This window comes from Hydra vulgaris, chromosome 14, assembly GCF_038396675.1.
Source record: "Hydra vulgaris chromosome 14, alternate assembly HydraT2T_AEP".
Classification (NCBI taxonomy): domain Eukaryota; kingdom Metazoa; phylum Cnidaria; class Hydrozoa; order Anthoathecata; family Hydridae; genus Hydra; species Hydra vulgaris.
Window position 1 is genome coordinate 11,119,243 of NC_088933.1, and position 144,179 is coordinate 11,263,421.

The window sequence follows — 144,179 nt, forward strand, 5'->3', positions numbered from 1 at the left end:
TTTACACATTCTGCGTGGAGCCGTGTTCTCCGCATCCTTGTTTGATTTAGTAACATCTTTGTCAGCCTTCGAATCATTATTGCCTGCTTGAAAAAAACACAGTAAACAGTTTGGCAACAAACTATGGTAGATTGAACCATCTCAGATGGTGCATTGTTGCCAATAACGAATTGTCAGATAGCAAGATGGTGCCTAATTTCTCACACGAGATCAACATTGGGCAGTGCACTATCTACAGTTGGTGCATTTCTGTCCTCAAGTATATAACTGAACTGAGTGTTTTATGCTCTAACATGGAAATTGACAAAAAACCTAGATGGTGCGTTCTTACTTTGAGGAACGATACTTGTTCTTGGTGGAAACAGAAAAGCGTAGAAAATTTGTAGAAATTATTTTTGTTTTAATTAGTTCCTTTTATTTTTTTTTTCGAAAATTTATCGAACTTCTTTTGACTGGTTACTTCGTTTTAATTGATTATTTTTGTTTTATTTTATTAAATCTATTTATTCGTTCTACTTTTTTATTCATTTCCTTGTTTTATTTTTTCTTTAAGGTGGTAGTACAGTAACTAAAATCGAATAATTCATTTTTTCAAAAATTTAATTTTTGGCTAGCATAATTATTCTAAATTCCATTTTTTTCTTGGTTAACAAAAAAAACACCATGATATCCACTTCTAGTATTTGTTTTAAATTATTCGATATCAACTTTTATCCATAGCAACACATTGTTTATTCCGTTACTACGTGTTTTTACAATAAAAGTTATTCCACAAAATGCAATAAACCCATCTCACTATCAACTGCACAAAAGGAATATTGTTATTCAGTTATTGCTTCTTGTTTATTGACTCGATTTATGCGCTTACATTGCGCGTAAATTAGTTTTAATACCATTTTGCTATTGACAAACTTGCTTTTTTCTATATACTGCAGTCAATTTTTGTAATATCTTATTCAAATAAAGGTGCAATGGGTGGATCGAAAAGAAAAGAAGCGTCAAAATGACTATATTAAAATAAAAAATCAAAGTTTCATGGAAACAGATATAAAAAAAACTGCAATTTTAATGAAACTACTGCTATACTTTCAGTTGATCAACTTCAGTTGTCAATTGACAACATTCAATGTTCATCATCCTTTAAGAAGTTGTTTAACAAAAAGATTATACAGGATCCTCAAAATATAAGTGAAGACTTTAACTTTACTATGAATTTTATTTTCCTGAAAAATGCAATAATGCTTCTCAAATGTCCAGAATGCGAAGAGTTATTTAACTTGCAGTTTGGTTCTTCAAAAAAATATGGCTTAAGTATTAGACTAAAAATTTGTTGCAATGATTGTGAATGGGAAACTGCTTTTTTTTCGTCTACTACTATTGAAAAAAAGGACTGTAATGCAAAACAAAATTATCTAGTTAAAAATAAATGTGTTAGGCGTAAACCGTTTGACATAAACACTTGTGTAATAGTTGCATTTCATGAAATGGGTAAAAGACTGTCAGCTATAGAAAACTTTTGTGGAATTATGAATATGCAACCGTCAATGAGTAAAAGCAGTTATAATAATACATTGCATATACTGTTGGATGTGTATCAAAGTTTAGTTGATAAAAGCATGAAAAATGCAGCCGATGAATTACGACCTACCAGTGAAACATCTAAAAATATTACATGTGAGTTTGATGGATAATGGCAGAAACGTGGATATACATCGAACAATGGAGTAGTAACAGCTGTTGCTGTAGAAAATGGTAAATGTATTGACTTTGAAATTGAAACTAAAACTTGTAAGTTGTGTTCAATATGGGAGTTAAAAAAATACACACATCCTGTTGAATACACTGAGTTTCATTATTTACATCATCAAAAGTGTCAAATCAGTCACACTGGTTCAGCTTCTTCTATGGAATCAAGTGGTGCAATAAAAAATTTTTTGCGTTCCGAAAAAAAAAAAAATTTAAGATATACAACATTTCTAGGTGATGGAGATAGCAGTTCCTATGTTAGTGTTGTTGCTGTTAAGCCTTATGGAGATATTACAGAAACTAAAAAAGCGGAGTGCATTGGGCATATTCAAAAACGTGTTGGTACTCCTTTAAGAAATTTAAAAAAAAATAGTAAAGAAATTTTATGTGATGGCAAAAAGTTAGGAGGAGCTGGTCACTTAACAGAAAATGTGATAAATACATTGCAAAACTATTATAGCAAAGCAATAAGGCAGAACATTGGAAATTTATATGGAATGAAAATGAGTGTTGCAGCTGCACTTTTTCACTGTTCTGAAAATTGTGATGGTGAAACACGCCATCAGTATTGTTTGCGCACCAAAGATTCGTGGTGCAAATTCCAGGCTGAAAAACTGACTGGAAAAGTGGCATATAAAGAAAATATTTGTATTCCTGCTTTTGTGTATGATGCTTTCAAACCAATATTTATGAACCTTGGTTCCGATAAACTTCTTAAAAAATGTTTACACGGTAAAACGCAGAATCCCAATAAGTCATTAAATCAACTGATATGGAGGCGATGCCCAAAAGATATATTTAATGAAAGAATTGCTCCAAGCATTGGAGTGGCATCAGCTGTGCTAAATTTTAATGATGGTCAACAATTTTTAAACAAGTTATTTAATGAACTTGGAGTGATATTTGGTATAAATGCGCAAAATTATAATTTTGCGCATTTATACCAAATATCATTCCAAGTTCATTAAATAACTTGTTTAAAAATTATGCAATACATATATGTATTGCATATACAGGGGCGTGCAGAGCGTGAGTCACCCGAGCAAATTTCTCGGGTCCCCGGACCCTATGGGGGCCCCCAACAGCGGCAATAACATTCCAGGTTTTTTTTTCCTTCTCTTTTTCCCCATCAAGAGCTTTAACTTACATAAAAAATAAAAAAAGCTCATTAAGTTTAATGAAAATTGCCTCAAAAATGAGCTTGAGATCTAATAATTTTTTTAAAAATAAATTTAGCGTTGCGTAATTTATAGAAGATCCCTGCGGAAGAGCTTTTGTTTAAATCTTATCTACATGCTTATCTTGAATTTAGCGGGAAAAGTTATGTGTTTAAATCTTATTTTAAAAATGGCTTATTTAGATTAGTTTTTTTACAGGCGATTTGCTTGATTGTACAATTTAATTTATAGATTAATAAAAATAAATTTAATTTTTTCATTTTTGTGATTAATTATATATATAAAATTTGTATTAATTATTTAATCGTGTATATATATATATATATATATATATATATATATATATATATATATATATATATATATATATATACAAACATATGTATATATATACATTTATATATATACATATGTATATTATGTATATATATACATATGTTTGTATATACAAATATATGTTCTTATATATATAAATATATATACATATATATATATATATATATATATATATATATATATATATATATATATATATATATATATATATATATATATATAAATATATGTATATATTTAAAAGAATAAAAATGAAATGCACGTATCCATCTGGTGCATCAAAGTTAAAAATCAGTAAAGTAAAAAAAGCGGCTCTACAAAAAGGAAGGCAAACATTATTTGATGTTGGAATTACAACTACTCCTAAAACATCAGATGCCCTTTACACTAGCTCAACGAAGCAAAAATATGACGGTAGTATCCAATCTTCTGTTTCTGGTAATAGTGCTGGCAGTATAGAGAAATTAGCCACTTTTGAAGACTGTCAAATTAGTGGTAGTGATAATACTTCTACAAGGACCACTAGCAGTGATGGACCAGCATTGTTGCAGCCATTTGACATTGGTGAATTTGAAACAGAAAATTTCTCCCCTTCTCAGCTGGAAAAGTTTGTCATGGCTGGTCACATTCCTTTCCCACTGGATATGCCAAAAGATAATGGAAATCGCATATTTTCAATGTCAGTTTTGAAAAGCAGAATGCCGAAGGGGAATCCTTCTCGCGGGATTGGCTTGTATTTAGCCCAGCAAAGACAGCATTGTTTTGTTTTCCATGCCAATTATTTTTATCTAGAAATCAACTTCCACACATGACTTCATCCCTTGCAACGATTGGAGGATGGGGATATGAAAAGAAGTGGAAGAATCTCATCAGTCGAATTCCTGAACATGAGCATTCGAAAATCCATAAACAATGCTACATTCAGTGGCGTGAATTGGAAGCTCGAATGAAAACTGATCAGTCAATTGAACATTTGATGAATCGCCAAATTCTCAATGAAGCTGACACCTGGAGAAAAATCTTGGAACGAATCTTGGATGTGATTCTGTTTCTTGGTGAACGTGGATTGGCTATTCGTGGAAAATCTGACCTAATTGGAGATTCTCATAATGTAAATTTCTTAGGATTGCTGGAACTGATTTCGCATTATGACCCAATTCTTAAGGAACATGTGATAAAAGTTAAACAATCACAGGACAAGGGTCAACGTCTTCAGGCGCATTACTTGTCAAATCGTTCTCAAAATAAATTCATTGGCCTTTGTGCAGCTGAGGTTCGCAGGCAAATTATAGAAGAGTGCAAGTCTGCAAAGTATTTTTCAATTATGGTTGATGCCACTCCTGATGTGAGCCATACTGAACAAAGTTCGTTTGTCATTCGATATGTACATGAAAAAGAACCTGGAAAATTTTTAATTGAAGAGCGGTTTTTGATCTTTGCAGATTGTGCCAAGAAGACTGGATCTGATATTGCGGAATTAATTCTGGAAACTTTGGAAACATTAAAAATTTGTTTTGAAGACTGCCGTGGCCAAGGCTATGACAATGGAGTCAACATGTCAGGAAAATATAAGGGTGTTCAAGCAATCCTACAAAAGAAGAACCCATTGTCTGTATTCTCACCCTGTGGTTGTCATTCATTGAATTTGTGTGGACAGAATGCTGCCTCAAGCTGTACAGATGCTGAGACTTTCTTTGGAACTGTTCAAACCGTATATACGATCTTTTCTGCTAGTCCGCAACGCTGGGAAATATTGCAAAAGAGACTTCACGGTGTGTCTTTTCATGGACAATCAGGAACACGATGGACTGAGAGACTTGACAGCATTCGCCCTTTCTATAATCCCTTGAGTCAAATCATTGAATCTTTGAAAGAAGTTAAGAGCTTGAATCTCACGCCTAAAGCAAAAACTGAGATTAGAGGTGCTCTAAAATATATGAGCTCCTTTAAATGTGTTCTCATGTCTGGAGTTTGGCTGAAAGTTCTCACATTGATTGACCGCTGCAACCAGGTCATTCAGGCAAGAAAAGCAACTATTGATATTGAGGTGGAAAATATTGAAGCATTGATTAGTCAACTCAAATCTGTTCGGGAGGAATGGCCTACAGTTTTAGAAGAACCCAAGTTAGTTGCAGATGTTGCAAAAATCAGTTCTGAATTTCCAATCCACAGAAAAGTGAAACGCAAAAGTTTTTTTGGGGAGCAAATTATTATTATTTATTTATTATTATGTATTTCGCCGATAAGAAAAATTTACAAGTTTATGCAATACAAATATATAAATACATGGCTGGGGCAAGAAGAAGACAAGTTCTGTCTTATCACCAAGCCCCTTTAAATAAAAATGTCAATAATAAAAATACAAAACAAAGTAACTCGTTAAATAAACGTTAAACAAAACGTTGCGTTAAAATAAGATAACGATAAATAAAAACTAAAAAACATTTTACGCTATATTACAGTGTAATAAATCCAAAAGTATGCGAAGATTTTTTAATTAATTATTTTAATTAAATTATATTTTTTCCTAACTGGTTTTAGATTTATCAACCTTTTGAATTTAAATCATAAAATAACAGATAATACACGAACAACAAACAAACAAACAAAAAACAAAAAAACATTTTTTAAAAACATTTTAGTATCATGTGTCTTTTATATCTGTAAAGTTTATTATATCAGATAAAAAACAACGTCATAATGTACAAATTGAACTGTATATAGAATATATATTTAAACCATATTTGTAAAGAAATAGACAAACGTGATTACTCCTAATCAAAAGCTTCAGAAAAATTTTAATTCGTTGTCATTTATTAAAAGCTTTTGCTTAAGTTTGTTTTTAAATTGTTTAATAGAAGAAATAGTTTTTAACTCATTATTTAGTAGCATGTTCCATAGTTTAGGACCTCTGTTAGCATTATTTAATAGCATGTTCCATAGTTTAGGACCTCTGTTAGCAATAGAGAACTTAGTATAAGAGTAATAGGTTTTAGGTTGAACATAATTGTTTTCTGAAAATCGTCTTGGGTATAGATGATATATTTTTTCCAAAAAAGAGTTAAATAAAATAGGTGCTATTTTTTTATTAACTTTGAACATAAAAATAAGAATTTGATAAAGATTTAGTTGAAATACGTTGAGAATATTAAATTTAATGAATAGAGGTTTAGAGTGTGAGAAACGATCTACGTTTCCAATAATTCTTAAGGCATGCTTTTGTTGAATTAATAGTTTATTTATTTTAGTTACTACACCAGGCAACGTTTGCATAACTTAGGTAGCTATGAATAAATGAAAAATAAATGTATTTTAAACAGGTTTGATTTAATAACTGCTTAGCTTTGTAAAGTAGACCAATATTTTTCGAAATTTTATTTTGAATTATATTTATGTGCTCCTTCCAACTCACATTTTCATCAATAACAACACCAAGAAATAACAATGAACGCTCTCTTATTATACAAGAGTTATTTACAACTAAAATTGGAAGATTTAATGGGATGAGTCTCTTTTCATGAAGACGATGGAAGAAAGTATATTTTGTTTTTTTATGTTTATGGATAATTTATTTGCTATAAACCATTCACTTAGTTTTTCAAGCTCTTTGTTTACTGTTTCAAATAAAGAACTAACATCCTTATCAGAATAAAATAAGTTGGTGTCGTCTGCAAATAGGATTGAATTTAAGATACTTGAAAATTTATTTAAGTCATTTATATAAATGAGGAATAAAAGGGGTCCTAAAATTGATCCTTGTGGGACGCCGCAGGAAACTGTCGCAAAATCCGTTTTACTATCATTAAACGAGATGTACTGTTTCCTGTTTGCTAGATAACTTTTAAACCATGCTAAGTTAAAACTTATGATACCATAATTGTTAAGTTTGTTTAAATTAAAGGTGATGAACAATTTACGGAATTAACAGAATCAGAATCAGGAGAGGAGGCAACATTTCGGAGAACGGTTTTTTATCACTTTTTTGATTCTGTAATTGGTGGACTTACTGCACGTTTCACAGCAATTCAAGAAATCCTTTCTATATTCTCTTTTTTGTGGAAGTATCAAAAACTGTCTGAAGCAGAAATCAAGAGTGCTTGCTCACATTTTTCGCAAAAATATTCTTGTGATGTGACCGAAAATGAACTGACTGAAGAATTGCTTCACATAAAACAAATTCATACTGCAAATTTTGGAAAAGACCCTCTTGCCCCATTTGACTTATTAAACAAAATTTCTGAAATGAAGCTTGGAGAACTCTTTAGAAATATAGTAATTGCATTGCGTATTTTTGCTTCAATTCCAGTGACAGTAGCTTCAAAAGAGCGTTCATTCAGTAAATTGAAGCTCATCAAGAATTTTTTGCGCTCAACTATGGGACAAGAACGAACAAGTGACCTCGCCATTTTGAGTATCGAGTGTTTATTAGCAAAAAATATTGATTTCCATGATGTGATTGAAAAGTTTGCTAAACAAAAGACAAGAAAAATAATATTGTAAGAAACAACAGCTGGACTATTTAATTATACTTATATTCCAGTAATATAATAAAAAATTTAAGCAGTCTTTTTTTTTTTTTTGGAGTAAAGGGGGTGGGCCCCTAAACTGAAGGATGCTCGGGGCCCCCAAATCCTGTGCATGGCCCTGTGCATATATGTATTGCATAAAGACGAATATCTAAAGCAGAAAAGCAATGTACCCCTAAAGTAAAATCTAGAAGAAAAAAATTAAGAGCAATAGAAAAGGTTTTTGTGATCAAAATGAAACATTGGAAGGTGTGACGTATAAAAGTGGAGAATTTTGAACTAACGTTTTTTACTTTTTTTTTTTAGAATTGCGTTTTTCTCAAAGTCATGTTATTTGGGCTGGCGACAAAAAATATTTTCAAAACTAATAATCAAAATTTTTTGAAATTTGGCACACCTATTTACTATATTAGTATCTACAGCATACACTAGTCTTGAGTAATTAATCTTGAGTGCTTTTTTGGTTTTGGTAATTTTCAAAGATTTTGTGCCATCATTTACCCCCAAAATTACCTTAATTCACATAAATGCAAATATTTTGTTATTTTTTAGACCTAATTTAAATCTTTTAGTCCACGACACAATGCCACATGTAATATATCACCAGCTAAAATTTCAAATAAAAAAATATATCGGTTGCTGAAAAATCTCTGTCGCTCTCTACCCCATTTTTGGGCCATTAGTAATTAATAAGTTAAAAATTATTTTTTATTAATTTTTTTGTATTGTTTTTTTTAGCTGTTTAATGGTGTATTAAACATTGTAGAAAAAAAAATATGTAAAAGTTGAATATATATTTTTTTTCTCTCATTACTGTACTACCACCTTAATCTTTTAGTTCGTTTATAGCTTTAAATATTTTTGTTGTTCTACTTTATTTTTAACTTATCTTTTTTATTCTTTAGAACAATTTCTTCCGTTTTTTCTTTTCTCTTTTTTTCCTTTTCACTGTTAATAAAACGCTTTCGTCATTTGCGATCATGGTTAAAAAAACTGCCGCGGTGAGGCGGTTAGGCGTGCGCTTTTTGCAAGGTTTTTTAAAATTTGACTGTAGTTAAGGTTTAAAAAAGCGTACGCATCACCGCCTTAAGACGGCGTTTTTTAAACCTTGTTTGTGTCATTGCAAAGAAGAAAATTAATAAAATGTCAATGTCAATTTCAAATGTCAATGTCAAATGTCAATGTCATTGCAAAGTAGAAAATTAATAAAAAAAGTATTTATATGTTTTAAAATTTTTCATTGGCATTTTATGAGTATAAATTGCTCGTGGAAAAGTAAGAAAATAATTGTTTTAATCTTTAGGTGTTGATGCCAATAATCATATTAGGTAGAGGGTGCCAAGAGCATTATTTTGCAAACAAAAGATCGTTTCTAATAATAATATATTAGTTTTCAGGATTATGCTTCGGCTGTTAACCATTGTGCAACTTTCTTACCTGCGTTAGTTTTAGCAGAACAAAAAAAATTGAGTTTCTCAAAATAATTCACAACTATAAAAGAAAATTAGAAAGGATTTTAATAGTTTTTTATAATCTGCTTCTTTGCTTTTAGACACCTTTTTTCGAAACTTTTGATTTAACTTTATTATAATTTCTACTTCGTTGCAAAATTGTCTTAACTTACACCTGGTGGAAATGCAAGCTAGTTGCTACTATGGATAAAAGACGCGTTTAATACGTATAAAATACGTAGTAATACGTGTTTTAGACTTTTTAAACACTTCTTATGTCAACTAACTATTTTTTTTAGAATCGGGCATCAATTTTAATTTAAACAAAAGTTTATTTCGATGAAAAAGGTAAACCTTCAAATAGAACCACGTTTTTAAACTGCATTATTAAGGGACGGATCCAGGATTTTTTGTTGACTGAATTAGCTAACTTCCATATTTGGAGCAAACTCCAAACATTTGTATGTTTATACTTATGTCAAATAATGATGCTTTGCAAAAAATTGCAATGATTGACGGCTGGGAACGAAAATGCCCTTTAACTTCATAGTAAAACGTGAGAGGCAACAAGTCGATAAATTATTTTTTGTACTATTCTCAACTAGACTTATATTCATCGATAAGTTTTCATAGTATTAATAAGTAAATTTTCATAGTTGGTAATAAGTTTCATAGTATTATTTCTCAGCGTTCAAAAATTATGAGCATATAAAGTTTAAACCCCCAATTTGAGGGGTTTACATATTATATATGATCATAACTTTTGAACGCTGAGAGTTAATACAATGAAACTTATTCCTTACTATGAAAATTTACTAATTAATACTAAGAAAATTTATCAATGAATATAAGTCTAGTTGAGAATTGTACAAAAAGTATTTTATCAACTTGTTGCCTCTCACTACTGGGGGGGGGGGGGGGATGTCGTTGTTTTTATGAAATAATATTTTTGCTACGCAATGCAACAGCAATTTATTTAAGTATTAAGTTACTTAACTTGAGTTTTTCAAAGTTTTTTGCTTATCGCCACCATTAAGATGTGATTATCAATTTAATAAGTTTAATTAGGAAATTAAGTTTTTTTAAATTTAATTTTTATTTTTAAATCTTTTCTAATTTAATAAAAGTAATTAGAGTTTTAAGTCTTTTTTGAAGAAATTTATGAACCTATAAAAGTTTTTTGAAGAAGTTTATGGACCTATAAATGATATTCTGGTTTTTCAAGCGATATTTTGTTCGTTATAGTCCGCATCTCATTACAATCTTTGATAATGCAGGAATGATAAATTTTGGAAATGAATCTTTTAACTTAAATTTAAACATTTTTAACTCAAATTTCTTTAATTTAATAGTTAAAGTAATTTAATTGTGAGTTAAAAAAAATTAGAAATCTTGCGATTTTACAGCCACAGAACAAATTTATTTAACCATAGATGGCTTAAGTGCAAAAACATGAAATCATGAAATGGTTCATATAAAACCTAACTATACTTTTAACCATAGTTTGACGTAATTGATTGATTGCATTTTTATTAAAAATAATCTCGGTTTTCTCGAGGCACCATTTTGTTCTAATTAAGGCAATCGATTTACAAAGATGCAATAACATCAACAAAAATCGATCATGCGTTACTTTTATCATCACTGTAACAACTTTAATAACTCATTTAAATAAAACAGTTTTATTTAATGTTTTAATTAGCGAAACATAATAAAAATCTTCAATCGTCAGTAAAAAAAAAATATATATTTATATATTATATATATATATTTTTTTTTTATATATTTATATATATATATATAGATTTATATATATATATATATATATATATATATATATATATATATATATATATATATATATATATATATATACATACAATGCCGGTGTTATGTAAATAATATCTTGACCTTGAAAAAAGAAGACCACGCTTGCCTTTTCGCTACGCCCCGTAAGTTGTAACGTGCTTTCGTTGGCAAATGTGTTTTACAATTATTAAAAAGTAAAAAGTACGATTGCTTTGTATCATTAAAAAATTATATACAACTTTTGTTAAGATTAGTTGCTAAGATATAGTTAAAAAGAAAATAATATCAGAAATTATATTTAATTAGATTATTTTGTACAAACCTTAAAAACTAATGATAAGTTAATAGGATAATTTGAAGAAAACTGATGAAAAGGTGATAAGTTAGTTTTTAAAAAATAATAATAACAAAAAAATAAAATAATGATAATAATAATAATAAAACTTTAAAAAGAATTTTATTCATTATCATAATTAAAAAGTTTTTATTTGAGATTTTATTTAAATAGAGAAGGAGGAGAACACTTTATCAGTTCGTTATCTAGCAAAGTGTTTCATCCCCTAATGGGAATAAAAATTTTGAAGCCAAATAAAGCTTTTTTGCTTGCTTATAAATGTAATTTAAAAAACTAGTAGAGTAAATGTGAATAACTTTATTTAAAAGTGTATTAAATATTACACTGTACAACAATTTTTAACTTTTTGAAAAAAACAAGAACCAAATTAGGTTATCTTTATTAATTCAGACGTGCTGATTCCAAATATGTAACCAGTTATGCTGTAGCACGTCACAATTTTTTGTAATAACGATTTAAAGATGTAACGTAAGATGCATTTTTCTATACATATGAATAAGTGTATGAACATGTTTATTATCATTTTAACACAAATTGTTTACTTGTATTTAATTGTATTTAGCCTGGCGTTTGAATGCTGCATCGGGTTCATCGCGCTGCAAATTCCAGCAGTAATCTGCAAGCATGGCGGGGCTCCACTTTCCCTTGTATCTGCTTTCCATTGTGGCAATACTCTGATGAAAGCGCTCGCCATTTTCATCATATATATCTCCATTGACAGAGAAGAAGGAAAGATGGGAATGAAGAAAGTGGAGCTTCAGCGACATGTTACAACCCAGTTGTTGATAGGATGCAATTAAATTGGTACAATATGTTTTCCATGAAATCCCTGGCACACCCGTTTGAATGCATCCCATACTGCAAGTTCATATTGATCCATCGTTCCCGAAAACGTTTCATCCAGCATCAGTTCTCGTATTTGGGGCCAATCGTACTGTTTAGATTGATATAAACAATTAAAAAATATTTAAAAGAATATACATAGATATAAACAATTAGAAAACATTTTGTACCTATATGCGCAAAAGTATAACCGTTTGGTATGTATACAATAATGCAAAGAATGTTACTCTTGAATGCATATCTAATCAAAGGTCAGAACAATAAATAAAATAGCATAATTTCAAATAACATTTTCCACCAGAGCATCTGATGCATCTTTGTTCATGACGTGTCTTTTATCATATCTAACAATGTATCAAACCCATTAATGTCAGATATCATATGGTATTGCACAGCCCTGCTAAGTACTTACATTGTGATGGTTTGATTGCACGAAAAGTCCTTCTTAATGTACTTTCAGAAACGAATCATAGCTACAGGAAGGGAAGATTAGGGTATTATGAGTATCTTAAGCGAAAATTGATATATTAAAAAGAAATAATTACGCTAGACCTAAATTTTTGCGAGTACACAACTTTAAGAGATCACAACTCATTACTCTTTTAGATGTTTGGGCAAAAGTACTAGTATTACCCAGACGACTTGATCGTGCGACCGTGGCGCAGTGGTTAAAGTGCGTGCTTTATAAGCAGGAGATCCAGGTTCGAAAGGAGCTCTGGGCAAATTTTCGCGTCACGGTAAGGAAGGAGGCGTGAACTTCCTGGTTAAATGCACTTCCGCGGTGCTCTGTGACAAGACCGTTAGGACTTCTTGGGGCACCTAATTAAAACTTGATAATATGAGGACTTTAAAATAACTTGAATTAATTAACATTAGTAACAAAAAAAGTAAGGTAAAGAAATACCAAGCTGACAATTAAAACAAATTTTTGAAATATAATGGTTCTTTATTAACAAAACTTATTCATTAAAAAGATCAAGTTTTAAACACTTTTTATTGAAACAATACCACCTTGTTTTTCAGTAAAAAGAAAAGAAAAAAAAAAAGGAATATTAATTATAACTTGTTATTTTTTCAATTTTTAATAAATCAAATCTTTAAACGATAAAAGTACAATTTTATCGAAACTAATTAACAGAAAGATCCTTAGTATTGTTATAATATTAAAAGTTTTTCCGACGTTTTACTTTTATTCAAAAAGCAAATTAAAACCAAAGAGATCGTCCATAAATTACGCAACGTAAAATATATTTAAAAAACAGAAGTAGGAAATATTAAGCTCCTTTACGCGGCGATTTTTATTAATACTAAAATAGATATAAGCTTAATAAGCTATTTTGATTTTTTCATTAAAATTTAAGACTCTGCGATGGAAAACTTTTAATTTTTTTTTGCCTTGTTAATTGTGAAAGTTTGCTTTACGTAATTTATAGACGATCCCAAAAGCAATTTTAGGACTTTAAACTAAATAAATTCAATAAAAAACACTAGGTATTTTGAGCATCCCCAAATTACATAAAAATGGTATCTTTAAATAAAGCCAATAAAATTTTTTCCGAAGAAAAATGGAACGTTTTTTAAGCTAACAAGAGTTTCTTTATGAAAAAGTAAATATGTATATTACAACATCAAAATTTCGCGTCGCAGATTCTTTCATGTGTAATGATAATATTTTAACAAAAAAAAAATAGGGTTTTAATTAGAGCCGCTAGTAAATTTGTTCGCTATTGCTTACAAATTTACGCTAATTATACACCTTTTTATCATTACCCCATCTAGTCATTTTAAAAACTACAAACAACTTGAACTTCACAACTCACATCTTAGAAATCTTTTGGTATGCCCATATAACCCAAGTCTTCTCAATAATCAAAAGATGTTGAATTGAGAAAATAATAATCCCAATTAATTTTCTTAATAGTAATACACATAACAATACATATGAGAAGTATACTTTCTCAAGGGCTATCAAAGACAACTGATATTATCAACGTAGTTCATTAAAAGACAACTGGTATCATCAACGTAGTTACATTAAAAGACAACTGGTATCATAAACATAGTTACATTAAAAGACAACTGATATCATCAACGTAGTTAAAAGGTGTTCAATAATACTTTATGAGTTTTATTTAATCATTTTTATGACATGTAAAGATCCAGAGTAAAATTTCTTTTATGTAATACTTCAATCTATTAGTAGAATTCCTTTTATATCATACTTCAAATTAATGTTGTTAATTCTTTCAAATCTTTATTTTAATTTTTATTTTTATTTACAATTATTTTCGTTCTTTTACAATTTAAGTTCGTAGTATAAAAAAACTTATAAACATTTAAAAATAAAGAAATTATAAATTTATGTGAGCAAAAAGATATTTAACGTATAAAAGTTACACATTACAAATTTTCATAAAATAACAGTGTTATTGTTAAAAAACGCGGGAAACTCACAGAAGACCAGATAGTCTTATCATCAAGAACCGCGTTAAAAAATTAAAAAAATGAGCGTAATATAAATTAATAGAAATTAAGAACAAAAAACTGTCTAAGTTGTAAATAAAATAAAAATAGAAAAAGGAATTTAAAATAAATCATTAATAAGGTAGGTATACTCTAAAATTTTTGAAAGTAATTTATATTTTCTACACGTGTTATAATCTTTTCATTGTTAAGATTATGTTTCAAATATGAGGAGCACGATATGCAATTTTAAATTGTTCCTGCTTAGTTTTGCATAAAAGTTCAATTAAAGTGCGTGCAAAGTATATTTAAGGTTAGACTTTATATCAAAGAGATTGTGTAAAATTGAAGGACATTGTTGAAGTTTAGTTTTGTACATGAGACATAAAGTTTTAAATATGTTTACCTAATATATTGTATTATTCATCCTTTCATTTATTGTATAAATGTTCAAACTTCTGTCTTCAGTTTATATAGCAATCTAAAGGGGCTGTCTATAAAATACGTTAGCAAAATAGGGGGAGTAGGGGTCTGAATTTTTTTGACATTTGTTAACAGGGGGAGGGGGAGGTCAAGACAAGTTGACGTCAACAATGTCACTTTTTTGCATAAATTTAGTTACTTAAAAAAGGAAAATTAGCCAGCATTTGTAGTTCTGTGTTACATAAATCGTGTACACGAAAAAATGTGAAAGAGTAAGCACGTCATTTTTTTTCAGTGGTTGTATTAATATATTTTTAACTGTCTTTGTATTTTGTGGGCAGCATAAAACAATGAAAAAAAAAATGTTTTTGTTTTCCCATTCAACTTAAAATAAGTTTTAAAAAAGAAAAAGAAGAAGATGTAAGAAAAAATATTTTGAACAAATATTTAGAAAATCAGAATATTATCTAATATTTATTAGGAGAAAAGTTGCAAATAAATCCCTATACTGTTAGTCATGTTACTTAACGTTTTTCCTGAACAATTCAATCAAATGCAAATCTGGTAATGGTGTAAAGGAGGTTTTTCAGTTTGGTTAGAAAACTGGTTAACAGTTTTATGAATAGTCCAAGCCTCCCACTAACGGAACGCAAAAAATTATAGGAACTTTCTCATAGTTTGTTTGTAAAGTACGAAATAAACATGTTTTTTAAGCTTTCAAATCACTAAAGTGCGTAACCGTTCTGACTTTCAAAACAAAGAACCCGCTGAAGTAAGTTTTATGAGAGATATATTTCTTAAAATTTCTAAATTATTGAAGATGATATAACTTATATGAAGTACGATCATCAGCAAATTCCTGAAGCTGTCTAGCATCTTTTACCTTTTACTAAATCATATAATAGTAGATATGTGTTCTCGCCTGATTTATCATGTCATTGTAGCAAACTGGCTACGGGATGGTATAAACAAAATAACGTGAAAGTGTGTATGTCTAAAATAGCAAATCCTCCAATCTGCCCAGAATTGAAATCTATTGCAAAAAAATGAGTAAGCATTATTTTTTTAAAAAAAAAAAAAAAAAGCTATGTAGAAACGTTAAAGATTTGAAAACGTCATTTAAAAATTATCAAATAGTTTTGATTGTTGTTCTGTGCGCAAGCTTATGGGTACCACCAAAACAAAAGTTCAAAATTTTATTAAATGCTTACAGGATAAAATTAATTCCTTTGAAATATTTTATCTTCTTTTATTACTATATTAAAACTAGTATTTAGTTCTAAATAAAAGTTAGCGAGTACCTTTATTTAGTTGTTTTTCTATTTTTACGCTTATTTCGTGTACACGCTTTACTCCTTACACCTTCAGTATTTTAATAAAGCTTTTTTAGTTCCTACTTTTAAAAACCGTGTTGTGCTTTAAAAAAACCCAACACGAACAGAAATAAATAAGCACCTACAAGATGTTTACTTGTAACACTTTTTCAAAGTTGTTTTTTGTTAGTCTGCTATGCAAATAAAAAAGATTTAAGTTATATAAACGGTTAAAATATTTAAACGTTTATACCAAGGGTCGGCCACCTGCAATTGATGTGGCTCTTTAGCTCCATGCACAAATATTAATATAATATTGAAATAAAGACTTGATAGATGATTTGAAAAAAGATTCTTGACATTGAACAAACCACACGAGGCTTGCAACACGCAGGTTGCCGACCCCAGGTAATAACGTTTAAATAATATAATATAGACTACATAATATAATATAATATATACTTACATAATATAATATATAATATAATATATACTTAATATACATAAATAATATAATATATACTTACATAAATCTTTTTTGTTTGCACAGTAGACTAAAACTTTGTAAATTACAACTTTTGGCTCTTCTGTCTCATTAGGTTGCTGACCTTTGGTTTATACGATTTGCTAAATGCATTTTTCGTTTTACTAAACTCTATTAGAAATAATTGGCTTTTACTGTAAAACTGAACTAGTTATAAAGTTAAGGTGAAGAGGATTGGCACATTAAAGTGTTGCATTAATTTGAAATATGTTCTAATTTAAACGTGTAAGATGTATACATTTTTGAGAATACTTTAATAGTTTTTTGTTCGGAGTAAGTTTTTATTGTTATAAACTGTAAATATGTTCTTAAGTTACAGATTTAATAACTTTATTCTATACCTTTTACGTTTATGCGCTTTATTTTTCAGAGCAAGCATTTGTAATTTTAAATTGTTCTTAAAATAGCTTACTCTCAATCTCTTTTTTGTTTTAGTTATAAACTATTCTAATCAAAATATGGTTGTTGTTTTTTATCCATTTAAACTTTTTTATTTATGGAAGGGAGTGGGGTAGTTGAATGTTGACGTAACTTTTTAGGTAGGTCTCTAGAAGTTTGACAACTTGTTAACAAGAGGGAGGGGGAGAGGTAAACAATGCCGGAAAATTGTTGAGGTAATTAATGGACAGCCCCTTAAAGTAGTTTGCCTAAAAAACAGTTTTTTCGAATACGTCTTTTAACCGGGTGAATTCTTTAGTTATCAATGTGACTCATTTATTATTTTAGTGAAATGTTAAACACACATCACTATTTGTTATAAAAAACTTCATTTAGCCATGTTGAATTTAATAGTTACGTTTTCTAGAAAAATGTACTTTTTGACAACATCATGTACTTTTAGATTAATATTTCGAGACAAGTGAGAAGTTTTGATTGCGGATTTTTTTTAAATAAAACTTATGACTCGTTATCATAAACAAGTTATAAAAAAATTATTAAAACAAATAATATAATTTTTATAAATAATATTTTTTTTTTTTTTTTTAAGCATGAATAAGAACAAAATAAGCAAATTTGATCCAAAATCTTCCGGTTTTTGAAGTACAACAGCAAAACGATAAATATTTGCAACAAAACATTTTTTACTTTTCCTTGAGACTATTATAAAATGCAATAATAATAAAAAAAGAACAGAATTGTGTTGGTGGTCATTTAGTTGGTTTTTTTCAAAGTTGCTTGGTCCTTACAAACAATGGCTCTTAATTCGAAAATTATAAATGTAACATAAAATCAAAACACTTTTCTTTTAAAAATTTTTATAAGTAAACGACATAAAAAAAGCTAAAATGTTTAAAGATTTAGCTTAAAGATAAAACAAAAAACATTATATATATTTGTTTTAATAAGCTATCAAAGTCGATATATTGAAAAGCATACAATTGGCAACGTATGATTTACATATAATTGCGTCAATTTTTATGGCATATTATGAGTATGCATATACATATGGCATATTAAATACTATAAAAGTTAGATTGCTTGATTAGTTATGTAATAAACATCAACGAATTAGATAATATGAGTGTGTTTCGAATGGACTTGAAAAAAATTATGTTTTGCTAGCACTAAAAGAATTTCAAATGCTTTTTGTAACTTTGCAAAACGTAAGTTTTTTTTTTTTTGTGTTCAATAGATAAAAATAAAACTAGTAAATATTATGAGACATTTTGCATTAACATAAGTTTAAAAATAAAGAATACCTTCCACTTTTATCTTATTCTTCTTATTTTTTTCTTGCCTGTTCTCCTTGTACCGATTCTGCTGCCGATATAATTATATTTATTGTAAAAAAATTATTATTTTTAAAAGCTGCTTTTATGATGTTAAGTTTAGAAATTATTTAATTATACTACGGCCTTGATTTTAAAAAACTCAGTTTTTAATTATACTTTTTCCGACTTTCTTAAACGGCCGATAATGGAATTTGGCACCGATAACCTTTGGCTTGGGGATGAAAATTTCCCGGAAATTTTTAACTTGGACAATTTTCCGGATAATTTCGGGAAATTTTCAAAAAAAGATAGGTTAATTTATAATTAATGGGTTAAACTTCATGTCTTATTTAAGCAGTTGTAATGAACACTTTTTTATGGTAAAATATTGTGAAGTAGAATATAGAATTTTTAGAAAACTTTTCTTTGAAAAACACTTTTTTTGGTATTCTTTGAAAAACACTTTTTTTGGTATTCTTTGAAAAACACTTTTTTTGTTTTTCTTTGAAAAACACTTTTTTTGGTATTTTGTTGAGTTTTTTTAATTGTAACTTCAAGAAGTCACTATGATAATTTGTTTTCAAAATTTTCTAAAACTGTTTTATTCTTTTATTTGCGAATCATATTGATGTTCAGTGCTGTAGGAAGCTTTGTTTCAGGCTAAACATTATTTGCACCCCCATACCTAAATGGGGTGCAAGAGGGAAGGGGGAATTACTTTTTGTTGTTTATTATATAAGCCTACAAGTTACTGAAAACTGTAAAATTGTATATAAAAAGAGTTGATTGAATATTTAAAGTATTTTTACAATTTTTTCTTGATTTAACGACTATTGGTTAATGGAAGGCAAAAAGGAAACAAACAATTTTGCGAAATTTGAACTATTTTAAAATAAAGTTAGCAATAAAAATTAAGAACTAGTGATTTCAAGGTTATAAGTTCCACCGCTAAGTTTAAATAAGTGCTTTTAACACTTGAATCTCACTCGCTACAACCTTGCTAGGGCACTTTTAACTTTATATATTAATAAATCAAAAAATTATGCTATACTTTAAAATGGTTTAAATATACACCGTATTTCTCAACTAATACTACCAGGTGGGCGATTTGGGTGTACACGTTTTTAATAAGTTTTTTTAAGATGTGCGGCCGTGGCGCAGTGGTTAGAGCGCTTGTTTAATAAGCAGGAGATCCAGGTTCGAAACGAGCTCTGGACAAATTTTCGCGTCACGGTAAGGAAGGAGGCGTGAACTTCCCGGTTAAATGCACTTCCGCGGTGCTCTGTGACAAGACCGTTTAGGACTTCTTGGGGCACCTAAAAATAAAATTAAAAAAAAAAAAAAATAAGTATCATGCCAAGCAAATTAATTTATTATTGTTTTACTGAATACCACGTGTTTTCTAATGTCATATTTTTTAGGTGATGTAATCTTGATGTACGATGTAATTTTGCAAACATTTTAACGACCCCTTCAAAACCAAAGTTATAACCATGGTGGATGTGCACTAGACAATTTAAAAAAACTTTTAACAAAAAAAAAAAGCAAAACCATAAAGGAGTATGTCCAACTTACATGAAATTTTGGCCCTTTTTTTTTTTGTTGTTTAAAAATCATAATTAAGCTTAAGGATGTTAGAAAACTATTTTTTAGAACGTGAAAATAATTTTGAGCCCCCTTCCCCCTCTTCGCCCCTCCCCCAATTTTTTTTTTTTTCCTCCTTTAAAACTTATAATTACGCTCAAGGATATTAGAAAAGTACTTTTTATAACTTAAAAATAATTTTAACCCACCCTCCCCCCTCAAAAAAAATAAAAATTTAAGGCAATTTTTTATTTACAAAAAAATTGAAAAAAAGACTTTTAACTTTTCAATACGCACTTGTGGCTAATAGAATCGATATGGTATGGTTAAATTCCACATTTTAAAACGATATAAAAGGAATTAGAACAACAGTTAACTACCCCGCAACTATTTTAATTGAGCTTAAATAATAAAGTTTAAAACACTAATGGTTTTTTTATTTCATTTTTATATTTCCTTAATAAAAAGTTTTGCAATTTTTATTTTTTATTTCATGTGAATTAAATCCTTTAAAGATTTTCATTATAACTACTGAAAATTAAAAAAATTATATAATAATATTACAAAATGGTATTAAATAATCTTAGAAATAGATATTGTTGTGTTTGTAAAAAGAGAGGTGAAAGTATTGGCTCAAAAAAAGTTTTTGAAATTAAAAATGAAAATATGATAGATAAAGTTGTATATCATTTTAAACTTGATCGAATAAATCTTATACATGATCAGATAATGTGTTACAAGCACTTAAAATCTTTGAACAAAGCCGGGTTTTTTCTTGATAAAAATATAAATGTCATTTCTAACAATACACTTGTTGAAGATAATTCTAATGATGAGTCAAATCCTAATATTGTTCTTGAAAACTATGATCATTTCGATTCTAGGAGTACTGATAAGGGTTCTGAAAAGTTCGAGAATGTCGATGACAACGATGACAATGATTATTGCAATAAATCTATTGAAAAGAAAAAGATCAATATAGAAATCGATAGAATTTCAAATTCACATGGTTACTGTTTTATTTGTAAATCTGAATCTGGTTCGACTCCATTTAGTAAAATATCAAATGAAGGGATAATTGATGTTTTTATTAAAACAAATATATTTATACCTATTGATAGTAGGTGTTGTAAGTTTCATTTGACAGACAGTAAGTGGCTTAAAGATGAATATTTAAATAATATTTCATCTTTCAAAAACTCCGTAAACTTAAATAAAACAATGATACAAGATTTATTTAAAAGTTTTCGGTCTTGAGATTCAAAAACTGCATCTATATTTGCAAAATTTAGCGAAATAAATAACGTAACAACTGAGTTTTGTTTCCAAAATACCGGTTTTACCAAAGATGAATTTTTATATTTGGTAAGTGAATTAAAAACAATTAAAAACTCTTTTAAACGTTCGAAAGAGCAAGCTCTTGCCGTTTATCTCTTTTGGTTAAAGACTGGTCTTGATCAAAATTCAATTGCGTGTTATTTTGGTTTGTCGTGTCGGTCAAAGGTTCAAAAGTATTGCCATCAGATAAGAACCTCACTTAGTGCTGATTTTGTTGAAAATAATTTAGGAGCAAAATCACGATCACGAAAAGATTGGCTCTTAAATAACACAGGCATGATCAAAGATTTGTTTGACTTAAAAGAAGAACAGCTAGCAATTATAGCCGATGGTACTTATCTATTCTGTGAAAAAAGTTCTAATAATACTTTACAACGAAAACTGTACAGTGGGCAAAAAAAAAGACATTTAGTTAAGCCTTTTGTAGTATGCACTGCAAATGGTTTTATTATTGATGTTTATGGACCTTTTGCTGCAACTATGAATGACGCAACTATATTAAGTAATATTTTAAAAACCAAAAACGATATAAGAGAACTAGTTGAGCCCAATGATTTATTCATTTTAGATAAAGGTTTTAGAGATATCGTTGATGAATTGAAAACTACATATAGAGTGTTTACGAAGATGCCAACTTGTTCTAAAAGTCAGTTAACTAGTTTACAAGCGAACCATACTAGGTTTGTTACAAAATGCAGATGGGTTATCGAGGCTGTTAATGGTACATTTAAACAATCTTTTAAATCTGTGGAAAAAACAAGGAATACAATGCTTCCTCATATAATGACTGATGTTAGAATAGCTGCCTCTTTGATTAACTGTTTTCATGTAAAATATATATCCGATAAAAAAGACGGTAAAGATATTGCAATTCTAATGAAAATTAAAATTAATTTCAAAAATGATTTGGAATCATATATTTTGAACACAAAAAATAAAAGTAAAAAGCATTTTGAACCAATCGACGCGTTAGATTTAAACGATTTCTCAAAGTTTTCTATAGATAATATGCGAAAATACATCACATTTGGTAGCTATCAAATAAAGCAAAGTTACAGTTATCTAGCAGAACATTTAAATAAAAATGGAAAATATATTATTTTGATTGATAAAAATATTCAACAAATTCAAAATTATAAATTGATTTCCGCTGAAATTCAGTCAAGACATTCAAACGCGACTAAGTATAGGTTTATATATATAATATATTAAATACTTGCCAAATATCGATAGTCCAGAATCAGTATTGTCTTGGGCATGCGGGTGTTTTTCTGGTTTAAGAACTTGTGGTTGTTGTAGTCACATTGCTAGCATTATTCTTTATTTGTGTTGTGGAAAGTATTTAGAAAAACTTCCTAATCCAGGCTCAAGGCTTATGTTTTTTTTACAAAGTGAAAATGAATCAGAATGCGAATCTGAAAAAGAAACATTAGAGATAAATGAAACTATGAAATGAGATATATCAACGAGTTTAATACAATCGAAAGCTAAATCTAACGTAGAATTGAATATAATTGATTCTGAATTAAGTATTTTACTATTGAATAAGAAATCTGCAAAAATAATTAATGAAACAAACTTTAGATCTTTTTCAAAGCATTTACCAAAATGGGGCGGCTGTATTTTGTTAAAAAAGATGATTTTAAAATGGATACAGATTATTTTTTGCTGTGTCAATTATACCGAAGTATTATCATTCAGAACACTTGCACAATTGATTATTTTTTGTTGGCTATTTGGTGCTCATCTTTATTGTCACAAAATATCATAAGTGTATTAGAAGAGAATAAAAAAGATATCAAAATATATAATCACATACTCGATATACTTTCTCTCATTGAAACTTGTGAATGGGATAGAGTAAAAACTATATGGATTCTTCTTGTTATGAGACTAAAACCAAATGATTCTTTAACTTTCAGTACTCTTGATACAGAATGCAATGCGTTTATTCGTTTTTTAATACATTTTCAGACAATTCAGTTTAATTGTTCAACCTGTAACAAAACGATTTGTCCAAACATTAATGAGTTTATCTTAATTAAAAACGCAGAGAAAGTAACATATTTAAATATCAAGTTGAATGAATTGTGTAAAATCTGCTCTAATGATTCTACTGCAAAGTTTTTATTTCACCCATTCTGTTTATTTGTAGAGGTGTTCCAAGAAGATGAAGATGAACTAAATATAAATGATATCCCATTATCATTTATAATTGATAAACGTTGTTTCAATTTTATATGTTGCACAATATTTAATAATGAAACAAGCCACTATAGATCAATATTTTTATTAAATAGTAAATTTTATTTGGTAGATGATTTAAGCAATTCTATCATCAAAAAACTACCAAAAATGTATAATATAAAAACTATTTTTTATTATTTGGCTTAAATATATAAAATTACAATAATTTTTCTTGTTTTTTGATTTTTTTTTTTTTTTAATTTTTGGCCAAAAAAATATTTTTACCAGATACCAGATTTACCAGAAAACTATGACGCCAAGCTGATCGGGTTTAGATTTTTTGGCTGGTAATCCGTAAGACACTAACAATACGTTGATGTAAAAATCTAAACACGATCGGCTTGGCGTGATTATGGGCCAAAAGGCTTAAAAGTAGTACAGACTCCTTTAGTTAAGTTTCAAAACCGGCCTTTTTTTTTTTTTTTTTTAAGGTTAAATTTCTAACATAATGAACCAAACATTTAGTTTTTCAAAAATTTACATTCTTAATTTTTTATCTCAGGACATAAAGCTCATTATAATGAGCATTTGTACAAAATTTCAAGTCAATTGGACAAACACAACTCCTGCAATCTTTGCCAGAAAATGCAAAACTATAAAACAGAAAAAAATGCAAATAAAACTTTAAATATTAAATATACAAAGTCATTCACATTTTGGTAAAATGGATCAATTCCTAAACTGTGCAGATATATTATGTTGCAAAATGTTTCCATAGCTGTATATTATGTTGCAAAATGTTTCCATAGCAGCATGTCCTTTTCCAATTTCTCGAAAGGCTATACACATTCTGATATTAATATCAAATGATTTCATGCCATTTTTTTTTTCTTCATTATGATTTTTGATTTGTTTTGATGTAAAAACTTATTCTCCCATTGACAATTTTTTTCAGTACAAAACAAAACAAGTTAATGTGAAAAACCTTTCCTCCTCGACAGATTGTTATTTATTTTTAATAATGGTTTGCACTTTGAACATGAACCAACAAGATTTAAAATTGAACTTAAAAAATCAGAATTAAATATAATGTAACACTCTGGATTTTCCATATTTTTATCTTGAAGAATATTTGAAGCATCAGTAGTGGGCAGATTTAACTTTTTAACAGAAGCTGGCGATTTGTTCGACAATAAATTATTCGAGGTAAAATATTATTTGAAATTGAAGAAGACAAGTCAATATTTTGTAATAGCGAACATTTATTTTGTAAAACACTTAACTAGCATTAAGCTGCTAAATAAAAAAAATAATAAATAGTATTTTCAAGTAATCTGTAATATTAACGCTTGCATCTAGATTTACTTCTTCGATCTGAAGTACCAATTTCAATCGCAATTACTATACATTTATGTTAGTTATAAACCTAATCAACAACTTTGTTCTTTCAGACTATGTCATTTACAACATGAAAAAACTAATAACAAAGAAGCAGCTACTGGTTTGAGTGTTAAGAATTTGTATAATGTGGTAAACAATCCATGTTTTCTAACCTAAAATTGCCGTTGCTAAAAGCGTTGCTTGAGGAAGCGAAACTACCTTGCTAAAATAAATATGGTTTCAGGTCTAAAAAATTTTGCGCATATGAAGATTTATATATTTTTAGATTCTACATTAGTTACTGTTAAAATGTTGCAACTTTTAAAAAATCGATTTTTTCGAATTTTTTTAGTAGTCTTCCACCTTAAAAATGCAATCTTTATACTAAATATCTTTCTATCTTTTTAAAAATTCTATATGCAATCTTTACACATAAAAAATATTTGCTTTTTTAAAACACTCTACAAAAATTATACACAAAAAAGTTTGCAAATATAGAAAAGGTTTAATTTTTTGTCTTTTGTGAATATTTTACTCCGTATACGGAGTCTATTTACTACGCGTAGTTAAGAGAAGTAAAAGCTAGAAATATGTTATACACTCGGAAAACATCTACTTTTAAATGTTCTTTAAAAGTAATATATAACAACTTAAACATTTTATTGGTTTTTAAAAAAAATGCGCAATTCATAAATTATTATCATTTTTTTTTTTAAACATCTTCGCTTCCAAGGCTGCAAGCAGCCACTAATTAAAGTTGGAAGTTACTGAAAGAGAAAAGATGAAGATTGTAGAGCAAGATAACGATTGACGGACGACTTAAAAGATTGCAAATTGTATGAATCAGGAAAGCAAAATGAAGGACGCGAATTCCAAAGAACTGATGTTCGAGGAAAAAAACTAGACGAATAAGCGTTTTTGGAGCACTTAGGAACAGTCACAGAAAAAGGATGACACTTAATTGAATGACGAGCAACACGAGAATGAATTTTAGTAGATGGCACAAGAGACGCTAGCTCTTTAGAGCAGTACCCATTATAGTATTTGTATAAAAGAGAAAGAGAAGCAACATTACGACGATGTGATAATGGTTGGAGGTTGGCTGCAAGAGCAGGTCCAACTATGTTTACAATGCGCTTTTGCACCTTGTCTAAAAGAGAAAGGGCATCATTAGAAGATCCGCCCCAGATATGGCAACAGTATTCCATACAAGGCCGGATTTGAGATTTATAGAGATAGAGAATAGAATCCGAAGTAAGAAAATGACGAGCTCGATAAAGAGATGCAACCTTAGCAGATGCTAATTTTGCAACTGATTTGATATATGGTTTCCAAGAAAGATTGGAAGTAAGAGTTAATCCTAGAAGATGAAGAGTAGGTGCCTCATCGAGTACATTACCGTTCATAAATATAGGAAGATCTAAATTATTGCGATAACGATTGGCTAAAAAAATTGAGTTTTATCTGTATTGAAGTTCACCAGCCACTGTGAGCCCCATGCTGTAGCAGAAGTGAGATCCTTTTCAAGCTCAAATGCCCTCTCCGAGCAATCAGAGAGTGTTGGTTTCTTATTACGACAAGAATAGATGGTAGTATCATCAGCAAATAAGGGGCTTTGTGATAAGGAAGAACTTGTCTTCTTCTTGCCCCAGCCATGTATTTATATATTTGTATTGCATAAACTTGTAAACTTTTCTTATCAGCGAAATACATAATAATAATAATAATAATAATAATAATAATAATAATAATAATAATAGCAAATAATGCCACCTTAGATGTGAAAATATCTGGAAGATCGTTAATGTAAATTAAAAAGATTATAGGGCCAAGGATAGAACCTTGAGGAACCCCTGAAGTTACAGAATAAAAAGAGAGTGTTGTCCATCGAGGACAACTTTTATGCTACGATTGGAAAGGAAGGATTCAATGATCTTAAAGATGTTGTCGGATACACCATAAAAAGAAAGCTTATGGAGAAGACCAGCATGCCAAACTTTATCAAAAGCTTTTGAAATGTCAAGAGCGATGGCCTTAACCTCTCCACTTTCATCTAATGCACGATAAAACCTGTCAGCTATTACTGTTAGCAAATCAACTGTAGAACTAGAAGATCAAAATCCATATTGATAGTCAGAAAGTAAGTTATTAGATTCAAGATAAGAAATTAAATGTTTGTTAATTAAAGATTCAAAAACCTTGCTTATGATAGAAAGAAGACTTATGGGACGGTAGTTAGACGAATCAAATTGCTCTCCAGAATTTTTGAAGATAGTGATAACATATGCCGCTTTCTAGCAAGCTGGAAAACAAGACTCTGATAAGCACTTGTTGAATAATTTGTATCCGTAATTTTAAATAGATATAAATGCGTACCAAATATAAACCGTATCACTTGTTGAGTGATACGGTTCATATTTGGTACGCATTTTTATCTATTTAAAAACATCGTTGATATGATTTTAAATCGTTGATATGATTTTAAAAATAATAAAAAATTAGCTGTCCGGAACCATAAAACAATTATGTCTGTTCCACACCTATGATTTTTATATTTATTCTTTTAAGATTATCACTTTATTTTAATAATTTGTTAAAAATGGTAAAAAAATAAATGGTTTAAAAAACTTGGCGTGACATTTCTCTCAGTGTTTTTTGAAATTTAAAGTTTTTATAAAAATCCACTCCCCCACCCTCCCACACGTGAAATCGGCAGGTGAGAATTTTTCATTAAAAGTAAACAAAGTTTAATTCAAATGCTTTTACCAAAATAATAAAATACAAAACAAAAACATTTACTTATTTATTTTTTGAAAAAAAAAAAATTTTTTACACATTTACTTACAAATTAACAAAATACAGCAATAGTAAAATTTTTGACACCTTAAAAATATGTCACTTTTTTTACATCTTAAAAATATGTCATTTGATTATTAATCTAAAAAATGAAATTCAAATAATCATTGACCTAAAATACGAATCATGGTAGGTCTGTTTCAAACAAACTATTAATATACTTGTTATTTAAAGTCTATTTCAATAGATTTTAGTAAATAATAAATCGATAAATAGTACACCTTTGGTGTAAACTTAAGTTAAGCCATTAAAGCTATTGCATAAAATATAGAAATATCAAATAAATATAATAAAATTATATATCTTCATATAAATTATTAAATAATATAACATAAAACGCAAAAAATGCATATTTTCAACAAATTAACAAAAATTTTATATTTAAAAAAAGCACAACAATTGTCAATTTTGTTTTTCTATATTGGATAAATATGTCATGATAAATCTAAAATAAAAAAGTAATGGAGTTATGATATAAAATAAAAGAAAAAATGCATCACATTTAAAAATTGGAAATCAGTTTACCAGTTTATTTATGGTAACCTTTTGTGATATTGAAGTGAATTCTATTTTTTAAAAAGCCAACTATAAAATCTGTGTCAAAGATCAAAAGTATTAACAATACTAAAAATAGAATCAAAATAGGGCATAAATTGCATTGATAGCAAAATTTTGTCTTGGCTTTTAGTGAATGATTAAAAGGAGTAAGTCTATGCAATAAAAGTACCTATTATTCATTTTTATTGATAATCACTAACGGGAAGGTAAGCCAAGCTGTCTATCAACACAAATCACAAAAATTACATCACAACAAAAACACACAAATAGGACCTAAGACGTTTGTAAGTTCTCAGCTTGGATGGCAAGCCTAATAACCATACTCTACGGGTTACTAAGTTGCACCACTTTGAAAACATGGAAACAATATAGTATATATATATATATATATATATATATATATATATATATATATATATATATATATATATATATATATATATATATATATATATATATATATATATATATATATATATATATATATATATATATACAAGATATAACCTTATATAATAAATACAATCTTACATTCCACATATAACAATTATAAAGATATATGACAAACAGGGCTATCTGTAAGGAGGGGGTGCAAAGGGTTTCCCACACCCCAAAACTAACTCCCAAAGCTGATATATATGCATTTGAGTTGGCACATTGGTATATTAGCATACAACACGTGTTCGCAATCTACAAACAATCAACTTTCAAACCTAAAAATCTATAGACTATAATTAAAGAATTTTAAAAAATATTACATCGTTTGTGTAACATCTTCCATCTACCATACTTTAAATGTTTATCAATTTTGAAAAACCAACTATTAAATGCTTCTTGAATGTTCTTGAACGTGCAACATGAAGTTGACCAGTACAAAGTATATCTAAAAAACTGTGTTGAGAAACACAGCTTTTTAAGGTATACACTAACTTTGTCAAATATTTGACCTTGACTTTTATTCTCATTGAATATGCCAATAAAACTGAAAGGAAGCTGACAACCTTTTAGCACAAAAATTAAATTAGAACCTGATGGAGCTACCAGAGTTCGAGCAACAAATACCCATTTACCAACAGAAACACATACACAATCTTTAATTCTAGTGCTATTTCATAACCCAGATTTGTGATCTAAATTTCTGATATCGTTACACAACCAGTTTTCAATTTGGTTGTGTAACAATGAGGAGACATACCTAAAGAAGTTAGGTTGTTCAAAATCTAAACAGGAAAGCTATTTCTAATATTAAGGTCATTCACAATTTAATCAGCACTTAAATACGTTTAAACATTTCTTTGTTTCATTTCTTCATCGATTGATAATGAAGCCACATAATCACAGAATAAATGTTTTTTAAAGTTTTTTTTTCAAATTTTTTTTTGCTAAAATTTTGAGGCTTTTTTGTTCCCAGGCTCCAATCATCGCAACTTTTTGCAAAGCAACCTTATTTGACATAAGTATAAATATGTAAATGTTTGATCCATGTCTGGAAGTTAGATATCTCGAAAACTAAAAATGCCGGCTCAACCCACGTATTATTATACATATACGTAATTATACATATATATATATAAAATATATATATATATATAAAAATGCTGGCTCAACCCACGTATATATATACATATATATATATATATATATATATATATATATATATATATATATATATATATATATATATATATATATATATATATATATATATATATATATATATATATTTATATATATATATATATATATATATATATATATATATTTATATGTATATATATATATACTTATATATATATATATATATGTATATATATATACATATATATATATATATATATATATATATATATATATATATATATATATATATATATATATATATATATATATATATATATATATATATATATATATATATATAATACATATGAAGGGCTTATTGTAAAACAATTACAAGCCATATGAAGGGCTTATTGTGAAACAATGACAACTTTTTCAAAAATTGAGTTATTATCATTTTTATAATCATAAATAGTATACGCAATAGCCAAAAAGATATTAAGGCATAATTCTTAAAACTGGAGCTATAGTTATAAAATCATCTTACTGTAAGCACTGATTTTATAGATTTAAATAAAACTTAAAAGTCATTTTTCTTAAATATTTGTTTTTGTGGCTTGTCATATATATATATATATATATATATATATATATATATATATATATATATATATATATATATATATATATTTATATATATTTAATGGTTAGATTTTTAATTGTTTTCTATGGAGTAGCGAAGTGTTTAACCAAGCATTATTAGTTTTAAATAAAGATTATTTTATAATCTTTATTTAAAACTTTTTTTTTTATTTGTATAATGAAGCAAAAAAAAAAAGCAACAAACAAACTTTATTTAAAACAAAACATAAAAACATGGCCGTCCGAAAAATCATAAATATGAAAAGAAACATCCGAGAAAAAAAAATTAGCTTCGAGTTAAAATCTTTTAGCTTGCAGACTTGACTTAAACATTTTTTTGATAAGTCCTTTGCTATGAATACTTTTTGCTAGCTTGGTTTATAATGAAACACGTTGCTTTTTTCATTAAATTGTAGAATTAGAATTATACCATCGAATTGCAATGAGTATAATCTTATGTTCCAAATAAACTATTTAAAGTTGATTTATAATCGAATTATTCATATAACAACAGAAAACAATCAAAAAAGCTAAAATAATTTTATAATGAATAATTTTTTGACATGCCACTCGTTTCAAATGCTTAATGTAGGTTATAAACACGAATATTTGAAAGCATGGCAAGTTAAAACTTATCTCTCGTTGAGCGAAATAGACAAATATGAGCGATTTTAACATCTCGCGCAACTTAAAATATTCATTAATTTCAAATTTACCTAAGTTTTTACTAGCGCAATGTAATTTATTCGGATTTATTGTATAGTTTAAAGGGGTGACACGAATAATATCGAAAAATGAATTTCGGAATAGTGTAGAATATATCAAAAAGGCCTGTCGCAAAGAAAAGGAACAGTGTCGCAAATTAAAGGAATGTCGCAAACAGTAAAATCGGAATACTGTCGAAAACATAAAAAAGGAAGTGTCCTAAATAGTTAAAACCAATTTGTAGTCGGAGAAAATTAGCGAAAAACAGGGTCAAATCCAGACAAAAATAATATAATACTGAAATTTAGCAGAGAAAGTGCACAGCCTTTGAGTGGACTAAAAAAACCCATTTGATTACGATACAGTAATATCCCTTTTATGACAAAAAAAAGATCCATTTGACCTCTAAAATCTTTAACTTTATACGGTTGGATAGAAAATCTTATCTTGATCAATATTTATATAAAAACTATAACTTAGAGACAATTAAAAAATTATTCACGTTTTAAATCGTAAAAGTTATATTTGGAACCTGGCAAAATACTAGTTTACCTTCTCGCCTTTTTAAAGCTTTTGAAAATCGTGTATTTACCAAAATGTCCTTAACTACACCGAGAAGCAAAAAATCATGAAAACAAATAGAAACCTTAACCTTAATGTTCTGGCTATGAGACTTTTATCAAAACCTTGATGATTTAAGGAGTTTATATAGACTTACATAGTTAATTAACTTTTCCTTAAATTATGTATTAACAATGTTCAAAACAATGCCTTAATAACCTTTTTTAAAAACACGCAGCCAAAACGAATTTGAAAATTTTTTCAGTTATTTTTTCCCCCACTGCACAATATATAAAGTGCATCGCACGCGCATACAAGACAAAGATTTCGATAAAAAAAAAAAGATTTCATTTTAAGCGTATTCATTTTAATTTTTTCTTTAAGGTTTAAGGTGTTAAACACCACATCTTTAGCAAAAATGGTATTAGAAGATGTTAAAAATTAAATTTATTTTAGACAGTGTTGTATTTATATATCAATTCATCTTTGACGCTAACGCGCATTGAATCAGATAAAACTTTTTAAAAAGAGCAAGCCAATTAAAAAAATAATAACTGATAGAAAAATCCTTTTAAAAATAAAAGTTGGAAAAAGATGAGTTTATTCATGACTTGCTGTTTCATTTTTCGAGGCTTCGTCGAAATTTTCAATGAGATCTAAATAAAATTGTTATGATATGGTTACTGTACGTTATTTTCTAAAAGAAAAAGCTTAATATAATGCAATAAGAATACCTGGAACATCGTCACCTTCATCGTGTTCTGTTGCAGTTTCGAGACGAGCTACAAAATAAGCAAGTATATTTAAAAAAATCCCAAACTTAAGTGGTTTATATTTTCAACAACTTATGTCTGTTTATAAATAACTTACTTTGAGGAAGACGCTCCGCAAGCTTTCGAAGATTGGTTAAACCTTCTGCTCCCTATAACAATTTTTCATTTAAAAAAATGTGATTATAAAAATATAACATATATAAGATATGAAAAAGAAAATACGAGTAACAAAAAAATTATTAATAACTTACCAATTGATTCAAAATTCCAGGAAGCATCTCAGTAAGTTCTAAATTATACAAATTAAAATTTTAAAAATATTTATAGAACAAGTTTGTAGAATAAAATATTAAATTAAAATATTTATAGAACAAGAGTAAATATTAAAAAAATTACCAGTCAATGTATAATAGGTAACAATGTAAATAAATATGAAAATGATATGAAAAGTTAACTATCTTAAAAAAGACTCACAGAACTCTATCATTAATCTGGCGAGTAATAAAGTTATTTTATCTTTAATATAAAACGTAGCTTTATTAATGTGAAAGTTATTCTAATAACATGAAAAACTCAGAAAATATAACAAAAATTTTTTAAACACACAACTTCTACTTCAATAGAATCTTTGAAGTTTTATTGACTAAAAATAGCTTATTAAATAGAAATAAGCACTGTAAAAGTGGATTGCACCTTGTTTTTTTTTATAACATAAAATAAAAATAATCTACTGAACACAATTTATTATTACATCTAAAACAAAATATAAAAATGTTGTACAAAAAATAAATTAAAAACTATACCTTTAATAAAACTACAAAAATTTCTTACGTTTATGTTCTGCATTTCCAGTGATTGCAAACGTGTTGGCAGCTAAGGATGCTTGTACTAAATAAAACAATGAAATTCATATTCACTTAAAGATTTGCTATATAATCACATGCTCTAATGTTACAAAAATTCAAACTTAAATTTAAAATTTTAGCTTTACAGAGCTAAAACTTCATTACATTAAAGTAAAGATATGACTAAAATTCTATTAATATTTGTTTTATAATACCTGTTTTCCCTGAGATTTAATCTAAAATTACCCTTTTTTACTTTAACTTTTATTACTTAAACTTAACTTCAGGAATATTAGACTTTGTTTCTTTTAAAAAAATGCTCTTCAATTGCACTAATATAAATTCATGTTTGTATTTTACCCACATTCGAATCAGCGTTTTTAAAAGAGCTTATTTGACATTTTTTGCAAAATCTACTTTTACAACGATTATTTTTCTTTGATATCATCATTAGTTTCTTCTAAAAGATTGTTCAAGTGTCATCTTCTGATACAAGTATGGCCAGCTGAGGTTTGTTTTTTATTAAAATAGCAAATTTGCTTCAAATTGAAAGAAAAAAAAAAAAAAAAAAAACCTTCTGTTGCCTTAAAAATCAACTAATTGCCAATTGTTGCATTGTTTCTTTTTAAATATAATAGTTTTGTCACAGAGGATCATATATTATCATAGTCCTAGAAAAAGGAAAGCAAGTGAGTACAAGCATAACAAGATTAAAAAAAGTTTGTTTAATGGAACATTGAGCACAAAAAAAAAAATGAAGTTCAACCAAAATACCCTGAGAGTTTGCTTGCAGGAAAAGTTCAACATTTTCAATACATTTAAATCATTTTAAATAAACGTTGAATATTTTAAAATATTATAACACAGCATTTCATTTTTTTTGAAAATCTTTGCGTCCAACAAGCAACCACTATTAGAGTTGAAAGTTACTGAAAGAGAAAAGATGAAGTTTATAGAGCAAGATAACGATTGACAGTCATCTTAAAAGATTACAAATTTATGAATCAGGAAAGCAAGACGGAGGAAGCGAATTCTAAAGAACCGATGTTCAAGGAAAAGAACTAGACCAATATGAGTTTTTGGAACACTTAAAAACAGCCACAAAAAAAGGATGAGACTTAATTAAATGGCTAGTAACACAAGAATACATTTTAGTAGATGACACAAGAGACACCAGCTCTTTAGAGCAGTGCCTTTTATAGTATTTGTAGAAAATAAAGAGAAGTAACATTACAACGATGTAACAATGGTATGTTTACAATGCGTTTTTGCACCTTGTCTAAAAGAGAAAGAGCACCATTAGAAGATCTGCCCCAGATATAGCAACAGTACTCCATACAAGGATGGATTTGAGATATATTGAGATAAAGAATAAAATCCAGAGTAAGAAAGTGTTGAGCACAATAAAGAGATGCAACTTTAGCAGATGCAACCTTAGTAAAGAGATGCAACCTTAGCAAATTTGCAATGGATTTAATATATGGTTTCCCAGAAAGATTGGAAGAACTGATTCAAGAAGATGAAGGGTAGATGACACAATCGAGTACATTACCCTTCATAAATATAGGAAGATCTAAATTGATGTGATAACAATTGGCTAAAAAAATAATTAGGTTTTATCTGAATTAAAGTTCACCAGCCACTGCAAGCCCCATGCTGTAGCCAAAGTGAGATCATTGTCAAGCTCGAATCCCCATGTCCAAGCAATTAGAGAGTGTTGGCTTCTTATCAAAACAATAATAAATGGTATTTTCATCAACAAACAATGCCATTTCAGATATCTGGAAGATTGTTTATGTAAATTAAAAAGAGTTAAGGGCCAAAAATAGAACCTCAAGAAACCGCTGAAATTACAGGATATGAAGAAGAGTGCTGTCCATCCAGATTTATACGAAATTCACATTGATGATCAGAAAGTAAGTTATTAGATTCAAGATAAGAAATTTAGTGCTTGTTAAATAAAGATTCAAAAACCTTGCTTATGATAGAGAGAGGACTAATGGGATGGTATTTTGAAGAGTCAGATAGCTCTCCAGTATATTTGAAAATAGGGATGCCACTTTCCAGCATACTGGAAAACAAGACTTTGATAAGCACTTGTTAAATAGTTATGAAAGTATAGACGACAGGTAGAACGCAACTAGTGGAATCAAGAGGTGATATTGATGAAAAGTTCTTGTTTTTAGTGAGGTGATCAATCTGAACCATACAAGAGAGGTGGAATAACAGATTTCAAAAGCAAAACAAGTTGTGGGCCTTAAAACAAAGGCAAAAGTCGAGGGTCTTAATGCCTGCAGTGTCACTGACACTAGAGCCAAAGCCAATCAGTATGATGAGCATTTAAGTCACCACCAACAACTATATTGGCTGAAGGATAAAGAGAGGACATGGTCAATTTTATCAGAAATAACATTGAAAAGTGCGCATTCTTGAGATGAGGGAGAGTTAACAAAGAAAAAGGTGATTGAGTGGTGCTAAATAAAAGCCCATAAAAGAATAGTCGGTGGTTTCCTGACAAATGGGTGAATTCTTACAAATGTAAATGTCAAGACTAAACATGTGACAATTTGAGTCTCTACGAATCAAAGGAAAATAACCATTAACACTAAGATCACAAGATGAGACAGCCAAACTCTAATTAGTCTCACAAAGAGCAAATAGGTTTGGTGAAATTTGCAAGAGGTAAGACTCAATAGAAGAAAAGTTAATTCAAAGACCACTAATGTTAGTGAATCATAGGTTTAGAGAGATTGGAGATGATGATGGTTTTTTATGTTTTATATTTTTTTGGCACTTTTTTAAATTTGTTTAAGGGATCCTTTAGTCTCAACACAATTTGTGTTCATATCATAGATAAACATTAGAAAATAAGTTAAAAGTTAATTAAACTTTCTAAAACAAATTATTGAATAAGATATTAACAAAAAACTCTAATTAACAAACAAACAAAAAAAGTTTAATGCCATTTTGTTTCTCGCAAAGGAAAGTTCTGGCTCTTTTTATTTTTCAAATCAGGTCTGATTAATGCACTTATATTTGACGTCATAAAAAAGGTTTTTTAAAATCAAGTTTAAAATGCAGGGGTTTTACATTAGGCGGTTAAACAAAAATGTAAGATTCAAGTTTTTAATATTATTTTTATATATATCTGGAAAATATATATTAGATCATTTTAAAAACAGTTCCTTGAATTAGAAATAAAAATTACTATAAGCATAAGTTAAAAATATAAAGATTTTTAAATCTTTCAAAATTAAACCGTGTTGAGTTATATTATACTTAGTGTTGTATATAAAAAAAAAATTATTACTTATTTTCTAAGAAAAATATTCACATTGCGTATTTTAAATTTTGTTTCGATTAATTACTATTTTTATTAAGCTAGTTTATTGAACTTAAATACGTTAACCATAAACCATACTTATTTGGAAAGAGAATCTCTGACTACAAAAGTGTTTTCTGATGAAGAAATTTACACTTTCATTCTAAGTAAAGTAAAGCCAAATATTAAAGACCTACCCACTCATTCCCAAAGTGTTGAGAGGTGTGTAAAATTAGTTTCAGAAGCATCTAGTATCACATATAGATTTAAAAGCAGACATAAATCTATACTAACAAAACTGTTTAGCTGAAAATTGCGCCATGGGTATATGACAAAAGGATATTATTCTTAGTCATACAATGATTTATTTTAAATACGTAAACACTTAACCATATGTTGAACAAATCACATAAAAATATGTTAAAGCAAATTTTTTTTTAAACCACCGCAGACAAAATATGGGAAACAGAGGAAAACCCTACCTAATTGTCTAAAACTGAAGTTAGTTTAAAAAACTATATGGTGAGCGAAAACATTTATTATTAATTTGATAAAACGCTAAAAATTACAAATTCAATTAAAAAAAAAAAAAACCTTAAATAAAACACTTCCATAAATAAACAGATTAAGCAAGAGTTAGGTTTAGGATCATTACTAGCCAGAAGATACTCTCATAAAAATCTAGAAGCTAATGATCCTCAAAAGTTTTGAATGTGGAAATGTTCAAAATTACTATCACTATATATTATTTATAAAGTCTTTTGAAAGATTCATGTAAATTAAGTGCTGAAGACATTAAAATGTATTAAAAAAAAAAAAAAACTTGAAGGAGAAGGAGAAATATTCTTTAGTTTTTTTTATGTTTTTAGGAAGTTTGGACTTTTTTAAATTTAATTTTGACCTTTCTTATTTATTAAATTTTGAAAATAGTACCAACCCTCCCATTTGTATTGACCCCCCAAATTTTTTGTGACGTACAACATCCGCCCTCCCAAATTTTTTGTGACATACACGACAGGTGTAGGTGCAACCTCTCTACTGAAAAAAAAAAAAACAACCAAATTTTAAAAAACAAATAATTTACTTTTAACAAAGCTATAAACAATTACTAATTATATTTATTTTATTATTTGGGAATAAACAGACAACAAAAGTGTTAGAAAACAAGAAAATAAAAGAGAGAAAAAATTAAGAGATGAAAAAGTACTCAATAAATAAAAGAGAGTTCAAGTTAAAAGAAAAAAAAAGAGAGTTAAAAATCTAGAAAAAGTGTTTATTACAATTTAGAAAGAAAGAAAAAAAAAGTAATTGTAAGTTAGAAAACAAAATGAAAGAGTATCACACACTAATGCACTAACAGCACTAATGTTCCAAGAAAAAAAAATTATAAGAGAAAAAGTTTTTTGAGCATGAAGAAGTTATAGAAATAAGTGATAATTTGTTGAGCTGCAATAAAATTGGAAAAGAGAAAGAGGTGCAACTTTACAACAATGGAACAGAGGCTCAATTCATTAGCTAGAGCAGGTCCAACAATATTTACAATGCATTTACAGATTTTGTCTAAAAAAGAATCTTAATAGAAGAACTAGCCAAAGTACAACAACTTTTCTTACAAGGAAGAATTAGAGATATACTTTATTAATGATAAATTAAAGTCTTCATTTAGTAGCCTTAAGGTGTCTCTTAAAAAAACTAAATATAAAATTCACAACACTGCTTTTTGATCACTTTTGCTTGAAACTCAAAATTTTAAACCTATGATATTATTATAATTCTGCTAAAAGAATGATAACATAATCAAAAATGGAACTATTATTAAAAAAAAAAAATACTAATAAGAATAACAAAAGAAAAAATGGCGCATTTAAAATTTTTTTTAGCTAAGTATTTTGGTACATTTAAAATTTCTATTATTAACAATCTTGCACTTAAAATTTCAACCCAAAAAGCTTTTTAGATCACAAGATAATAGGTGGCTTTAAAGTAAAAAAGAACTCCTCAATTTTTTGCAATATCTGCTTATTAAACCCAAACATCAAAATGTTTGTTACTTACAAATTAAACATACCTTTTGGGTTGTTAAAATGAATGACAGTTCCATCATCTCTAATCATGTTTACTTCTTCAATTCCAGGTATTGTATTAACAGAAAGTTTTTTTAATGAACCTTGCAATTTTTTGTCATCAGTAGTAGCAGTTTTGTGTACAACCTTTCTCTTACGCCTTTGCGTACCCTGAGAAACAAAATTTAATTTCAATTCTGTTTACTTTTAAAAATTTAACTTGATCATTCCAAATTTCAACGTAATCATGAAATTTTACCTTTCCTCCAATTCTAACTTCATTTTGCAGCTTTTTCAACTTATCTGGATTCATCTTCTATATGTAAAAATACAAATTATAGAAACAAATTGTTGTTGACTATTTTAAAATGTTTTTTTTAACTGCAGTTAAAAATTAGACATCTTTGTAAAGAAGTAGGAAAAATTTTTAATACTATAGAAATACAAAAATTTAAATTAAATTTCGTTCAAATTGAATAATAAACGGTTTTTCGAAGGTATCATTGGAATTTTTTGAATGTGAAGTAATAAAGTAGTTAAATTATATTCATCTAGAGATCTACATTAAATGTGAATCTTTAAATTTCTCTAACTAAACTAAATAACAACAATGCTTTAATTTTTCAATTATAAGATAAAAGTTAGAATCCAACACGTTTCATTATAAGAACATTAAGTTGCTTAAAATTGTAAAAAGCCAGCACACTCAACTAACCGATATCGCCTGCTTAAGCACAAGTGAAACGCACGCGGAGGAAAGAACTTGAATGACGCTAAAAAAGATGCAAAACAGGCGCAGCTGCGCATTGAATAATTAAAGTGAAAAGCCTAAAACCTAATAATTTGTCAGCCAATCGTTTAAGGTTTACGACTTACACTGTGTATGTAGAAAACGAATCAAACATAAGTGTAGAAAACAAAAGCCTTGTTTTGATTGCAAGGTTATTGCATAAGCTATTATTATAACAAAGTAAAAATATGAATCCTAACGTACACCATGTAAAAACAAGCTTTAACAAGGTTTGATTACTATAAAGTCGATGTTTGTTTTATTTCTCGTTTTTTGTTTATTTGTATAAATACGAGTCCATAGTAAGCATAGAGTAACATATTCATTCACATTAAATAAACTCTAAATTCTATTTTGATCACATAATAATCTTTATTTAAGTCTATTCAACTTTCTGAACGTGATGCTCAAAGTATTGCAATACTTGATAGATATTATCGTCGCAGTACCAGACGGATAGAAACTAAAATAAGAATATTATTATACATAAAAAATAACTTACGAGTATATATATATATATATATATATATATATAAATATATATAAATATATATATATATATATATATATATATATATATATATATATATATATATATATGTATATATATATGTGTGTGTATATATATATATGTATATATATATATATATATATATATATATGTATGTATATATATATATATATATATATATATATATATATATATATATATATATATATATATATATATATATACACTAATAAATATATATATAAAATTATATATGCTGGCTCTTGTGTTGCTCTTTCTAATATTTTTTTGCAAAAAAGAATGATTCATTTTTATTAGTTGAATAAAAGAATAGTCCGCATTTAAATAGTATCTTTATTGATATAAACACATAACTTGTGCCATATAATAAACCATAATGTTTTAAAACAATCACTGAGGTGATCCAATTTACTCCATCATAGCAATATATTTTATTTATTTTTTTAACATTGATAAGATGCCAAGTTGTTTCAACTTTACTATCAGTTTTTTTAAACAATTACATAAGTTTAATAATTTCAGTAACACTAATAAAAAGATGAAGAAAATAAGTTCTTTAATTAATAAAATAATTATTAGTTAACACCTTTTAGTATAATATTATTTATATAGTCTAAAAAGTGATTCACTTTTCTAATTAAAATAATTTCGAAAGCTCGTAAAAAAAATTTATTTTGCTCTACAAAAATAATTTGTTTTTCTTATTTTTATCTTTTCTGCTTTTTCTTTGATATCATTTTCTTTCTATAACGTGTTTATAGCTTGCTGGTTAAAAACCTTGTTTCAATTTTTGAATCTCATTTCAGTTTTTAGTTATATATTATATATTGGTCAATATATAATGGATATTTACCTGTATTTTTATATGCTGTTGTATAACAAATAAACCCAAAAAAAAATTGCCATAATTCTTTTGTTGTATGATCTTAAATAATTCTTCTAGTCTTGAGTTTAGGCTTGAAATGTAGTTTTTATATAGTTATTTATTTATGCATGATATATGATTATGAATGATCTCATTAATTTTATTTTGTTTTCTTATTTCTTTGTTTCTTATTCAATTGCTCCAAACATGTCTGCCATTTGTTAAATATGCATATAACTTATTATTATAAGTTATAATGTGAATTTGTTTTTTCTTGCGCTGTATTCTAAATGACTAATGTAAAAAAATACAATTTACAATTGTAAAAAATGAACATGAGTTGCTCAACTTAATTTCATTCAATTCTTTGATTTTCTTAAAGTAAATCTGTAAAGATTCTAAAAATTATAAAAAATTTGAGTCAAGTTCACCATAAAATTAAGCGAAATCTGCATTCGACTGAATAAACAAAACACTAGTCTATGATACCAGTATAAACTAGAAGCATTGTATAACTCTTAAGTTTAAGTTTGGAAAAGTAAGTCTTGCAGAATTGAAAAACAGTTAAAATTGTTAACTGATTTATTAAACAAGTTGAACTGATTGAATAAAGAAGCTATAATGCATGCCTCTTCAGAAAAGTTATGCAACCGCTTGTCTGATATGACCACGCATACAGTGTTTAATGTTGACAACTTTGTCGCAGCACTTTGCATGTTATGATAATTTGCACATTTTAAAAGTGTTATGAAAAAACTAAGCTGAAGAGAAAATGGAAAATAAACAAACCATAAACTGAAAAGACAAACAAAGTCTTAACGAATAATAAAACAATTAAAAGATAAACCAGTAAAATAAAAACATAAAATTAATATATTTTTTCAATTTGGAAGCATCTCAATAGTTTAAACCTAATAATTGATTTGATTTAGAAGCATCTTAATAGTTTGAAGTTAATATTTTTTTCAACATCAGTATAGTGCTTTGGATGATTAATTATTGTATTTGTGAGGCCGCGGTTGTTACTGAGGCGTTGGGTGAAGGTTCAAATCCTTTTAACAAATATTTTTTTATGTTTTATTTACTTAGTAGACATTAGAAAATATCAGTTTCCAATTTTTAAATAAGTTTCGTTAATTTGTTTTGATTTTTAATTTTAAATTAAATCCAAAATTAATTTTTAACTCTGATTTTTTTTCAATCGGTCAACCATGACTGACAAGAATTCATTTTGGGAGATCAAGTTAGCAATATTAAATTTAATTATTGCTTGTTTCTTGGTATATATTAATTATAATATCAATAAAGTATTTATAATTCCTGGATTATGTATTGTTCAGTTACTTAACATTATAAAAAAGTTTTTTAACACAAAATATCTAGCAATTAACCGATGGTTATGAAAATTATTCCTTGATTTTTCTACGCTCTCCTAAAGATTTAACCTTCGTTTGAAATTTATTATTACATTCTTAAGCAATAATGTCAATGCTGATGAAAACCAGAATTTTTCATAACGCAATGTAATGCTACTTAGTTTACTCTTTACGCTCATCATGATTATATCATATTATTTTAATGGTAAAATACTGCAAAAGTAGGCCTTTTTAGAAAAATCCTGCATAGGCTTATTGGAGCCAGCCTTTCACTGTTATTTTTGCATGCTGACACTTTAAGAGATTCAGGTTGGCAGTTGCTTACTGTAGTAAAGATTTTCAGCTTCTGCATCGCTTTGCTGAATTTCTACCTAGAATTTGCCGGCTGTGTATATAGCTAGTGCATATACATATAGTTAGTTTATACATAGCGCTAGTGGTAGAGCGCTTGCCTTCTGAAGTTCCGAGTTTGATAGCAGCCTTGTTTGTCAAGGTTTGTGTTTCAGAATTTATAAATTGAAAGAAGGTTGAACCACAAAAAGGTAGCCTTCTCGACTGTAGTGGCCCTCTCGGCATTATTTTTGGTAAATAACATAAAAATATAATTATTTATTTTTTATGTTATTCTTCTGCTCAAGCCTGGAAGGGCCACTATAGTCTATACATTGACAGTCTATACATTAGTGTGGTTACAACCCTCTCTCAAACTTGGAAATTCTTGTTTATGAAACAAGCACTCTACCACTACACCACCACAGCATTATTTAAACACATTTTATATATATATATATATATATATATATATATATATATATATATATATATATATATATATTTATATCTGTATGTGTATTGTTAATTAAATTGAATATACATATGAATGTTCCTTTTACTTTGTTTAGTTGCACTTAATTTGGTTGATAATTAAAGTAAAGGTTGACAGCTTTTATTTTAATGAAGCAGGTTGGTTTATTGAACATTGGGATTTTTTGTGTTTAAGTATAATTTTTAATTGTATTTATTAATTACCCACTATTTAAATTCAATAAATTTATATTGTTCTTTAAGATTTAAGAATATAAAAGTTTATTTTTTAACTTGTATTGCTATCATTTTTAAACCAATTTATAGTAAAATGATCTAGAGGTAATTAAAACTTGAGGTTGCTTAATCAAATAGTTATAATTGACCTTATTAAATATATTTTCTATTTCAATTTTGTCTTCAATCGAAAATATATTTGTTTGAATATAAAATTAATTTTGTTTTAACTTTAACTAAGTAAAAAAGTATGAGCATATATAATTTACATTCACATTATTAATACTGTAAGCAGTGTAATTTTAAAATTGAAATAAAAATGTATATAGGGTTCGAAATTGAAAAATCGAAAAATTGTTAGAAAATGGTTATAAGTTTAATGTTACGATCTCATCAAATGAAGTACTATTATATTATTACATTAAAAAAGTTTGTTTTTTCCTAAGTTTACATGTTATTGTTTTTTTAAAAAAGCTGTTAATGAAACTTTTATATAAGATCTGATTTAATTTAATAAAAGATCAATTAATCAGACATGAAGAAATATTAGGCTGAGTATTTCAAAGAAATTAAATAGTGCAGAGAAACCATCAAAAAGACACTTAAAAACACTTTTTTTACTGGATCTGAACTGTATGAACTATTTTATAGCTATTTTTAATGCTTATGAAAAATGTTTTATATTTTCCAATTGTAATAGAATGCAGGCATTTTAAGAATTATTACAACAATAAAAAATTCTACTATAAAAGTGTGTAATATATTAAAGTAATTAATTTATAAAAATCTAATTCATTACATAAAACAAAAATTATTATGCAATAATTTATTATGTAATAATTTTATTTTTCATCAGTTAAATAATTTTATATTTTATAAATATAATTTAGAGTTTTAAATTGCCTATTTTTAATTTTTTTTTGTCTTTGGAACAACTGTGCCTTTAAAAAGTATTGCAATAAAATTATTTTTTTTATAAAAATGACTTCGTATTTTTCATTTTAGTTACAATGATAATTATACCTTTTAAGAGAAAAAGTTATACTTTTGCGAGAGCTGTAAATAGCTGTAAATATATATATATATATATATATATATATATATATATATATATATATATATATATATATATATATATATATATATATATATATATATATATAAATATATATGTATATATATATATATATGTATATATGTATATGTATATATATACATATACATATACATATACATATAGATATACATATATATATATATATATATATATATATATATATATATATATATATATATATATATATATATTGTTGTTGTATGATTTAGTATTAAAAAGACTCAACTCTTGAACATTGTAGAGTGCTCAATATTTAAGAAATATATAATTTTTCAAAAACAGAGCATTTTATCCTTAAATTTAGAAAAAACAACTTTTAATAGAACTTAAAGTTTCATGCCTATCGGCAATCTTCAGCCATGAAGTACAAAATCTAAAATATAAAAAACCGTTTAAAAATTACAAACTATGGTAGAATGAGTTTTGATGTTATAGTACAAGAAGACGTAATGGAAAACTAATCTCTGCTATCAAACATAAAAGGAGAAAGTTAAAGGAGAGACAATCGGCTAAACAAAAGAGGCAAATTAGTTTCTCAATTTGGGTACAAAAATAAATTTTTCCTTTCATTGTTTGATAGCAGAGATTAGTTTTCCATTATGTCTTCTTGTACTATAACGTCAGAACTCATTCTACCATAGTTTGTAATTTTTAAACTGTTTTTTATATTTTAGATTTTGTACTTCATGGCTGATGATTGCCGATAGGCACGAAACTTTAGGTTCCATTAAAAGTTGTTTTTTCTAAATTTAAGTATAAAATGCTCTGTTTTTGAAAAAATATATATTTCTTAAATATTGAGCACTCTAGAATGATCAAGATTTTGGTATTTTTAATACTACATCATACAACAACAATATATATATATATATATATATATATATATATATATATATATATATATATATATATATATATATATATATATATATATATATATATATATATATATATATATATATATATATATATATATATATTCCCGCCTCTTGCCCACACTTTCCTAAATGGTTTAGGGGAGCAATTTATAGCTCTTGCAAAAGTATAATTTTTTCTGTCAAAAGTATAATTATCTTTGTAATTAAAATAAAAAATACAAAGTCATTTTTGTAAAAAAGAAAATTAATTGCATAATTAACTGCAATGCTTTTTAAAAGGCATGGTTGTTGCAGGAAAATAAAAAAAGAGCGTCAATTTAAATGCAATAAGTTACACTTGTTATGTATATATTCTTATAACATTAACATTACAAACATATGCTTGTAATGAGTGTAAAACCAAATTTTGTATTCAATAAGCAATTTTTTTAAACAATATCAGAAAGCTTGTGCAAAAGCTCTTGTAAGAGGCTGTTTAGAGAAGTAGCTCGCTTGGCTCACCATGTTTATTTTAGGAACTCTGCTCTTGCACTCATTTACTCCCGCTGAGGGCTGTATATATATATTTTGAGATATATTTTGTGCCCATTTATTTTTCAGAAAAAGAAGAAAAAACAAAGGTTATTAAAAAAATTATTGCTGCCCCAACCTAAACTCAGTTGATGTAGCAACACTCCCTTGCAAGCCTATATATCTACCTATTTCAGTATCATTTCATCAGTGTGGGTTTAATGCTGCATTTATATATACATACTTATATATAGCCATTATTTTGTCAATTATTTTTAATCAATCCTACTCAAGTGGCATAATTCCGAGATTATGGCAGTGTGCAAATATTATCCCTATATTTAAGAAAGGAGACAAATTGAAAGCAACTAACTACTGTCATGTTTCATTAATGTCTGTCGTATGCAAAGTAATTGAGAGTATAATAAGAGATGCTTTGATGGAACATCTTGTTGAAAATAAATTAGTATCTGATTCGCAGCACGGCTTTGTCTGTAGTAAAAACTTTTGCAAAAATTTACTAGAGTCCTTGGAATGTGGTTATTCAATTGATATAGCTTTTTTGGATTTTTTCAAAGCATTTGATACATTTGCACACAAAAGATTGTTAATAAAATTAAAAGCATTTCGTGAAAATAAAATTTTAGTAAAATGGTTTAAAGCATATCTGACTAATAGAATTCAAAGAGTTGTCCTTGGTACTTATAAATCAGAATGGAAGGAGGTAACAAGTGGAGTGCCACAGGGCTCAGTAATAGGTCCGCTATTATTTGTTATCTATATTGATGATACATCACAAGAAATAAGAAATTGCTGTAAGTTGTATGCCGACGATACAAAAGTTATTGTGGTGATTACATATCAATGATAACTATGCAATGTAAGAGGATTTATTGAACCCTAGTAAATGGAGTAAAAAATGGTTATTACACTTTAACAATGGAATATGCAAAATTATGCATATAGGGAAAAAAAACCCTTGCTATAACTATTATATAAGCCAACCAACGAGCAATGAAAATCATCACATGATAAAAACATCTTTGGAACAAGATTTAGAGGTAATATCTAATGATATAAAATGGAAAAATCATATAGATATGATCGCAGGAAAAGCAAACAGACTACTTGGTCAAATAAAACATTGTTTATATACTTAGATAAAGACCTAATGAAACTGCTGTGTTGTTTTTTAGTTCGACCCCAATTTAAAATCCCTATTATAAAAAAGACATCAATAAAATAGAACAAGTACAACAAAGAGCAACAAGATTAAGATGTTTTAAAGGTATGAAATATGAGGAGCGATTATAAGAATTTGGATTGATGTCATTAGAAAAATGAAGAGAACGGAGCAATATAATAGAATATTATAAAATTAAAAATTACATTCATAAAGTAAATTAGAGATTCATAATTAGGAGGTCATAATCAGCGTTTGCACAAACAAAATGTTTGTATTTTGGAAGCAAGAATGCATTACTTTACTAATAGGATTGTTAATAAATGTAACAGTCTTTCAAATGGCGTTGTTAACTCTATTAAGTTAATTGGATTGTTATTATTTTGTTATATCACGAATTTCATTTGTATTTTTCATTTTACTGTTAAAGTTATGCAACTACAGTTGCGTGACTCACATATTTTCATATGTACAGTTAACATTATTATTATTATTATTATTATTATTATTATTATTATTATTATTATATCTTTCTATCTATATATGTATATAAATATGATAAGTTAATGAACCTGATTGCCTACCCAGGCAAGTAGCAAAATTAAACTTTTACTACTTGCCTGATGATTGTGATAACACATGAAACTCAGAGTTGCAATATTAAATTATATTATAAACATTAGCATTTAGCTAATTCCTGGTACTGCGGGTAACAGTAACATATATATTATATAGCTCTAGTTTATCTATTGAGCACTCTTTCAAGTATACAATATTATACATGATAATATATAGATATTTTCTTTATTCATATATATATATATATATATATATATATATATATATATATATATATACATATATATATATATATATACATATATATATATATATACATATATATATATATATATATATACATATATATATATATTTATATATATATTTATATATATATATATATATTATATATATATATATATGTTATATATATATATATATATATATATATATATATATATATATATATATATATATATATATAAATATGATAAGTTAATGAATCTGATTGTATTTTGTATACATTTTCGTAAATTAAGTTTTACTTAGGTTTTTATTAATATTACTACATGCGTGTACACATAAAAAGTACTTAACTAATTCTCTTTTTCCAAAAATCTCAAGTTTAAATCAGGTTCTTTGTTTAACTTTAATAAAAATAATGTTGGCTTTCAATGTTCATTGGAAGAGATTGTAAAATCTTCTCTACCCCACCTCCCCACCCAACCACCCACACATTTACCTTCTACTAATAATATACAATTTAGAAAGAGGTTAACTTATAAAAAATGTATAATGAATGTCTCCCTATTCTAATTTTCTTTTAACTTTATAGGTAGAAAAATCAGATAGAAAACGAAGTCCGTCTCCACGGTTTTCAAAGAGATCACCATCGCCAAATGTTGATCCCCATGCTGATGCTGACATGAATCGTGTTAAAAAACAAGTTGCTAAAGTATTAAAGGCAAGACTTTATCTTCTTGAACAACCTGGACCCAACTCATTCCATATAGGAGGTGATTCTCCGGATCACAAATATAAAGTCATTATTGGTCCTCAGGTACCTCCACAATTTTTTTTTTTTTAATTTATTGGCAGTCACATTTATTTTCAATTTCATTTTAATTCTTGCTTATCTTTACTTTAAAATAAAAAAATTAATCTTTGGTTATCTTATTAAATCGCTGAGGTTAAAAATATTCTGAAATCAAATTTAAATCTGAACTATATACTTTTAACCATTACTTTTAACCATTACTTTTAACCATTTGACCTTTTTTTGATAAAGTATACATTCTTTATCAAATCAAAAAAAAAAAGAAAATATTTAAAATGTGTCAACATGGGTTTTAAACAGTTTGCACAGCTCAAATATAAGTTGAGTTTGAAAATTTTAAATCAAAAAATACCCAAGTTAATTCCCAATAACTTGAACCTTTAAGGAAAAAAGGAAAATGGTTTGACTTATCAAATGTTTGACTAAAGCAAATTTCTGTTAAGTTATACTTTGGCTAAAATGAAATATTAGTTTGAGTTTAAGGTGATTTTACTTTATTCAATGCTCAAGTAAATGCCAGTGCTATTAAATGACAAATCTTCTTGCCCCTGTTTTTCCACAGCATTGGTGGCCACCTCCGAATATAGTTTTGCAAGCAAAATGATTTGAAGGCTGCTTCCAGTGGCTTGTCTCCGAGCTGGCTGCGGCAACCAAATTGTAGGCAGAAATATTTGATGTTTTCTAACTTAACAAGCAATTTATATATTAACTAAGAACAAATGTTAAAAGTTTGACATTAAAGTTTTGTTTTATACCATTTATTGAAAAAGTTTTGACTATTTAATTAAAACAATAGTTGTAATAATAAATTAATGGGAATAAAATCAAAAAAATGAATATATTAGTAGTTTCATAATTAAAATGAATGTTAAAAATGGGAAAATTCATTTTTATGCCTTAGACAAAAAAATCATTTAGAAAAAAAAAGTTTATAATTTATTATAATTTAAAAGTTTATAATAATTAAATTGTCAGTTTATGATTAAAGTTTGATATTTTGTCACCCATTCATCATGCTATAACTTTCACTTTGCGACCATAGCATTAATTTTTTAACTTAAATCGTTGGATATTTTTAATAAAAATAGTTGAAAAATACATTGCTCTTTAATATTCATTAAGAATAAATGAAACTAATTTATTTTGATGTCAGTTAAATTCAATTTTTCCAATATTAAAAACTTTTATGAAAAGTAAACTTGTTTTTGAAAAAAAAAGTTTTTTTTGCAACGTAATTGAAAATAAAAAATGCGCTTTTGTCAAGCAAAATAGTATTGTGTGGATATTCTAATTATAGTGTATATTCTGCTGTAGTGTAAGATTTTGACTACTACATTTTTAATAATAAATTTTTACTCCTCACTTAAAAAATTTTATATTAAATTTCTATTCACTTTTAAAAATTGATTAATTAAAATTTTTACTGTCATGAGATTTTACTCCCCTTAAAATTTTATTTTGCGACCACGTTCTATTTTGTCAATACTATTGACTCAATAGTATTGGCAAAATACAACCTGATTACAAGAAAGATTTATAATCAGGTTGAAACACGCCACAATCTTTAAAATGTTTAAAAGTGTTGACTAAATCTTTTTTTTCTTGCAAATGAAATAATTGATATACTGTAAATATTTTGATATGCTGTTTACAAACAGTGTCATACTCACAACTACATACAATTATAAGTGTGTAAGGTTTTAAAATAAACTTAATTGATAGTTAATAGTATAGTGACTATTGGAGTGTTTTAAAAAACAATATTTTTGAAAAATATATGCTGCCATCCTCTTAATGTGTTCTATACAGGGATGCGGAGTCCCAAAAAGGACTCCGGATTTGAAAGTCACAAAAAATTACTTTATTCTAGTTTTTGGTATCCAGGAGCTCTGAAAATATAAATAAGTTTATGTACTACTAATAGAAAAAAAATTAAGACTTTTAGGTTATTGGAACAATCATTTTTTAAGCCCAAAGTCCTTAGGTATAATGGCGGCAAGAACTCCGGGACTCCAGGACGCCGGGCTTAAAAACAATAAGTTTCAAGTCATTTAATCTCATGAATTTTTTGTATTATAGCAGATAATAAGTCAACAAACATGTTTAGAGCTTCTGGACACTACAGACTTGGAAAAAGTAGAGATATAAAGCCGGAGTCTTTTTGGGACTCCGCATCCCTTGTTCTATATGATAAAAAAATATTGGTTTTAAAATTTTTTTGAATAAAAATATATTTAGGTCCTTCAAGACCCTTGAACATATAACAAGTTCCTAATATTATTAAAAAAAAAAAATTCGTTAGATGTAACAGCATAAAAAATAAAGTTTATTAGCCATAAAAGAAAAAAGTGAATTTTTACTAATTTTTTTGACAAATTTTTTTTCGATAAGTTATTTATAATATGATTATTTTTGAAATTTTCTTAAGGTTTCGCATCATTCAAGACCCAACACAATACACTTTTTAAGAAATTTTCTTTAATAATATTAGGAACTCAAGGGTCTTGAGGGACCCCTAAAAATATTTTTTATTCAAAAAATTTAAAACCAATGTTTTTTTTTATCAAATAGAACACATTAAGGGGGTGGCAACATATATTTTTCAAAAAAGTTGTTTTTTGGGACACCCTAATGACTATGTTAATATTGTAATAATATGCACATGTTTTAACTACATAGTATATTATTACACAATCTTTATTAATTACAGAAGATGTCATTCACAACAAATAATCAGAATAATTTTTTTTTAAATAAAGTAACCTCTATTCTGAAAAAGGGGGATCTTATGAAACAGCTAATGAAACAGCAGTTTCATTAGATCTTTGAATGGCTGCAGCAAATAAATTTAACATTATATAAAATTAAGTGGAAGGGATTCTGAATAAAAGATGGTGTAGCTCCTTGTACGTCTCAAAGTCTACCTTATGAGGTAGCATTGCCATTTTTCCTATAATTGTAGTTTATTGAAAATCATACTTATTGTTTTTTAAATTTTAAAGTTTCATATAATAAGTGAGTCAATGCATACTTATACATTTTTAGGATTTTTAAATTTGAGAAATCTTTTGTATGGTCTTCCCACACTTTGACACACAGTGCAATGACAAAAAATATGCGCAATCTAAGATATACAACATATATAGCCATAATTGCAATGTATTATACATACATTAACTGACTTAAATTGGGATAGGCACAGTGAAAAAAGTTTAAAAAGTTTAAACGTTAAAATTTTTTAATGTTTAAAATTACTCAATACTTTTTAATGTTTTATAGATTGTGAATTTTTTTGTTGTTGTTGTTGTGATTTGTTAAAACTATTAGGAAAATACAATCGGGTCGAAAATTTTTCATTTATATTAAAAAATATTTTTTTTCAATATCTAATTATTAAAAATAAAAATATAACGTTATTGTAAATAATAATTAAAAAAACTTTGATCAAAGTTCAGCTTCAAAAAATAACTCTGACTGCGGCTGCCAATAGAAAGGTGGAAGCCACTCGAGGAGAAAGAAAGAACATTTTGTTAAATAAAAATTGATTGGGAGGCCACCGCCAATGACTTCTGCCTCTTTTAAAAGTGCGGTAGTGGTGTAGTGGTAAAGCGCTCGCTTCATAAGCTAGAGGTTCCGAGTTCAATCCCCACCACATCCCTGGTAATACCACGTTCAACTCGTTTCTCTGCGCAGCGGCCTTGCTCGTCAAGGTTCGTGTTTCAGAGTTATTGAGTTGAAAGAGGGTTATAACCTTCTTGGCCTTGAGGAGGCAAATAAATAAAAAAATAAAAAAAGTCTGCTTTTTTTGCAGAAAGTTACTTTGCTGCCAGACAGCATTATCAACTCTGGTATAAACGTTAAACATACACTGTTATACATGTAAAAGATGATTCAATAAAAGAAGTTAAGTTTTGTATTTATGCAGTACACTCAAGAGATAGAACTTTTTTTAAGGAATTAAAAATCTACAAATGTAATGTATTTTCAAGAATATAAATTTTTTTAAAAATTTTTGTATATATATTTTTATTAATTTAGACATGTACATGTGGAAAAGATCAGTTTTGTGTTCATGTTCTTTTTGTCATGTTACGTGTATTTCAAATTAAAGAAACAGATCCTTTGCTTTGGTCAAGAGAACTCAAAAATTATGAGGTTAAAAAATTTACTAAAAACAAATAGACCCAATTTGACTGTTTTGAATTTATTTCTGTTTATTTTATTTTTAAGGTGGAAACTCTTTTTACTAAATATCGCCAAAGGATTGCTGCTCTATCAACTAAGAAAATTCAAGCTAGTATTTTTAAATCAAAAAGTACACAATCTACTGTATTGCCTAGTCCTTTAGTTGTGGCTGGTAATTCTTCACATCCATTTAGTTCTATCAAAGAAGAGGAAGAAGTTTGCCCCATATGTTTATCAGATCTTGTTGAAGGTGAGAGTATGACATTATGCAAAGATGGTTGTCAAAATCGACTTCATCATCATTGTATGGCTGTGTGTAAGTATTTAATTGATAATAATTTTCTTTTAAAATATTTGTATATATACTCACTTTACTCAACTTTATCGAGTCATTTTTGTTAGAGGCGTGCGGTTGCATGCCTTATATGACCACGCATATGTTTTGTTTTGTTAACTTGGCCATAGCACTTGAGAATGTGCTTGTTTGAGAATTTGCGTATTTTAAAAATGCGCTGAAAAAAACCAAACTAAATTGAAGAGAAAATTAAAAATAAAACTCATAAACTGAATAAAGAAACAAAATCTTATCTGAATAATGAAAAAATAAATAAATGCATAAAAACAATTTTTTTTTAATTTAGAAGCATTTCAATTTATAGTTCAAACCTAATTACTTTTTAAATTTAGAAGTGTCTCAATTAATACCTTAAACCTAACAATTTTTAACATATCATAATGAGTGTAGCATTTTTATTTGAGGCGCAAATGTTCGATATTCGATTTAGATTCAAATCTTTTTAATGGTTCTTTTTTTTAATTTATGTTTTATTTGCTTAGTAGACATTAGAAAATATCAAAGTTTTAAATTTTTAAATAATTAAGTTTCGAAGTAATTAAACTTCGATATTTTCTAAATTCTAAGTGAAGAACTTTTAAATTTAAAAAAATATATATATATATATATTAATGTTATACCACAGCGATCTATACTGAAGGCCTTGCCATCGCTCAAACAAAGCGTATTTGACTGGGGGCCTATTTTTTAAACGGCAAAAACAAAACGAAAATTTAAGTAATTTTATATTAACTCAATAAACTATTCACTCTCAAAGCATTTTATTTTAAAATAACAAACTGAAATTCCAACAAAATATTTCTTAATTTATAAATTTTTCTCAAATTAATCAAACAAAACAATAAAATAAAGGTCAAAGTCATGCCATATATATATATATATATATATATATATATATATATATATATATATATATATATATATATATATATATATATATATATATATATCAGGCCTTGTTAAGAAGCGCTACGCAGCTCCCATTTTGCTTGCGAAAAGGCGATTTGCCTACGCGTTCAGCAGTTTTGCGCTACGCAAAAACTTATATCTTTTAGAATATTTAAATTATCTTTTGATTACCGTTAACGTGACGTTTATTCAGAAGAAATAAAGTCGTAAGTAAATTTAACCGCAATTGTAAAATAATAGATTTTTTTGTTAAAGAAACAGTTTGTTTCATAATTTTTTTTTGTTATTAAAAATTAGTTAAAAAAAAAAGTGTTTTAAGTTTTATCTTAAGGAATTAAATATATAAATTCCTTTTAAATATAAAAATTATTTTTAGTCATAATAAGTTTAAAAAATGCACGATTTATTTTGATGTAAATATTTTATTAATAAGATATTTTGTTTATTGTTAATTCAATAACGTAAAGTTTTAATGACGTTCATTTAATTTATGAAAATAAATTATGATCACGAACGTGTTATCGGTAACTGGATAAATAACAAAAAAAAACTTTATTGTTTAAAAACATTATTAAAAAGAGTTCACAAATTAAATAAGAAAAAATGTATTAACAGTTAATAAAATAACCAAAAACCAAATATAAAATCATAAGAAAATAAACAAATATTTTACGTTTCATGAAAAAAATATTTTTTTCAAAATAAAATTTAGTTCATATTTGAAAAAAATAATAAAAATGATTTTTTTAATAAGAACTTAGATTTTATTTGTAACTTTTGTTATAGTGAGAAAAAAACAAACTGTTTGTATGATTTTTAACGCGTTAATAAAATAACTTTAATTACAATGCGGTACTTGAAAAGACGCTAGTGACGCAATATAACTTCTAACGATGCAAAATATATTTGCTGAGTTGAGTTACTTAGAAATGCGCTACGCGTTTTCGCTACGCAGCGAAATCTCGTAACAAGGCCTGATATATATATATATATGTATACATATATGTATATATATATACATATATGCATATATATATATATTAGTAAAAACATTTATCTTTTTTCTTCTACTCTGAGTTTTGCAATTACTGGTTCTTTAGGAAGAGTTACTATCTCAAAACCTATTATATTTTGAGATTTAGTAACTCTTCCAGAAGATCCAGTAATGGTGAAACTCAGAGTTGAAGAAAAAAGACATTGAACACTCTATTTGTAAAACACAAGTTAATAATCATATTCATAAAATCCCAATAAAAAGTTTGCAATAAGATTAAAATAATAATTTCAGAATTCATGACAATTTTAATATTTTTTGAGCTGGTTCTTTATTTGAACGAGCAGTCAGAAGTTTACATAAATTATTTAAAAAAATGTTTGAAAGAATATTTCCGTGATGTCGATGCATCTCAAAGTTGTAAAACTCTGATACCATCATTAGAATATTGCTCAATGAAACTCTGCATACTTGATCCTTAATCGCATTAAAAATTATAAAGAATATTAAGTCCACCACGGTCAATTGAGTCTATGTATTGTCCATAATTTTGGTGGTAAAATGTGGTTTTTTCTAGCAGCTCATTTTCTGATAGTTCGATATCTTTACGAGTTAAATACCCCGATATGTATATAAGTGCCATATTTGTATCAGGAGAATTGGAAGATTCAAGATCTGGTGAGTTGTCAAATATCTCAGCAGAGGACTCATCCAATAAAAAGCCGCAATTTGGACAAGAATGGGTTGTATCAAGACTAATGTCAAAAGCCAGGTTATCAAGTGACAGTAAAAGCTTGGCTCTTGAAATATTCAATTTTTCAATCACCTGTTGTACTGTTATAAAATATATGCCTCCGGAACCTTGACGCAATTTACTAAACTCTTTTTCCAATGGATCAGTAAAAAACTCACTAAGAATGACATATTGATGTGAGCTATTCAATAATGATCGACATAATTCAACAACACCATTGCACGTGTGGTAAATTGATTATGCGGTGTCACAAGTAAGTTGTTTCTTTCTTTTACCTTGCTTTCCAGCCATCTTTAAAGCCATATTTCCAAAATTTAAAATATTGTCCAACCTATTATCATTAGGATCTCTAATTACTGCTTGAAGTTCATCATTAAGTCTAATATCTGCACCTGTTCCTTTAACATTGAGAACTTTCCACCACGATACAGCAATGTTAATAAAATCTGCTGTGTCTTGTCTTTCTTTTATATGCTGCAGTCCTGGATGGTTAATCAAGCATGGTAAGTTCTACCTGTTTATCCTTAATCAGGTAGAAACTGACTGCCTCTCAATTGGCTTTGGAAATATTGAAACCTCGTTTAAATTAGATAATTTAACTAAAATTTTGGATCGAAGTTCATAAAGCTTTTTAAGATGATCCCATTGTGCTACTTTATGTACTCCTTTATCATAAAAAATAAGTTGACCAGTTTTTTCAGTAAGCCAATTATTTCTAATGTTTTTAAGCAAATGTACATAATCAAAGATTAAGAAAATTCTGTTCTTTCGAAGATTTTAAAAATGCCTGATTAATCTATTTCCATCACATATTATGGCTTTGACTTGACCCGATGATTCCTTTATTGATTGGATAGTAATGCTAATTTGTTCGAAAAGAAATTGCGAGTTTAATTTACTTATAGGTATCATTTTGGTAATGAATGATGGTCCATCGAATAAGCAATTAACCATTAAACCCAATACAGCTTTTGCAAGAGAAGTTGAATTGCCCATTGCTTTTCCAAACAATGTACCACCATGATATAATAACATTTTTTTAACATAAACTTCATCATGCAATAACAAACAAAGTTTCTGTTTTTCTTCAAAAGATTGGAAAATATTTGTCAAAAAAAGCTTTTCGTTTAATTTAGAAACTTTTGAAGTTATTCTTGTCAAAGTTCTTACAGAAGGCAATTTGTAATCTGTTTGCAATTGACTATACAAACTTCTGGACGTAGCAAAATACTGAGAAGATCCAATAATAATTTCTTTAGAATAAATCTTACTACCAATACACTGTGAACCCATAGAAGCTAAATGTTCTTGAATTACAATTTCTTTTCTTCCAAGAATCAAATTCTTTAAATAATGTACGACTTCTTCTAATATTGACCATGCATTAATTTTGGAAACTCTATTTTTAGAAATTGTAGAAATTTTAATTTTGACTCCATAGTGATAAGTTTCAAAATGCAAATCATCACTAATCTTGATTAAAAAACATGGAACCCCATGTTTGGAGGAGATTGAGTGGGAATTTGACAAGAAGGTATGCCTGGCCAAACAGATGGTGGAAATTTAGGACAATATTTTCCTCTTGTTGTTTTTCAAAATTTATCGGCCAATGCAACTCACAAACTACAGTCTCATTAGTTACATTTAGATTTGCATTTGGAATTACTTTAATCCACATTTGTTTTTCTTCTTCATTTTTAGGAAATCGATATACTGAGATCTTCAAATTTTCCGATTTCTTTTTTGCAGATAAATAATTTGTAGTACAGCCATAAATACAACATTTTTTACCCATATTTCAATATAACGAAAATGGCGAATATAGTGCGCGATGGCAAGGCCTTCAGTATAGATCGTTGTGTGTTAATTTTTTTTTTTTGGTTTATTTTTTAATTTATCATTTGTTATGATTTATATTCATTAAGTTTATTATTTTTATTTTATTTTAGTTTTATTTCTTCCTTCAGTAAATGATTTGTTTCTTTTTAGTTTAAGTTATACGTTTTTTTCAGCACATTTTTTAAACACGCTTTTAAGAAAATGTTAAAATTGATCTACCCTAATAGTCGTATGTATTTAAAATACGCCTTTTTGAAAACATTTGTAAACTGACTTACAGGGGCAGAAGAATGCAAAAGGCGTAAAGAAAAGTTAAATTGTCCATTGTGTCGAACTGTTTGGAAGTCTCGAAGAAGTACTTCTCCAGAAAAACTTGGTCAAAGGTAAACTTAATGTTTTTTTGCTGTAAAGTGAATGAATTTTGTAAATAAATGTATTATATACATATATTTTTTCTAATTTTCACTTTTTACTTTATACTTTACTTTAAAAGCATCAATTCTCATGAAAGTCATTTAGCGTCAGTGGATGCTCCAGGTCTTCCTTGTAATGAAGTAGTCCCAGAAGAATATAAAAATCTTACTAAATCTTGGATAGAGGTTTGTTTTTTGTAATTAGTTTTTTTGTATTGGAACAAAAATCTGTCTAATGTAAGTGATTACCGTATATACTCGCGTATAAGTCAATCCACATATAAGTCGAAGTGGAAATTTAGGGTGAAAATTTGGTCCAAAATTGGAAACCCGCGTATAAGTCGAAGTGGGAATTCAGAGTGAAAGTTTTGTCCAAAATTGAAAACTTGCGTATTCAAAATAAAAATTTGCGGTCAAAAATATTATTTAAAACATTTATTGTAAATATAAGGACATAAACACAATTAAAGAATTATGTAAATTGAAAACATTTTGTATTAGTACAGACATAGGTAAACATATTAAAATTGAAATTGTCTGATCAATCATTAAAAAGTTCATTGTAGATATCTTCTGAAACATCTCCAATGTGATCATCTGTGTGATCATTATCTTCCGAGTAAGCTTCAACATCTGCCAGATCCTCAGCCTCATCATCGAACAAAGCATCGGCTTCAGTTCCATCCATAGCATTGCTGATGCCACATTTCAGGAATGAATGTTTGATCATTTCTTTGGGGATTAAAAATCTTTTTCCACGTTTGGTTTTTGGCATTTCAGAAAGATTTTTTTTATTTTTTCGCTAGTCACACACAAGCTTCTCATCAATGTTATTTTCTCTGGCAGCATTTGAGTTACCATTGATCTCAGCAAGTTCAACAATTTAGAATTAACCAATTTCGAATTTGAGCCGTAAAAAATTTTGCTTTCTCAAGAAAAGGTTGAAGGAGCTACACCGATAGGTCACTTTTCCGTTTCAGATAAAGAACCAAAAATCTAACCTCTAGAATTAAATGGAAACAAAAATAATTTACAAAAAAGTTGGAAAGAGCCAAGGTACAACTTGCAAAGAGGTTCATTGAAGTTGTTTTTCCAGATCAGAGTGAATATTTTATCCCAATTCTTTTAAATAAATTTTTAGAAACTTCAGACAATAATTTTTGATGATTTATATAGGAAGTGACAAGTTCAACAATTAAGTTTAAATCCAGCTTCGTAGGAATTCCGACTTTGTTTCATTTTTTGATGCACTTCAGTTTATTATTTGATACAAATTAAAAATATTCAAATAAATTAAAACGCTATTTGAATATCCTACATGGTTGGGTGGTTGTAAATTAATGATTTTAATTTGAGCATATTTGTAATGTAATTAATAAAACACATTTTAATTTAATAATTTAATAAAAAACATTCTTAATACAAAATCAATATTAAATGAAACATTTTTTAATCAAAAAATAAGAAATACGAAAAAAAATTTCTAGGAATAAATTTGTTTTATTTCTGACCCGCATATAAGTCGAATTGCTGTTTTAAAGTAAATATTTCGATCAAAATTTCTTGACTTATATGCGAGTATATACGGTAGTTTTTAGTAAATGGTTGCAACCCTACTCTATCTGAAAATCGGTTGTTTTTTTTTTCCAACTTAAACCTGGTTAAATTGTTAATATGTAAAAACTAACTAAAGCAATTTTGATAATAAAATTTTCAAAAGTTATTTATTTACAATAGGGTTTTAACTCAAAATCCAGCAATTATTTTTGAAATGTTCAATTATTTTGAGATTTTAAAATGAATCTTGAGCATTTTTTAATTGCACCAAATAAAACAAAAGTATGAACAATGCAGAATGAAATTTAATAGTAATTCATGCAATATAAAGTTTTCATTATTAATTTATAACAAGTTGTTTGTTAAATCAATCAACCTGATTATTGTGACAAATTGTTTTTACTAGTGCAGTCTTTCGGAAATAGTAAGAAACTAATTTTAACCAAATATCTCATGATTGTTTTATTACAAAGTAAGAATAATAATAACATGATCATGACAGATAATTTAACTTTTCTTTATGTCTTTACAAAGTAATAGATTGGTTTATATTGCATTTATGTTAATAGATTGTATGTTTTTATATTTATGGAATTTTAAAGTTATTTTTAAATTTAACTTTAAAGCTATTTTTTTAAGAGAACAAACAACTGTTTACACCTGAGCTTGCTTTGACCCTAATTTTATCTTTTTTCCCTTTTTGCAGTGTATGAATCAACAAAAAAATCTGGAAATCTTCAATTTTTAAAAGTTTGAATAATGAAAGGAACGACGAAGACAAATTATTTGTATTTCTAGTGCAATTTAAAGGTTATATTCATGCTAATTTTGATAGTACATGGTTGGGGTTTGAAATCTTGTAAAAATGGTTCAGTAAAAGAAGTTTTATGATTTTTTTTCAGTTCTGGGTAAGAAAATAGCACAAGTTATACAAATGTATCAAGTTTACATGTGTCTAACATTGGATGTGCACCAAATACTTATACACCACTAGTCTTATCCAAGAATGGTTGCATTTGAGTTGCACTTGCATGTTTTCAAAATATACTTTATGTAATTTAAGTAAACTATGCTTAGTATACTTGCATATAATTGTAATTTACACACATTTATTTACATGCACTTGTAGTTTACATGCATTTATTTACATGTGCATGAAATTAAGATGCATGTATTTATATGCACTTCTAATTTACATGCGTGTATTTACATGTACTGTTTATGCACTATAGAATTGTACTGTTGAACAAAGATGTTTTCATTCAAAATTATTGCCTTATCACTGATTATTATCACTTGATAATTTAGGTGTTTATTATATATTTTTTTGTCTTTTTATTTAGTTCTGTAAGTGGTGGTTTTTAAAAACTACTTTTTTTGCAGAGTTGAAGTTGGAGATAAGCTGTTTGCTTTGGCTATGTAAAAATTTTCTATACTTTTTAACCGGTTGGACTTTGTGTTAACTTTATCTTGTGTCTTATTTAACATATACTTAAGAATAGTCCAGAATATCTATAAAAAGGATTTTATAAAACAAATCTGTGAACAAGTATTAACATAAAGAAAGTTGCTAGATACAATTCATTTATGGACAACTGAAAATTTTTCTTGACTCAGAGTTGTTAGGATGCCATTAAAAAGTTTTTGTTAATAGGTCTTTTTCTTATATGCAACATATTGAAATAAGTTTCATACAAGTAGAATTATATATGGTGTTTTTGAAAAAAAATAATTAAATTTCTTATTTTAAATAAATTAATAAGTATGATGCAAAAATATTCAAAGTGAATTTTGATTTTTTTAACAATTTCATGAAATTTGTACAAAATCATCTGTTAAATCTTTTGTGACAACAGAGTTTTGAAAAAATCAGTTTTATTTAATAAATTTTTATGTATTAAAAAAAAAAAAAAAAAAAAAAATTTTTTGTATGAGTTAACGAAAATAGTTATAAATTTTTTTTTTGATTTTACTGTTAAAATTCTTTTAAGTTTCTATATTTGCTAGGCAACATATCTGGTTAAATCAGTTAAATTGGCCTCTGATTTTATCATATCTTAGTAGTATTTGACTTGTAAAGTATAGCAAGTTATTTCACACTTTTCACAAAATAAAGTATTATATTTTTAAAAATTTATTGAAAGTTCTTTTTTATTTTATTTTTTTGTAATTTTTTCATTGTAATTTTTTTATATAGATATTTGGCTTTGAAGCTGTTGCATGTTTGTTTTCAAGAGATTGGAAACATCGAGAATCTGGGTTACGTTATATTAGTCGTAAAGCTGTAAAAACACTTACGGAGCGTCGTTCAACAACATCTTATGTTGAAAATAAGCATGAAACAGTTCAAGCTTTTACAGCTGTATTAGAATATGTTTTAGCTGATCCTGTATATAATGTTTTCATTGGTGCACTTGTAAGAATAATTTCTAAAATTTTGACTTTACTTGTTAACTGGGTTTCTGAATACTTTTTATCAAATTTTAAATCCAATACAGCAAGTATTTGTTTTTAAAGTTAAAATTATTGCAATAAAAACCTTTTCCCTTGCATTCTTCATAATGATTTAATTCTGTTTCAACATTGCTACATAAAGTTTCACTCTCTTTTAAAGTTTTATCTTGATGTAAAAATTTGCTAGAACACAATACCAATAATGCATGAGCTATTAAGAAAAGTCAACTTCAAGTTTATTAGAATTTAATACAGATTTAAGTTTAAACAATGATTTCAATGCCTATAAAGATTTACTATAGGAAATCAAACTTCTAGCTGTAGAGTATCTTAACTGAGAAGATTCAGAAACCCTACTTGATAACAAGTCTTTCCAGGAAACATGTGCGATTTTTTGTCTTGTATGTCCATGCATGAGTATTTCACTTTAGACAACTTGGTCACGGCTGTTTGCAAGTTTTATTATATTAATTTTTGTGAAAAAAAGTTTCAAAAACAAAGAAAGCGAAACTAACAAAATTGGAAATTAAAATAAACTTAAATAGAAAAAAAAAAATTATTAATTTAAATAATTTGTGTACTGTTTTTATTTTTGTGTCTTTACAGTGGTACTTATTTTTAGCAATGAAATTTGATTTAAAGTTAAAGCAAAAAAAACAAAAAAATAATTTTAACTGTTTTATAAGAAAATACTTTATTTTAATGTCAACTTAAAAGTTGACATTAAAATTAACAATTTTCCTATATTTTGCTTTTAAGTTGACATATACATGAACGATTTTCCTAACAGTTAAAATTATTTTTTTTGTTTTTTTGCTTTAACTTTATTAAGTATTAAAAGCCATCTGTTTGTAAAATATATTTGTATAATTTTAATGTAACAAGTATATATTGCCCCTATAAGAAATAATATATGTATACATATAATATATGTATATATGCATGTGTATACTTTTATGTATAACTTTTTCTTTTATATTATAATATTTATTTGTATTGAAGTATATGCATGTTTAGCTTATTTGGATAAGGTGTTAAGTTCATACACGGAACGTCTATGGTTTGTTAACTGTAACTGTCCAACTTTTTATTTTATTTCAAATACAGCTTGTCATATGTTTGCTTTGTAACCATTTATCTTTTCTTATTTGTATATAAAATAACTTTTTGTTGTATGTTTTTAATTGATATGTGTCTTATCACATTCAGATTTCTTATACTATTTAAGCCTTTCAGTGTATTTTCTAAGTGAGGCGCACACACATATATACATAGTTTTTAAGCTTTAATTAGGACATGCCGTCTGCACATTTTTCATATAGCCTTAATCTTTTCATATTACCTTTCTTTTCCTGTACATTTTTTATCCCTAATCTTTTAGTGGAGACATGCTTCTTTTTGACATTCAACTCTGCGTTAGTAAGTGACCTGGGCATACTAAAAGTGAGGCATTTTGCAAATCCGGCCCCAGCAAAATTATATGATTTAGCAGGGGGTTAATAGTCCGAGCTAGAAAATTTATAACTCTTTATATATTATAATTTTACATTTATATTTACTATTTATTAAATTCTGGCATATATTTATGCCAGTATTTAATAAATAGGGACAGATACAGTAAAAAGATGCAACTTGTTGAATAAGAAGCCATGCAAAAATGAGTTATGCTTTATTGTTATAGAGATAATAGCTTGTTTGAGAATTGACCATGGTTACAGAAACAGCATAAAAGAGGAAGGCTAAAGCCTTCTGCTGTTGATGATGATGATGATGATGATGATGATGATGATGATGATGATGATGATGATGATGATGATGATGATGATGATGATGATGATGATGATGATGATGATGATGATGATGATGATGATGATGATGATGATGATGATTATGATGGTGGTAATGATGATTATGATCATAATGATCTTTATATATACATATATATACAAAATATAACATGAATTTAAAAAAAAAAAATTTCTACTTTAGGATTTATAAATATTTATGTAGCTCTTATCACAAATCCGGCCCCAGTTATATTTTATCAACTCTGGCCCTGGCCCTGGTCAAATATCAACCCCAGTTGTTTACTACTCTGCGTGTGTAAAAAACAAAAAATCTAAGGATAAGATGGGTTTCAAACCACAGACATTCCATCTAAGAAGTAACTGTCTTATCCAAATATGCTAAACATGCGTATATTTCGTGACAAATAAATATTATTATATAATACAAAAAATTATATATAAAAGTGTACACACACATTACACAGACATTTTCATTTAGGGACAATATATACTTGTTACATTAAAGTAAATATATACAAATATATTTTACAAACAGATTGCAATTTATATTTTCACTTTCTTCTTTAAAAAAATAGATAATAAAATATAGGAGAAATCATTCTTTTTAATGTTGATTTAAACTGTTTTTTTTTTTTTTTCTTTTCTTATTTTGTTGCTGAAAATAACAATAATTCTAAAGAAACAAAAATAAAAACAGTACATAAATTATTTAGTTTATTAATTTCTTTTTATTTTAAAGTACTTTAATTTCTTTTAATTTCCTATTTTGTTTCCACAATGATTAATACAATAACTTGCAAATGACCGTGATCAAGTTGTCTAAAATAAAATACTCATGTGTGATCATACAAGACAAAAAACCGCAGTTGTTTTCTGGGAATACTTGTATTAATGTCAAACTTTAAAATGTCACATTTTTTTATTTTGAAAAGTTTATTATATTATTCTTTATTACTACTTATAAAAACATAAAAGTCATATTTAATTTTTTTTGTCATATTTAATCTTTTTTTTATCTTTTATATACTTGAAGCGTGCATTTCGTGCAATTATTTCTGCAGTTCAAAATCGTACACAAAACGAAATTAACTTGTTCAATCAAGCAATTAAACCAGTTATAGAAAAAATCATTTTGAAGTGTGCAGATGCAAACAGGTATGTATATATATATATATATATATATATATATATATATATATATATGTATATATATATATATATATATATATATATATATATATATATATATATACATATATATATAAATATATATATATATATATATATGTATATATATATATGTATATATATATGTATATATATGTGTATATATATATATATATATATATATATATATATATATATATATATATATATATATATATATATATATATATATATATATATATATATATATATATATATATATATAGATCTATAGTTTGTTGTCTTTGGGAAGAGCGGAAAGAAAAAAGTGATTCTTACGCCAACACACACGTCACTTTTAATTACTTTTGACTTTCGTCCAACATTTGCGTGTTGGACGAAAGTAAAAACCATTAATTTAATTACAAATAAATCGTTTTTTAAAAAAATCACAAAAACGCAAATTTAATTGACCAGAATGTTTTAAAAACATTCTGAATGTTTTTAACAATATAAACAATGTTTTTATTTTTATTTTTTTTAATAAAATGTTTTTATTTTTAATTTTTTTAATAAAATGTTTTTATTTTTATTTTTTTTTACTGTAAATCATGCGCGGAGTGTTGATACATCGACTATCTTATAGCCTGACTCGCAAGGGGGTGCTGCTACATCGACTGACAAATAGCCTGACCCGCAAGGGAGTGCTGCTACATCTACTATCTTTTTTAGCTTGACCCGCAAGGGAGTGTTGCTACATCGACTGAGGGTTTGGTTGGGGCAGGCAGTCTACGAATTAATTAAAAATAATAATTCCGGTCTTGCATTTTAATTTTTACTTTTTGTCAACAAAATATGGAAAAAACTTTCGGACAACATCTACGGGTTGTATATATATATATATATATATATATATATATATATATATATATATATATATATATATATATATATATATATATATATATATATATATATATATATATATATATATATATATATATATATATATATATATACATATATATATATATATATATATATATTTATATATTTATATATATATATATATATATATATATATATATATATATATATATATATATATATGTATGTATTATTATTTAGCTAATCTGTGTAATTAAAATGTTCTGCAAGAGAAGAAAATTTTGTCTATTTTTTTAGCCATAGTTAATAAATGAAACATTAATTTTTTTTTTTTTTTTTTTTATCATCTAGAAAGCAATTTTTACTTAACTTAAAGAGCACAGTAGCTTAACTGTTAACCTTTTTTAATGACACTTAATAATTTAATTTAGGTAGCTTTTGTTACAAGTATGTACTTCTCAATTAAAATAGTTATGGGGTAATTAGAAAAGCAATTACTAAGTATTCAAGAAGTCACAAATTACATTATTATGTGATTTGTGACTAAGTTCTTTTTAATTGCTTATGCGTTCGATATTTTTTATATATTGTGAAGCTTGCATATGTCTATGCATTATGCATTTTTTATTCATTGCAAGGTTTGCATATATGTGACAGTTTTAATGGTAAGTGATATAACATCATCTTTAATATATGTAATGTTACAGAATTAATATAAGTTTAGGATATTTAAACTTGAGGATTTAATATACAAATATATATAGTTTGGTGTAATAAAAAACAATAAAATTTGAATATTTAAAAAAATATACTAAGTAAACATTGATAATTATTTAAAATAAGTTTTATGTAATAAGAAAATAATTTTTGTATTTATTAATGATATTTTTTTTGTTCTTTTTTGTTGAAATAAAAAAAAAAGTTTTTTATATTCTCCTGAGAACAAAGGTTTTTGCAAGAAATCTATGTAAAAAATTTTTCTCCTATCTTCCTGTGTAGCTTACTCACACAATTTCAAGTTTTTCAAGTTTTCTATCAATCCTTATTATTATAGTATTACTATTTAATTTATTTTGCTTTTTAGACGTGTAGTCATCATTGCCATAAAAGTTTTAATAGAGTTTGTACAAGGTGAACTTTATGCATTGAGTAATGGATCAGAAAATTTCATGAATCTTATATTTATATGTTATAAAATTAATAATGAAGAGCTATCCAATTGGCAGTGGTGGTTAGGTCGCTTGGCTTTCATGCGACGACTGCTTGATGAACATGGTCATTTAGTGTTACATTGTGAAGATGATCTTCTCAACCTTGCTTTACCAGTCTCACCACGCATTGATATGGATTTGAACCAATTTTTAACATCTCTTGAAGAAAATATTCACACTCGTTCAACATTTGATGATGTAGCTATTCAAAGGCTCCATGATATTGTAATTTTTACAACTTCAGCAATCTTATCTACTCATAAAAAAGTACATTTAAATGCTTTGTCATTACTAGTAAAATGCATAGCTATATCTTCACATGATTCAGTGGCGTTTCAGCGTATTAAAAAAACAATAAATGATTTAAATCATAGTATAAAGAGTAAACTTCATAGACACTTATCTTCAGAAGCTCAGAGAGAGCAGCATGACATATTGAATATTTTAGATGATTATGAAGATCACCCGGATCAGCGAGGTTATTGAGTTTGATTTTAATTTCAAAATGACAGATTTGATATTAAAAAAAAGTTTTGAATAATTTTGATATAAATAATTTAATTTTAAGATAAAATTAATTAAATTTATTTAAAATTAAGGTAATTTTGATGTCACACTAAATGAAGATGAAGAAAAAGAATTAGCTGAAGCTGGTGCCTCTGCAGCTTTAACACCACCTGCATCTCCTAAAAATGTGCAGAAACCTCATGTTAGTCCTCCATCTTCTGCCTATGATCCTGGTTTAAAATGTGTGCGACAAGTAGAAGATGACGAAGCAGTTGCTCTTGCAGTAGCTTTAGAAAAGTCTATGCAGAGACCTGAAAATGTAATACCTGAGCAGCTAATACCTACAGATGATATAACACTAGTTTACATTCAACCAGTTGTAAGTATATATATCTTCATTAAAACATAGTTGTTATAATAATTTAGTATAGTTTTGGTAATTGAGATATTTACTTGTTTATCTTTCAACACTTTACCTGTTTTTGGTGCGCAATAGCTCCAAATTTTTTAAGATTAAAAATTTTTGGTACAGAGAATAAGATTAAAAATACCTCTAAATTGAATAAAGACTTGTCTTTTTACAAGCTAAAGATGTATCAACACTGCTTTATTTCAATGCTAGAGGTATAAAACAATTAAATTGTTTATTTAAGAAACCTATCAAGTGCCCTTTTTTGAATTTTAGGAAAACTAAAAAAAACTTTCAAATTTTAAAATTATTGAAGGTTTTAATTTAGGAAAAGGTTTGAAATGTTTCTAATTGCATTGCAAAAGTAAATAATGCTTGGGGTTTATTTCAAAAAATTTATATTTTATGCAAAATATTTTAAAATCTTTTTTACTCAATGGGTTTCTGCAATAAAAAATAAATTTTTACCTAAAAAAGGTTAAGTACTACTTAGGACATGGTGGGGATCAAACTTGGAACTTCTCGCTTATGAGGCGAATGCTCTATCACTACACTACTACCACACTACAGAATATATACAATTTTATATATAGGAGTATACATATACGAGTTATAAAATATTTTAGTTAGTTTTTATAAATGACATAAATTCAACTCGTTTCTCCGTGCAGCGGCCTTGTTTGTCAAGGTTCATGTTTCGGAGTTATAGAGTTGAGAGAGGGTTGTACCACAAATAAGTAGCCTCCTTTTCTGTAGTGGTCTTCTCGGCATTGAGGAGGTGAAGTAACAAAAAAAAAAAAAAAAACACATTTAATATAAACATAATTTTTATGGAATTTCATAATATAATTACCTTATAAAAACAACAAAAACTAGTTTTTTATGTTTTTTTTGGATAAATAGGATGGTAGAGATAGTGAAACATGCTCACCTAAAAATGTGTACTTGGAAAATATTCACTGGAAAAAAGGAGGCTTGCTGGGTACAGGAGCTTTTTCTACTTGTTATGAAGCCATGGATTTTAAAAGTGGGCGTTTGATGGCAGTAAAACAGGTATACTTTTTATAAAAACTTTTTGCATAGAAAATGTGGATTTTTTTTAATGTGGATCGTAAAAAATAATATTTTTATATATTATTGGAAATGAGGTAAAAAATTATATTTTGTGTTTTAATATATATAAATATAATATATATATAAATATATATATATATATATATATATATATATATATATATATATATATATATATATATATATATATTATATTTATATATATATATATTATATTTATGTATTATATATAATATATATTTATATATAATATAGTTTAGAGACATTTCTAATTGAAAAGAAACAAAAGCAAAAATTGTCAAATTATATGAAGGTAGCTAGACAAGCTGTTGGATATAATAAAATGTAGATGCAACATATTACTTTTTATAGATGAAAGTTCTTCATATAAGGAAGTTAATTTTTGCTCTGAAGGAGTTCACATATTATGCATTTTTTCTAAAGATATTAAGATGCCACAACTTGATTTATTATGGCTCAGATCTCAACATGATAAGGTTGATGAAAAGTCAGGCTACCAAATATAATGAATAGACAAGGTAGAAAGAGAAAGGTTATGGAAGGGAAAAGAAAATAACATACTGCATCTTTAGAAAAAATAAAAAATTGATTAAAATATCTTATATGAAAAGACAGGTTCAAATTGAAAATGTTGAAATAAAGTTTATAAATCATTGGAACTTTAATCAAGAAATTTCACCTGAAAATAATAAGGATGTAAATGAAATATCCTTAGAAGACAGTTCAAATAACATTAAACAAAAACTTCCCTATTTATTGCTATTAAACAGAATTAAATGAAGATCCCCAATACAGCACTTTCATCTCTTCGATTTGACATACCTCCTGCTGCTACATCTGGAATTGTATCTGCTTTCCTTCAAGATTCAATAAAATTCTTTACTTGACTCCAAAAATGGCTAATTTCGTGCATGTGATCCTAAAAAAAATTGGAGGGCCAGACAAGAGGTTATGGTTAAAACTAGAGTTTTAATCATAACCTCAGAACTTTTTTTCTCCATAACCGCAAAACTTTTTTACACCAAAAAGTTCTGCGACTTTTTTGTGCCATTACCTTGGTTGCAATGGCTGCCAAGAGTTCTGTGTCAAATATGATCGAAGGGGCACTAACACTACTACTAACACTACTATTAAGTTTAACAATATATAAAGAGGTTGGATCAGATTTAACAAATTCAATGGCTGTATCTCGTAATTTGGTGGGTTATTTACTCATCTGAAGAAACTTATTTAAAAAAATGTTTTTGATTAATTTGAATGTTACGTACAAATGAGCTACCTTTAAAAGACCTGATTGCAAATCTTGATGGACCTACAAACTCCAAGGATGGATTTATAGTGCCTATAGGCAAACTATTATCAAAAAATAAGTAAAGTAAAACAACTAGAAAAGTTTGAATTGATTAGAAAGATCGAACATTGAATAAAGTTTTGGATGACATTTTAAATGTCAAGCGATAGTTTACAAAGCTACAAGTTATTTCCTTGTCTTGAATCAGGTATCTTAAATCCTTTTATTGTCAACAGAAAATGTGGCAATCTTGCCATAGGAAGTTGCTCACAACATTTTAAAAATCTAAAAGTTTTTCCCAGTTTGTGGCTTAAATATACTTTCTTATGTGGTTTAAATTCAAGATAAAGCACTTTATTATAGGTGAACCTCGTCATCCTAACCAAACTTCTTTATTTATAAAATCTCTATAAAATTTCACTTCTATTGAGACGTAACTTGATATAGATTTTGAGAAAAATATTTTTACTGATTTATGGCACCCACCATGTTGCCAGGTGTCATGAAGCATGGCCTTTTTTAGGAGTTGACACTTTTTTGGTATTTTCTGTTTAGACATTTTTTTCTCTTATAACATGGGGAATGAAAATTAACAATAAAATATTTTTATTCTTATCCGTAATATTTATAAATATATATATATATATATATATATATATATATATATATATATGTATATGTATATATATGTATATATATGTATATATATGTATACATATGTATACGAGGGTCACTATTTATATTTTGGGAATTGGCAACACTGATGTCATGTGAGTCCATCTGACGGTTCCATCATAAAGTTTTTTGATGATATACGTACTCAGAACATTTTGTCATACGAACGCTATTTGTTTATTATATATTTAGTTGAAAGTTTCGTCTCGGCAAAAATGGAACTGAATCATGGATATTTTTGTGCAATGATTTTTTACGACTTTCGACGTTGATTATCACAACAAAAGTGTGTCAATCAATTTAATTTGACTATTGACGATGAAGCTTCATCAAAAACCACTGTGTATCGCTGGTATAGTGAATTCAATCGTAGTCGTAGTTCGCTGTCCGACGAGTTTCATGAAGGTCGTCCAAAATCAACTGTAGTACCAGAAAACATCGATGCTGTGCACGAAATGATTAAGCAAGATCATCATGTAGCCTACTGTGAGATTGAGGCATCCCTAAGCATTAGTTTCACCAGCATATATGCGATTTTACATGGACGCTTAGCTGTGCAAGTTATGTTCGTGTTGGATCCCACATATTTGACAATCACTCAAAAAACGGCTCGTATCGATTGTTGCAAAGAAATGTTTAAGAAATACAATCGCGGTGCTTCAAAAGACGTTTATAAAATTGTGACCGGTGACGAATCACGGATATATTTGTATGAGCCCGAAAGTAAGCAGCAGTCGACTGTATGGGTGTTCCAAGATGAACCAAATCCAACAAAAGTTGTTCGCACATGAAGCATTTCAAAGAAAATGGTGACCTGTTTCTTCAGAAAAACTGGTCATATTGCAACAGTGCCTCTAGAGGATCGTAGAACAGTAAATTCTGAGTGGAACACAACCATCAGTTTGCCAGAAATCTTCGGCGAAATAAGGAAAACAAACAAGAGACGTTGGATTCTTCTTCATCATGAAAATGCAAGCTCTAACACATCAGCTCAAACAAGAGACTATTTGAGCACTTAAAACATCAAATTGATGGGTCATCCGCCGTACAGCCCTGATTTGGCACCTAATGATTTCTTTTTGTTCCCATCCATGAAGAATAAACTGCGTGGTCAATGATTTTCATTGCCCGAAGAAGCTATTGAAGTGTTCAAAAATCATATTTTAGAGATACCTCATTCGGAATGGAATAAATGCTTTGAAAATTGGTTTAAGAGCATGCAAAAGTGTATCGATCATCGTGGGGAGTACTTTGAAAAACAATAAAAATATATTCGCAGCCTAACTATTTATTTTTGCTCCTATTCCCGAAATATAAATATGAAACCCTTGTATAAATGTATGTATATATATATATATATATATATATATATATATATATATATATATATATATATATCAGTGCATGTGATAAATAAAATCTCCCAGCGCGATGTTTTGCGCCTGTAATACTTAAACATGTTATCAACAAGCGCGATTATGCGCTCTCAGCATCATTTTTTAGTTAATGCATTTGTCTATCTACTAGAAAAAATTTGTTGCTGCACATAACATAACTATTAATAAATATGTAATGTCATGTTATGTTTTAATAAAAATAATATGTGCTGGACTTTGAAAAACAATAAAACTGATGTGCATTTGTCAAGTAATTCCATTTGTATACAATGAAAATTCTTCCAGGTCAAAATAAATGTCTTTAAATTTACTTAAAAAAACTCAAACACTTTTGTACTTGCTGGTCCATCTTGTCTCCCATAGAAGAAAAGTATTTGTGACAGAAGATTGCTGTTTTGGGCTTTTATAAAAGAATACCATAATTGCTTTAATAGTGCCAATAGTATTTTGTACCACTGCAACATCTTTTAGATCAATACCTACAAGATTAAGTTTATGTGAAGCGTAGTGAACAAAAACTTAAAAAGTTTAAAAAAAGCAAAAAGATTTTAGAAAACAAAAAGTTTCTTTTATTGTTAATCTTTATATATCTTATTTCATTATTTTATCAACATTTTTTTGTGCACAACTTGTTGTCAAATTTAACTGTCAAATTTCAATTATTTTAGTTTAATTATTTTTTACAATATTTTTACTTGTTTTTCCTTTGACTGTCTTGAAACAGTTTTGAACCCTTGAGCAATTTTTTTTTCACCTTAATAGTACTGACATATTACGATTTTTTTTCCAAAACCGTACAAACAAATAGTTAATTTTTTTTTGAAACCAAAACGAAACATCACCAAAAAATAAGTTTGTTATGAAACCGTACTGCTTAAGATTTAAAATTTATTCTTACCAAAACCGTACAATAGTAACAACTTTCATGGCACTCAGATTGATTAGAAACAAAAAGTTTTTTTTCTAAATTTAAAAAATCCCCTTGCCCATGTAATAGTTACCTAATATTTACTTATAAATAATTACTTAAAAAATATTTACTAATGTTCACATTTTTTAATTGTTTGAAAAAATGCATATGCAGTGATGCATTTGTTGATCTCTAAAACTTTAAACTTCATTAGATATCATTTTGTCGTAATTGTGAAGAAGAACAAAACAAAGTGCATGAAGTCGTACTTGAAGAAATCTCATTGTTAACTAAACTTAAACATCCTAATATTGTATCTTGCATTGGTGCAACTCAGCATGAAGGTCATTACAATTTGTTTATGGAATTAATGCCAGGTAATGAAATGAAATGATGTTAACTTTTTTAAAGATTTAAAAAATAGTAATTTATTAGGAGTTTTTAGGAAACTTTTTTTATAATCATAATAAATAGCTTCTAGGACAGGTTATGATATTGTTGTTATATTTTTTTATATAATGAGTGATTATTTTTAACTTGATATCCATGGTTCTAATCTTATTTGGTTTGGACAGGTTTTTATTATGTCATTTTCTTATTTGAGTATGACATGGAAGAATTGAACTAGTTTTTTTACAACAAGTTATTCTACTTGGAGTTAAACTGTTTTGCAACATTAGGGATCAGATGATCAAGGCTGAGATTTTATAGCAATACTATCACCAGAAAGGTTTTCGAGTTCCTTGTTTTATCCAAAATTGAATTAAGGGTTTTGTATCAATTATTTTCACCATCACTAAGGAATTGTGCCCCAAATTAATTATTATTATTATTATTTTTAATTGTAATTGTTTTATAATAATAATGATGATAATAATAATAATATTATTATTATTATTACTAATATTTTATATATGTTTAAAATTTTAGGAGGATCAATTAGTCGTTTGTTATTACGATTTGGTCCTTTTCGTGAGTCTGTAATTTTAAGCTATACTAGACAAATTTTACAAGCGCTGGCATATCTCCATCAGCACCATACTCTGCATCGTGATCTTAAGGGTGCAAATATTCTTGTAGATAGCACAGGACAGATAGTTAAACTAAGTGATTTTGGGACTGCAGCAAGATTACTTTCAAAATGCACTGGTACAAAAGAGTTTTCTGGTCAGTTACTTGGTACTATACCTTTTATGGCACCAGAGGTAATATTTTATAATTTTTGATTAAAGAACCAAAACCAGGTTTTTTATTATAGTTATTTGAAAATAATATTTAATTGCGTATTTAAAATTAAGGCATTAAAGAAAAAACAGCTGAATTAGTAAGTAATGTAAAAATAAGTTGTGAGTGGGGTACTATGAGCAGCTGGACATAGTTATCATGTCCCTCATTTTTTTAAATGTTTTTTTCATCAATTTTTGCTATTATTTACAATTAATTTTATTTTATTATTTCATAACATTTTTTTATGTATTTTTTTGACTTTTATAGTAATATTTTGACATGGGTTTATAAATCACCAAATTTTTTACCTATATTAAAAAATCTAATTGTATAATATATAGTACAATCAAAGTTCAATAGGCAATATTTGAAGGCATGTTTTAACTGACCTTAGCTCAGTATAAAGAAATTTGTCTGTTTTATTTCTAATTTGATAGGTGTAAGGCATGGGGAGGTGAGGTGTGATGAAGTTAGAGCACCGTATTTATGGTACTGATTCTTCATCACACCATGCATTAGGAACCATAATTATGGTGCCTAATGCATGTTATGAATTTTTTAAAACTGTATTGTAATTTAATTATTATAAATTTTTTTAAAATTATTTTATCACAGTAAATATAATGGGTGTATTTCTTTAATGAAAAAGTTTAAAAAATATTTTAAGCAAATACTTTTATAAGCTCTATAATAAAATGGCAAACATAAATGTAAACTTACCCAAATCATTAAACATATGTTTAGTTAGCTACAATGAAAATAAACTCATTTTTATAAACATGGTGCCCCACACATGAGGCATCATGAATAATGGCAATGACATTTTTTTTTTGCTATTGTCAAGACCTACTAGGGACAAGCAGGCCAGTCTGCTTGAATGTAATGAGCTTTTCTGACTCTTCTTCTGCATTTATATAATGTAAAAGTACTCCTGTTAACAGTAAGAGTACAGTGATGATTTTAAAATTTCCACAGATATTCCACTTGAGTTAAAGGGATCCTAAAGTGCCGAGACAAGTTGTGTTCATATTAAAGAGAATGATAAAAAAAAATGTTTAAGCAGAGTTTTTTTAAGTAAAACAAAATAATAAAGGTATACCAAGAAAAACAAACTTTGTTTTACTCGAAGCTCGCCGCCTCCATGTTAGCCAGTTCCTCAAAGTCTTCAAAATATATGCTGCAATCTACAGACTTTATATTTTATTCAAGCGTTTAAGTAAATGATGTCGTTGTAGAATTTTTTTTTTTTTTTTGAATCATGTTATTTGTTTTTGTTTTATTTGTTTTTTAAAATAAGCGTTTATTATCAATCGTATGACTTTCCTATCGATTTTACAGAAAGCTAAACAAAAAAAAAGTTTTTTTTTATAGAGTATGAGAACCAAATTAAATAAGATTTTTATGTTAAAATATAATAAATATAATAAACATTCTCTTAAATATAATAAATAATCAAAAAAGACATTGATCACCTTATTATATATTCTGAATTTTTTTTCTTTTTATGTAAACAATAGGAACTTTTTTTCTTGTTTATCTAAGCCGTTTATCACTATGATAGTAAAGAATTTTGATAAACAACATCATTTCTTATAGATATTTGCTTAATTCTTAAATTTTTAGTTTAAAGATATTTATGGATTTTGCACAAATTTACAGACAGCTTTTTATTAATTAAAGCAATAATTAATGTTTTATGGCAATAATTCAAGACAGATGGCAATTAAAATTGTCAATGTGTGCGTTAAAAAATAGCGATTAAAATTGTCAGTGCTCGTTATATAACATATTATATTTAATATTTCCGAATTTATGTCGTATTTGGCAAGTATTTCACATTAAAACCTGTTTCTTAAAATTAAAAATCAAAAGACTACTAAAATTTACAATAAAAAGTTTTTCATTAAAGGATTTCAATTTTAAACTTGAATGCTTTTATTCAAAAGACTTTTGTAATTACTTAGCTAAATACTTATACACTTCTATGAGTTAAATTTGATAGTGTTAACGCTGTAAAATTTAACTCATAGAAGTGTATAAGCTTCGAGTAAAACAACAAGAAGTTTTTCTTGTTATACATTGATTGTTTTGTTTTATTTAAAAAAATTCTGCTTAAACATTTTTTTTTATCATTCTCTTTAATATGAATACAACTTGTCTTTTTCTTCAACATCTAATGTGAATAAAGTCAAGCAGAAGTAACAGTATATGTTTGTATATGGTTTGTAGACTCTTGTCAAACTATACTCTCCATTCTTGTACTTATCATTATCATTCATCTTTTCCAATATATGATAAAATATACACATTGTGTGTGCATAAAGCGCGTACACGAAATAAATGTGAAAAAATAAGCACGTCATTTTTTTCAGTGGTTGTATTAAAATTTTTTTAATTGTTTTATATTTTGTTTACAACGTGATGTGGTTTCAAAAAAATATGTTAGTTTTTGGATTTAACTTAGTTTTAAATTAGTTTTAAAAATGACAAAAGAAGAAGATGTAAGAGAAAAAATTATTCACAAATATTTACAAAATCCTAATAGTAGCTACAATTTGGTAGCAAAATCGTTGCAAATACATCCATACACTGTTAGTCGTGTTATTCAACATTTTTCTCACACAAAATTGATCAAACGCAAATCTGGTGGTGGATGAAAAGTTTTAAAGATATAATGCTAGTTAGAAAACTGGTTAACAGTTTTAAGAATAACCCAAGCCTTTCACTAAGAGAACGCGCAAAAATATATGGATTTTCTCATAATTTTGTTGCAAAAGTTAGAAACAAACATTGTTTTCATTCTTTCAAAGCACAAAAAGTCCCCAACCGTTCTGAAACTCAGCAAAAAAGTGCAAGAACCTGCGACAGAAAGTTGTATAATTTTATTTCTAAAAGTTTATGTATTATTGAAGACGAACAAACTTATATCAAGTACAATCATCAACAAATTCCTGGTGCTGTTTATTATATTGCCAGATATAGAGGAAAAGCAGATAAGAAATTTAAATACACAAAACATGACAAGTTCGCTAAAAAAGCTTTGATTTGGCAAGCTATTTGCAGTTGTGGCAAAAAATCAGCACCTTATATTTCTCAGTCCACACTTTTTGGTCAAATATATGTTAAAGAATGTTTACAAAAACGCCTTTTACCTCTCATTAAATCACACAATAACAGACCTGTGTTCTGGCCTGATTTAGCTTCAATTCATTATTGTAAACTAGCTTCTATACCATTCTAAACTATTCTTTTTATACCATGGAATGGTATAAAAAGAATAATGTGGAATTTGTGCCTAAAACAGAAAATCCTCCAAACTGCCCAGAATTGAGAGTTATTGAAAAGTACTGGGCTATTATTAAAAGAAATATAAAAAAAACAAAAAAGCTGTGCAAAAACATTAAAGATATTAAAATATCATTTAAAAAAGCATCAAATAGTTTTGATTCTTATTCTGTGCGCAAGCTTATGGGTACCACTAAAGCAAAAGTTTGAAATTTTATTAGATTACCACAGGAATAATTAATTTTTTTTTTCAATGTTAGATCTTATATTATTGTATTAAAATTGTTACTTGGTTCGAAATAAAAATTGAGGAGTACTTTTTTTTAGTGTTTGTCCAGATCATCCTCAGAACTTTTTTTTTTAGGTACAGATTTTAATTTCAAGTAGAGAATAAACCTAGTTTAAATGATTAAATATTGAATTCTTTTCTTTCGAAGCTATCTGTGTGTATATATATATATTACGTTTATTTTCAGTGGCTTTTATCAGAAACTGCCACAAATTACATCAAAATTTTTTAATTGACTATTTCATTTCTCACAGCAGTATTGTAAGAATTTGGGCATGCTTAGGTGATATTGGGATTTATGTATTTTTTAAGGCAAAAAATGTTTCTTAAAACATCGCTTCAATTTTACTTTATGATGAAAATAGTAGGTCATGTGAAGTAAAGTAAATTGTTGTAAAAATGTCACAATAGATTTACTCTTTCCAATCAGTTTTTTTCAATAGTTGCATTCTTCAGGATCTATAGGTTTTTCATTGAAAAAAAGGCATTGGAGTTAAGTTTGGAATTTTTTCATGAGCCTAGAAAAATACAATTATAAAATTCTTCTTTTTTTTTGTGGCATAAAAAAAATTTATTTAAAAAAACAAATTAAAAAATTTTTGCCTGCGCAAAACTGTAAAAAAATATTTTTATAGTTTCGCGCCAACAACCCGTGATGGGTAAGTTAGCTCAAAACTATAAAAATATTTTTAAGGTTTTGTTGCATTATTGAAAAAAATTATTTTATTTAGTTAAAATTATTAGAAACAAAACCCCAGAAGACCTCCAAAAAAATTTTTTATAATGAATGGAACTTGAAAATGTTACCTAAATTCATACTTATCATAAAAATTTGCTGTTAAGGCTACAGAGCTCAAAGAATAAAATCGAGACAACTAGCCATTATATTTCCTTCATATATATAGAAGGTTTTAAAAACAACATTTTTAAAAATATCTGTATTTTATTACTTTTCGAAAAAAATGTTGGATTTAGATGTTTTTTAAATAAATACATTTTTTAAGGTTGCTCGAGACAATTGAACATTTAATAGTAATATTTTATTATTAATAATAATAGTACGTTTTTCAAAAGTGTCTGAGTTTTAAATGAAGCAAAATTACATAAAAATTTCAAAAATTATAATTCTTTTATAAAGAATGTTATAAAAATTCAATAATCAAAAAATATTTTTATAATGTTTTCTTTCACTTGACCAAAACTTTTTATTAAGTAACTTGTCCGCAAATTTGAATTTTATTTGTTACGCCATCAAAATATTTTTGTAGTATGTAATGATGCTCTTTTTTAAGGTGCGGGTGATAGTGTTGAAAGTAAACCTCTCCTCAAAAAAAAATTTTTTGTGTATATTATTTGATCACTCATACAAATAATGTTTACATAATAAAAACCTTATTTGTGCGCAAAAAAATGTTGAAATCCTTTAATTTTTCTCCACATTGATATAGTAGTGTAGTCCTGTGGTTGTAATAGGTGCATAATTTTGATGCATGTCTAACATAATTGAGGGTTCAATTTCTCCTTAGAGTGCTCATTTTTTTAATTTTAATGTTTTTTCATTCAATAACATTGTAAATCAATATTTGTGCTATATATATGTATATATATATATATATTTATATATATATATATATATATGTATATATTTATATATATATATATATTTATTTATATTTATTTATACAGTACTGTGCAAAAGAAAGTAGCACCTAAGAAATTTTTAAAAAAATGAACATTTAGATAAATATAAATAATATTGAGTTTTTATTAAATTAAACTAAGATATTGTTTTAAATAAAGCTATATTTATTTATTTTAGTTAATGGTTTCGTTGATAATATAATTTCAGCACTAATTAAATACCAAAGATATCAATAAATGACAGAAATCCCATCATTGTTTTACATGAAGAGGGATATAGTCAAGTTAAAATAGCCAAACATATGAATTGTTTGCGAGCTTTAATTTAAAAAATAGTTGAAAAGTATAATGAAACTGGTGATGTAGTGGATAAAAAGAAGTCTGGTTGTCCCAAGAAGTTGAGTCTACGTGATGGACAGTTTTTAAAAATAACAGCGCTACAAAATTGCAAGTAAGTAAGCACAGAACTTGTTTAAGATCTTAAAAGAGCTAGTGGAACTTTAGTACATGCATCTACTGTGCGACAATTTTTAATAAAATCTGAATTAAAAGGCTGTGTAGCTATTAAAAAACCTTTACTACGTATATTTAATAAAGAAAAAAGATTAAAGTTTGCCAGAGAGCACAAAGAGTGGCAGAAAAATCAATGGGACAAGGTATTGTTGATAGACCAATCTAAATTTCAAATATTTGGGACGAATAGACGTCAGTATGTTAGGTGAAGAAAGGGAGAGGCATTGAACAAGCCATGTCTAGCATCAAACATGGTGGACGGAATATTCAAGTTTGAGGGTGTATTTCAATAAAAAGGGTAGGAGGTATTGTTAGAATAACAGAAAAGTTTGCAGGTGAAAAATATAAAAATATTTTACATAATCATACTGTGCCTTCTGGATGACAACTGATATGGGATTGTTTTATCCTACAACAGGATAACAATTCCAAACATACTTGCAAATTAGTTGAAAATTATTTGTCAAATCTGGAAGAGGAGAGAGTGTTTCAAACCATGCCTTGGCCTCCTGAGATTATTTGAATATAATTGAACATATTTGGAACTACTTAGAATGAAGATGGAAAGGTTGCCAAAGAATGTAAATGAGCTTTGGAATGTTCTAAAAGAAGAATGGTATAATATCCCCATTACATTTATTGAAAATCTGTATAAAAGTATAAATAAAAGACTCCAAGATGTTATTGTAAATAAAGGTGGTCACACTAAATATTAAATAAGTTTCTATGTATAGTTATAAATTTAAATGTAATATAATACAAGTTTTTAATAAAACTTATATTATATTACACAATTTAATAAAAAATATGTTTGTACCTAAATTTTTGTTTTAATTTCATTTTGTTTGACATTTTATCTTAAATATATTAAAATTCTCTTAGGTGCTACTTTCTTTTCCACAGTATATATATATATATATATATATATATATATATATATATATATATATATATATATATATATATATATATATATATATATATATATATATATATATATATATATATATATATATATATATATATATATATATATATATATATATATATACTAGTGCAATATTGTACCAGTATTGCACCAGTGTTGCCTGCTAATAGGGGGAGGGAGCTTAATCACAAATCTTTCTCTTATTTCTTGTAGTCTGAACACTGTTTAATAATAATATTATGAAATAACAATAACAATGTTATAATAATTTGAATTGTTAAATACGTAACTCATCGTAAAGACTAGTAAAATTAAAAGTAGAAAATAAAATATAGCAAAAACATAAGTTTATAAAAATAAAAACATTAAAAAATTAGTGTTGTTATTGACTTCAAATCAACTGAAAGTCAACTAGTCAAGAGTCAAAATTAGTTGACTTTGAAAAATCAAATAGTCGATTTAATCAACTATGGAATTTCTACTAATCGACTAAAAGTCGAATTAGTTGAGTAAAAATCTTAAAATCCTTATATCTTTTTATTTGATTAAAATTTTTTATTTTTTATTCTTGTTAGTTCATTTAATAACAATACTATTATAACTATTACCTAGTTCTTTGTTTACTCACCTAAAGTTTTATCTAGTTCATAGCATGATTGCACAGAAGATGATGTGCTGTAATATTTAGGTTGATAGCTGATCAAATTTTGCTTTGAAGCAGTTGACACTATGAGCATTGACAACTTTGCTTGGTAGTGCATTCCATGGGTGAGCAATGTGGTTTTTAAAAAAGTTGAATCAATTAAGGGTATTGTTGTCCATTTCACAATGAAAGCACTTGTGATGACCGTAGCTTGGTGGGATGTTAAGTAGAGCATCATGACAGCTAACTGAGTTAATGTTGTTTTCGATTTTGTATTTCTTGATAAGGCCTTCACGTATATGTCTATCAAGTAGCGAGGTAAGTCCGAGTTTCATGTGTCTCGTAGTCAAAGTGCTTCACTTCGTGTTGTACTTTGGTAGCCCAATTTTAGATGTGTTCTATGTTATTTATGTCTTTTTTGAGGTATGGGCACTTGAGATGAAGGCGTATATAGGTGGTATAAAGCTTTTTCCATATTTTGGTGTCTCTGCTGATGAAAATTTGTTTTAAGATTCCAAAGGCATTATTGGCCTTGGCAGTTGCAATTTTGTTTTGATTCTCATGCTTTAAGTTCTTGGTAATTTGAATGCCTAGATCCTTTTCAGATGTTGTTGACTCGAGTTTGGTTTTGTTGACTTTGCTGTTAGTGTAATACTTGTTCATTGATAAATATGTGGCAAAACACTGAGGCATAGTTCCAAAGTCGTGAGAGCCACATCTTTGGGACTATGCCTTGATCTAATGATTTTTCAAAAATAATGGCAAATAAGGCAGCCGCCACATTGGCACATTCTTTAAGCACAAATTGGCTAATATGGTTACCTCCAGTTGATTTGTTGGCATTGAGAGCAGATAAGTGTTTGTGAACGGAATCATAAGTGAAGATAACGGGGGAGGTTAATGTAGTTGTGCGTTTGATGAAGGGTGGTAAAATTGATCTAACAGTTCAACCTGAATTGAACTGGTTGTTTAGTATAGTGGCCATAAATGTTCAGTTGCTACTTATTTCCCCAGAGGGTGAGCACACAGAATTTATTTGATTGCTGACAGTGCGTTTGCTATTACCATAAGCGTAGAGATGTTTAGGGTTCCATTTATCATATACCATTTATCTATTTTGTGTTTGAATTCTCTAATCGCAGTGCAGGAAGCTTTTTTGGCGAGGTTTTGAGTGAGATTGTACTCTCTGACAAGAGGAACGATTTGCTATTTACTGTTGCAGTTGATGTAGAACTACAAAGAGGAGTTCACAAGTCAGCCTAGGCAGGTTGGTTCGAAGGGGGCACGCTAAATGAATTTGTGGCAGAAGTCAATAAAGTTGTTGCTGATGTTTTGGTAGTAATCAAGGGTATATTGATCTTTAAATATATAGCCAAATAAACTATTTGGCTATATATACCTAAATAAACTTTTGATTATGTATTTCATTAATATTTTTTTGCTTTTGTGTACTCGATGCCTGTGATTTTCATAAATGCAGGGCCGCTCCAATTCGGGGCCCTTGTGCTGAATTAATTTAGGAAGCTCCAAAATCTAAATTTCATTAATAATACAATCACTTGGTAAATATGTTTGTAATGAATTTTTGATATATAGCAAGTATTTAAGGCGCTCCCTAAATTATTGGGGTCTGGGACTAGATTGTCCCATTTTTGGAGCGTCCGTTCTCTCATTGTTTTGCTCCATTATTATTTAAATGATATGATATTCAAAAATAGAAAGCCAATATAAATTGCTTTATTATTTTTTATTACATTTTATTTAAAAAAAATTATATTATTCCCATACTTCGACTAAATCGACTTTTAGTCAACTTAGTCATTAATGTATTAATTAATTTTAGTCGACTCTAGAAGATATATTAGTTGACTTTAATATTATTTATATAGTATTTAATAGTCGTAATAACACTATAAAAAGTATAATCTTTTTTGCACTAAAAAGCAGAAAATAAAGTTCCAATTTAAATTTAATAGTTCAGTAACCTTAAGATTGACAGTATTTCGAAACGAATCTTGTGCAGACCTGTCAATCTTTAATTTATTGAACTAATAAATTTAAATTAAAAAACTAATTTTCCGGTTTTTAGTGCAAAAAAAATTATATTTTTTAGTAGATGTTATTACTACATTTTATTTAGCAAATGTTTTTGTTTTATATTTTATTCATTTTAAATTTAAACAAATATTATTTTCTATGCAGTAAAATCGAAAATAATAGTTTTTTAACAAAATAATGATTATTGTTGAAATAATCATATAATTTCACTTCATTTAAAACCCAACAAAAACATTTAAGTATGTCATGGGCGAGTTGGAGAAATTTTTTACAACCGTAGTTTAAAAAAAATTATGTTTACTTATTTATGTATCTAGGTTTTGCGAGGTGCACATTACGGACGTAAATGCGACATTTGGAGTTTAGGATGTTGCGTCATAGAAATGGCAACCTCTCAACACCCGTGGGGAACTGAGCATAGCGATAATCATCTTGCATTAATGTTTAAGGTATACGAAATTTTATATTATCGCTAAAATAGTTCTTAATAAATAAAATCTCTAACTATCGATCATTGCCATCGTCACGAAGGTTTCTCCCAGCTATGAGTTTGATGGCTCGTTTACGGTATTAGAATAGCAATTCTCTGATTATTTTACAGACGCGTTTACTATTACTTTATTATTGTTATATTAACTATATTATGATTTATTATAAATTTTAATGTGTTATAAGGTTTAATTTGAATCTAGATTGCTAGCGCAAATTGTTCTCCTTCCATACCTCAATCTCTTGGACCCGGATTACGTGATTTGGTACTTAGATGTTTAGAAATCAAGGAGTCTGATCGTCCGACCTCCCATGAGCTATTGCAACATGCAATTTTTCGAATTTAATATCGATTTTTAACAACTTGTAAATATTTACACAACATATTATTTGAAAAACATATTCCACAAGTTTTATTGTGGCAAATTGTTGTATATATACGCATATTTTTATGGATTATACTGAAATGTTTTTATCGTGTAAAAAATTCTGTTCAGTATGAAAAAGAGTATATATAGAATATTATGCTTGGTTGCTTGTTTGAGTCTAAATGCTTTTGTTATAGTAGTATCGATGGAGTTTTTTCCTTTATTTTATTTAATTGACAGTAACCTAATAAATAATAATTTGATTGTCAGATGGTAGAACTGTCCGTGAGTCCCAAAAGCATGAAAAAAAAAAATTCTATGAATATTTCTATCGAGGTAGTATGGTAAAAAAAACATAAATCGTTTCTTTTAACCAAATTTTATTGATTTTTTGAAATTTTTAAGAATTTAGATAATGTATAAAACATTAAAAGTCTCACATTTCGACTACTAAAAAAATAAAAAGGTGCTGTTTTAAGTATTGAGATAATGCTTGATGCCATAAAGCTCAAACTTTCATAAGTTAGCTTAGAGCCAGAATAAAACTCTTTTATATGCAAAACGTGCACTAAGAATTATATCCAATAAAAGCCGCTATACACTCTGCCAACCTTTATTTACTATGTTAAATATACTAAATATCTAACAAATAAATATTTATCATCTAATTTTTATGTTTAAAATTAATAAAAGTATTATTCCAAAAACTTTTAATCGCTTATTCAAAGCTAATCAGAATAAATACTTAACTAGATATTCAACCTATATACAACCCAAAAGTTATTTTGCGGCAACTAAGTTTTCAATTTCAATCAGAGGACCTAAGGCATGCAATAAAATACTCATAACTGAACTTAAAACTCTAACAATGTGTTTAAGGCCAAACTTAGACAGTTAATATTAAAAAATGATTTATTATAAAACTATTTCTGAAATTGCAAAACACACTCATGATTGATCTATTAGTTAAATGAAAAGTATATTAATTTTAGAAAAGCTTGAGTTAAATGCACTTTTCAAATTTATTTGTGTCTTTGTTGTTTAATATGCGTTGATACTATTTTTATTTTTTGATCCTGATTGATTTTTGTTTTGTGTTCTGAAGTTTAGTTTTATTTATTACTTTACCAATTTTACATTTATTTTATTTAGTTAACGGAATTGCTTATTTTTAAATTAAACTTTATATTTACAGAATTTATCAAGGGGCTTGGCGACAATATTAGTCTTCTTCTCGTCCCTGCTACCTACATATATCTTGTTATTAACATACGGATTGTATATATTTATACGACAAAAAAAAAAAAAGAAGAAAAAAAGTTTCGAATAGGGTAGAGCAGGGCTAGTTGAGCATAGGGGCAAGTTGGGCTATTATAATATCTCAAAAACTACGCATCACATGACAAAACTCTAAGGGTTGAGTTAGGGAATTAGAATGTTAACACAAAGCGCAGCAAAAGATTGCTGAAAAGTTATTGAGTAAGATACACGGGCACTTTTTCTATTTTGGACCAAAAAAGTAAAAAAAAATTTTTTGCTATTTTTTTTCTTGTATGCGTATGAACTTTTTTATCTGCCATCACTTAAGTGATGATAATTTACCAATTTATCGGACTTTTGATTAACTGTTTTTTCTTAAGTCTTACTGTTCTTTTTAAAACCTAACTAATGCGTTATTACCCGAATAAAACTAGTAATTTTATTCGGGTAAATCGGGCTTCAGAGTTCAAGATAGTTGTATATAATAATATTTCTATATTTTATGACACTTTCTTAATATATAAATTTTTCTTTTCTCTTACTTACGTCATTAAATGGTATAAAATAAAAAGTTTATAAACTATACACACGCTTACTGTTATGAAAGTTTTATTGATGATTCACCCAAGTTTCGTACCATATATATTCTTTATTTGCTGATTTTTTAACTTACCACACAACTGCTCAACTTCCCCTGCTGGGGCAGATTTAGCAGCTCCACAAACTCTAAACAATATCTTCTTAAAAAAATCAAAAGCTAAACCTTTTTCTTAACAAATTTTTAACAGGTTAAATCATCTTTCAAATATTGAAAAAGTTTTGTAAATCCGACGCACCGATCTAGAGATTTAGTAAAAATTGTTCGACTAGCCCCGCTCTACCCTATTCAAATTTATGATTACAATATCAGGCTGAAAATTTTAAAAATCATACCATTATAAGGCAGAAGAATTAGAGCAGATGCTATTAAGTAATTTAAAATAGTTAGTGGAATAAATTTAGTAACATTTAATAACCTTAATCAATCTGGACCCATTAATGTACCAGGACCGGCATCCGGATATAAATAAAGTTTTGACAAAAAATTAGTTAGGAACTGTAAATTGCGAAGTAATTTCTTTAAAAATAGACTAGCATCATGGATCAAACTCTCTAACTCAGTTGTATTAGCAAAAAATGTGCTAAAATTTCAAAAAAAAAAACAACTACTCAATAAAAAACAACGAAAAGGCCAAAAAAAAAATGCTATGAACTAAACTTGGCCCTTTACACGATTTTACTATTATCTTTATCTCTTGCTATAGTTAATACCAAAGTACGCGGATAATAAAGACGTTTTCAGAATGAGTTTGTTTTTTAAATTTGGATAACTGGTTCCCAAGTTATGACAATTTATGTTGGGCTCAACAACACATATTTTGCGTCAAGATTTGTTGAGTTTTCCTTAAGGATTTATGGCACCAAATTTTGGTATTAGATTTATTTTTCAAATGCCACCAATGAGAAAGAGTTTTATTGAAGAACTTATGCTAAATTATCTATATTGTTTTCTTTTTTTACTGATGAATCAAAACATTTAATTCTAAAAATTTTTATTGTCATATCCGGGATCCTTACCCCAGGTAAGGATCCCGTTTGCCCCATTTGGGGCAATTGGGTTAAAAGCTATAAAAGTTTTAAACCGTTTTTTTTGAAACCGTTTTTTTAAAACCGTTAAAATTAACTTTAATTAAAGAAAAAGAGCTTTTTCAAACTGTCAGAGTGAACAAATTCATTTACATTTATAAATATCAATAAAATACATGAAAAAGTTGAACAGTGACTATTATTTTTTCCTTAAAATAACGGCCTGAAAGCGAAACATTTCTAGAAAAGTGGATATTCATTTATACTTTCACAAGGATCAAAAGATATTATTTATGAAGTAGAGAGTGTTTACATAACAGAACCGTGTTTTTCAAAACAAAGAAAATCTTTTGCAAAACTGGGTGATAAGATGAAAAAGAAGAGGACACAGGAACTTCTCAATTATATTAATATTATCAATTTAATTATTTAATTATCAATTACAACTTTACCACTAATGAGTGCCCAGAGTAGCATATTAGCCAGTTATTGGGTTACCTCTTATATAGAGTTAACACACAAAATAATAAAAGTATTGCTCGTTTTGGAAATGCTATTTTTACAACCCATGTGGAAATAACTGATATCTTTAGCATAGATGAATCCATTGCTTTAATGCATTCCCTTACATTAAGTAAAGAACAAATGAGAAAATTAAGATTTCTTTTTGCTTCAAAAAGCATATATTTTCCGAAAACCAATGAATTGCTAGAAGGAAGAAAAAAACTGCGCCCAACAATTAGTAATATTTCGACTGGAAGAGGTGTTTCTGTTCAATATAAAGAACTTGTAAAAATGACAACTGATTTTTTTTTTAAGTATAGTTAAATATTCTTTTATTCCAGTAGACGGCAATGAGTATCAAATGTATTTTAAGGATGGTCATGATGGAACAGGGCAACTAGTATCGATGAAATCAAAAGAAATGATTGAAAGCAAGTCAAGTACGTTTCAATATGATCTTATTCCTCTGAAACTAATTTGCCATTGAGATAGTAAAAATATGACCCTGTGGCAAAATTATTCACCAAATGCATCGAGATCATTACATCCTGTGTTTTTGATAAGAAAAACAGAAGCAATCAAACTTTGCTAGATCTTATTATCCCAACTACTGATAACGCACAAGAAGAGTGAAATGCTAAAGGAATGTGTTGTCTGTTTGGGAAAAAATATATCAATATTAAAATTTATATTCAAGATACAATGAAGGATTTAAAGTTTAAACAACTCTTCAGCGGACTAGGAGGTGCAGATTGTATACTTTGCAAAACAAGAACTACGGAATGGACAGATATTAGGAGAGTTAGTGAAGGATTTCCAATTGATTGACCATCAGAATAAACTTGGGTGCTATAAAAAAAGCTAGTTGATAAGGATGGTATCATTCCTACTAAAACTGGGGATTTTGCAATACGAAAAGGACTGACTAAAAACCGCAAACCAAATTTGATTAAAAAGCATATGTATTACACATTCATATATAAATAGCACTATCTGGTTTTTAAAACTACTTTATTGGTGTCATATAGATTATAGAATTTGGGTTAAAAAACAGGACCTTGGTAATGCAAATTGATAATGCATACGTAATGGAAAAGACAGGGTTATTACTAAAACAAAAGAAAACACTGGGCTGCAATTAGATGTGTGTTGTAACTCTGGTAAGAAGGAAGGGACATCTACAACAGGGTCACTAGATCATAAATTTTTCCTGAAGAATTAATTTCTACCATAAAAGATCTATGCTTTCCTATGTTACTACTACATTCTCAAATCAGTATAATACTTCGTATAGTATCTTGTCAGCGTAAAATTAAAATGGACAAATTTCAGGAGTTATGCAATAATGCTACACATAACATTATTACAAATATGCCATGGACACAAATTAACCACACTCTTTATGGAGTCCTTTATCTTTCAACTGAGTTAATAATTCTTAATGATGATTATGGTAATTTATTGGAGGAAAGTCTAGAAGCAAACAACAAAGATATTAGAAACTATTTAAAACTTCTTTTTCGTAAGACATCGCATCTAGAACAACTTACAGATGTGATGAGTCGTCTTTTAGAGAAATCGGAAACTTGTGTTTTAAACCAAATTATCCATTCGCATCCTCCAAAGTTATGCCAAGATTGTGGTTCAAATGAGCTTACAAGCAGATCTCATGAGCGTATGTTTTCAAAACCATAGAGATATTTTGATGATATATTTGAAAACCTTATTTATGAATAATTATAAAGTTATTAACATTTTTTACTATTTTGACTTTTCATCTTCAAATATATGTTGCAAGTTCAAATCATTAGAACTCTATCCTTACAATTTTATTATACTAACATTATTTTAAATCCAAACTTGACAGAATACTTGTTTTTAAATACTTCTTATCAATAGAACAGTAGAAACCAGACCCCCAAATTATATAAATTTTTGAATTTTCTTTTCTTTAAGTATATCTAATAAATTACTTTTTTAATTGTCATATAAAAAAAATTTAACTTTGAGTGTTTATCAAAAAGTACCAATTTATCAAAAATGACCAAATATGGTAATTTGAACCCAGTCCACAAATTTAGTTTAATATTAAAAATTTTAATTTTCCTATAACAAGTAAAAAAAAAAATTTTCTAAAAAGTCCTCAATGAGTTTTCTAGGATTTCTTAATCATTAGTTATGATCCTATTTCCAAAGCTTTGCCTTCTGGGCCCACTGTGCAAGTTAAGCCTATTATATTTCAGCCATAAAAAGAGTTAAAAGTAGTAATTTATATGGAAATATATATAAACAAACAGTCATCAAACTAAAAAAGTTCGTTTCTACGAGCCGAATCTTTTCTTAAAAATTTTATTTTCTTAAATGTTTACTGCGCTTGCGTATAATATCTTGTCCCTTCTAAACAACCGTCTTTATATCACAGCAATACAATACAAAAGTTTTAGGATTTGAATGTATTGTTAGAACAAAAACAATACAATAATTATTGTAACTGTTTTCATCACAGCAATACAATAACAATAAATAGTGTTTTAATTACATATCTGGTATTACAATACAATATTATTGTATTGTAATGTGTTATCGTATTTAATTTTTACAATTACAACAGTCCGAACCCTATACCTTCACATCAATCAACAAGTTTTTAAAACATGTGTCAAAAACTCAAAATGTTTCTAAAACATTTGTGGTCATTCCCAATTATTTTTTTAAAAGTTTAATTTCAGCATATATTTTGTAGCTAGCGTTTAATCACTTGGCAACTTTTGATTTATTAATTATCTTGCTTTAAACTTTGATTTTTTTTTACTGTTAACGTATCCGTACAAAATGTTGAAAATCAAAAAGAGAAAAACGAAAAAGAAAAATTAGCTAAAACATTCGTAGGTCTGTTTACCTGCTTGCATCGCCTTTAAGCTATCTACCTAGAAACCAACTTCCATCAAATAGACTTCTATTTGATGGAAGTTGGTTTCTAGGTAGATTTAGGTTGGTTTCTGGGTAGATTTAGGTTGGTTTTAAGGTAAGTTCTTCGATATTACTTGTTTAAACCTATTAAAACAAACTTTTCATACTCTCAAACACGGAAGGATGTTATATCATATAACATCCTTTCATGCTTGAGAACATAAAAAGTTTGTATATAATTTATATGCAAAGGGAAAGACAAGTTTTGTTATTCAAATACCGAAAAATACTGTTCACTCCGACAAATTGTAAATATTTGGAAGTCTGCTGGTTTCAGTAATTACTTGATTTCTGAGAGAAGTATAGTGGAAAAGTTTAAATCTCTATACAGCAAATACAAAATTTTGTGCAACAGAAAAATCTTTCAAATCAAAAAGCAATTTTCCGAACGCCACAAAAATTACTTTTACAATGCGGTGCAATTGCTTGACATCAGAGCAAAAAACTTTGAGAAGAAATTGAGACACAACGAATCAATGCCTTGTAATACTTCTGCTTTACAAGAGGATTTGACCTTCTTAGATGATCAAAGGTATTTTTTGTTCAAACTTTTTTGCGAAGATTTAATCTATTGAAATGAGAATTTTTGAGAAATTTTGTTTTTTTACTTAAATTTATCTTACACTAAGTGTTTTAACAATTTTTTGCACAGAACTAACAGAAATATGATCATATCTTTTAAAATTGACACAGAGCTTTAAGCAAGCTTTCAGAGAAAGATTGATAGGTGCAAGAGGAAAGAAGAATACAAAGATCGAACACAGAAGAGCAACGATTCAATAATTCGTGATTATAAAGAGGAAATTAGTGAAAAAAGCAATGTAACTCTAACTTTTTAGGAGGAACCTACAGAACCTAAAAAACAAAAGCTAAATCCCAATTAGATAATATCAAAATATAATTTGTTTAACACATAAAAATATTTATTTCAACTTCTGATTAAATAAAAAAAAAAGAATATAAACAATTTTTTCTAATAATGCACGGGCAGTTTTGGTAGAATTATCAATTTTTTGAAGTAAATGGATAACTGAGCTAAAAATCTTTATATTAATTTAGATGCTGGAAGTGTAATTGCTGATTCGGAGGTTTTTGTCAAAAATAAACAATGTTAACTTTCACGAAGAAAACTCAAAAGGTAGACATCAGTAAAGACCAGCATACTTTAGAGTAGAAAAGGAGATAATCAGTGAGGGTCTCATTGCAGCTGCAACTTCTACCAGTATAAGTGTTGGTCTCAGTATTCGAGATCAAGCCCTTCTTATTGCGAGCGTAGTGAACTAATTAGGAGGAGATGTTAAACAACTAAATTTAAGCAGAGAATCTGTCAGAAGGCAACTTTACAGATTTTTAGAAGAGGAAGAAGGCCAGATACGTAATGAATATATTGATTTAATGGCTAATAATATTTACAATTTGATGTTAAAGTTTTAAAGCATATTCAGGAGGACACTAGACAGGCAACCAGTGGCGGACATTTTGGGGCCCCAGGCAAACCTTTGTAAAGGGTCCCCCTCCCAAGTCTGCCTAAATTACGGTTAATCAATTCTGGTCTTTGAGACAAGATTTGATGGCTTTACAGCCCTGCACGTTTTACTCGTTTATCTGCTCCAACACACCTGATTTGAATGAATGGATGATTTTCAGGCTTCTGCAGAACTTGGAAGAGATAATTTACTGACTGAATCAGGTGTGTTAGAGAAGGGAAAAAAGTAAAACATGCAGGGCTGTGGACCTTGAGGACTGGAATTTATTATTCCTGGCCTAAAAAAACCAATAGGCCCTGAGGGTCAAAGGTTTTCATTTTCATATTCCAATGCTGTGAACCATACCATAAAATCAACAGTTTTTTCTCAACTTTAATAAGGTACAATTACTTATTAAAATTGTTTTGCAAAAACTTTTGTTTTATTATTGCAATAAAAAAGCTATTAATCAAGTCTTTGATCAAAATTCAATAACACTAACTAAGCACAGAAGACTAGAGATGTGAACAATATAGTAAGAGTATAATATTTTCCTAAATTAGAAGATTTTTATAACTTTAATTATTTTAGCTATTACATATTCTGTAACAGGGAAAAGTTGTCAGATAAATGTGAAAAAGTCTGTGTTTGAGATGCAGTACTTGGAGGTGACTCTGGCCCGATATGAATAGCAAGATATCCAGACAAGAAACGCTCTTGTCTGGATATCTTGCTAAAAAGTTAAAGTTCTAAAGTTAAAATTAACCATTTATGGCTAATTTTAACTTTAGAACTTTAGCTTTTTATAATATCTTATATTAATAAAGTATAAAACTGGTAGTTTGTGCTTAAGATATGAATGAATAATCTCTGTCAACTCTCTAAACCAGGGGTTTTCATCTGGCAGCCTGCGGGCCTAATCCAACCCGACCTGGTGGCCCAGACCTTGCGGGCTGTGTGAGGCATGCGGGCTGCCAGTTGAATACCCCTGGTTTAGAGATTAATCGTGAGATTTGTATGGTAACAATTTGTACTCACTGCTCTTCTGTTATGTGTGGTTAAAAACTGCATCTGAAAACTACATCTCCCTATTTCTGTCTCCACTTTTATTCCACTTTTCCTGGAAGGTGGGTGTATTCTTCTCTTTGTCCCTTTTTTTCTCGTCCTTTCCCTTATTCATTCTCTATGCTTTTGTAACTGAACTCCTTTTCGTTTTTTCATTATATTTCCTTTAAGATCTTTTTTGTTTGTCTGTTTCAAGTGTATTTTTTTTAGTAATACTGTATTTAGTTATTCAGCTTTAACAATATTCTCACTTTTGAGCTAGCTGGCACAGCTGACATCACTTAGGGGTCACCCATAAATGATGTCAGTGTTTTTTCTCAATTTTTCGACTCCTCCTCCCCTTTTGTAAAACTCTGTCAATTTTTGCCCATTTCCCCGTTATATATGATGTCAGTTTTTGTGTACTCCCCCCCCTAAAAAACAAAAAAAATGCTTAAAAACCATTGATTTTTTTTCTGACTAAATTATACATTTATATAATAGTAGATCTCATCAAATTATATTATATAATAGTCGATATCTTATTAAATATTCAACTAAGCAAACAGTGTTATATATCTTTAATATAATCTTCCCATGGGTTGTTGAAGTGATCATCGATTGAAACAATAGGTAGTTAATGCTCTCCGCGCTCTAAAAGGATATCGTATTCTTGAGGTACAATCAAATTCGTTGCGTCAACTTCATTTTCATCTAACCATTCAGAAGTTTCCAAACTCTTCTGCAAGGCGATGACTACCAAAAATTTTGTCTGACGTTTGGCAGCGATACAAACAGGTTGGACCCTTTTGATTAGAGGGAGTGTTATAGCAGAAAAATGGATAGAAGCGTACTTTTTCAACATAGTTTGAGAGGCAAAGTAGATATTGCACTTTTTACAGATTCTATCAGCTAGGCTAGACTGAATTGATCGACAAAACGCATCATACGGCAAAATTGGAAATTCTTTGGCAGTATGAGGAAGAATACTTTCAATGTTTGATGCAATGAGCATAAAGACGGATGATGGAAACAATTCTTTTGCTCCTTCTGAGACATCTTCTGCTTTGAGGCCATCTCTTGTTTGGTTGATAGGGACAGGTGGCGGAAGAAATTTAGCTCTCATCAGAGTAAAGTAAGAGCTTCTAATAGTCCGACAACAAGAACGATTTTCACATTTCACAATTTAAGTAAAATATTTACTTGTACGAAGAGGATCGGCAATCCAACGTTCATCTTGTAATAAAAGGCTCCTTGACTCTAGCTTTGATTTGTCTGAATCAATATACTCTGCAATGGTCGGATAACCGTCAATTTCTAGATCAGACTAAATATCAGCCAAAGCCAGTCAAGCAAAACCAAAATTCTGTTTTTCTAAATTTTCATCTATTGCCCTGCCTGATTTAAAAAGATATGTTGGTTATTATAGGTTAAAATTATATTAATATTTTTACAAATTAACTTTTGTCAATGTAATTACCTTGAGAATCAAGATGAGTTCCGTAATGTTTGTGCGGAAGAATCACCCCAGATAATTCTTTACTTAAAGTTGCCATTCGTCGCTCAGCTCTGCTGAATGTACAGCGGCCTGGAGCGTTCGTCATGATGAAAAGAGCGTCAAGGTTATTCTTCAAAAATGGTGAATCCCAATTTCAATTACTTTCTGGTATCTGGGATTTCTTTCGGGCCCTCCATTGACGCTAAACACAACGATATGCTTAACCATATTAGTTTGAGGATCTCTGGTAATAGAGTCGAATTCTTTGATATCCAAGAGCCGGTGAAAGTCAAATCCATGAGCGAAGGTGGTCGAGGATGCGTGTTTTCCTGATCGAACAGCAATATAGGTAGGTCCAGAATAAGTAACAGCATCTGTTTTTCCGATACCATCTTTTTTGATCGTATTTCCAGCGTATACAGATGATATATGCTTGTGTTTAGCAGCAACGATCCAGTCGTGGTCCGGGAGAGTTACCCGGTACTCCAAATGCATCAACATTAGCGCCTGTTTTTGGCTGCTGTGATTCCAATGGCACTCTAGGCTTGTCGTCTTGGCTAATGAAACACACTTCATCTGGCCCTAAAATAGAACAAACTTCTTCCACATATTTTATAGTTAAACTGCAAAAGAGTCCGTCAACATGTTTTAAATGAATTTCATTCTGACGACTGATCAATCTAACAGGGACTGTTTTGACGTGCCTTTTGCCTTCTAATGTTCCGTAACTTCTCGGAAGTAGACTAGTATAGAGTGCGCTCTTGCTGATTGCAAATCCAATTTTGTTCATCTCGGATGTCAATTCGTCGAGAGTTTTAATGCTCTAAATAATAAAGAAATATATTTGGATATAATTAACTGTTTTACAGAAAACGGGATTTATTTCGTAAATTATATTCAAATCAAATCTTGAAATTAGTTGTTCACATTTCAAGGATATTTGCAATAAGGCAAGTACTAATTAAGAGTAAAATTCTAACAAATACGATATTAACAAACATAGCCAAGCTATCATTACCCGAAGAACCTCTGACCGACGTCTTTCATCAGCGGACGAACCATGGAGCGCAAAATCCATAATCGCCTTCAAAAGAAGAGGTTGATCTACTTCTAATGACGGTCGACCAGGTTTCTTTCTGATTTTTAGTTTTTCTTTGACTTCTGGATGCTCCAAGCAGATTTCCTCCATTCTAGCTTTTTTCAGTTCTCAAATTTTCTTCTGTTGAGCTTGATCATACTTTTTTTTGGCCAGTTCTTTACATAGATGAGCTAGTTTCTTCTTTTTCTTTTTCAAATCATCCTCTTCAGCTTCAGTAATGAATCCACTTCTCTTTCTAGTCTTCGGTCCAGCAACTTCACAATTTAAAGCTGTAATCTCAGAATTGAGTCAATCTTGAGCCACTGTTCTTGCATTTTTTTGATTTTTCGTGGTCAACAAACTCAAAGTTAATGCACTTTGTTGATCATCAATAACAGATCGCTGATTGGTGGGCTCAACAAACTGTGAGGAATTCTTGTCAAATTCAAGGAGAGTATACGTGGGGGCAGACTGTTTTTGAGTATTGGTCCAAAATGATAATTGCTTGCTCTTGAACTTCATTGCCTTTTCATTAAATAAATTGATTAAATAAATTACTCTTGATTCAAGATCCTTATGCACCAGTTTCTCTTCTTTTAATGAATTCCATATACTATGGACTTTTTGGATACTAGCCTTTTTTTATCGGGATGAGCATTTCCATACGAGAATATCAATAAGTTAAGTAATGCGGTTTTATCCATATTTTAATATTGATTTATTAGTATTGTTTACATCACAATCAGAATAATAATTTTGCTCATCGTTAGCGCAAGCTTTTTAAAAGAATTTCTTCAACCTGCTAGGGAGAAATTAGCGTTTTGAATTTTCAATAGACTTTTATTGTTTTTATTGGATCACGTTTTACAATCAACTAGGGAGCAATTAGATTTTCGTATTTGAAATAACGACAATTTAATTTCAAAAAATGACAAATTTATGAGTTTACTTTTATGACTTTACTTTGAACCACATTTCATAATCCGCTAGGGAGCGAATAACGATTGTGAATTTTATATACAAAGAGTTAATATTTCTAACATAATTTGATTCGCAGTCAAATGGTAATATATTAATAAAACGATAGTAATTTTTATTTTACGTCAGTAGTTGTTATCTATTTAATGTTATATTATATTATAATATTATATTAAAAATAATTTAATAAAGTATAATATCAAATTCTCCGCATTTAATATTAATTTCCCCACAAACAGAACATTATTTCTATACTATTTGGTAGTTGTAAATACCATTAAAATCTGCTCATTAAAACTAAAAAAATAATTTAAATTGACATCATTTTGGCCTCAACACCTCCCTCCCCATTGTCAATTAGTGTCAAAATTTCCAGCACTCCCTCCCCCCCCTATATTTACTGACATCATTTATGGATGACCCCTTATTAAACTTAACAATATTCTCACTTTTGAGCTAGCTGGCACAGTTGACATCACTTATTGAACTTAACCATGCGGGCTTTGGCCTCTGCAAACCTTTGTATAAGTGTATCCATGTCCATTGTTTTCCTGACCTCATGTTCAATGGCAATGACAACAAGGGAAGACAGCCTGTCCTATAGCATGGGTGATCTCAGGTATGTTTTTAGTTGTTTAAATACTGAGAAACTTCTTTCACCTGAAGCTACAGTCACAGGGAGGGTGAGTAGCAGTCTTAGAGCTATACTTAAATTTGGATACAAGTCAAGCACATTCTGTTAATATATATAATCTAACATCTCAAATGGTGTTAAGATCTGTGAGGGGAAGGATCTGACAGCCCCCATTACTTCCATTTTCAGGTCCTCTGCATCAACATCTCCCATAGCCTCCTCCAGTCTGTGGCAGCATTCACCCAGCTTTCTTTCCTGAGCTGTGTTTCTCAGTGACTCAGTCGAGTAAAGGAATCCATATAAGTCAAAGAAAGCCCTGTAGGTGAAAGTAGCCCTGAGAAAATCTCTCCCTTAATGTGACTATAGCTGTGTCAACTAAGAGGAGAAAAAAGTCTCTTTTGAAGCGCTCCTCTGGAGTTGAAAGTGTTTCTTCTCTCCCATTATACTCAAACTGCCTCTTTGCTTTTTTCTGTCGCTTTTCAGGCCAGCTCATCTCCACCTCAAGTATTCTGCAATCTCCTTAGCATCAGTTTTTGCAGCATTAAATCCATTCTTTCTGAAATATTTAAGATATTTTAATACAGACAGTATTTCTCTTCTTACTGTTTCAATGGATACATTGGGGCTCTGCAGGATCTTACTGAATCTGTTTATTTGATACAATACATTATACCAAACAATGGTACTCACCAAGAAAGGCATTTTTGTTATGTCCTTGCAGAGGCTGTCAGCACTTGATGCACACTCTGCATCATTTTTCTCTTGTGCATACTCTTTCAAAGCAGTTAGAGCTTTCACAATGTCTGTGAGCTGATAACGTACTGCTTTCACAGCCTCCACCCGACACTCCCATCTTGTTGTGGACAAAACCTTGATAAAAAATCCTTGTACATGCTGCAGGAGAATTGTCCGCCGATGAACAGACCCACTAAACAAAGTCTTCAGCCTTTGCAATAACTCAAAGAAGTTAAGAGATATCACGGAAGACTTGGCAGCATCACCAACCACTAAGTTTAGGGTGTGGCTTCCACATGGCACACACATGGCTTTGTTGTTAACTTCTAGGACTCTCTTCTGAGCTTCCTGGTGTTTCCCTTGCATATTACTTCCATTATCATAGGATTGTCCACGAAGGTCAGAGATGCCCAAGTGCAGTTTGTTGAGGTGTCCCTAAAAAAAGTCTGGCAGATCTTTCCCAGTAGTGTCCTCGGCCACAAGAAAACCCACAAAATGTTCATGGATTGTAACTCCCTTTGTGAGCTCACAGTTTACAATGCGTAACACTACTGAAAGCTGTTCAACATGGCTAATATCTGGTGTGCAGTCAATGATAACAGCATAGCATTTTGCCTTTTTGACTCGCTCTACAATGACACAGTGACACTCTGTATAATAACTCTTATTAACTCATTTTGGATGGTCTTGCTCAGGTATGTATCAGAGAATTCTTTTTCCTGGATTCTCCTTAGATGCTCCTCTATCAACGGGTCAAACTTGGCCAGCAATTCTACTTGGCCCAAAAAATTGCCATTGTCATGTTCATACAACTTTTCTCTGTGACCTCTAAAAGCAATACTTCGCTCTGCAAGGTGAGTTACAATAGCAACTAATCTTTTTAAAATTTCTTTCCATCTTGTAACTTCAGCTTTTATTATACCTTGGCTCGTCTAATCAATGGTTGTGTTGTTTGAAACCTCTCACTCATTTTTTCATGTTGTTGATGTGTTCATCAGACTTCTCGTGGTGCTTAAGATGCGAGTGGATATTTTTCCAGTCGCTGAAACCACTGGAACTCAATTGGGCTTTTCCAAACAGTCTACAACAAAAGCATACAGCTGAGTTGTTTGCTCTATTTTAGATTGCCAAGGATCGTGTAATTTTCTCTCCGTTTTTCATTGCCATGTGATAATAATGTGATGTAAATCTGCGGCCATCTGGATTTCTAGGGAAGTCGATGTCAAGCTGAACAAGATCTTTTTGAACAATAGAGCATCGTTCTTTGTCATTCAAGTCTTTTGGCCACAATGTTGGATCAGCTTCCGAAACACAACCACCAGACAGTAAAGGGACTTCCTGATTTACAGCGTCACCAGGCTAAAAGGAAAAAGAAGACATTGTTGAAGTTTTAACTGTCAAATATTTTTGTAAAATGGTTAAGAAAGACAATTTTCATGAATAACATTGTAGAATATTTTAGATCTGTTCAATGTATGGCCCATAACATTTATTACATGTCTGTGAAGGCTACAAGCCATCCAAGTCTCCATAATCCAGACTGAAGGTTTTGACTTCTTTTTAAACCTTAAGACTTACACAAAATGACTCAAATAATGCTACTTTTCATTTAACAATTCTAACATTTTAGATAATAATTAAATTTACTACTCCTTGCCTTTTAATTCTGTTTTTTTAAACTAACAATGACATTTCTTTCAAAAGCAAACCAGTTAACATAAAAATATTTTTTGCATTATACTGACAGCTACAAGTTGTACTTTGTATTGCAATTAATGGAGGTAATATGGGGGAAATGATGAAACAATGAGAGTTGAAGTTTTAACAGTCAAATATTTTTGTAAAATGATGAGGAAAAATATTTTTCATGAATAACTTTGTAGAATATTTTAGATCTGTTCAATGTATGGTCCATAAATCGTAACTTGAAATATTTAAAAAATGTAATAAACAAGCAGGGTTGGGAGCTAAAGTAGGTAAAATATCAAAATCTCCTCTATCTCTACTCGTTTAAGTCAGAAAAGTTACAGACCGAGTATCGTTTTAATATTTTGATACACTACATAAAAGATGAAATAGTGATTGTCTCAGCTAGTTACTGTCAGTGAGGGTCTTTTTTACATAAGCTTAATCTAAAAAAAAATTCCTAAAATTCTTAAATACATCTACGTAAACTGTAATGTACATCCTTCTATCATCAAACCTCATCTTCTGAATTCATACCTCATCTGAATTCGTCTTGAAGCACCACTGCCTCGGTGGTGCTTCAAGACGAAGAGGAGAATTTACAAGATGAGGTATGATGATAGAAGGATGTACATTACAGTTTACGTAGATAAAATCGTATGTACTTTATGGACGACACCTAAAGGAGATTTAGAAAAAAAATGTTTGTGCACCTTACTTGTTTATGTTTTGATAATCAAAAAAATTAAATGATTAAGCTTTTTGCAGTGGAAATTTTATAGTAACAATTGTTATCAAATATTTTATAAATTTAATCTCTTTAGCAGAAAATAAAAGTTTACATTAAGATTAAGTCAAAGATTACTAATAAAATTAATCAACTCATAAACATATATTTTGGATCACTGTTTTCTCTGGTTTATGCATTATCAAAAATCTTTCTAGAATACTGTCTATGCTTGTTCATCTTGCACCTATTTGTGCAACATCAACCTCTACATTTGTATCCTGATTGTCTGATTTCGTCACCTGATTTGTAAACGCAAAAAACTAGGGTATAAGAGTTAGCTTTTTAAATGTAAATTCATAAATCTCTATATTCTGTAAATTATAAATCTTTATAAATCAATAACTGGAGTTACACAGAACAACTTTAAATATAGTGTAGATTAGGGTAATATGAGCACCTTGGTAATATGAGCATACTTAAAGATTTCTTAAATGTAAGCAGTAAAGTTAAAGATGCTTTGTATTTTTTGAATCGACTTTATGTGATGATAACAGAAATCAGTACAATTAGCGTAAGTTTAAATGCAGTAATTAGCGGCTATCATCTAATTAAAACGCTGTTAAATTTTTTGCGCTGATAAAATATTATTATCACGCATCAATAAATCTGTGGCGCGAAATTTCGGTACCAAGATAATGAAATTAATTTTTTCATTAAGAAAAATATGTTTTTGCTAATAATCTAATCCATTTTTGTTCTAAAAACAATGCATAGAAACATTTAGTTTTGACTTTTTTTAAAGATGCCATTTTTGTGTAATATGAGCATGCTCAAATTACCCAGTGTTTTTCATTGAAATTACCTAGTTTAAAGTCCAAAAATGGCAGTGGTTTTAATTGCTTTTTGAATAAAAACAAAACATAGTAAAAAACTTTATTAATATTAACAATACTAAATATTTTTCTGTAATTTAAATTCAAAAAATTTGATTTTTAATTGTTCAAAGGTTTGAGTTAATAAAATTGAAAAAATTCGAACTGATTTTTTTTTTCTTTTCTTTTCTTTTGCGGAAAACATAGTAGTATTATTTCAACAAAAAGTTAAAATTTAATCTTTTAACGATAAGTTTTGTTTGTAACAAATCATTATATTCCGAAAATTCTAATTGTCACATTGGTATTTTTTTACTTAATTAATGTTAATTTTTTGAGCTGGTTTAAAGTGCTCATATTACCAAGTGGTCTGGGTAATATAAGCACTTTTGCTACTTTTTTAAAACCTCTGTGTTTTTAAGAAAAAATTTCGGATGCCAAAATATTTACTTGGATCATAAGTATTGATCCCTAAAAATCGTTTATTAGCAAAAATTTTGGATCCAGCATAATTATTTTTTTAAAATATTCCAATTTTCGCTTAAGGTGCTTAGATTACTCTAATCTATCTTAGATGATTTTTTGAATGGAAGTTTCCAAAATTTCCTGTACCATCCATGTCAATTTTGGACATTAAAAAATTAGTAACGTCGCGACATAACATATGCAGTGGTTTTTACCAGCTCTGTTCGACCAATTTTCTTTAGCAAATGTAACTAAATTAAGCTAAAATGCATCTAAATTAAAAAAATAAATATTTAGTTATTAAACCTCTTGATTATTACAAAGATGAATACCTACAGTTACAATCATACAGGCGTTTACAAAATGAATTTAAACTGTTTATAAAACTTACGAAAAAAGTTCTTGCAGCAGGACTTTCATAAGGAGAGACTAGCAACTCATATTTTTTAACTGTGTCAATGTCGCTATTAATAGTTTCTAAAACATCGGAATCCATTGATTTGTTGGCATATAGGAAGGCAATAGGAGCTTTTTAACTTCCATGAGTTAAAATGGCGCACCCGACACTCATTTTGCTTTCAGTTCTTGTAAGTATGTGAACCTTGAAAACGCATTTAAATAAAATTTAATTATTTAGCCAATAAAAAATAATTTTTAATGAGTTTTTTATTTCGTTTTAATTATGCCTATTTAAACCGCGTGACTTATATTATTATATTATAATATACGTTTATTAAACGTCGATCAAACGTATAGAATAACGTCTTATATTGGTCAATATTGTAAACGTTTGATCGACGTTTAATAAACGTATATATTAAAAGATTTAAAGCGTAGATTTTAAATCTATAAATATTGACTAAATATTGACCAATTCTGAACCAATCTGTTTTTACTGGGTTAGTATTGGGTTAGTATAGTATACTAGTTAATATATTATAGTATATTAGCATAATGGGTTAGTATATAAATGGATTAGTAATTAATATAATCGGGTAGTACAATATAGTATATTAGTTTAGTCTCGTATACTGGGTTAGTACTGGGTTTGTAAAATATACTGGGTTAAGTAGGAGGTTATTATGCTGAGTCGGGTGACACAAAATAAGGTCGAAAAATGAAATTTTTCAAAAATTAATAACTGCAGTTGCATATCCTGTTCTACAACATTCAGTTAGTCTAAATACAAAGCTTATTTTTGTTGATTGGAAGTGCTACATGTAATTTTTCAAATATTGAGGATTGGCTGAACTTTATATCATTTTTACGGGTTAAAATATGTTTATAACTAAACTTTTGCTTGATCTTAGAAGAAAAAAAACACTGTTTATAGTTTCATACTGTTAGCTATTATTTTACATCAATTTTTCAACTTTAGGTTTCAGCTTTACCAATTGCATAGGCGACATATCTTTTGATATTAGCTTTCTATATTCCTTGACTACCAAAAGAATGTTCTGTCTCTGATCCTCGTTGTGGGAACTGTGAACAAAGTTTTTAATTAAAACAATATTTCTTTCTGCGCAGCCATTGGTCACACTTAGATTGTGAACTAACTGAGTGAAATGTATCGTGAATCTAGCGCTAACAAATCAATTGAAGTATGCCACTCTTAAACAGATTCGGTGTAACCTGTAAGTATAAAAAAAAGCCAACTTTCCTTTTTAATTAAATCCCCTAATCGATTATCACTGGTAATTAATAATAGCAGGAGTTTCTACCGAAATCTCTCATAACCCAGGAGCTGGAAATTTAAAAAAAAAAATTTTCTCAATGATTAAACGGTAAGCATCTGCTTTCATATGAGGATCTCCTAACGATAGTACGACAACTTTAGGAGATAAATACCATGTGTAGCTATGCTTTTCTGAAGTGAGTTTTCAACTTCATAACCCATTTTGTTTTGATTTTTTCAGCAAATTTGAAGGTAATGACAACAATCACCTATCACAAGGTTTATGGTCTATGCAAAGTACTTTCTAATGCTGGATAATTTATGACTATTTTGTAGGATTCTGTTCTGACACCACAGTATGTAAAACTTGATGGATGTCTGGTGCAATAACTATTATGGCAAGATTTCTTGGTCAACAATTTCTTTGGTTGTTGTGTAGACACCATATTACCGAGATAAATATTACTTGGGCTTTTTAGGGAATTTTAAAGGAAACCTCTAAAGCCCTTGAAAATAAGTTGCTCAAAGATTTTCAGAAGAAATTTTATCTAACAGTTTCAGCCGTTGGTGCTGTAGAAAAGTTCAAATGATTTCCTGAGCAATACCTTATTGTTGGCAGTAATCTCTTCAAGTTCTATTTGAAGTCTAAAAAGTTTGTAACTAAAGCACTAGAACATGAAATCTTTCCCAGGTAAGTGTTTTCCAGGTAGTTAATTAGCTTTTCCATAAATATATTTTTTTTAAAGGATATTAAATAAAAATAAGAATATTTTAGGAATGATTATAAGCATCTTTTTAAACATTTAGCCTAATACATGAACATTAAATCTGAGATATTAAATAATTTTCACATCTGTCAGTCTAGCACCTATCACAAGGTTTATGGTCTATGCAATGTACTTTCTAATGCTGGATATGACATCCATAGTCATTAAATATCTAACTCCTAAAAAGAAACATTTGTTCTCAAGGGTAGCATTTATTGCTGCTATTTATTATGGAGCTGCCTTTCTAAAATCAGAAAAAGCAAAGCATGCCGTTCTAAATGATTTTAATGCATTTAAATTTGCTGAAAAAATCAAAACAAAATGGGTTATGAAGTTGAAAACTCACTTCAGAAAAGCATAGCTACACATGGTATTTATCTCCTAAAGTTGTCGTACTATCGTTAGGAGATCCTCATATGAAAGCAGATGCTTACCGTTTAATCATTGAGAAAATTTTTTTTTTTAAATTTCCAGCTCCTGGGTTATGAGAGATTTCGGTAGAAACTCCTGCTATTATTAATTACCAGTGATAATCGATTAGGGGATTTAATTAAAAAGGAAAGTTGGCTTTTTTTTATACTTACAGGTTACACCGAATCTGTTTAAGAGTGGCATACTTCAATTGATTTGTTAGCGCTAGATTCACGATACATTTCACTCAGTTAGTTCACAATCTAAGTGTGACCAATGGCTGCGCAGAAAGAAATATTGTTTTAATTAAAAACTTTGTTCACAGTTCCCACAACGAGGATCAGAGACAGAACATTCTTTTGGTAGTCAAGGAATATAGAAAGCTAATATCAAAAGATATGTCGCCTATGCAATTGGTAAAGCTGAAACCTAAAGTTGAAAAATTGATGTAAAATAATAGCTAACAGTATGAAACTATAAACAGTGTTTTTTTTCTTCTAAGATCAAGCAAAAGTTTAGTTATAAACATATTTTAACCCGTAAAAATGATATAAAGTTCAGCCAATCCTCAATATTTGAAAAATTACATGTAGCACTTCCAATCAACAAAAATAAGCTTTGTATTTAGACTAACTGAATGTTGTAGAACAGGATATGCAACTGCAGTTATTAATTTTTGAAAAATTTCATTTTTCGACCTTATTTTGTGTCACCCGACTCAGCATAATAACCTCCTACTTAACCCAGTATATTTTACAAACCCAGTACTAACCCAGTATACGAGACTAAACTAATATACTATATTGTACTACCCGATTATATTAATTACTAATCCATTTATATACTAACCCATTATGCTAATATACTATAATATATTAACTAGTATACTATACTAACCCAATACTAACCCAGTAAAAACAGATTGGTTCAGAATTGGTCAATATTTAGTCAATATTTATAGATTTAAAATCTACGCTTTAAATCTTTTAATATATACGTTTATTAAACGTCGATCAAACGTTTACAATATTGACCAATATAAGACGTTATTCTATACGTTTGATCGACGTTTAATAAACGTATATTATAATATAATAATATAAGTCACGCGGTTTAAATAGGCATAATTAAAACGAAATAAAAAACTCATTAAAAATTATTTTTTATTGGCTAAATAATTAAATTTTATTTAAATGCGTTTTCAAGGTTCAAATACTTTTTTTTTTTTTTAAACATCTTCGCTTTCAACAAGGCTGCAAGCAGCCACTAATTAAAGTTGGAAGTTACTGAAAGAGAAAAGATGAAGATTGTAGAGCAAGATAAACGATAGACGGACGACTTAAAAGATTGCAAATTATATGAATCAGGAAAGCAAGATGAAGGAAGCGAATTCCAAAGAGCTGATGTTCGAGGAAAAAAACTAGACGAATAAGCGTTTTTGGAGCACTTAGGAACATTCACAGAAAAAGGATGACACTTAATTGAATGACGAGTAACACGAGAATGAATTATAGTAGATGGGACAAGAGACACTAGTTCTTTAGAGCAGTGCCCATTATAGTATTTGTAGAAAAGAGAAAGAGAAGCAACATTACGACGATGTGATAATGGTTGGAGGTTGGCTGCGAGAGCAGGTCCAACAATGTTTACAATGCGTTTTTGCACCTTGTCTAAAAGAGAAAGGGCATCATTAGAAGATCCGCCCCAGATATGGCAACAGTATTCCATACAAGGCCGGATTTGAGATTTATAGAGATAGAGAATAGAATCCGAAGTAAGAAAATGACGAGCTCGATAAAGAGATGCAACCTTAGCAGATGCTAATTTTGCAACTGATTTGATATATGGTTTCCAAGAGAGATTGGAAGTAAGAGTTAATCCTAGAAGATGAAGAGTAGGTGCCTCATCGAGTACATTAACGTTCATAAATATAGGAAGATCTAAATTATTGCGATAACGATTGGCTGAAAAAAATTTAGTTTTATCTGAATTAAAGTTCACCAGCCACTGTGAGCCCCATGCTGTAGCAGAAGTGAGATCCTTTTCAATCTCAAATGCCCCCTCCATGCAATCAGAGGGTGATGGTTTCTTATCGCGACAAAAATAAATGGTAGTATCATCAGCAAACAATGCCACCTTAGATATGAGAATATCTGGAAGATCATTAATGTAAATTTTAAAGAGTATAGGGCCAAGGATAGAACCTTGAGGAACCCCTGAACTTACAGAATAAGAAGAAGAGTGTTGTCCATCGAGGACAACTTTTATGCTACGATTGGAAAGGAAGGATTCAATGATCTTAAAGATGTTGCCGGATACACCATAAGAAAAAAGCTTATGGAGAAGACCAGCATGCCAAACTTTATCAAAAGCTTTTGAAATATCAAGAGCGATGGCCTTAACCTCTCCAACTTTATCTAATGCACGATAAAACCTGTCAATTATTACTGTTAGCAAATCAGCTGTAGAACAAGAAGATTGAAATCCATATTGATAGTCAGAAAGTAAGTTATTCGATTCAAGATGAGAAATTAAGTGTTTGTTAATTAAAGATTCAAAAACCTTGCTTATGATAGGAAGAAGACTTATGGGACGGTAGTTAGACGAATCGGATCGCTCTCCAGAATTTTTGAAGATAGGAATAACAGATGCCGCTTTCCAGCAGGCTGGAAAGCAAGACTCTGATAAGCACTTGTTGAATAGTTTTGAGAGTATAGATGAAAGCTCCGGAGAACATTTCTGCAAGACAATAACAGGTATGTTGTCCGGACCACAAGCTGTAGAAGAGTCTAGGCAGGAAATCACTTTAGATACAGATGCTGGAGTAATATGAATGTCAAGCAATTGATCAACCTGTTTGTTGGCAATATCAGGTAGAACGCAACTAGTGGAATCAAGAGATGAAATTGATGAAAAGTTTTTAGCAAACAATTCGGCTTTGTCTTTAGGTGAGGTGACTAAGTCTGAACCATACGAGAGAGGTGGAATTATAGATATGTCCTTATTATTGATATTATTAAAGATTCTCCAGAAGTCTCGAGAGCCTAATTTTTGAGATGAGATACGAGACTTCATGAACTGAGAATAGCGGGTTTTGACGTTAGACAAAACCTTTTTACAATTGTTTCTAGCAGTAATAAACAGACTTCTGTTTTCTGGAGAATTGTTTTGCTGATAAATATGGAAGTAACAGTTTCGATTGGCAATCGCAGCAGCACAGTGTAAAGAAAACCATGGAGGAGAGTGAGGCTTGACCTGGAATCGTCGAGAGGGAATAAAAGATTCCATGCCAGCCTGAATCCACAAAGTTATGTAAGAAGCACATTTGTCGACAGGAAGACGAAAGATTTCTACCCAAGGGCCATCACGAAGAAAATCACGGAAAGAATCCCAGTCAGCTTTACTGTAGTTGTAAGAGGTTCGATAATAGGGGTATTCAGGTGATGAAGAAGAATGAGATATTAGTTTTAAAGAGATCAAACTGTGATCAGAAGAACCTAAGGGTGAATGTGGAGAAACTGAGCACTGACTAGGATCAGAAACAAGACATAAGTCAAGTAGAGAAGGTAAATGATTCGGGTTGTCTGGAAAGCGGGTTGGAAAGTTTACTATTTGAGTTAGGGATTGAGAAAGGCAAAATTTGTGGGCTTTAATGCCTGCCGAATCACTGACACTAGAGCCAAGCCATTCAGATTGGTGAGCATTCAAGTCACCGACTACAACTATATTAGCTGATGGATAAAGAGAGAGGGCTTGGTCAATATGATCAGAAATAACATCAAAAAGTGTGCAGTCTTGAGATGAAGGAGAGCGATATAGAACAAAGAGAAAGGCAATAGAGTGAAGTGGTGCTAAACGAAAGCACATAAAAGAATAGTCTGTGGATTCAAACCTAGTTTCACGACAAATGGGTGAATTCTTACGAATGTAAATGCCCAGGCCAAGCATGTGACTATTGGAGTCTTTACGAATTAGAGGAAGATAACCATCAACAATAAGATCACAAGATGAGACAGCCGATCTCAAATTAGTCTCACAAAGAGCAAGTAGGTCTGGTGAACTTTGCAAGAGATAAGACTCAACAGAAGAAAAGTTACTTCGAAGACCACGAATATTAGTGAATGATAGGTTTAGAGAACTTGGTGATGATGATGGTTTTTTGTGTTTTTTAGTTTTTGGTACTTTATTCATTTTTTAAACTAGATTGAAGAACTTGACTCAAAGCATAGATAGTACTCAGAACACTGCTTAATAGCCCAAGCAATTGCCTCATTACTACTAATAAACCCTAAGCCGTAACAAAGGGCTCCAAATGTGGCCTTCGCAATGCACACCAAAAGTACAAACAGGGACACCATCCATGCGCAACATGGCACTGTTAGTACTTTGATATTTTTCAGCTGTTGATGGAATCAGCCTCTCTGAGAGCTACCACAGAGTTCGGGAAACCTGACTACCAGCCGGCCTCAGAACCATAAAACTGAGTTTTAAAGCTGTACCCTCATTAGGAGATAATAGATTGAGTTGCCTGGTCATAAAAACAGAGACACAAGCAAAACCCATGCATTGAGTCAAGAAGATCCAGCATTTAACATCCTAAACTGGAAACAATGTATTAAAATACATCTGCGCCAGCCTAATAGATAAAGAAGGGGTGCGAGGCTGGTCAACAGATAGAATCTGTTTACCCCTTAAGTCTTTGCCTAGGAGGCCTTCTATAAGACAGTAGCTGGGTGCATTTAACATCTGCCCAAGATGAGTATTTTTATTGAGACACCATCTCTAGCCTTTACCCAACCAAGAGCCCCAAGGCAGGGGGTGTTTTAAATCGGAGTTGGCATCTCCTAGCCTTGGCATCTCCTAGACTTACAAGAACTGAAAGCAAAATGAGTGTCGGGTGCGCCATTTTAACTCATGGAAGTTAAAAAGCTCCTATTGCCTTCCTATATGCCAACAAATCAATGGATTCCGATGTTTTAGAAACTATTAATAGCGACATTGACACAGTTAAAAAATATGAGTTGCTGGTCTCTCCTTATGAAAGTCCTGCTGCAAGAACTTTTTTCGTAAGTTTTATAAACAGTTTAAATTCATTTTGTAAACGCCTGTATGATTGTAACTGTAGGTATTCATCTTTGTAATAATCAAGAGGTTTAATAACTAAATATTTATTTTTTTAATTTAGATGCATTTTAGCTTAATTTAGTTACATTTGCTAAAGAAAATTGGTCGAACAGAGCTGGTAAAAACCACTGCATATGTTATGTCGCGACGTTACTAATTTTTTAATGTCCAAAATTGACATGGATGGTACAGGAAATTTTGGAAACTTCCATTCAAAAAATCATCTAAGATAGATTAGAGTAATCTAAGCACCTTAAGCGAAAATTGGAATATTTTAAAAAAATAATTATGCTGGATCCAAAATTTTTGCTAATAAACGATTTTTAGGGATCAATACTTATGATCCAAGTAAATATTTTGGCATCCGAAATTTTTTCTTAAAAACACAGAGGTTTTAAAAAAGTAGCAAAAGTGCTTATATTACCCAGACCACTTGGTAATATGAGCACTTTAAACCAGCTCAAAAAATTAACATTAATTAAGTAAAAAAATACCAATGTGACAATTAGAATTTTCGGAATATAATGATTTGTTACAAACAAAACTTATCGTTAAAAGATTAAATTTTAACTTTTTGTTGAAATAATACTACTATGTTTTCCGCAAAAGAAAAGAAAAGAAAAAAAAAATCAGTTCGAATTTTTTCAATTTTATTAACTCAAACCTTTGAACAATTAAAAATCAAATTTTTTGAATTTAAATTACAGAAAAATATTTAGTATTGTTAATATTAATAAAGTTTTTTACTATGTTTTGTTTTTATTCAAAAAGCAATTAAAACCACTGCCATTTTTGGACTTTAAACTAGGTAATTTCAATGAAAAACACTGGGTAATTTGAGCATGCTCATATTACACAAAAATGGCATCTTTAAAAAAAGTCAAAACTAAATGTTTCTATGCATTGTTTTTAGAACAAAAATGGATTAGATTATTAGCAAAAACATATTTTTCTTAATGAAAAAATTAATTTCATTATCTTGGTACCGAAATTTCGCGCCACAGATTTATTGATGCGTGATAATAATATTTTATCAGCGCAAAAAATTTAACAGCGTTTTAATTAGATGATAGCCGCTAATTACTGCATTTAAACTTACGCTAATTGTACTGATTTCTGTTATCATCACATAAAGTCGATTCAAAAAATACAAAGCATCTTTAACTTTACTGCTTACATTTAAGAAATCTTTAAGTATGCTCATATTACCAAGGTGCTCATATTACCCTAATCTACACTATATTTAAAGTTGTTCTGTGTAACTCCAGTTATTGATTTATAAAGATTTATAATTTACAGAATATAGAGATTTATGAATTTACATTTAAAAAGCTAACTCTTATACCCTAGTTTTTTGCGTTTACAAATCAGGTGACGAAATCAGACAATCAGGATACAAATGTAGAGGTTGATGTTGCACAAATAGGTGCAAGATGAACAAGCATAGACAGTATTCTAGAAAGATTTTTGATAATGCATAAACCAGAGAAAACAGTGATCCAAAATATATGTTTATGAGTTGATTAATTTTATTAGTAATCTTTGACTTAATCTTAATGTAAACTTTTATTTTCTGCTAAAGAGATTAAATTTATAAAATATTTGATAACAATTGTTACTATAAAATTTCCACTGCAAAAAGCTTAATCATTTAATTTTTTTGATTATCAAAACATAAACAAGTAAGGTGCACAAACATTTTTTTTCTAAATCTCCTTTAGGTGTCGTCCATAAAGTACATCCGCTTTTTTTGTCTACCCCCCTCCACTTGCATTTTGCTATACGCTTTTTTGAGTTCTCTCCACCTCCCTAAAAGTACCTATGCTTTTAACCTATTTTTTTAACATTTTATGATATTTTTTAGAGTTTAGTGTCTCCTTTTTTTTATAATTGACCCACTGCCCTACGATCTCATATACGCCATTTACAGACCCCCTCTTGCCCTCCGAACGTACTTACTTTATGGACGATCCCTTATATGAAAACGTTTTATTTAAGTTTGTAACTTTATATATAGTTTTATGAAAAAAAAGTATAGTATAAGTAGTGTAGTAGAAAAGTTTAAAAACATGTTGTAACAGTTATAAAAAATATAAAAAATAAGACCAGGTCTTTTTATAACTATATCTTATTTATGAATTTCATTACTTATACAATAAATTATTTAAAAATTTTAAAACCTATATAGCTCTTATTAATTATATAAAGTTAAATAGTTATAACGTAATTTTAATTTATGTTAGTTTTAAAACTTAAATAAATTAAAATTACGTTAACTAAATCAAAGAAACTGTTAGACAAGATCTAAAAGTTTAATATACGTTTACTTATACTTAATCTATACGCTTTATATACGTTAATTAAAATAGATTTAGACAAAATCTAAACGCTTTATATAAGTATAATCCTATAATAGACGTCTAAAATACGTTTGAATATAGACGTTTTGTGGACTTTTGTTCTAAACGTTAATCTGGATTTCATTCTAAACAGATAATCGACCAAATCTGTTTTGTCAAAACGTTGTTTTTACGTTTAATAGATGTTTGTGTGTTTATTGGGAGTCAACAACTTAAAAAATGTTTTTAATGCAGAAACTATTGCCCTATTCACAAGCACTTGCGACCACTCTATGATCTTTTTTACAGGGTTATTCATTTTTATTTGCGCGTTTATGCAATCTTATATGCTCATTTATTCATTATTATATGCGTGTTTATTCATTCTTATATGCGTGTTATATCCGAGTCAACTACTCATAAAATCTCTAATATAACTTTATATTGTTGTGAAATCTTAATATTAACATTAATGTATTTGTAATAATGCGGTCATCGTGAAGGTATTGGAAAATTACGCCAACGTAATTACATGTATTTAAAGTTAATAATATAATATTTTGTGGTTCTGAATTTTGGATAAAAAGGATGATATTTGTAAATAATATACTCGCAGTGAAATGATAATAAAACAACTATAAACAAACGAGTGAATTCATTAGTGTCACTGGGAAACGTTTAATAATTCCCCGTTTAATAATATAAACAATAAATAAGACTTCATGTTTTTACATAGATATATATAAAATGTAAATTAGGTTGTTGCCAATGCTATTTATTTAAAAAATGGTTGCCGAGCCAGGGCTAGATTTATGTAACTACGCATATGGTTTTTAAATGAAATTAAACTAAACTCTGTGGTATCTATAATATTTTTAAGTTTTCTGATTAACCCATCCGTATTCCGAGGCCTTTCTTCCTGTTCGTAAGTATGCTTTAATAAAGAAAAAAATTCTTCTATTGGATTAAGCTGTGGCGTGTATGCTGGCAGATACTTAATAGCTATGCCATGAGAAACTAGTGTTTGCCTAACAGAAAGACTGTGAAATATACAATTGTCCATAGCAAGCACCAACGCTTCCACATCTGCATCCCTAATCACTGGTGCCAACATTGTAGTAATAAAAGTACAAAGGGAATCTACATTCCAGCGTCCAGTTTTTGTTTTATAAACCAGCACTCCCGTTGTTGAAACAGCACAAATTAAACTAACATTCTTGCCACGATTTGCAGACGACTGTAAAACTGCTGGCGCGCCTCTAAAGCGAATAACCATATGTGCTGTTAGTGTGCACATTAAATCCAGTTTCATCTAAATAAATAAGTTTTTCATTTAAAATTCCGTTAATTTTGCTTGCAAATTTTGCATCAATAACTCGTGTTGAGTTTCGTTCTTCTGGCACATGCACAACACGCTTTTTTGATAAATCCGAGCGTTTGAGTTTTCTTGAAATAGTAGACTGAGACATGTTGAAGCCTAATGCAGAAAGATTTTCTTTTATTGCTTCTTGCGAACAAAGATTATTTTCTTGTACGCATAATTCGATAATATTTTGTATTTGAGCGTTTATCGGTCTTTAACCTCGTTTTTTTTTTTATCAGAAAACGACTTGCAGTCATGTCGTCAAATATTCCTCTGTTTAACTTAACAAGAAGATTTTGATCTGTGCGCTTAGATAAATTAAGAGAAGTGGAAATGCTTGTTATAGATTCATTCTTTTTACCTAAATGCTTAAGCACTTCATTGTGCTCTTTTGTAAAATTTCTCCTTGTATTACGAATGCCTCTGCTTTTTTCTCTTTCGTCCATAGAATAAATATTTGATATTAATAATAGTTATAAATAATTAAATTTAAATCTAGATAAATGAATAATTAGATAAATAATAACTTAATCAATCAAGAAATTTAATAATAAAATTAAACAAAGATCTAATACTATATTAAATAAACCATCATCGAAAGTAAAATGTCTTCGTCTTAAGTATTTTTAACCTCAATTAATTTTTAAGTAATTTTAAACAAAAAAATTTGTTTTTTCAAAACAAATTGCCTAAATACGCTTTTTTATAACGTATATAAGAAAGAGTAAATACGCATATAAGAATAAATAAATACGCATATAAAAATGAATAGACGCGCATATAAGAATGAATAACCCTGTTATTGTAATTTGGAGGAATCTAAATCAATTAAAAAATCAACTAAACACATTTTTTACAAAAATGATTACAACGCTATACAATTAGATTTATAAAATATAAACTGATATATGCTTGCCAAACAAAATTAGAATGTTGAAGCATTCTGGCAAACTATTTGTAAATATTTAAATTCATCTCTAATGAACTCATCTATTTCCGAACATGTTACAGTACATTGCATTAAAAAAAGTAACTTCCAGCCTCTAGCCATTCAGAAGTTAGCTTCCAAAAACGCATTCTCTATAGATAATACAAAAGTACTGGTAATGCATCCGTTCGTATCAAATACAAGATTTGCTTTCGTTTATACGATGCAAAAATGAATAAATGTTGTATTTTCAGAAAGAAAGATTGGTAATATATAATAGTTTTAATCCTTTTTAAAGACGAAAACCAAATGCTGAAAACCATCTATGCTAAGATACTATTACGACCAGATGGTCGTATTAGCTCTTAGCATAGATGATTGTAAAAAATCTTACAAACAATTTTTTCAATGCTTTTTTTGTTACAGATAATGGTATTGCACCTGCCTTAGATTTGCCAACAAGCTCAAACTCTTTAAATAATGTTTCCATACAGCTCTGTAGTTTCATCCATACAAAATCTTCAATTAAAGTCCTCCAAATCACCTAATGGATACCTAGAAATACTTCTAAAATCAATTGCAAATGTCATTGCTGTCCCTCCTTCCAAACTGTTCGAATTATCAATGTTGAAAAATACCATACTATTAATCTGGAAAACCGCTATAATGTGCCCCATCGTTAAGAAAGGAAACCCACTTCTAACCAAAAACTGTTGACCTATTTTTATGACGTGCATTGTTTGTGAAGTTATAGAGTCAATCATTGCAGAATGCATTACAAACTATTTACTAATCAATAACCTTATTACCGCTCATCAATTTGGCTTTTTAAAACGTAGGCCCACCTGTACACAGATGTTGACAATCTTAAATGAGTGGACCACTGCTGCTAATAACAAAAAGATGAACTGCTAAACTGGATTACCAATTTTGAAACAAATCGTTTTCAATGTATCTGTGTCGGTAACTTGTATTCAAACAAAATTCTTGTAAAGAGAGGAACATCTCAAGAGACTGTTTGGGACCCATCTTTTTTTAAGTTTTTATAAAAAATTATTATGTTTTACCTATTATAGAACTTTGTACCTCTGTGTGGAATCCCTATCTTTTAAATATACGCCAGTTAGAAAAGGTTCAGAAGTCTTTTACTAGAAGTGTCTGTTGAAGATGTCGTATTCCTTATAAAGATTACTCTTCAAAACTATCTTTATTCTAGAATCTCATAAATGCCGTAGAATAAAATTTGAGTTTTTTACATCTGCTCTTTCTTACTATCCTACAAGATATCATGCATGTAAAAATGATACACAAAAATTTTTCTTCCGTGAAAAATTATCAAGATATGGAATTCTCTACCTGATTATATTGTTTGCTCTTCCACTTTCTTTTTGTTCAAATCAAATTAAAAAATGTAAAATGTTCATCACCATTGCACACTATTTTAACTTGTTTTTTTTTTGGTGTTACATAAGAGTAATTTTGATATTACCAGTATCACATTTTTGTATTTCGTATTTTTGAATGCAATTAAATCAGAAATAGCAGTAATAATAATTTATTTTGTCGAACATAACAACTTTACTATTTTTATTGTTTTAAATATAACAACTTTATTTGCTTTGTTGTTGCTTATCTATTTGTCGAAACTACTGAATCTTACTAATCGCTATAAAATCACTAAATATAATATATTTCACTTAATATAATCAATGAGTATAATCCTAAATATGTCAGAACTTCTAAATACATTTTACAGATTGTCAAAAATGTTGTGAAGCAAAAACCTAGTGAGCCGCACGAATTACCAAACATTGTTGCGTTTAGATTCCGACAACAAAAAAAAATACACGCCAAACAACTGCCAAATGATGGTTTACCTCCATATGTTTGTAGATTTGACCCCCCCCCCCCCCACCTCCTTTTTTTTCATTTCTTTTTCTTCATATTTTTTCTTCATATTTTTTCTTCATCATCTGAAAAATTGAAAAAGCGTAAAGTTTATTTTTGAGACTATTTAAGGAGTTTTTTTTTTTGTTGTTTTGAGAATAATAAGACGTTTCCTTAATTTGTTTTTGAATTTGTTGACTTATTAATTTAAAGATTGAGCTAACAGCAGTTATATAATATTCAAAGTCATTATTATTTAAAGAATTTTTGTCTGAGCCATACAATTTTGTTAAACCTCATGAAGAAGCAATTTGAAATGGTGGAGCCAACTGGGTAATAGACAATTTTTATAAATCAAAAGGTAGTGTTGAATACAAATACAAAAAAAACTTCGACATACATTACATACTGAAACAGCAGCTCTGCATTAGGCATTAAAATGAAAAGTGAATAAGCATGACTGACATAGCCAACCAAGGGAAACCAAATCTGTAATTTCAGATGCATTTGTGTCAAAGGTACTGGAAATAGAAATACGTGCATCAAACTTATGTTGGATGTAATATGATAATAGGGCGGCATTTTTTTCTTCTAAAATGGCATCTATCGATGCGCGACACATATCAAAATAACGAATATCATCTTCAATCAGTTCTAAGTGACAACAATCTGATTGAGCAATGGAGCACAAAGATATAGGAAAATCTATAGTATCCAATTTACTAAACAATTTTTAAAGTTGTAAACGCAAACTATTTTAAACTTCCTTTATTGAAATATAGTAAATGCCACCACAAAGTTGCCTATCAAAAATTAAAATCACAATTTGAATTAGTTTTTTATTTAAACCGCCTTTAGAAAAATTTTATATACATAGGTCCATAAAATAAAAAGTGAATTTAATTGCAGAAAAATTTGGATTTTATCAAATATTTTTACAAAATAACTATAATAATGGTTGTAAAAAAACGTAGATAAGCTTCACAAAAAAGTTTAATTACCTGTATCATCCAAGTTCTCCTTCTAATCAATTTGTCTGAAAAATTCCAGGGAGAAAATACTGATTATTTTCAGTCAACAATTTTCTGACTAAATGTACAATTTCATAGAGTGTACTTGACAAAGCTTTTTTAGTTTTCCTTCTAAATAATTTTTCGCTTTAACATTTAATTTTAACACTTTTTTATTCACAACTGCAAACAAATGGGCTACATTTTGATGATCAAGTGCCCTTGGAAAAGTACCTTTGTATGAAAGATTTATCAGAAATGGCTTTGTATGAATGATTCACAACGTTGTTTTTTTCTTCGTCATATAAACTTATCAAATCCTTCCAGTAGCCTTTAAATAACTAACCATTTAGTGTGAGTTGAATTTTTTTTAAAACATTTCAGTTAACAGATCTTATCGTCAAAACCTTATATTAGTTACAAGATCTTATCGTCAAAACCTTATATTAGTGTAAACAAAATATTAGAATATAAACAGTGGCGGAACTTCAAAATTTGCCCCCCCCCCCCCCTCCGCAAAAGAATGTTTTTTTAAAAAAAATAAAGCTTCACATATTAAATAGATATTTATTTCATATATCATATTTAAAAACAAAAAATTAAATAAAGATAAAGATAACTTCAAAACGAAACTAAAACTTAACCGAACTTATATAGTGAAAACTTTCCTCCTTGATTTCATATTGGGAAAATCGGTAATGATGTTTTTCATTTCCATTTTTCCAGCCGCTTTTGCCTCAATAGAAACTATTGCAAGGTCGCTTAAACGTTCTTTACCAATGGTATTTCGTAAATAATTTTTTATTAATTTAAGTTTCGAAAAAGAACGTTCAGCTGATGCAACAATAACAGGTAATGTAAGAAACAATAACAATGCTGTTATCACTTGTGGAACGCTTGCAGCTATAGTTGACAATTTTACTATTAAAAGGTCAGCCAATTCACGTATAGATGATATTTTTGATATTTCATCGTGTAGCATTGACTTTACCATAACCATTTGCAGCGGAAATTCAGTTGTTATATCTTCAGTATATTTTCTCTGAATAGCTTCTGCACAGCTTATGATCTCACGTTCTTTCATTACCATTAATTTATTTGGATGGATGCAGGAAAATAATTGTACCACTTCTTGCATTCCTTTAAATCTATTGTCGAGTTAGTTGATAACAACGTCCAAAATTTTTATAAAAATCTTGATGCGAAAAATTTCCTCACTACTATCAAAACGGTGATCTGTAGATAACTTGTCAAAATGCCTTTTCACAATTTTTCTTCTTTTTTGAAAAAATATTGCAGGAATCTGCCACGTAGTCGCTATTTCTACCGCTTCAAGTTTTGCTGAATCAAACATCTTTCTATATTGTTTTAAATTTTTGCTGGCATTTTCTAGAGAACCTGAAGCTGTCGTAAGATCTAAATTTTTTAGTTTGCAGCAATTTTGATGGTATATGTACCTCATAAGGGTTTTAGACAAAAGCACGCATAAAAAAACAAATTCGAAACTGCTCATATTTTTTTGTATTCGTACTGCTTCTTCGCGTTCTTCACGTTTTGTACTTGTTATTGATATCTCGGAAAGAGCTTTCATTATATCAAGAAAGCGAATTTTAACGGCGAAAAGAGAAGTATATCATCCTGCCCATCACGTTGGATTTAACCTTTTTAATGTTATTTGTGATTCTCCTGTATATTTGGATAGTAGATCCCACCTGTTTATGCTATTTCCGAAAAATGAATACACATCTTCTAGCATTACAAAAAATGAAGCAACTTCAACACAACATTTAACCGCATCGTTAATAACAAGATTTAAATTATGAGCTGCGCAATGCATATACATAGCATTGGGTTGATTTTTCTTAAAAAGGGCCTGAACCCCATTGTATATCCCACTCATGACGTTCGCACCATCATAACCTTGACCCCTGCAGTTACTTAATTTTATATGATGTTTTTCTAACAGATTTAAAATTTCTTCATGTAGTCCAGCAGCAGTGTGGTTATATATTTCCGTGAATCCCAAGAAAACTTCTTTAATTTCAATTGATGTGGCTTCATCTTTTTCATTTTTAATAATTTTTACGTATCTAAATACTTGACTGAGCTGATCTCTTTTAATAATATCTTGTGTTGTATCCATTATAATTGAATAAAAAGGTGAACTATTAATATCAGCAGTAAGAGTGGCTTTTAAATGCGTTGCAAGGCAATGTATGACTTCATTTTGAATTTGATGGCTTAAATATTTTATAGATCCATTTGGCATACTCAAAACTTGCTTCATAACATTATCATATTTAGCTAAAAGTTGAACTTGGGTTAAAAAATTACCATTATACTCATTGTCAAATGATTCACGATGACCACGAAAAGCCAAAGAATTTTTACAAAGTGCTAATGTTATGTTTACTATCCGCTCTAAGACTTGCACCCAAAAATTTGATTGGTATCGTATTTGTTCTTCTATATTTTTATCAATTGTTTCATTATGTCGCCATTTTTCATAAATGCAACAAGCAAATATATGTTGTTGACTATTTTCGTGAATTTTAATTTTTTTAGAAAGACCACGCCAATCTCTAACACCATGCTCACGCCAGTTATCCTTTGCTTTTCGTTCTTCTGAGAAAAGCCAACAAGGCTCGCAATAAACGGCATCAAGTTTTGGGGAATAGCAAAGCCACATTCTTTCTATAGATCCATATTTTGTGGTAGTTTTAAAATATTCTTTGGAAAACCTACGGTTTTCTTGCAAGGGGTCGCGTATAAAAGGATCTTTTGGCCGACACGATTCCGATAATACAATTATTTTCTTAATATCTTTTGTTAGTATTTTACCATGAAAATTTGCAATGACAGTAGAAAATAATTTACTTGATTTTTCTAAATTAATTTGTTCAATGGCGTCATTCGTATCAGAGTTTGAATCTTCCTTGTCTTCATTTCGGTGGTTTCTCGGAGACCTATTCACATCTTCTTCGTTCACATTTTTATTACCAGTAGCAATGTTTTCTTCGATATCATCATGTTCTACTGACTGATTTATACATACCACTTCTGCAAAGTTTTGACTTTCCACTTCCGTTTCCGCTCGCTTTTCGATTGGTTTCAAAAACGTTGTTAGCTTCGGCAATTTAGCTAAAGTAGCTTTTGTTTCTTTTAACTTTCTTCTTTTTGCTGCACCGCTTGTACTACTTAATTTCTTTTCCATTATTATGAGTCAAAATCTAAATTATTACAAATTTATAAATTCAGTACCTGTAAAATTTTTAATTATTACAAATTTATTAATTACCTTTTATTAAACATATCAGTGAAGTAATAAACTCTCGTGCAACAATACTTTATTATTCGTAACACAATTAAATAAATTGGAGACTAGTAATTCAGATAAAATAAGAAATGAAAAGTTAACTTAATACAACGGAAGATTTGATATAAAATTGAAAATGAGAACATCCCTGTAGGCACGCAACGTTTTATTCACGTTTCAATCACGTGTATTTAAGGTGACTTCGTCCAGGTTACTATTTTACGTGAAAGTTACGTGAAAGTTACGTGCATAAATATCGCGTCTAACGGAACTTTTTTTATTATTCTTAATAAAAACCTGTGATGAAATATAAAATTATATTTTTTATTATATTATTTATTTTTTTATAGTATAGTTTTTGTATTCATTATATTAATTATAATTATTTTACTTTTATGATGATATAATTAATTTTTATTGTAGTTTAATTATAATTTAAAAAAAATTAGTCTATATAATATCTTATAACGCAATGCATTTAAAACAAAACTAAATAGTCCAATATATTTTAAGTTGTAATATCTAATATCCAAATTACATCAAATTAAGTTAAATAAATTAGTACCAAGTGTCCCTATTTGCCACACAAGTAAGATTAAACTCAAATACAAGGCATGCTTTTTTTCTACTTTATAATATAATATTTTAGACTGGCGAATTTGCCCATTTTGCTTGCTTAATTTAGTACAAAATAAGTTATGTTATAACGAATTTAATATCAAATTAAGTAAGCTACATGGACAAATTATAAGTTCTAGCAGAACTTATTCTTAATTCTTGAGCAATAATAATATCTGTAGAACTTCTGCATACATTTTGCTCAAGAGTCGATTAGATAAAAACCCAAAATAGATTTTCTTATATTATTTGGTTTTTATCAACAAGGTTAAAGAATTTATCCAAGATAATATCAATAAACAAATTTGTTATGTTATTTATTATTGATATATTTATATTTTGTTATTATATACTTTATCTTTTTGTAATATATGACATCTTGATCTTGTGCTTTACTTGTTAAAAAAGATTAATACTTATTTCATTTTTTTATATTATTTAAATATTATATGATTAATATATATATTTGAATTGTATTTATGAAATTATTATTGTATATATTATATGACTTTTATTGCTATTGTTATTATGTACAATATAAAACAGGTTATTAACGCGGATTTGTTCAATGTTTTCCCCACAAAAAGATGATTATGATGCTATTGTATTTGAAACTGCATTATACTTATTTTTCAATGTTGACAACCTTCCAATATGTAAAGCAAGTTTCTCTCAAATATAGCATTGCTTTTTTTAAAAATTGTTTCATGATTTTGATCAAAGAAGTAGCAACACCAGAAAATCTTGTTGCCAAAACATTTGGTGACTCACCATGTAAGACTTGTGTTAAAAGAATGTGATTTAAGATAATTATATTAATAATCATATTATTATTTAAGTTTTTATTTGTTTCTTTTTAGCTAAATATGGTGTCGCCAGCTATTATTGGAGAAAATATCGACTTATTCATTAGAGAAAGTTTGATGCATGCTCTTACCCGGTTTCCTTCTTCACATTTCAATCATGTATATTTTAGGTGACCTCGTCCAGGTTACAATTTTACTTGATTGAAGCATGAAAGTTATGTTGCCAAAATATTGTGTATTTTGGATCTTTTTTTATTCTCTATAAAAACCTATGATTAGAAACTTGGAAAGATATTCTTTATTTTATTTACTATTTTTTTATAATTGAGTTTCAGGGATTATTTTTTTTTGGATATTCCCAGAATACCGGATATTTTTCTGAAATTTATCTTTTTCCAAATATCCGAAAAGTTTTCCATACATGCAAGTTAAAGTATATATTATTGTCATCAACTTGGCTGAATGCAAAATTAAGGGAAAAATTAGGGGGAAAATATTCTGAATTTTTTCAGGATATTTTCCGCAAACAATTTTCAAATTTTTTAAATATAATGATTATATGAAATATGTAGTTTATATATTCATTATTGTAATACTTTTTATTATACTTTTATAATAATATAATTATTTTGCATTGTAGTTTTATAATAATAAAAAAAGTATCAGGGTATAAGATATCTCATAACATCGCAATGCATTTTTGACAAAAATAAAATGTCACATATATAATATTTTATCTAAACATATTATATTATTTTAAATCTAAGTTTTATCAATTTAGGTTTAATAAATATATTACAAAGCTTAGTTCAAAATCATGTAACGTTATGGCAGATAATTCTCATATTGCAACATGCAAAAGATCAAACCCTAATACAAGGTATACTTTTTTATCTACCCTATTATATAATATTTTAGACTGTCAAATTTGTTGATGTAATTAATTTAATAATAAATAAGTTATTATAACTTATTTAATATTAAATTTATTAAACTACATGACAAATGATAAGTTCTGTATAAAATATCATTGACTAGGAAGATCCAATGGTATTGTTATGTTATTACCTAGAAATATCATTCTGTAGTAAGACACAATAACCTTTTAACTTTTAAAGTTTGAGAAATTTCACTTTTCCCTCTCTTCGTCTTTTTTTGTGATCGCACCCTATAGCAAGAATTTAATTTAGTTCATATCTTGTTGGAGAATGCAACTTGATTCTGAGTTGAATTTTCAGCACTCGGTATTTATTGGTGACCTAATTTGACAATACTTTATTATACATACTTTTAGTTTTAAACTTAATATATTATATATAATTAGGGGTAGATGAGGCTCCTTAGCCGTAGTGAATGTTTTTCCACAGCAAAAGGAGCCTCAAGATGAAAATCTCACCATGGGTAGGAAAATCATGATATAAAATCTCCACTATAATGTTGTGTGGTTATGTGGTAACTATTACATTTTTAAAAATTGTTATAATTTTTTCTGTGTGCATTCTAAAATTTTTCTATTTTGTTTTCTTAAAATTATTTAATGATTTAGATAAAAGAAAACAACTAGAAAATCTTGTAGCCAAAATGGTTGGCAACTTACCAAGTAAGATTTGTTTTAAAAGTTTGTGGTTTAAGATAATTATTAAATAATCATATTATTATTTAAGATTTTATTCGTTTCTTTTCAGCTAAATCTGATTGATTAGATAAAGTTTGATGCGTACTCTTATAGGAGAAAATATCGACTGATTCGTTAGATTATGTTTGAAGCGTGCTTTTATGGGAGAATATATCGACTGGTTCGTTAGATTAAGTTTGAAATGCGCTCTTTGTGGATTGAAGCGTGCTTTTCGTAAGTTGCAGATCTATGACTTTGTACTTATTACTTATTGGATATAAGGAGGATATTTTAACAAAAGTGCAGCTTTTATTACAAATTCAAAATGTGTATGTCAAGAACTAACATACTGACTAATAAAACCATGTAATTTAATACGTATTGAATATTTCCTCGACGATGAGTTTTTTTTCTTTACACGAATCCAAACACTTCGTTTTTATAAAGCATAGTTATTGCTTAAATATTACGTGCCAAAATGAACGTAAAAAGCACGTCTTTTAGACAGTTCATGGGGACCAAAAAGTCACCTAAATATCACGTGCCAAAAGTAACGTGAAAAACACGTCCATAAATCACGTGAATTGGTCATTTCATGGGGACCAAAAAGTCACCTAAATGTCACGTGCCAAAATAACGTGAAATTCACGTTTTTGTCACGTCGCTGTGCCTGCTGGGATACATTCAAAATTTAATTTGTATATGCAACAAGGATTATAGAATCATTATCCTTGATATGCAACGACATAACAAATAATATTGTTTATATTTTAAAAATATTGAATATGCAACTAAGAACTTATAAATTGAAGAACTTCTTACAGTTTAAAAAAAATTTATACGCAACAAACTATTACTTTTACCGAATTCAGTCTAATTGTCTAATTCATACACAAACACAACATAACGGTATAAAAATTAACTATACAATAACATCTGGCAGTTTGCAGCTGATAATCGTACTTTATTTCTCAATTGCGTATGCAATTTTAAAAAGGTTACAACTTTTCGTTTAAATGTAAACTACGCACTCCAATACAAAAATAAATTTTTGAACAATATATTTTAATACGATGGATGACATTTTTTTATCCAAGTTTTATATTTTAGGGCCCACTATACCTGCGGAAAAGAGTTTTATAGTATAAATATTATTGAGAGTATAATTTTTTTTATATGAGAGCCCCCTATTGCTGGTAGGTTCCCCCCCCCCCCCGCAACGCAGGGTCCTGCGTCCAGTAGTTCCGCCACTGAATATAAAGTAGCTATAAGTACAACAAATTAAAATAAAATATACATACATATATCACTTTGTAGTATAGGTAATAAAGTTTAATTAATATTTCCATAATATCAATATTATTGTCAAAAATTGATATTATGGGAGAGTAAAAAATTTTTCAGCTTAATTTTAAAAAGATGCAAAGAAGTAGGTAGATCAAAATTAAAATTAGGGAAAACAATTTTATTCCGAAAATGGGGTGCACAATAATTAATGCAAATTTGGTTAAAATTTGTTTGACAAAAAGGCTCGTATAGAAGGTTGTTATTTTTTAGAGAGTAGTTATTGTTAGGTTTCAAGGTAATTAAGTCGTTTAAAACGGCAGGGGAAAGATTATTTTTACATATATATATACAAAGCATAAAATATTAAAAATATTAAGTTTGTAACTATTAAGTATTCTCATTTCAGCAAAAAAGTTGTTTAGAGTGAGAAAAACGATCAGCAAAATTAATTACACGTACTGCATGTTTCTGACCGCGATAGAGAGATTGTTACTTATTTTTTTCAGTGCTTGCCCAACCAATATTTGCATAACTCATATAGCTATGGAAACTTTAGTACCAACATAATCAATATGTTGCTTCCATGAGATGTTCTTATCAAGGAATACGCTTTTCCTGTAGTTACAAAATGTGTGAAAAAAAAAAAACATTTTTAAATCCATGGACAACGCCTGGAATTATAAAGTCGTCAAAAACAAAGCAACGACTATATAAAAAGTTTCTCAAAAAAATAAAACTTTCAATATTGAAACTAATTACAAAAATTATAAACGTGTTTTTGAGATGGCTATTAAAAAAGTCAAAGAAATATTACTATACTTAGCATTTAATAAAACATAAAAATGATCCAAAAAATATTTGGAACATAACTAAGGAATTAATTGGCACAAAACAAACTGACGGAAATAGTCTTCCTATAAATCTAAACATTGAAAGTAAAACTATTACAAATAAATCTTTATTGCTGAAACACTTAATCAATATTTTGTCAGTGTAGGTTCCACTTTAGCGTCGAAAATAGAAACTACTGAAGTAAACTTTGAGTCATATTTTACTCCTAATAAGACCTCGAAGATGGATAATTATGAAATTACTGAAAAGTAAATCTTAGATACAGTATATCTTTTAAAACTAAACAAAAGTGTAGGGTATGATAATGTTAGTAGTAATGTAATTAAAAAATCGATAAAATGCTTAATAATCCCTCTTTTACATTTTTTTAATCTATCTTTAAAAATAGGTATTTATCCGGAGAAACTTAAAATTGCGAGGGTCATACCTATTTTCAAATCAGGAGACATTTCTAACCCTGAAAATTACAGACCAATTTCAATTCTTCCTTGCTTCTCGAAAATCTTGGAGTGAATTATGTTAATTATATTAAATAATAACGTATAACCAAATCTTAACTTTTCTAAGTATAAATAATATTTTATATAATAAACAGTTTGGATTTCAACCCGGGTATTCAACTGACCATGCCATTATTAGTATTGTTCACAATATATTTAAAACATTTGACGAAAGTATGTTTACCCTCGGAGTTTTTATAGATCTTAGCAAAGCCTTTGATTTATATATAAAAAAACACGAATTTATTTTATTCTAATGGAGATGTGAACCTTTTATTGAAAATAGTAAACAAGGAATTTATATATCTAGAGGAATGGTTTAAGGCAAACAAATCGTCCTTAAATTTAAATAAAACTAAGTATACTTTTTTTCATAGAATTCACGATAAAGAAAATATACCATTAAAACTTCCTGAACTTTATATTGGCAATTCTAAAATAATTAGTGAGTCATCATTAAAGTTTTTAGGAGTGATACTTGACGAAAACTTGACATGGAGAGAACACATAAGAACGTTAGAAGATAAAATTTCAAAAATATTGGCATTCTATAAAAAGCTAGGCCATTATTAAACCAAAACTGCTCCAAAATCTTACATTTCTCCCTCATACATTGTTATATAAACTATGCAAATATTGCATGGTGCAGCTCTAATGTAAGTAAAGTTAAAAAAATTGCTTAGTAGACAAAAACACGCAGTCACAATTATTTCAGGTGCAGGTCGTTTCACACATTCTAAAGAACTATATAAAAATTATCACATAATGTTTTTCAGTTAAACCTTTATCAAATTCTTATATTTATGTACAAACTTCATAATAAAGTAACTCCTATAATATTTAATTCACTTTTCAATAAGAGTAATAACGAGTACCTTTAGAATTGATAAAGTTATTTAATTTTGAATGTTTCAGTTTTGTTTATATGCAAGTAAATGAAGCTAATTCTTTCGTCCCCACATAAAAATAGATTCTGCAACTATTTAATTATTATGGTAGTCTAATAGGATGGGTTTGTCGTTTTCTAAGTGAAGATTTTTTAAATTTCCCCCGTCTTTAGATATTTTTGAGTGCGATAAGGTAAATTTGCCGTTTCTCTCTAACTAGTCTAAAAATTTTTGCACATGTTGAATTATATTTTTTGAGAGCTGAGATTTTATTACATGTTTTTACTTACAGTATTCTACAGCGGGTTTACTTTTTGTTGTTGATGTTGTTGTTGCTAACCAATTAGTTTATCAGTAAGTTTTATTTATTACTTACAATTTACTTTTTACTTAATTTACCTAATTTTTAAGTTTCTTGCAGCAGAACAGTTTAACATTAAAATCCACGCAATATCTACAATATATTGCATCATAAGATGTATCTTTTAATAACAAATACCAATCATAAATACTTTCATTGATCATTTTATCTAAATAAATATAGATTTCAGTCCATCATTTCGAACAAATATATTATTTCAAAGACTTTTACTTATTATATATATATATATATATATATATATATATATATATATATATATATATATATTTTATATTTTGGATTTATTGGTTCGCACAAAACCCAATGCATATGTTCAAACTATCCAGGCTTTGACAATGTGGTCTCTGAACCAAACATTAGAATGGCTTAATGGTAAAACAGATGAAGAAAGAAAACAATTACTTGAATATTCAAGAACTAAAGTAACATTAATGAAAAGCAAATATGATGAAATAAAAGCAGCTCTTAAAAAAGATAAAGCTATGCACCTTCTAGCAAAGCAAGAAGGAAAATAGAGAAAGGAAATAGAGAAGAAATTAAAGAACAACAAAAAAAACTTGCAGCTTGTAATGATTTAATAAATTTAAATGTAAGGGCATGAATATTATAAGAGGAAGCAGAGAAAACAGTTCGCAATATAGAAGAGCCATTAATGGCAAAAGTGCTCCTTTCTCAACTAAATTTTTATCGCGTAATCTTAGGTGTCGAATGTGACTAAAAACTTTTTTGTAAAACAAAGATAGAAGGTAGCAAAAGAATAAACTTGTCTTTCGAGGAATTATATCAAAATCTTTATACTTTCATTTGAGCAAATTTAACACCAAACAATCTTTAAGTAATATAAGTAATAATTTAAAGCCTCGTATAATATGTGATGCAGCTGTTAAAAGCAAAAAAAAAGAATTAATGGAAAAAATTCAGGATGCAAGACTAAACAAATGATAAGAGCAACAAAAAAAAAACATCAAAGTTTATTAACAATCCATCTGATTTTGTAGGTTTTTCTATACAACATCGTGTTAGAGAAGATGGTTCTCTTGAAGTATCTTGGGAACGTACGCAAGTGGTACAAATTAATCAATTAAAGGGTAGACGAACTACATACCTTGTTAAGTATGATAACGAACATGATGAAGTATGATCATTTCCTTTATTAACTGATTTTGAAAAAGTTGATCTTATTCTCTGTAGCTAGGATTGTGAGGTAATTTTATTTAATATAAATTTATAATTATGTCATAGTATAAATTTATCTTGTTTCTTTGATTATTATGTCATTTGTTTTTACTGGGTTTGAGTACAGTTGTTTTTATCTTTATAAGTGGTATGAATCATATCTGATATATTTATATGTACCAATATTGTTTAATTTAAAGATACTTTTGTATTATATATCAATAATTTTATCTATATGCTTAACTGCACATTGTTATAAATATCAAAATAAAAAAAAAATAAAAAAAAATTAGAATAACAAAAAAATTTTTTTACATTAACTACCTATCAAGCAAAGGAAAGAATCCAGAAATGAAAGGCTAACCTTAGGCTGAGTTACTATTACTTTTACATGAACTGCCTATCAAGTAAAGGAAAGAACCCAGAAATGGAGGGCTAACCTTAGGCAACATGACAGCTCACTGATGGAGAGCAAAGTCCTATAGCTTACCTTCTCGTTGGTGCACTTCGTTAAGTATGTTAGATAATTTTGTCTAATTTATGAACGGGAGAGCCAAGGCAAATTTTGTATAAAATTATTTGATGACAATACATACAGCCCTCGGAATTAGGATCAGGCCGTGATCAGGCCCTCGGAATTAGGATTAGGCCCTCGGAATTAGGATCAGGCCCTCGGAATTAGGATGTGCGGCCGTGGCGCAGTGGTTAGAGCGCTTGCTTTATAAGCAAGAGATCCAGGTTCGAAACGAGCTATGGACATATTTTCGCGTCACGGTAAGGAAGGAGGCGTAAACTTTCTGGTTAAATGCACTTTCGCGGTGCTCTGTGACAAGACCGTTAGGTCTTCTTGGGGCACCTAAATAACAGTATAAAAGGATCAGCATTCGGCAATACCGATTTATTTTTCTGAAGCGTCTGAGGTAGGAAATTTTTTGCTGACCTCTTTCTATTTTTTATGGTGAAACCTTTATAAAAAAATGTTGTTGCAACCTATAACAGTTTAAGGTCGGCAATTTATTGCCACTTTTAGTTTTTCTGGTTCCAAGGGTTGAATACATATATATATATATATATATATATATATATATATATATATATATATATATATATCTGTGTGTGTGTGTGTGTGTGTGTGTGTGTGTGTGTGTGTGTGTGTGTGTGTGTGTGTGTGTGTGTGTGTGTGTGTGTGTGTGTGTGTGTGTGTGTGTGTGTGAACTGTTAGAAAAGGGCTGTCAAATTTTTAAAAATTATACTAAAAACCAAAGCTGCCCGCTATCCTCTAATTTTTTTTAACATTAGGTTAATCTTATATTAACTTTAGGCTAAAATTAAAATAATAAAAATATATAAAAAAACGTTTTTATAATCGAACTGCAATTCAAACTTCAGAGTATACTCTGAAATTTGAATTGCAATTCGATAATAAAAATTTTTTTTCAGTAAATTTACCGACAAAACGACAGTGAAGTTTTGAATGAATTTTGAAAATTGAAATTTTTAAATTCAAATAATTCGCAACATAAAGATAAATTCAACGAGTTTTTCATTCATTGTTTTCGAAAAGTTTTTATTATCATAGGTGCTGAAAATAATAAATTAGTCGAAATAGTAGACTATAAGCGGTTAAATCTCTTTTTGAATCTATGATAATACTGAAATTATTAACAAATCGTTGACTAAATTTTGTTTTATTCATGTAAAGATAAATTTTTGATTTATATTTATTTTTTTACATATTTTGAAGTTTTCGTCTTGTTTTATTTCCGCGTTTTTCACTTGATAATTTAATAATAAAGGTTAATTTAAACTAGCAGAAAGCAACCCGTAATACGGGTTACGGTCGGTCTGTTATTTAATTTATAGTGACTGTTTTCCACAATTTAAAGTTGCGAAACCTTAACTAATACCCTGTAAGAAAAACGACTTCAAATTAAAAAATTAAACCATCTGTAAAATTTAAATAAATTAATTTACCAACTATTTAACGTTATTTGAGTAATTTACAACCGACATAGGTCATATCAGTGTATGGCAGAACCATTTTCCTAGACATTACTAAGTTCAACACAATACGTTTTTAGTTACTGACACAAAATAATAACACTTCATCATGCCTTAAATTGACGAAAGATTAAAGCTAAATTCTTGTTATATTTTTTATAACATGAACTTTAATTAATAAGATTAATATGAAGTGACCGTAAATTATTTATGAGTTATTAATTTTTTGGTATCCCCTTGATACATGTTTCTTTAAAAAAGGAAATTGTCTTTAAAACGATAAATGCACACAACTAAATAAATTTATTATAAATAACTAAGCAATTGAGTACAAATACGTTTCAAACAAAAAAAAGTTGGTTTACAATCAAACATGTGTACAACAAATTGTAAAAAATATGTAAACTTTGATCTTTTATATTGCATTAATGCGTCGTATGACAAACCTAAAATAAAAATTGTAACAGATAAGTAGACATAAAAGAAAAACAAAACAAAACAAAAAAAACAACTGAAATACAATTTACCTGCTTTTCGGTAGCCTGTTGTCATACTTAAACTGCTGTCATGATGCAACTTGTCGGTGTTGTTTTACGACGTTATTTCACGTTGGCTTTTAGTAAACTTTAGTTAAATTTAAAAGACATAACAATAGATTTAAAATATTTTAATTAAAAAGCAAAAAAACAAATGGTTCAAAGAGCCAAACTAAAAACATTAAAGATAAAAAATCAAATAGATATAAATAAATTGCATTTATATAGCTAAATAGTCTTGGCTTATAGTAAATTTTCAATAAATTAAACTACCAATTAATTATGTTTAACAAATAGAATGTAGCATCATATTATGATGATTGGGTAGTGAATCAATTTAACTATATTTAAGTTTAATTAGTGAAAAACAAATAAAATTTCAATTAAAAAAGATAAAAACAAACCAAATATACAACAATATATTATAAAAAGAAATTACAAAATTAAAAAAAAAAATTACAAAATTAAAAAAAACAAAAATAAATCACCGAAAAAAATACGGCAACAAAAAAGTTATAAATATCTTCACTGATAGAAGACATTTACAACCTTTTGGTTGCTGTTTTTTCTTCGGTATCTCCCAACACCCCGGTATGGATGAGCCCTTCATTTGAAGGATGGCTCATTCATACCGCCATTACTTTGCCACTTATTGAAGGACCTCTCCGAGAGAGGCCCTGGATGTTGGGAGCGATATCTTTGGTATTCCTCAAATGTTAATGACTCTAAAATTACAAATAGAAGGATATAATAAAATTTAAAAATATTTACAATTTTTTTAAATCAAAATATAAAGCATAACCTCACCATTTTCACAGGATGAAGAGTATGCTAAAAATAAATTAAAAAAAAGTAAATTAAAAAGAGTTAAACTTGTGAGAAATTTGATTTTAATAAAAATATGAGTAAAATGCAAACAGTTTAAAAATGTCATATTTATATTAAATAATTCTTTCACCTATTGCACATGTTTTTCCGTAAAAAATATATAAAATTTAAAACACAGCCCTACCAGTTATGCTTCTACCAGACACTAAAGACAAAATATACCTCAGAATAATTGATAGAATTATATTTACATATAAATAAATAAATAACTATAATTTTTTTTACTTATTCCCCTAATGAAGTTGTCTAAAGTAAGAAAAAAGATATCTGAAGCTAAAACTAATAAAAACTAAACTAAAATTAACTATAAACTAAACCAAAAAACTAAAATAAACTTTAAATTTTAATATCTGTACCTCAGAAGACAAAGGTCGGTTATCCAGTTTTTTGTGAAAATGAGTTATGTATGAGACCTTTTTAGTTTTTCAGTATCTACATAGGTATAAAGACTGTTTTCCTGCAACAATGTGAAACAAAGTTTGGTCAATAAAAAGGGTCTGGTGTCCCCAGAATGTTCAAAGGAAAAAAGTCTGTAGTTCAGAAATTACTTTTCATTTTTTTTTTTTAATTTTTAATTTTTGTCAAAATTATATTTCATGTGCCTCAAGACAAATTAAATAAGACAAATGAAATAAAACATAAATTTAACAATCAAGAATAAAAAAGCCAATAAAGACTAATTATTTTACTATTTACTCTCTCCTGGACAATTTCTAAAATGTGACAACTGACTTGGACTACTGAGTGTACAGATATAAATGCTTTATTTAACTATACTAATCACATAATTTATACTTAGTTTTTTTTTCCAACTCTCCTAAAAAAAAAAAGAAAATAAAGCTTTAGTACTTGAAGTTTTAAAATTCCAGTTACAGCACAAATAAACAAATTTCTATTAACAATTATCTAATAGCAAAAACACTGACTTATTTCAGTCTTCAATTCTGTGTCTAAACAATAAAACCACTTAAATGTATAGACGTTAAAATATCTACTTAACTTTTTAAAAATAAATTCACTCAACTAATGTAACTAATACCTTCATTAGCTCTCTCTTGATCAACTAAAGAAAATAAATTTTAATTAAACTAACTTGATATAAAATAATAAGAAGCTGTCTTACTGAGAATTTTAAATTCCTTCTCTATTATTGACAATACGATTTTAAGTATTACCTAAGTTCTTGGGCTTATTGTATAAAATTATAAAAACCTACTGTTTTACTTTTAAGTCAACAACAATATTTTAAAAAACATTTTAGTTATTTTATAAAAAAATAAAAATCCTTTTAAACATACTACCTCTCTCTTCATTGTTGTCAACTAAACAGAAAACAAACAAACAACTGATAGTAAATTTTCCCTTTGGTAGTAGGTTATTAAATAGATTAAATAGATCAAAGATCTATAATTTGCTCTAACAGTTTACAACATTATCATTAAACTATAATTATTTTCGACAACCTGGTGTAATTTAACATTGATATATTTTTTTTCAAATGACAAAAATTATTAAAGAACATTATATAAACATAGAACAAATGTAGTGATAGTGGATTTAATCCAAAAATAGAAAGAACCTTTAGAAAAAAGCTTACTGCTTTTAAATCTACAATAATTTCCAACTTACACTTTTTTATCTACATTTATCTATAACAAAATATGAATTAATGAGTTACCATTATTTAAAGTTGATCCAGAAGCAACTAAAATAAATTATCAAATAAAAAGTTTATTTATATAATCTTGACGATAATGTTGAAATAAACAATATTTATTGCTTGAAAAGTTAAGTAACAAATGTAATTCAAGTATATTAAAATAAATGTACGAAGTTACCTGTTGTGGCTGGTGCAACTGAAGTTATAACTAAATAAAAAAATATTAAATAAAAAAGCTATTTTATCTATCTTATCTATTTTATCCTGATGATTATGTTTAAATAAACAATATTTATTGATTCTTTTTAAAATGATTTAAAAGACATTACTATTTGCTGTAAAATAAAATAAAAGACATTACTATTTGCACCAACTGATGATGCTACCACACCTAAATGACAAAGTTTATTAAAAATATTTAAAACATATTCAATGCTTTAAAAGAATATTCAAAAGAAGTTTTTAAATCTACAAAATCTAAGTCCTTACTGAGTTCTACCTGTCTGTCTAAAAATAAAAAATTGAGATAAAATTATATACAATAAAATTGCTAATGCTACATTTGTACTCAAATAAAATCTAAATGATAAAACTTACTTAAGTCGCTGTCAGCTAGCCTGTCTAAAAAAAAATTTGTATTCTCATTAATCCTAATCTATAATCTATAAATAAACTTACTAATATAAACGATAAATAAACTTGAACAAATAAACTATAAACTTGAATAAATAAACTATAAATAAACTACTATATACTATATAAATTAATATAAACTATAAATAAACTAATATAACTATGTTACTAATATAAACTATAAGTAAACTACTATACACTATATACTTACTAAAAAGGCCTTCAGCTCCTTTTAACTGCTCTAAAAAATGAAAAATACTTGCTTAAATTGATTTAAAAAGACTGAAGACAAAACTGAAACGCTTTACTAAAAAAGAAACATTGTACTAAAAAAAAATTTTTTACCAGTCATTTTAGTTTTAACTTCTAAAAAAAAAAACAGAAAAATGAAAACAACGAACAACAAACAAATTTTAGTTTTTAAACAATGAACAACATCAGTTCCTCTTGAAACTAAAAATTTATCAGCTCTAATCGGCTGGAAGGCCTTGCTTGAAAGACCGCGTGGAGTAAAGAAACGCTTTTAGAAAAGCCTAGAAAGTTCTTTATTAAAAAAGAAAGTGAAACGACACTAACACTATTAAATTACAATATTCATATTTAGAAGATTAGATAAATTACAGTATTCATGTTTAGATAGTACATAAAAAATATTTTACCAGACATTTTATTTCTAACTTCTTCTAAAAAATGAAAACAGGCTATTAGAAAAATAAAAACAAAATTAGAAAAATAAAAACAACCAACAACAAACAAACGATTATTTAAATTTTTTATTTTAAACAATGAACAACATCAATTCTTTTCGAAAATAGTAATATATCAGCTCTAATTTGCTTGCTGACCTTACTCGAAAGACCGCATGGAATATATAACTGCGCATTCAAAAGTCTAGAAACTACTTAAAAACTAAGAAATGGTGTATTTTACAGAATACAGAACCGTCATTAACAACACGAACATTAGGCGTAACTATGCGCACTATTCATTAGCGTATTAATATTTAGATTAATAATTCTCCTCAAAGTTATGTTACGCTTATTGTTTTGTTACGCTTAACGTATTTTAAGTAAAAACTTTTAAAAATTTAGTTTATTTTTAACAATTTTAACAATTTTAAAGCATATTCTATAGTTAGTTGACCATTTAATAGTACGTGTTTGTTAACCTCGAAAAAATTATATTTATGAATTATTCAAATAAATTGGATTTACGATTTAATTTCTAATAAAATTTTATTGTTAACGCAACTTTTTACGCAAGAAAAAAAAAAGGATGAAAAAGTTTTTTTTTCGGTGCCAATATTTTAACGAGATACTTTAAGGAAATATTTCATAAAATGTATAAGAATTGAAAATATTAAAACACGAATATCTTAGGAACTAAATACAGAAGTCGTTGAAACCATTTTGAAAATAAAATATGTCGAGGAATCTAATGCATTTTAAAATAAAAAGATTTACATTGGCTATAAAAATTGCCTAAACTCCCTATCTGAATTACGTTTGGAAGTGTGTTTTTTCATAATGAAAAACAGATCAAACGAACATATAAACTAAAATTAAAACCTCGTTATTAGTATTGGTTAAAAATATTTAGTTTAATGATTAACTTTCCGCAGACATTTCATTTGGAAATAGTTTAATGCGTGCGCTTTTTTTTATTTTATCTCGAAATAATATTGAAATCTAAATAATAATAACTAACGGTTTTATAAGGGGTCGTCCATAAAGAACGTACGCTCATAGGGGAAGGTCTTCAAAAAACGTACAAAAGCGTGGGGGGGGGGGGAGGGAGGGAGAGGGAGGGGTTGAATATAAAAATACGTAAGCACTAATTAAAAAATACGTAAGCACTAATTTTCTTAGTTAATGCTTGTATTTCTAACTTATCACCACTAACAAATACTTATCTATAACTAGATATTTTTTAATAAATAACTAGATATTTTTCAATATAATAATAAATAAATTTATTTCTTTAAAATAATAAAACCATGACAGTCACTATGAAATGGCAGTTAGGGAAGGAGGGAAGAATACTTGCCCTTAAAGAAGATCTAATTACAATTTTTTTTTTGGAAACTTTAAAGTTCGTTTTACCAAAGGAACTCAAAAATTAGTAAAAAAAGTTTAAATTTAAAAATAATAACGTAATAAGATTTAATGGGCTTGGTAAACATGTTGTGGGTTTTTAGTTTCAAATAAACGGGCAGGAACGTTTATTTGGCACCTCATCGTTACGTTTGAAGCGTTTTATAAATGTAACACCTCACATGCTTGGTTACGTTTATTAGTTATTTAGGAATAGAGAAAGTTTTAATGATTATGCACAATTATCGTATTCTCTTGTGATATTCAAAAAGATTTGCTTGTGATGGTCAAAATAATTGTTTGGACTATATCCAGCCTGGAAATTTTCTTTCAAAATGTTACAGTTTTTTACATACCCTCCACCTATGTTTTTGTATCCCAATTAAAGTAGGAGATTAATTACCGCGTGGAAAACACATTTGTGCTTAATCTTATATAAATACGAAAATTCTTTGTGTATGAGAACATAGTTATTATTTGTTAAATATAAAAAATGTCACGTTACAAAATTGCATCATCTTATATCTTAGGGTAATTTTTTTGATAAATATAATAAACTAAGAAACTTGAGAAAACTGGAGATTATAAATTTTTGAAAAATATTTCAGCTAAAAAAAATGCAAGCAATCAATTTAGTGTTTGAAAATTTTTAACTCTGAACATCAAGGTGACAGTGAAGTGTATTACTTTGCAATCATTTAAAAGATCGTTTACACAAAATAAAACAAAAAAGACTTGTTAAAGATTTGTGTAGTTGACCTTTAAGCGCTTTTGCTGGCCAACAGGAAACTTTTAAATCAACAAACTGGCGAGAATGTTTGTTTGGTACCTTTAAAGTATAGGTTGTGGTTAAGGCCAGGGTGATAAATTTTTTTTAAGTAATCACAAATTAAAAAACATATGTTATCTTTATAGGTTTCAAAACATTGTTTTAATATTGAATAAACAAAATTATCAATATAGTCTTCATATATCAATTAACTTAAATTGTTGGTGATCTAAATCAAAGGGTGATTTCACCCATTCAATTATGTTTTCGATGACATGAATTTGATTAGAATTTCTTTCATTTACTTTTTTAATTTGTTTCATTTAATTTGTGATTACTTTTTTAAGTAATCACAAATTAAAAAACATTTGTTATCTTTATAGGTTTCAAAACATTGTTTTAATATTGAATAAACAAAATTATCAATATAGTCTTCATATATCAATTAACTTAAATTGTTGGTGATCTAAATCAAAGGGTGATTTCACCCATTCAATTATGTTTTCGATGACATGAATTTGATTAGAATTTCTTTCATTTACTGTTAAATGAGTATCATTGTTTTCATCGTCATTTTTATTTTCCTTAGAGGTTGTGTTGATTATGTTTCTAAACACGCATTTGTGACACTTAACACTCGCTTTAGAAGCGTGATAAATTTTGCAGGTTTTGCAAGTTCTTTGATCAATTTTTTGTTTTGAAATTGATGGGTAGTACAAATTAAAGGAAGCTTCCATCGAAAGTTTTGAAACTATATATCCTAAGCGCTGCGCTAGAGAAGAAAAGTAAGGTTTAGGAATATTTCGTGCTACCTTAGGATCAGGAATAAAAATTCCTTCAGCAGCATGAGACATTAAAACTGGACCTGGTAAAAAACGCTGAGGAATATATTTTTTCCAAGAACTTCACCAAGGTTTACAGCAATTCGGAACATCACACTTAACGATCATTAAAAAGTATTGACTTTGTCTTACGTGATTTTTAATCCCTTTTGAATCTTTCTCTGGTATTGGTGACAGTTGGGAAGGTTCAATATATTTAGCACAAACAGAATAGTTATCAATTACTATATCAGACCATACCTCAGCTAGAGTTTATGCAGCTTTAGCAAAATTATTTTTCTAAATCAACGTCAATTGTTTTTCCAGATGCATTTAGATGTGTTCCAAAATGATCATCTGGCAAAACAAATCCTGCTAACTCTCAACTCAGCCGAGCCATACGCTGTTCAACCCTGCTATATGCTGAATAATGAGATGCACGAGTTTCTGTTAGATAGACATCCAAAACCCATTTTATAAATCTTGCAATTGCAACTTGCAATGGTTTGGAAAGCCTCGGATTTTCATCAGGGCCTTCATCACATGCAACAACAAATATAGGTTTCACCTGATCTTCTGGAGTATAAATGTGAAGCTTAAAATTTTCAATTGAAGCAAGACGCTCCAAATCACGGCCATGAGTAATAGCAGTGCTGCTAGTATGATTTATAGATCTAATAGCAATATACTTTGGTCCAGAATATGACACTGCGTCAGCGAATTTGTTTGGATCAATAATACAAGCTGCAATAATACTAAACAGACGATATAAGCTTATGTCTGGAAGCCACTAAAAATCATGATCTGGCAAACGTACTTGATAATCAAGATGCATCAAAGTTGGTGATTATTCCCTCAAGTGTGTTTGATCACTTTGGCATCAGTCTTAAATAAGTTGCAGATCGCGATAAACAATACCCAGTTTTAGTAGGTTTTTATTTAAGTCATCAAGTGTCTTACATTAACGTAGCTCCTGCTTTCTTCGTCGATTGCCAGCAGCGGCTCCTATTGATGGAATGTTAACGATGGCATTAAGAAGATCTGGCTGATCTTCAATTACAGCTGGTCTACCATTTTTTTCTCTATTGAATTTAGAAAGTGTGATTTTAAGTAGGGCGTGTCATCAACAATATCATTAAGTGTTCGTTTCAAACTTGCTCTGCGTTGTCTTTAACGGATTGCCTCGCGTTTCATTTTTATAAGACGGGTTTGTTTTATTTTATTTGCTTTTCTACAAAAGTTAATTTTATTTTAAATTCGTCAGTTATCAATCCTGCAACGGCGCACATTTACCAATGTTAACAGCTGCTCTTTTTACTGCGAAATTTCAGTTTGAATTTTCTCTTGCTGTGGAGTATGAGGTTTTGTCGGCTAATCAATTAGTACTTTTGTTTGCAATTTTTTACTTTTTTGAATATCAAATTTAGAAGAAGTAGATAATGTTTTATCGATTACAAAATCTATTTTGTCTGCTTCATCGGATGTTAACAAAGCTTCTGGTCCCTCATCTGATATTTCGTTTATGAGAGGAAGCTTCACTGCAACAGATTGATTATTTGATGTTTTAATATCAGACCAAAAAGACATCAACTGACTTTTACTTTCCATTGTTTTTCGTGTGAGTTATATTAAAACTGATTCATACGTCAATTCTTTAAGCTTAACTTTATACCACAATTTATTAGCATCTTTCTGTTGCTCCTGTTTACTTTTTTGTGGCATAGCTTTTGCTACTTGTTGGTAAATAATTTTGTACTTTTCGCTATTATTCATTTTAATAATTCCGCCTTCAAACTTGTTTTAACTGACTACTTAAAGCAAAACCTAAATTTACAAGGTACAATAAATTCAAACGGGGGTTGTTTGTTTAGTTTTGAAATAATTTATTATATCTTATTTTTATTATAAAACATTTTTTACAAAATCAAGTTTATAAAATTGTTAAAAAAGTACTATTTACATAACAATTTCAAAAATTAATATTTAAAGTTTTGCAATACTTTCAAACTTGAGCTTTAAACTTGTTACCGTTAGTAAGAGTGTTGTCGCGCTAATTAAATAATAATTGAAATATGAAAAAATTCTTTATATACTTCATATCGTTTTTGAAAGTATTGAGCAATCATTTTAATCAAATAGAACGTTTTGAAATATAAAGAATATCACCACTTTTTGATGACTTCATTTTTACTCATGCTCGGCGTACTTTGTTGAAAATCTCTAATATTCAAATTTCTTAAATAATGTTTTTTTTTATAAATTTTAACTCTTTAACTCATAAAGAGAAAAGAGAAGGGGGGTACTTCAAAAGCGAACATACTTTTCAAAGGGGAGGGGGCTAAAAAGTATGCATGACAACAGGGGGAGGATGGGGGTCAATTTTTGAATTCTTTGACGTACGTACTTTATAGACGACCCCTAAAGAGTTATTTGAAATAGATCAAGTTGTAAGTTATTATTTTAATTATTATTAGAATAATATATTATCTCTTTGATTTTTTTTAATAATTTGGTTTATATTTAGGTTTAGTATATATGAAATAATAAACGAAAAAAAATTTAGACTGTATTAATTTTTTTATATAGGTAATCATACCAAAAACTGTACTTATAGTGTTTGATAAAACTATAAATACATTCTACATGAACTAAAAATTCAAAGATTTTGCCCAAAGTTTGTAAAAAGCAAAAAAATATTACAAACTAATAATTACTCTTAATCAACAATATTGTTGAATAAAAATGTAATCAATACTTTTTAATCAATACTAGTAATCAATACTTTTTACAAATTTTATTGATATTGCCATAGTTTTTACCAAAATATTTGTTTACATTTCATTTCTTTCAGAAGGATTTTTCATAGTAGAATATACATTATGTGTGCAATCTATATTGCCATTGTATATACAATCACAATATACATTGTATATAGGAAGTCAAAAAGTGTTATATATCTTTAATTATTATATTATTTTATACAAGACGAAAGTATTGACAAAGTATATTCTATGACAAACAAAACACAAAAACCAAATAATAAGAAAAGGAATTCAAAAAGAATAACATTTAGTCAGGTTTTCTTTTTAAAATGTATAATTTTTTGTTTGTTTGGTTGGTTGCATTTATATATATATTTAGTTGATCTTTCTTTTTTATTTTTGGCAGTATTTATTTTTGGTATATGTTTATACTTTAAAAAAAAAAGTTGCTGTCCCAACCCAAACCTATAGTTGATGTATCAGTACTCTTGTGCATATATATATATATATATATATATATATATATATATATATATGCCCGTATAAAACTGAACACTTTTTTCAGAAAAAAAGTTTTTTTTAAAGACATGAGCAATATAAATATACAAAAAAGTTGTTTTAAATTTATAGAAACCACCAAAATATATGAGAGGTGTATGTTAGCAATAGAGGTGGGTGTGGTGGTGATACATCCGATATCAAAACGACTTGATTTTATAAATATTCATATCTTTAATAAAATGAGTAAAATTAGTATACAATATAAAATTATGTTATACAAGATTTTACGTATACAAAAGGTGTTTCTATTACGGAAGGAGCGTATACCCCCCCCCCCTCCGACCAAAAAAAAAAAATGTATTACTGTTTTCAAAATTTAAATAATAAATTAAAAAATAAATTATAAAATTTGAAATAAATTAAAAAATAAATTCATACCGACAGCCACCAAATATGGAAGATGAATGGAAAACTCATAATAGATATGTTGATGATGTTTTAGTACTATAATATCAAAAAATGTTTCAATACTTGAAATACCTTATTGAATATTTAAAGTACAACAACAAAGAAGTAAAAAACATATTCTACTAGATAAAAGATACATTAGTGGTGCATCCATTGTTATAAGAGAGCGGAGTAAAAGGTAGGGCGTATCCAAATATACCATAAGAAAGGGGCATTCTAATGGCTATTTTTCCCCTTTAAACAAAAATTATTATTTAATTGGATATATATTGTTAAAAAAATTATACAACTATTATTGTGGGGCAATAATTATAAGTCAATTGGCTGTAAAAGACATGATATCTTTCTAACCAAGTATAGCAAATACCTATAATAAAGTCTTTCATTTGATTATCACATTAACAGAAGTAAGAACCATACAGCATACTTAACAAGTTAGCCATTTTTTTTGGTTAACAAACAAATTTCCTGTTTCAAAATAAATAATAAATAAAATGTTGACGTAAAAGAAATAATAATTTATAACTTTTTTAAAGATAATATAATATATTTTTGTCTTGGCTTAAAACATAGATTCATTACTGGAATTAAAATGATTAATTCCAGTAATGAAACTATATTTTAATCATTTTTAACGATAGACATCAGATGAAGGTAAGCCAGAGCCATCTATCAAAAAATTTAACAAGTCACAACACTTGCTATATAATTTAGGCAAGTCATAACAATAGCTGTATTATTTATGTAAGTCACAACATTTGCAATACATTTTTGGCAAGTCACAACACTTGCTGCATTATTTATGCAAGTCACAACACTTTCTATAGAACTTATGCAAATCACAACACTTAAAATACATTTTTGGCTAGTCACAACACTTGCAGTGTTATTAAATTAATTAAATTGTAACTCACCAGAAACAACATCAGCAGCAAGCTGGATCTTTTTCATGCAATAGTCAACAGCTTTATTATCAGTTTCATCATCTTTCCAGTAAGAAATGGTGTAAATAAAGTCATTTTTTCTTTTATTAACTTTTTCTACTCTGCCGCTATATAAAATACTTTTGCATGTTTTTGGATCGTACCATTCATGATCTAGTTTCTTCCCAATAATTCTATATGACATGACATCTTATATATATATATATATATATATATATATATATATATATATATATATATATATATATATATATATATATATATATATATATATATATAGGTATATATATATATATATATATATATATATATATATATATATATATATATATATATATATATATATATATATATATATATGTATATATATATATATATATATATATATATATA

General features: G+C 28.3%; 3 protein-coding genes and 2 long non-coding RNA genes across 7 annotated transcripts; 3 read left to right on the plus strand and 2 right to left on the minus strand.

Moving 5' to 3' along the window:
- Window positions 1-3,511: 3,511 nt before the first annotated feature.
- Window positions 3,512-7,760, plus strand: LOC136090910 (zinc finger MYM-type protein 1-like). The gene is made up of 3 exons (XM_065817886.1): window positions 3,512-3,993; window positions 4,053-5,449; window positions 7,162-7,760. The coding sequence occupies exons 1-3, from the start codon at window positions 3,512-3,514 to the stop codon at window positions 7,758-7,760; spliced, it is 2,478 nt and encodes an 825-aa protein (XP_065673958.1).
- A 24,865-nt stretch (window positions 7,761-32,625) lies between these two features.
- Window positions 32,626-39,883, minus strand: LOC100205688 (transcription factor BTF3 homolog 4). The gene is made up of 8 exons (XM_065817346.1): window positions 39,789-39,883; window positions 39,333-39,389; window positions 39,079-39,244; window positions 33,675-33,731; window positions 33,095-33,132; window positions 32,941-32,992; window positions 32,805-32,852; window positions 32,626-32,726 (listed from the first exon to the last, which is right to left on the minus strand). The coding sequence occupies exons 2-8, from the start codon at window positions 39,384-39,386 to the stop codon at window positions 32,671-32,673; spliced, it is 471 nt and encodes a 156-aa protein (XP_065673418.1). The 5' UTR covers window positions 39,387-39,389; window positions 39,789-39,883; the 3' UTR covers window positions 32,626-32,670.
- On the plus strand, window positions 39,879-85,376 carry LOC100202032 (mitogen-activated protein kinase kinase kinase 1). 2 transcript variants are annotated; one of them, XM_065817345.1, is made up of 16 exons: window positions 39,879-40,093; window positions 43,539-43,599; window positions 48,762-48,986; window positions 53,022-53,138; window positions 53,214-53,484; window positions 58,300-58,402; window positions 58,513-58,618; window positions 62,187-62,405; window positions 65,285-65,406; window positions 67,370-67,974; window positions 68,096-68,382; window positions 69,316-69,465; window positions 73,995-74,157; window positions 74,711-74,985; window positions 84,682-84,813; window positions 85,057-85,376. In XM_065817345.1, exons 2-16 carry the CDS (start codon window positions 43,591-43,593, stop codon window positions 85,198-85,200), a joined length of 2,928 nt encoding a protein of 975 aa, XP_065673417.1. In that variant the 5' UTR covers window positions 39,879-40,093; window positions 43,539-43,590; the 3' UTR covers window positions 85,201-85,376. The 2 variants fall into 2 exon arrangements, with proteins under 2 accessions (XP_065673417.1, XP_065673416.1); XM_065817344.1 differs by lacking the exon at window positions 43,539-43,599 and having other exon boundaries at window positions 39,925-40,093.
- A 36,382-nt stretch (window positions 85,377-121,758) lies between these two features.
- LOC136090721 (uncharacterized) lies at window positions 121,759-125,026 on the plus strand. Of its 2 annotated transcripts, XR_010643667.1 has the most exons (5): window positions 121,765-122,979; window positions 123,066-123,195; window positions 123,793-123,891; window positions 124,558-124,611; window positions 124,697-125,026. It is a non-coding gene; the product is annotated as an uncharacterized LOC136090721 (long non-coding RNA). The 2 variants fall into 2 exon arrangements; XR_010643666.1 differs by having other exon boundaries at window positions 121,759-122,979; window positions 123,066-123,891.
- A 6,975-nt stretch (window positions 125,027-132,001) lies between these two features.
- LOC136090558 (uncharacterized) lies at window positions 132,002-133,374 on the minus strand. Its single transcript, XR_010643513.1, has 2 exons — window positions 132,239-133,374; window positions 132,002-132,157 (listed from the first exon to the last, which is right to left on the minus strand). It is a non-coding gene; the product is annotated as an uncharacterized LOC136090558 (long non-coding RNA).
- Between the last annotated feature and the right edge of the window lie 10,805 nt (window positions 133,375-144,179).

Coding starts and splice junctions, on each gene's coding strand:
- LOC136090910 (XM_065817886.1), top strand. CDS start 3,512: ATGAAATGCACGTATCCATCTGGTGCATCAAAGTTAAAAATCAGTAAA. Junction 3,994..4,052: donor CCTTCTCGCGGGATTGGCTT/GTATTTAGCCCA, acceptor ATTTTTATCTAG/AAATCAACTTCCACACATGA. Junction 5,450..7,161: donor CAGAAAAGTGAAACGCAAAA/GTTTTTTTGGGG, acceptor TTTAAATTAAAG/GTGATGAACAATTTACGGAA.
- LOC100205688 (XM_065817346.1), bottom strand. CDS start 39,386: ATGAATCCAGATAAGTTGAAAAAGCTGCAAAATGAAGTTAGAATTGGA. Junction 39,245..39,332: donor AAGTTAGAATTGGAGGAAAG/GTAAAATTTCAT, acceptor TTTGTTTCTCAG/GGTACGCAAAGGCGTAAGAG. Junction 32,993..33,094: donor CTGGAATTTTGAATCAATTG/GTAAGTTATTAA, acceptor AAATTGTTATAG/GGAGCAGAAGGTTTAACCAA.
- LOC100202032 (XM_065817344.1), top strand. CDS start 40,052: ATGAATCCTAACGTACACCATGTAAAAACAAGCTTTAACAAG. Junction 68,383..69,315: donor TAGTTTACATTCAACCAGTT/GTAAGTATATAT, acceptor TTGGATAAATAG/GATGGTAGAGATAGTGAAAC. Junction 74,986..84,681: donor TACCTTTTATGGCACCAGAG/GTAATATTTTAT, acceptor TTATGTATCTAG/GTTTTGCGAGGTGCACATTA.